The 144,179-nt window shown below is 47.7% G+C and overlaps 3 long non-coding RNA genes and 1 pseudogene across 3 annotated transcripts; 3 read left to right on the forward strand and 1 right to left on the reverse strand.

The window, feature by feature from the left end:
• The first annotated feature begins 1,728 nt into the window (after positions 1–1,728).
• On the forward strand, positions 1,729–11,151 carry LOC128114154 (uncharacterized). Its single transcript, XR_008219729.1, has 3 exons — positions 1,729–1,958; positions 7,109–7,339; positions 8,858–11,151. It is a non-coding gene; the product is annotated as an uncharacterized LOC128114154 (long non-coding RNA).
• Positions 11,152–53,047: 41,896 nt separating this feature from the next.
• On the reverse strand, positions 53,048–58,842 carry LOC128115040 (uncharacterized). Its single transcript, XR_008219960.1, has 3 exons — positions 58,274–58,842; positions 56,771–57,559; positions 53,048–56,525 (listed from the first exon to the last, which is right to left on the reverse strand). It is a non-coding gene; the product is annotated as an uncharacterized LOC128115040 (long non-coding RNA).
• Positions 58,843–58,958: 116 nt separating this feature from the next.
• On the forward strand, positions 58,959–100,579 carry LOC128115039 (uncharacterized). The gene is made up of 3 exons (XR_008219959.1): positions 58,959–59,089; positions 81,283–81,440; positions 97,583–100,579. It is a non-coding gene; the product is annotated as an uncharacterized LOC128115039 (long non-coding RNA).
• Positions 100,580–120,031: 19,452 nt separating this feature from the next.
• Positions 120,032–120,666, forward strand: LOC128113955 (ferritin heavy chain-like; annotated as a pseudogene).
• Positions 120,667–144,179: the final 23,513 nt, after the last annotated feature.

Raw genomic sequence — 144,179 nt, forward strand, 5'->3', positions numbered from 1 at the left:
TTTTTATCTCTCACGGATCAGCCACTCTGCTGTCTGTGACGGTCTCACAGGAGCCTGTGTCTACCTGGGTAATGAGCAAAAGGAGGCTGAGAAGGCCAAGAAGAGGGGCTGTGTGGGAAAGACCAGGGAGGCCCGGGTCTTGGGAGCTTGGGCCTCTCCCCGTTTTCTCAGCTGGACAAGATCCATTCTGGGTTTGGTTTCATCTTTGAAAACAAGGAGGGTGAGCGGAGTGGTCTTTAGGCTCCAACTCTGGTGTGTGCGTGTGTGTGCGTGTGTGTGTGTGTGTGTGTGCGTGCGTGTGTGTGCGTGTGTGTGTGTGCGTGTGTGTGTGTGCGTGTGTGTGTGCGTGCGTGCGTGCGTGTGTGTGTGTTTACATACTGATGTGTGTGCAGATGTGTGTGGGGATATAGTTGCAATTATTTTTTAATTTAATTAATTTATTTTTTTGTTAATCTAAGCTAGGATCATCTGGGAAAAGGAATGTTAATGCTTCCATCAGACTGGTCTGTGGGCATGTCTATGGGGCATTTTCTTGACTAATGTGAGAGGGTCCAGACTACTGTGGGTGCTGTCAAAGTTGAGAGGGTACCCTGGGGTGTCTAAGTAAACAGACTGAGCAAGCCATGGGGAGCAAGCTTCTGCTTCAGTTTCTACCTCCAGGTTCCTGTCTTGAGTTCCTGCCTTGGCTTCCCTTTATGAAGGACTGCAAGCTATGACATGAATAGACTCTTTCCTGCCCAACTTGACTTTGGTCACGGTGTTTACCACAGTAATTAAGAACAAACTAAGACAGGGTGTAAGAGCACCCATGTGTGCATGAATGTGGAACACAGAGGCTAGTCTCGGGCATCATGCCTTAGGAGCTGTCTGCTTTGATTTTGGAGATGGGCCCCCTCTCTGGGGCCTGGAGCTCATCAGTTAGGCTCAGGTTGGTTGGCCCAGCAAGCCCCAGGAGTTCTCATGTCTCAGACACTCCAGCACTGGAATTACAAGCTCAGGCCACTGTGCCTGGCTTTCCCCACGGATGTCGGAGATGAGACTCACACTGTGGTTCATCCGCAGCTCTTTACCAACTGAGCCGTCTTCTCAGTTCCAGTCTCTGGAGCTTTTAAGAACCCACGATGCTTGTCCTGCTGGATGCAGCCCTAGCCTCCGCTCTGCCATGATGTGACAAGGACCAGGTGGCTCTTAATCTTCTGGGGCGGAGGACATGCCACACTTGGAATCTACCCCCAAGTCAATGTATCACCTGTCACATTCTGTGGTCCTGGCAGAACTGTCTGGGGTCGTCAGGAAGCATGAGGACATTAACAGGAGATCCTGCAACCCGAGAGCTACTAAGTGGAGACCAGAAGGAACAGGAGCATGCTGTCATGGGGTCGATGAGCTGTGGAGGAAGGAGCCCTGCACTCATGAGGCCTCTCTCTCAGGGAAGTGTTGTCCAATCTCCCATAGTTTTGGACATAGGAATGTTGCTTTCCTCTGGGACGTTTCTGGAGTATACATTCAGGTCACACACTCAAGTGTTCACAGATTGAAACCTAAGCACCAAGTACTTAAATGCATCAGGTACTGGAGTGGTTTGAAAAAAAAAATGGCCCCCCGAAGGGAGCGGCACTATTAGGAGGTGTGGCCTTGTTGGAGTAGGTGTGGTCTTGTTGGAGGAAATGTGTCACTGTGGGCAGGCTTTGAGGTCTCTTTTCTCAAGATTCACTGTGTGACAGTCAGTTTACTTCCTGCTGCCTTCTGGTCAAGATGAAGCCAGTACCACATCTGCCTGCACGCCACCGTGCTCCCCATAATGATGATAATGTACTGAACCTCTGAAACTGTAAGGCCTTGGCAGACACTGAGCAGATTTCATTCTGTGTGCCATAGGGAGCCCCTGAATGTTCTCGAGCCTGTATAAATCAACACACATAAAGAAACTCACAATGCCCATCAGTGTCGCTATCACGGTACGGAGGAAGAGCTGGAGGTCGGGCTGGGAAGTTCCTGACTCTGGCAGGAAGTCAGGCAAGAGGAGCAGCCGAGGAAAGGAGTGTGCAGTGCAGGCACAGGGTCGGGAGACAGGGGCTGGGGAAAGGAAAGTTGTACAGAAGCCATGAGTGAACAGCAATCAGGCCCCAGGGCCACTCCGGCCTGACTCAGCATCTGCAATCATCCCTCATTAGGACTCCCAGGCCCAAGTGGCCTGTGATTGTGTGTTTTTACACTAATTAATTTATTCTCATCAGAGGCAGCAACTGGAGTGTTCAGCAACCCCCTCTGAAGAGTCTGGGGACCAAGGACAGATTAACCACAGGCCAAACTCCCCACACTTCAGTGGTTGTTTACAAGGAGGAAGATGCTGGGTCGTTTGTTGTTTTGAGTCATGGCCATGTCTCTGGAAGGTGCCTGGAGCGGGCAGGCTGGCAGTCAGAGCTGTATTTACAGGAGGGAGGGTACTGGGTCATGTGTCTCCTGAAGGTGCCTGGAGCGGGCAGGCTGGCAGTCAGAGCTGTATTTCTGAGACGGTTTCTAACAATCCAGACAAGGCCTCTTTGTTTTATGCTTCCCCAAAGAAGAGGTACCAAGCCACAAAGCATCTTCTCCAGCAGATCTGGCTGTGTATCAAGGTATTCACAGGCCGGCAGGATGCAGGTGGCTGGAGGGGGCTCTGATATCTGTCTGTCTTCCTTTCTCCACCAAGCCTTGAGTCTCAAGGATAGCAGCTGCCACCTGTCTTGTGTCCATCCCCCTGCCCCCCCATCCATGCTCTTGTTGTATTTCTGCTCACCCAGTTGGCACCCAGTTCTAGAACTGTTTCTGTGGAACACCCCACCCCTTGGCCCATGCTCATGCATAAAGACCTGGTCTGTCTCTTACTCTGTAACAGCTAGGCTCCACTGGCCTTTGTCTGTGTTTCTCAGCTTTTCTCAAGTGGTTTCTTTTCTTTCTGCCGCCCCTCCTAGGTTAGAGGCTATTCTCAGACTCCTCCAATAAATTCATTCTTTGCAGGAAGGGACTGTGCCTGATACTTAGGGCGACATCTAATTTTTCATTTAAACCAAGACACTCCCAAGTCTGGTAGCCGCTGCTGACAGCTGATTCTTTTTTATCGACCCTCTGTTCTTATGTGTTCTGACAGTTGCTTCCTGTAAGCCCAAGGCCTTTCCTTACTCGCTGTAGCAGAAGCCTGAGCCCACACAGCCAGCATCAGCTTCATGCCACAGATCTGAAGGAGCTGGCTAAACACCCTGTTTTCATAGCTGGGATGACGATATGGAGCCATCCCTTCACCGGGCAGAGGTCCCCAGGGGACCAAGCTTGTCCCCAGTTGCCCTCAGTGTTAACCAGGACCGGCTCCGTCTCTGTGTCTTACTCTCTCCGCATCAGACATCTTGCATTCAAATCTTTGTCTCAGGGACAAGCTGGGCCAATGAAGAGGTGTGATATCTGCCCTTGGAGACTCTTGACCTTGTACCGACCAGCCCGGGGCTAGCCTGGAGCACTCACATTGTGCCGAGGGAATGTATGAATGGAGAGAGGATGTTTTATTGCAGTGGGCTGAATGAGAACATCCCACACAGGCTTGTGTGTTTGAACACTTGGATCCTAGTTGGTGGTGATGTTTGGGGGAGATTTAGGAGGTGTGGCCTTGCTGTAGGAAGTATGCGTGTCTTGGGGGGTGGCCTTTGGGAGTGCATAATCTCATCTCACTTTCAGTTTGCTGTAGGTGATTCTTCTGTCCTGACTGCCGGCTCCCAAATCATGACACTGAGACTTATTACTAATTATGAAAGCAAGGCTGATAGCTTAGGCTTGTTCCTAACTAGCTCTTATAACTTAAATTAACCCATATTTTTTATCAATTTACTTTCTACCACGTGGCTTTTACCTCTATCCCATTTTCTGTGTCCAACTCGTTCCACACCTGTCTGGCTTCTTCCCAGCCTTCTCTCTGGCTGACTCTCCTGCCTAGCTAATGGTCATTTAGCCTCTTATTAGACCGATCAGAAGGCACCTTGACAAAGACATATCTTCATAGTGTACAAAAAGATGATTCCACAACAGTTTGCTCTGCTTCCTGCCTGTGTTGAAGATGTGATCTCTCAGCTTCCTGTTCCTGCCGCCATGTCTGCCTGCTGCCTTATGGAACCAGAAGCTCAAATAAACTCTTTTCTTCTACAAGTCACTTATCACAGCAACAGAACAGTATCTTCTACATTCACGTACAGGAAGGCAGGGAGCATTTTCCTCCTGTATTCTCGATGCTCTTCTCCTAGATAACAAAGGTCGTCTTCTCTCTTCAGTTCTGATCTTCAAAACCTTCATTCCCACCCCTGTTCTCGGTGGATGGGCTTGCTTCCCATTTCATTGTTAGCACAGGAATCATGGACAATCACAGGACAAGAACGCCCGTCCTCTACCCACCTGCTGGCGCCATCGCATCTACCCCACCATCCATCTCCGCCCACAATGTGTGTACTTGTCCCCTGCATCTAACCCCGCTTAGCCACCTACCCGCCCCTCTCCTCTCGACATCTACCTCTCCCCCACCCCCCATGTACCTGTCCCTCCATATGCCTTCCTACCCGTGTTTACATGATCACAGGCATCTTCCTGACCCCACTCTCCCCACATCTACCCACTCACATCTGAACTGAGAAGTGCTATCAGCTCCCGCCCACACTTCCAAGGCCACCCACCACTCCCTGGTGCCCTGTCCCAGTAGCTGCTGTCACTCTTCTCCAGGGCTTTGTTCATTTGTTCCCTCTCGGGGAGGTCTTCCCCTTTCAAGACTGCCTGATGCCTCTTCCCTTCTTCCAGGTCTCCCCCTAACTGCTCTCCCAGCCTTCTCACCACCTGACACCCCATGCATTTGTGTCTGCCCCCCTAAAGTGTAAAGCACCATTTGGGCAGGAGTCCTTGTTTTGTTTATCACCTTAGAAATGTTCACAGGAAGAAGGCAGGCATGTTGGTAGTTGTCTGAAGTGAGAGAATTTAAAGCATTTAGACTATAAGAGCCGAAACAGTCCTTAGGGACAGCCCAAACATAGCATTCTTACTTTTAGATGGGGGTGGAGGTGCTGAGGATTCTTGCAAGTGTCTTGGACAGCTGGTGTTCAAACCCCTCAGCCACAGAGTCCCGGCTTGGGGTCAATTGCAGAGCTAACCATCACAGCTCTGAGCCCTAAATCTCTAGTTCTTGTGACTCTTGGAGATACCGGCTCTCTGTGCCACCATGTGTTAGCCACGGTTACTGTTCTCTAAGGTGGGATTAACTCCTTGACTCCCCAGTAGACCCAAAGCTCTCAAGATTATGAACTGGAGCTTTTCCTTTGAAATTCTTAGTGTATAACTCTAGGTTCAACATGGTATAAGGTCGAAGCTCTATCCTTCTCTGTGTTGATGGTTGAAGTCATAGCCACTGTCTACCATGTACCTACCATCCAAAAGCCAAGGGTAAATTGTTAGTCCTTCCGTCTTGAAAAGTTCACAAGGATATTGAGGTTCCTGGAACTGGACAATCTGCCCTAAGAGGGAGAGAAGTCAGCAACTGACAGCGCCAGGGGTCTCCACGTCAGGTTCCAGAACATTCGCCACATGCTTACCTTCTGACGCCTGCAAGCACAGTGTTGTTCTTTGGCCACAGTGAGCTCAATAACTCAAGGAGTGAAATGGAGTCTTCAGAGAGAGAGACAGAGAGAGAGAGAGAGAGAGAGAGAGAGAGAGAGAGAGAGAGAGAGAGAGAGGCTGAGACTGGTCAGAGGAGAGGGTGGATAAGAGGTACCTGGTACCCAAATAAGGTAGAGTCCCAGAAGGTGAGCCAGGTATACCACCCTGTCCAGATGAGTCAGTGGCACAGGACGAGGAGGCTGTAGATTCTGATGAACTAGACAGGGCCCAAGGTTCGACGGCTGGCTTGATCACAATGTTCCAGCTGGAGCCAGATGTAGACCCACATGCAGCTGGAACATTTGTCTGCAAGCACGTGGCTCAGCCTCTAGGGGCTGCCTTGGTCACCATAAACCACGAGTGACAAACTCTGCAGGCCACAAGTCTGTCTCCCAGCATGCTTTCCTTGGAGGTGTTGATTGACATGCCGAGAGTCACCAATGAGGACCACTCCTGCCTCTCCTCAGCAGATAAATTACAGCTCCATAAGCAGCTCAGGGGAGGGAGGGCTGGCTGGACTTGTGGGCCTGAGTTCTGTGAGCTCTGTCCTGTGGAGCCACGCTCCTACTACCCAGGGAAGGGAAAGGGGCAGAGGGTGGATGAGGTCTCCTGTAACCCACTGGTTTCCTGGAAGGAGAGCCCAGCCTTGGGTAAGAGGTTTGCCCTGGGAACTGCCACAGTCAGAGGCCGTGATGGAAACAGACGTTCATGTGGGCCTTTCAGGAACATTGTTGGATCGATTTTATTACTCTGTGAGGCAAAATGGATGTATGTGTGTCCAGATTTCCAAAAGCTCAACCTACAGGGCATGGCGTGGATCCACTGGGCTATGACAGATGGAAGGGCTCTGGCAGGGGCATTGAAATGATAAGATAAATGGCGCTGATGGCAGCGCTGGTTGCCGGTGGGAAGGTAACATCACCACAGAACCCAGTATTCGTTTCAGAGTTTTATTAGGAGGAAGGGGGTGGTGGAGCACGTGACGAGAGCAGAGGGAAAGATGGTGGGGTGGGGGAGAGAGAGCAGAGCAGAGAGAGAGAGAGAGAGAGAGAGAGAGAGAGAGAGAGAGAGAGAGAGAGAGAGAGAGGTCTGAGTCACGGCTCTCTAAGGTGCAGATGGACTTACAGGGCCACACCATGCATGCGCAGATTGTTCGACCATGCTGCGTGTATGTGATCACCAGTATACACTGATGATGTAAAACGCAAGGCCCTTTGCTTAACTCCTGAACTGCACATGTGCAGTCATGTAGCTGGAGTGAGGGCAGAATTCTAACAGGCATTGGCTAGAGAACTCCTACAAACGGGGTCTTGAATCCCCAGAAAAAGGCTTTATGATAAATTACATTTACTAATTTATTTTGTGTAAGTGTGTGAACATACATATCATGGTGTGTGTGGAGGTCAGAGGACAACTTGCAGTGATTTTTTTTTCTATCCTTCCACAGGTGAGCCCTGGGGATTGAACTCAGATCCTCAGCTTGATGGCAAGCACCTTCACCTGCTGAACCATCTTCCCCCCCTGAGCTAAATATTTTGACACCGCAGCCCCCGGGGTTCAGATCAGCAAGAAGGCTGCTGTACGATCAGTGCAGAACAAGAGAGCTGCACCATTGTCCCCAAGGAGGCGGATATAAACCAAAGAAGGAAAGAAGAAAACAAGCCCTTCAGTGTGACTGGTGAGCTCTTCTCATTGAGTTGCTGGGTGCAAGCCCTTGTTTTTCCCTCTCTAACACTGTCCTTTAAAAGTATGATGAGGGGCTGGAAAGATGGCTCAGTGGTTGAGAGCACGTGATGCTCTTCCAGAGGAAGATAAGAGTTTGATTCCTAGTATCCACTTTGGACAGCTTACAACCACCTGTAATTCCAGCTCCAGGGGATCTAGTGCCTTCTTCTGGCCAGAGAGAGAGAGAGAGAGAGAGAGAGAGAGAGAGAGAGAGAGAGAGAGAGATATCTTTAAATTAACTATGTATATCAGTGTGGTTACAGATTGATAATATAAAGTTGAAAGCTAAAGAGAAGTTACTTAAAATATGTTCAGCATGATGCCCGTTATGGAGTATGGTTGAAGTCATCCTGCATGTTCAGTATGGTGCCACGATCGTGCACATGCACTATGATACTATATTAGTTATTTGTGTCTTTGCTGTGGCATGATAGCACAGCCTGTGGTGGAGATGAGGTCCTGGTGGCAGGATCTTGAGGCGGCTGGTCACATTGCTGCCGTAGTCAGGAAGCAGAGCGCAGTGAATGCTGGTGCTCTGCTCACATTCTCCCTTCTGTTTATCCAGCTGTCAACATTAACCATTGCAGATACCAATTTGTAGCCTGGTCAAAGAAGGATCACAGAATAGTTTCAGGACAGTACTACACACCTGATGTGCTCAGTCATGGACTTTATAGTGCTGTTCCAGTCAGCAGCACATGGCCTCTGCACATGATACTGCCATAGCTATATAATGTTACATACAGCACAGGGTTAAGAGGACCGAATGTAAACACTTGTTAAATAGTGGTGCCAGGCCCGAGTTATGTTTCTCTGTCTTATTGTATTTAAAATATTGTTATAAGTTTTATTACATTTCATTTACTTGTTTTGCGTGTGCATGCAAATACATATTTCAGGGGATGGGAAGCATGTATGTACCATAATTCATACATGGACTCCAGGGGACAGCTTTCAAGCATTGATTCTCTCCTTCCATTGTGTGAGTCCTAGAGATCAAACTCAGGTCACAAGCTTTGGCAGCAAGTGGCTTTACCCATTGTGTCATACTTATTTTTAAGCTTTTATTTTTATTTATGTATATGTGTATATTTGTGTGTGTGCTCATTGGGATGAATTTTTATTGTGAAATGGGCACTACCAAGCACCCCCTGGGAAGAGAGCCTCAGTGAGGGGCAGTTTATGGAAGATGCCTTGTGGAGGACTGTCTTCATTGTTAGCTGGGCTGGGAAGACCAACCTTCTGTGGGTGGCACCATCCCCTGGGCTTGGCATCCTGGACTATATAAGAGCAGAAAAGGCTAGTGTGCACAGACAAGCAAAGATGCATTTATTCTCTCTCTCCTCTTGACTGTGGGAGTGTTGTGACTGGCTGCTGGAGTCCCTGCCTTGACTAACTAGAATATTGGACTGTAATAACGGAATTGTAAACCACAATCAACCCTTTCTTCTCTTCTGTTACTTTTTGTCAGGACATTTTATCACAGCAATAGAAACGAATCTAAAACACTCTTCAAGGGTTTATTCTCTACTCCACACAAGATGAGGTAACAGGAGACCATGGCCAGGGAAGCAACATGAGGCTGGTCAAGGAACTCTTTATGGCCAAGAGGACGTGCACAGGGCTTTCCAGAGTGAAGGTAAAGAATAAAAGAATGCTTCCCTGAAGGCAGCATGCTTCTGAGCACCTTGCACAAACTCTGAGCAGTATATGGGGCACAGAATGAAAAATGAAGAGTTAAATGAAATCCCACATAATTGTGCCAGTATTGTGCCATGGATGATATAATTACATAGACAAATGTATTTGGGTAGAAAGCTGAAAAAATCCCAAGTGTCTAGAATAGAGACCTTTGAGGTTACTAATACGTGAACCTACATGGTTACAACGGTGTAAAATGTTTAATTGGATAAATTACATGATTTCTAAGTTGTCAGGTCATCTGTATTTCTGTGGCTTTGCAGGTTAATTGCTCGGTAAATTCTGCAACAGTGTTTCCTCCTCTAACAAAGATGATGGGGGTCATCTCCACGGCCTTTCTCTTACTTTCCCAGGGAAACTGGGGTGGGATGACCCCTGAGCTGTGCTCACTCTAGATTTTAGAAGAAGACTGATGAGGGACCCATCCATCAGAGCCTGCTCTCCTACCTGCAGAGTCTAGGAAATGGCTGCTGCCGCTGCTCTCCTTTCTTGGACAGTACCTATGCTGGCCATTCTGGCTTTGTGGCAAGGGTTGTGGAGTCTCGCTGTCCACTAACCTCATGACCTTTCTGCAGATACACTCACAGCTCCCGGCTGCACCTGCCTCTGTTCCATCCATTCAGCTAGTTTATAAGGCCCTTGGAGAACAGGACTATCTTTTTTGTCAAGGTATGTCCAACATCCTTGTTAGTAGACAGCCTTCCACATCCTACATCCTTCCCTGGTGCTCTTCACACAGCAAGCATGCATTGCGTGTATACAATATGAAGTCTGCTCATATATGTGCACGTCCCTTATATCAGAGCTGGGTACTCATCCTAGTCCTAGGTGGTGAGAATTCTTCCAGGAGTCTGGGTCCTGGATGCTTCCTCTGGCCACCTCCATTTTCAGGTGCCACCTGGAAACTCAGCCCCCTTCATGAGATCTCTCTCTTTGCTTCTTATCTCCTCGTCTATATTTTATTTGCTGCTGCACCTTGAAGGTGTATCAGCAATTCTCTTTCCCCAGGTCATTGACATACTTTTCAGAGAGGTGTTCCTGATTGCCCAACAAAATGCTCCTGCCCCTACATCCTGTCCCTGGCCAAGTAAGAACATCCCTGCCAAGTAAGGCTAGGATGGGGCACAGTGGAGAAGGAGGAAGCCATCTATATACTGGCCCAGGGAACAAATGTAAATCAAACCTGCCACCAGGATGTCTTCTGGGGGTTATATGGGGCCCCTCCCAGCAAATGGACGCCCCCAAAACAGCCTGTTTGATGCCAGGGTTTTGTTGTTGGCACTTAAGTTCTGTTTCACACTGAGCTAAAGGTTTCCTCATCACTTTAAAACATTGTCACGCGTTATTCCCTCAGTGTGAATGAGTCTGTAGGCGCTTCAGGGTGAACCAGGAAGGTGGAAGAGGGGCAGAGGAAAGGGTGATAAACAAAGACATTCTGCTGGAGCATTCCAGAATGTGAGCCAGGTTGGGGGAACAGGTCTGAAGGTCTTGAGGTGGGCATTCGTGATGTCAGTGTGGCCTGGAGTGCAAAGGAGAAACTGAGCCACGGAGCTCAGACTGACATGGTAGGCATGGTAGGCATGTCGGGGCCTGCCTTTGCTTATGCTAAGTGAGCGACGGCAGGATGAAGCAGCTGTAAGCGGTTTTTCAGGGTAACGAAGGGCACGTTGGTATCTAGGCCAACCTGGATGTGGTCACCTTGGCAACATCTGTGAGACTCCATGCAGGATGAAGAGAAAAATTCAGCTGCCCAGACTCCTGCCCACAAGAACGACACCATGACACTATGACACCATAACCGTGAATGCCCTGAGAACATTGTTTACGTCCCAGGTGCTTTGCTAAGTACTTCCTGTGACTGGTGTGATCGGTCCCACGGTTACTGATAACGAGACGGATACACTGCAATCACACGTTGCCATGGATGTTTATATCACACACATGCGATGAATACAGGGCCTCTTCTCCATGTGACACACCGGAGCCTTTCAGAGCTGACAGTGACCCTCCAAGGCACTCTACCCAGCACAGCACATGGGATTAATGGCTCTCTCATGCTGTACGGTCTGCTGTTATCTTCCCAGCAAGGACTGCTGGGGCATGACAGGCAGCCTTAGTTTTTTCTATGTCTTTTATTAAAAAAATAAAATAAAACTGGCTTTGTGTGCATTTGTGTGTGTGCATGCCACAGTATGTGTGTGGGGGTCAAAGGACAACTCGTGGGAGTCGATTCTCTCCTTCCACCGTGCAAGTTCTGGGATCAAAACCAAGTCATCGGGCTTAGCAGCAAGCACCTCTACCCACTGCGCCACCTGGTCAGCCCCACTTTCTGTAACGTTAAATCGGGAATAATGATTGCCTGTACTCACAGTGGTGATGTGAGATGAAAGTGTCACGGGGTTGTCCCGCAGCCCACATCAGCTTTGCCGCCACTGTTAATTCTCCCGCCAACACCCCGCTGTCGTGCCTCGGGAGTTCATGTTCACATTTTTCTTCTGTCTTGTACTGGGTCGGAGAGGCCTTGCATCTAACTAAAAGGAATGTGTCCCATTAGTGTTGCTTTCTCATCTGGTCTCCTGAGATAATGGGAGCAACCACACATAACTGAACGCTGCAGGTGCCATACATTGCTATCTGGGATGCTGAAGGCACCCTGAGAGGCACCCTTTATTATCTCTATTTTACAGACTAGGCACTTGGGGCTTAAGAGACACAAATGACAGGAAGCCATGAAGCTGATGAAGTCCTGAGTTCAGAATGCAAACTCAGATCGGGGTGTCCCTACTCCTGGACACTGGGGTCAGCTCTTCTCACCAATGCATGCCCCTGAATTCCATCTGCAAGACACTCAGCAGTGGAGGGGTTAGAAAGCTTCCCATGCGGGCTGGAGAAATGAACAGAAGTTAAACACGCTTACTGCTCTTAAAGAGGGCCTGGGTTCAATCTCAGCACCCACAAACCACTTGTAATGCCACCTGTAGAGGATCTGCTGGCGCCTTCTTCTGGACTCCTAGAGTACTGAACTCACACGCACATTTCCATACACAGATGCACAGGAATAGGCATAGATGCCTTTGTGTGTGTGCTCACACACATACACACACTTAGACACACACACATAGACTCACACACATACACACTTAAGAAAACAACACAAATAAAGTTTAAGAAAAGAAAGAGCTATGAAGTCTGCAGAGCTCTGGATACCTCATTCTAAGATTAGGCTCCACAGGCCCCGTGCTGTGCTGTGGGGGTTGGGACCACAGAGGGTCCGGACACAGGGCCTGGGAGAGGGGCCCTGGAGTCAGTCTTTCCAGGGACCAGAGCTCCTCCCACCCCTGTAACCTTTATCTGTCGAATTCGGAGTGGAGTGATTGCAGGGTCTGATTTGTTGGCTGAGAGAATCCAGGGATACAACTTCTATGTATTTAGTGCAGAGCTCAGAATCAGTATTCACCATGATTATCGTTATTAGTGTTCCAGAGCGTGAGTGACTGTCTCTCCCTCAGAGGCAGCACTCAGTTGCACAGGGCAGTCCCTGGGGCTGGAGCAGATGTCCCCTCTGCAGTCCTTCCCACCCTCATGCCCCAGACCCACTCACTTCCTGACCACTCATGATGCTGTGGAGAGACACTGCTTTCACCATTTATGGCAGGGCTCCATTTCTGTTTCACGTTTTAGAAAGTTAGATCCTAAAGGGGGGGGGGCATGCTTAAGTAAATTATTGCCCATCAACCTGATGGCATATTAAGCAGCCATTAAAGGGGTAATTAGGGAGTCAGGGTAGCAACATGGAAAATGCTTATGGATGCATATGAAACAGAAAAGCCTGTAAGGAAGTTGGATTATTCAGTTGATTGCCACCTGTCAAAACCATATGCCTATGAACATCCACCCGGGGGCTTCTGACTTCTTTCATTGTAATTCTTTCTCTCTCTCTCTCTCTCTCTCTCTCTCTCTCTCTCTCTCTCTCTCTCTCTCTTTCTTTTTTAAATAAAAACTACGTTAGCAAAACAGAGTGCCATTTGGAAAGAAGCAGAACTCTGCTGTCCTTGTCTGTGAGAGGGATATCAGTGTGCTTCAAAGGAGCTGGCTGCTGGCCGCTGGCTGCTGGCTGCACATCTGGGGCCATAACTGGAGGGAGGGAGGGAGGGAGGTGGATTTTTTTTTCCAAACGAGTATATATTCCCCTGCGCCCATCCTCCCACTGTGCCCAGGTACTGAGGGTTCAAGCTCTCAGAAGGGAGGCATTTGAGTCTTAGGATTTGTTTAGGCTTCTGGGCAGGGAGCAGAGGCAGGTGGGTGAAAAGACCTTCAGAGGGAAGAGTGTCTACTTTACCTTCTGTGTGATCCTTAGATGGGGGAAAGGAACAGAGAACAGACAGACTCAGGAGCACACCGGGCCAAGCTGGGCGGGGCTTCTTCTGTGGTCCGGAAGGAGGGCAGGCGTTTAAACCATTGTCTGCTTCCTTTCATGTCCTCTCCCTTTCTTCCCTTCCTCCTTCCCTTTATTTCTTCTCTCTCCCCCTCCTTTCCTGTTCCTGCCTCCTTCCCTTCCATCCATTTTCTCCTTCTTCCTCCTTCTCCCCTCCCTCTCTCCTCCCCTCGTCCTTTCTCCCTCCCTCCCTCCCTCCCTCCCTCCCTCCCTCCCTCCCTCCCTCTCCTTCCTTTCTTCCTGCTCCTCCATCCTTCTCTGTCTTTCTTTCCCTCCATGGCGCAGCAGTCTAGGGAACCATTCATTATTCAATTTGCGGAGACAGCCTGTGCTCTCAAGAGGTCTAACCTGAAGTCAGCCTTAACAGGTCTGCAGGTAAAAACCCCACAGGACGAGGACAGTAATTAACAACCTGGAGCAGTCAGACACTCTCTCAGTGGGAGACAGCCACTCCATGGGAGGGAAAGAGTGCTCAGTAGAGGGAGCCCCAGGGAGGTGAGGAGCTGTGGGAGGACGGAACTCACATCTCTTTAGCCCCGCCCCTTTCCCCTTGGTTCCGTGGTCCACAGAGATGCCACTAGCCAGCCTGTCCCCTGACTTTACTCTGGGGTCAGGCGTGTCTTGAAATCACAACCTCTCTTCCCACCTCTCATGGCGCTCCCACCTTGAAGCTTCACAGGCACTGTGAAGTCCGTGTGACATTTCCCTGGGTTTTGTGTGTGTCAGAGTTGGGAGACACTTCCTGTAGCAGCTAGCTTGGGGGCAGCCCAGCCTCCAGGGAGACTAGTTGGAAATAGAAGGCAACCTTAGCTGGGGGTCATTTGACTGGGTTCATCAACTATCATTTCAAAAGAGAGGGAACTGTAGCCCAGAAAGGGGAAACTGGTGATTTATCCAGTCACAGACCAACGTGGCCAATTCAGTTCTTCTGTTCCAAATGTCAGCACTCACGCAGGCGCAGGCAAGGTCCCTTTCTCCCGTGTCTGGTGTCTAGCCTTGCCTCTTTTCCCTCCTGTGAACTGGCTCCCCTCATCACCTGAGCTGCATTTTCCTGACTTCCATTTTGCTAGGTAGTCCCAGGGCATTGGGGGTAAACCTGATCCTGTGGGACTTCTCTGAGTTTTAAGGCCACAGGCTGCCTCCTTTCTGTCCCCAGCTCCTTCCTCTCTCAGAAGAAACTGGTTCTAAATAAGGGAATCTGGCTAGAGTTGGGCAAAGACCCAGGAATCAGCCAGGAATCAGCCGATGGCTACCCAGGGCCAGGTCTCCCACACTGGCCTTGTCTTGTCTCTGTTTCTGGGCACCCTGGGGAATGACTTCAGTGACTGTCACTTCCAGGCTTTGTGGTGTGTATGTCAGTTTCCGGTTTCCCTGAGCTCCAGGACTAGTTAATCCAGATGACCTGCCTTCCTCCGTCTGGACACAGATGTTTCCAAATGTTCGAGGGATACACAACAAGGACTCGGGGCACGCCGTGGGTCAGAGCTTGGAAGCTAACATGGCAACTCGGCTCTGAGGGAAACGCATCACCTTGGACTGCCAAGAACTTCATGGCTGCTGCTGTTTGCTTTTCTGTTTTTCTACCTATAAATCTGTTCTCCTGCTCTGCCATTTGCGTGGTTTTGATAGGCCATTATCTTGTCAACATTGTTCTACAGCACTGACATTATCTCTTAATTACACAATTACTTTGTTATGTACTGTAGACCCAGTAATAAAATATTTGAAGTGTTTGAGCACAGGCAGTGTTTTTAAAATACGGTTTGACTCAAACCATCTCCTAAAAGTCACCCGCACAGACACAAGACAGCTCTCTGTTTCTTTCCCCTAAAGAGACAGGTTCAGAGAGAAGGGACCTGCTGTTGGTCACATGGTTACAGGAACAGCTCCTGCAGCCACCGAGGCCTGTGCTAGATAGAGTACACAGCATCTGAGAACAAGACTGGAGGAGTGGCCTGGCCTGGGACCACCTGGGCCTCGAGTGTCTCCTCGCCTGTGAAGCGGCACTCTGACTTCCCTTCTGTCCTGTCTGATCTCCAGGCCCTACTAGGTCAGACAGTGGACCTGGCAAGGGAACCCCCAGGAACTGGCTTGCTCTAAACTGAGTCCCACTTCTCCTAGACTCTTAGTGGTTTTAGGAACACGATGAAGCCACATGGGTCTAAATCTCTCCTCTGTGTAGAAGAGCTGTATCTCTTACAAGTACCTAGCTATCTGCATTTATTATTGTTATTATTATTGTTATTATTATTATTAGTGCAGTGTGTGGTGGACGTCCAAGTGTGCGTGTACCTGCGGGCCTCTTAGGGGGTTCCGAGGCCTGTCGACCCTCTCGCTCATCCAGACAATTGCTTTGCCACTGCTGTGTGATTCCTTTGCTCTAGATTAACCTTTTAGCAGCAATGGCTTCTGAATGTTTATTATTTGAGCAGTTGTAAAATATCGTTAAGGTTTATTTACTTTTTAAAAATTTCTGTAGATGTAGATGTCTCTGTGTGGGTGTGTGGCATGTGCGAACGCAGCCCAGGTGGAGGCTAGAAGAGGGTGTCAGGTCCCCTGGAGTTAGAGGTGACTGCAGGCTGACAGACACGGGTGCTGGGGACACCCACATGATCCTTGGGTCCTTTGCAAGATCAGTGAGGTCCGGCAACGGTTGAGCTAGTGGCTCCATCAACCCTCGCTATTGGCATTCAAGGAATATCTGGGATAGTAAGTGGTAAGGCTTTATATAAATTATTGTTTTGAAAAGTAATGAACTTAATAAAAAATCAATATACTAAGAACCTTACTGCGATGTGTGACTCCCTCCCACCCTCCGCCTCTACCCTTGCCCTCCTGGGTTGGTTATATAAACGACATAAACCAAATTAGATGATAGGGTTAAGGAGAGAGTTTTATTGTGGACTTGAGAGAGCGAACAGTCAGAATCCAGAGCAGAGAGAGAAAGTAGTAGACTGGACACGGCCAGGCGACTGGATTGGCCATGAGAGAAGCAGGGGCATAGAAGAGAGAAAGAGCGAGAGACAGGGAGAGAGGGAGAGGGGGAGAGGGGGAGAGAGGAGGAGAGAAGGAGAGGGAAGGGAAGAGAGGGAGAGAGGGGGGAGGGAAGGGGAGAGAGGGGGAGAAAGGGGGAGGGGACAGAGGGAGACTGAGAGAAGGCACAGGCTAAGGAGAAGAGCATAGCCAGATAGCAGGTTATAAGAAGGGCAGCTGGGGGAGGGGCGCCCGTGAGCTGGAGATGTTTATGGTAGGGGAGGGGTGCCCGTGAGCTGGAGATGTTTATGGTAGGGGAGGACTCTGAAATGTGTAACTGGCACTTGTGATACTGAGGGAGTCCAGGGGCCAGCATGCGCTTCGCACTTTCGAACTAATAGGTACCACAGGTAGCCATTTCTTCCTTCTGCCAGTGACAGGGAAATGGTTTCACGAGTTCCTGAGGAACGCGGGCCTTTGTCTAACCACCAGAATTTGGGGAAATGGAATTTCCTTTGGACCGGATGCTAGTCACCAACAGGATTTGTTATGTAGCCTTTCAGGAATATTATACGTGTGTTAACATTTATTCATAGTTTATTTCCTGTCCGCGTTACTTGTTACCACTAAATGAATTGCATGCTTTGTCCTTCACCGTGTGTTTAAACTTAGAGATAATTTTAAACCATCATTTTTGCTTCGTGCATTTTTCTTGTAGTGGTAAAACTAGTAGCTCTAAGTACAGTGAAGAACTAATGTGGTTATTATACTTCCCAGAAAAGCCATTAAAATAGTAGGGATGCAGTTTAAAAAGCTAGAAGGTGAATTACTGTATAATACTAAAAAATATTCAAATAAGGCAAAAGAAGGCAGGAACTGGAAAAGAGAAAAAAAACAGAGGGTAACAAAATGACAAACCTTGCTGGGCATGGCGTGGGCACGGCGTGGGTGTGGCATGGGCATGGCATGGGCCCGGTGTAGGTGTGGCGTGTACGCCTGTAATCCAAGTACTGGGAGGATTCGATGGGACACTAGTGAACAAGTCCCCAGACTGACCTACTCCAAGGACCAGGTCCCTCTTCTCACAGACGCTTGGTGACTTCTGGAACATGATGAAGCCACCTGGGTCTAAATCCTTCCCCTGTGTGGAAGAGCTGTGCTTCCAAAGAGCATCTGTCTGTCACTGTTGTCCAAGGTCAGCCTCAGCTGGACAGCAAGTTTGAAGCCAACCTCGGTTGCAAGTGTCCATGTATCAAAACACATAGACACACAGGCACATACACACATATAGACACACACACACAGACACACATCCACACACACACACACACACACACACACATCCACAGACACACATACACATGCACACACACAGACACAGACACACATACACACACAGAGGCACAGGCACATACACACACAGACATAGACACATGCACACACAGACACACACATAGGCACAGACACAGACACAGACACACGCACACACAGACACACACCCACAGACACACACACAGACACACATACACATGCACACACACAGACACAGACACACATACACACACAGAGGCACAGGCACATGCACACACAGACACAGACACACGCACACACAGACACACACACAGACACATACACAGGTGCAGATACACACAGGCACAGGTACAGACACAGACACAAAGACACAGACATAGATACACATACACATAGGCACACAGCCACAAAGTCACACAGACACACACACACACACAGATACACAGGCACAGACACACAGACCTAGGCACACACAGGCATGCACACACAGGCACACATATATAGACACACACATTATGAGAGTTATATTACATTAAATTACATTAATTTAAATGGTCTAAATTCACCAATCAAAAGACAGAGATTGTCAGACTGGAAAATAAAATGAGTAACATAAATCTCAGTTATGTGTTGTATGTAAAAGACACTATTTTTTATTAAGAAATTTTAATTCATTTTACATACCAATCACAGATCCTCCTCTTCTCTGCTCCCACCCCTCCAGCCTTCCCTCCCCCTCAAACCAACCCCATTCCCTCCTACAGGAAGGTAAGGCCTCCCATAGGGAGTCAGCAGAGCCTGGTACATTCAGTAGAGGCAGGTGAAAGCCCCTCCTCCTGCCTCAAGGCTGTGGGAGGTGTCCCACCATAGGCACTGGACTCCATAAAGCCTGCTCATGCACCAGGGATGGATCCTGATCCTACTGCCAGGGGCTCCTTAAGCAGATCAAGCTACACAACTGTCTCGCTTATGCAGAGGGCCTAGTCCAGTCCCATGGAGGCTCCACAGGTGTTGGTCTAAAGTTCACGAGTTCCCCCAGTTTGGTTTGGTTGTCTCTGCAGGTTTCCCCATCATGATCCTGATGCCCCTTGCTCATAGAATCTCTCTTCTCTCTCTTTGACTGGACTCCTGGAGCTCGGCCTGGTGTTTGCCTGTGGATCTCTGCATCTGCTTCCATTAGTTACTGGATGAAGGCTCTATGATGGCAGTTAGGGTATTCACTAATCTGATTACTGGGGTAAGCCAGTTCAGGCACCCTCTCTACTACTGCTAGTAGTCTAAGGTGGGGTCATCCTTGTGGATTCCTGGGAACTTCCCTAGCACCCAGTTTCTTCCTACCCCCATGATGTCTCCCTCTATCATGGTATCTCTTTCATTGCTCTCCCACTCCATCCCTGTTACATCTCGACCATCCTGTTCCCTATGTTCTCATCTCCCACCCCTTACCCTCTGTTGTGTCCCTCACTCCCAGTTTACTTCAGAGATCTTATTTATTTCCCCTCCCCAGGTGATCCAGGCACCCCTCTTTGGGTCCTCTTCATTAGCTAGCATCTCTGGAGCTGCGGGTTGTAGTCTTGTTATCCCTTGCTTTACAGCTAGTATCTGCTTATGAGTGAGTACATACCAAGTTTGTCTTTCTGAGTCTGAGGTACCTCACTCAGGATGATATTTTCTAGTTCTATCCATTTGCCTGCAAATTTCATGATGTCATTGTTTTTCTCTGCTGAGTAGTACTCCATTGTCTATATGTATCACACTTTCTTAATCCATTCTTTGGTTGAGGGGCATCTAGGTTGTTTCCAGGTTCTAGCTATTACAAACAATGCTGCTATGAACATAGTTGAGCATGTGTCCTTGTGGTATTATTGAGCATCCTTTGGGTATATGCCCAAGAGTGGTATAGCTGGGTCTTGAGGAAGATTGATTCCCAATTTTCTGAGAAGTCACCATACTGATTTCCAAAGTGGCTGTACAAGTTTGCACTCCCACCAACAGTGGACAAGTGTTTCCCTTGCTCTACATCCTCTCCAACATAAGCTGTTATTAGTGTTTTTGATCTTAGCCATTCTTACAGGTGTAAGATGGTATCTCAGAGTCGTTTTGATTTGCATTTCCCTGATGACTAAGGATGCTGAGCAATTCCTTAAATGTCTTTCGGACATTTGAGATTTTTCTGTTGAGAATTCTCTGTTTAGCTCTGTAGACCATTTTTCTTTTTTCTTTTCTTTTTTTTTTTTAAGATTTATTTATTTATTATGTATACAGCATGTATGACTACAGGCCAGAAGAGGGCACCAGATCTTATTACAGATGGTTGCGAGCCACCATGTGGTTGCTGGGAATTGAACTCAGGACCTCTGGAGGAGCAGTCAGTGCTCTTAACCTCTGAGCCATCTCTCCAGCCCCCAACCATTTTTCAATTGAATTGTTTGGTATTTTGATGTCTAGTTTCTTGAATTCTTTGTATATTTTGGATATCAGCCCTCTGTCAGATGTGGGGTTAGTGAAGATCTTTTCCCATTCTGTAGGCTGCCACTTTGAAAAGACATACTTTAAATGTACATATGCACATCAGTTTAGTTTAAGAGAATTATAGAAAAGATTTACTGTTCTTATAATAATCAAGGTAAGTAAAGTGATACATAATTTGTAATCACTATGTAAAATAACCCTGTGAATTCTCAGAAAACTAAAAAAACACTATAAATTCAATGCTGTCAATATATCTAAAAGTGTTGAAGGCAGGGTCTTGAAATAGTATTTGTAAAACAGCATTATTTAAAAAAACCAAGAGGTAGAAACCAGCTAAATGTCATCCATAGCTGGTTAGATGAACAAAAACATGTTGAAATACTACTCAGCCTTTAAAAGAAGGGCAATTCTGAAACATAGAAAACATGGGTGAAAATCAAGGGTATTGTTCTAAGTGAGACCAGCCAGTCACCAAAAGGTAAATAGTGTATAATTCTAAGTCTCTAAAGTACCCAGAGTGTGTGTGTTGCCATGGAGCATTCTTTAGCACCAGAAAAAGAGAAAAACACAAATGGAGGTTACAGCGTGGGCAGGTTTGAATGAATGTGATGTTATTTCCTGTTTACAGAGTTTTGGTTTTCACGATGGACAAGTTCTGAGATTCACTGTGTAGCAACATGAACATATCAATCCCACTAAATGCTTAGAAATGGTACAGTGACAGGGGTATGCTGAGTGGTTTTTATCTCAGTTGGAAGAAAAAGAAAATTGAAATGGCTACATTAATATCAGACAAAGTAGACCCAAGAACAAGGAAAGTTACCAAGGATTGTTCCTGAATGATAAAGGGATCTGTTCACTAGTGGACACGACTATTCTAAGCATGTATGCACCTGATAATAGATGGGAAAACACACAAAGCAAAAGGAGGTAGAATTAGAAGCTGAAAAGTACATGATTGTAGTTGGAGATTTTAACACCCATCTCTTCATAATTTATACATATACACACAGACACACACAGACACAGACACACAGACACAGACACACACAGACACATACACACAGACACACAGACACACACACATACACACACACACACAGACAGACACATACACATTAGAAATAATATAGGAGATCTAAGCACCCTGGTTACCAACATGACCTGATAGACAGGCTAGCCCAGATCAGAACGCACACTCGTTTTCTGAAGTGACATTTTCCGTGCCCACTCAGCCCTGCCTTGTTTTCCATCTTTACCATGGAAGTGCTTTGCTCCCCCTTCCTCCCCTCTCCCCTTTCCTCCCCTCCCCCCCTTTCTCCCCTCTCCCCCTTCCTCCCCTCTCCCCCTTCCTCCCCTCTCCCCCTTCCCTTCTACTGCTTTCCCGCCGATTTATTTTCTTTACCTTCCTCCTTCTACTGCGTTCTCATAACGCGTTTTTGTCTCACTCATTAACGGTCACATACCTTATGCAGCACTAGTATCACAAAATTAGGTCTTTTGTTCTTAACTTAAAAGCAGATAAATTTAATGTTTCTTTCTAAATTCAAACTGAACCATTTTGTATGAGATTATTGTCTTAGTCCCTTTTCTCTGTTGCTGTGATAAAGTACCCCAAGAAAAGCTGCTTAGAGGAGAAAAGGCTTATTTCAGTTTATGTTTCCAGATGGGATACTGCCATGAAAGACTTGGCAGCTGTCAGAGAAGGCAGGAGGCCGACTGGTCACATTACATCTACACTCAGGAAGTAGAGAGTGGACAGGAAGTAGGGTGGAACTATAAATCCTCAAGTCCTGCCCTCAGTGACTCATTTCTTCTGTCAGGGTTCACCTTCTCCAGGTTTTATGATCTTCCAGAACAGCGCCACCAGCTGGAGACCCAGTGTCCAAACGTGTGAGTCTATGGGGACATTTCTCATTCAAAGCAAACCTCTCTTTGCAAGAGGGTCCAGTGGTTTCTTCCCTGGACTCTGCTCTGGGTGTCTGCTGTAAATTGCTTGGGAAATTCACAATGGGATCACTGGGGATTGTGGTTCCTGGTGAAGGCAAAGGTAGGATCCAAATAGAGCTTTGACTGATGGGATGGCTATTCCAGAAGGCCATTTCAGTCCATCTCTCTCCAAAGCATGGCAAACTAACTGGCTATCAGTATGGTATCAAACAAAGGGTCGTACACACATGTCCCTCCTCTCTTCGCTGTGTCTTTCATAGCCTCTCTTTGCCCATCAGCACCTCTTCCCTGCACTCTTCAGAAGTAGGTCCTCTGTGATGGCTGTAGGTTTCTGCCCCCTGGGACTCTCCATCTCTCCTAAGTAGCCTAATACTGTCGTCTCTCCTGGAGCCAGCCAGAGCACTGCTGTGGATGCCGTGGAGCCTCTGTGGCTCTGTCCTATGCACCTTGGACCAGGCTTCTCTGCATGGTCTACAGCCATGCTACCTGCTCCTGAGGTCTATGGGGACCTCCTCCTGTTCCTTGGTCTCTCCGAGTGGGGGACAGTTCTCTCCAGTGTGGGTGGGAAGCTGCTTATGTGCCTATAGAAAAAATGTGGGCAAGTGTCTGTGCACATGAGCCTAGGTGGTCACGCTGTGTGTGCCTGTGGGTGTTGGAACATCTGGAGATGTATATGGATGTGCCAGAGAACATTTTGATAAAATCTTCTGTCCAGGCAGCCTCTGCCATTGCCCAGTGTCTTTCAAAAGAACCGGAAGTAGAAGTACCAATGTGAGCCCCCCCCCCACCCCCGTGTGTGTGTGTGTGTGTGTGTGTGTGTGTGTGTGTGTGTGTGTGTGTGTGTCTGTGATATCCTGAGGTTCAGTGTCAGCCAGCTTCACAGAATAGTCAAGTTCTAGGCTTGTGAGAGACCTTGTCTCAAAAGACAAAGTGGAGAGAACCTGAATAGTAGTAGCACATGAGGTTGACCTCTAACCCCAACATGTACTCCACCCCACCCCCACTCACAAATAAGCTTCTTGTAAAGTTTTTGACCTTTTATAATACTGGATTAAATTTAATATTCTGTTGAAATACTTGTTTCCATTTCTTGGAGAGAATGGGGAGATGGGAAGATACTGGTCAGAATATTTCAAGGTTCTGGATTCTAACCTAGGCCGTGTGACTGCAATAATGAATCTTGCATTTCGAGATTGCTAGGAGGGCAGACTTTTCATGTTCTCACCATGAAAAAAAAAGTGTGTGAGGGGATGATTTAACCATTCCATGATGTATTCACATGTCAAAAATCCACACCAAGCCCCATAAATATGAACAATAATTATTTGTCAATTAAAACCAAATTTTAAGTTGGATATGAAGATGCATACCTGTAATTCCAGCACCGGAAAGGCAGAGCCAACAGGGTCATGAGTTCAAGGCCATCTTTGGCTACAAATTGAGTTCAAGGCAAGCCTGGGCTACAAGAAACCCTTACTAAAAACCACAAGTAAATAAATAGTACATTTTAAAAAGTAAAAATAAATTAATTTCTTTTACATATTGCTTCTTTCTCTTTTCCTCTTTGCTTAATGTGGCTATCCAGAAATATTTTTTGAAATAATATTTTCTATTTATTCTTTGAAATTTTTATTCATTATACAATGCATATTTATTACATCCACCCACCCCCATCTCCCTACACATCCTCCACCCAGCCTTTCTCCTAAACTCACCTCTTTTCACAATCATTGCTAAGCCCTTGAGTCCCGTGTGCTGCCTGTTCTCACATAGGAGTGGGTTCATCTGTTGGAGCCTTGCCTACCTGAGACCACATCCCCCACAGAAAGTGACGCCCTCAACTGCTGATAGCTCCTCCCATAAGGTGGATCACTGGGGCCCCCTCTCTGATCCAGGGTGGAACTTGCACTGGCTTGATTGTGTTTGGGTGCCCACAGCTGCTGCGAGTTCCTGACTCCAACAGCCACGCTATGTCTAGAAGGCAGCGCCCACAGCTCTCCTCCTCTGCCAGCTCTTGTGTTCTCTCTGCCCCCTCTCCCAGGTGTGAAGGCAGTCTGCTTCTCCCCAAACTCATCAGCAGCACTGGAGTCAGAACCTGTGGGTGGTGCATGGGTGCCAGGGACAGAATGGACAGAAGCCTTTCTCGAAAAGGTGATCTTCCTTAACGGAACTGGATCAGACTCAAGAATGGGGGGACAGGAAACACCACCTTCATATCTTCATTTCCAGTATGTTTAACTTCTGCTTTCTGCCATGGATTGAAGCAATGCGAGGGTCTCTTTAACTAGAGGCCCTGGTCCTTGGAGATTCTCTCCTCTGTCCCTCTGTCCCTCCATCCCTCCCTCACTCCCTTTCTTCCCCCAACTCTCCAGTCTGATTCAGAGCTCCTGACAGTTTGGAGCAGCTTCCTCAAGGGCTCAGTAGCACAGCTGGTGTGCCCCCCTAGTGGACAGCAGCTCTTAACCCTCCCAGGCAGATCCTAGGATTCCATGTCCTTCTCTCTAATAAGACAGATCACAAATTTCCCCTTCCTTCTTCCAGTGCAGTCTCCACAGGTCCAGCATCTGTGCAAGGCTTCCTGTTCCACCCCATGGGGTCCCCCAAGGCTCCACAGTGGAGGAGGGGTGAGCAGTGCCATGGGGGTGTACATCCAGCCACAGGCAGCGCAGCCTATGGGTGCCATGCAGACCAGTGTAGCAATGCTGACTGACCTAACCCCCTTCAAAGGGCGCTTGGCTTAAGGACGTCACAGAGAGAAGGTCACAGATTGAAGATGGCACCCATGGTTACAGGGACAAAGAAAAGGCTAAGCTGACATTTTCTACTTCTGGGGCAAGTTCTAATTAGCTGTGTGGTGAGATTAAGAAAGAAGCCATGGGGTTGCTCTCCACATTCCAGAACAATCAGGAAGGCTGTCTACAGTGTCAATATACACCACTATCATTAACTGAGACCTTCACCCTGAGCATATTTCATGGCCTGAGGTATCAGCATGTGGTATTTCGGTATTTCAAATTTTCACGTTTTTAAAATTCACACAAACAATAAATTTATTCCATGCTATGTTGTCCTAGTTAGCTTTAACCATAAATTTGACACAGCCCAGGAGAAGCGTCAACTGAGGAACTGTTGAGGTCACATTGTCATAGAGTGTGTTGAGGGTTGGTTGATGGAGGAGAGCACAGCCCACTGTGAGCAGCACCATTCCCTACGCAGGTGGTCTTGAAATATGTACAAAAGCTGGCTGAGCACGAGCCTGTGGGCAAGCCAGCAAGCAGCGTCTGCCCGTGGTTTCTGCTTCAAGTTCCACTTGCCCTGACTTCCCCCAGTGGTGGACTGTGACCTGGAAGTACAAGTCAGATCCACCCTTTCCTCCCCCAGCTGCTTTTGGTCAGAGTGGTTTGTTTTTTGTTTTTTTATTTGTTTGTTTTAAATCACAGTAACAGAATGAAACTAGAACACATGGGAACATAATTTTGAAACATGTACGGACTTGAAAAACATTAGCTGGGTCGGGTCATCCCATCCTCAAAACCTTGGGACAGTCCCCCATCCCACTGAGAGTGACCCCTATGCTGTGTGAGGGCCATCAGGCTCCAGCCAAGCCTGTCCCTTTGTTTCCAATCCCTGTAGCCTCACTCTGGGCTCCAGCCACACTGGCCTCCTTGTTCATTTTACCATAGCCGCACCCAATCTATTCTATTTCACACATTTTTATGCTTTTTATGAGCAGACTCAAACTGTGTGAATTCTGCTATCTTTATGTGTTGGTTTATATTGTTAAAATTCATCCATGCTAGTGCTTACAGCTCTGACTCTTTTTCAGTACTATATAGTATTCCTTTATATAGCTAGACTTCAAAGAATCTCTTTCTGTATTGTTGCTGGTTTTTCTTTCTTTTTTCCCCTCTCAAACCAGATTATTATGGTCATTTTGGGCAAGTGCCCTGGGGCTCACATGCTGTCTGTGGCTTATAAGTATACATGCTGTCTACAGGTCTTTTTATTCTATTTCTCACTGTTTGCTCTTAACTAAAAAAGGACCCTTCTTATTGCATGTTCTCTCTCTCTCTCTCTCTCTCTCTCTCTCTCTCTCTCTCTCTCTCTCTCTCTCTCTGCCTATTTCTCTATCTCTCTTTGCACATACATATCACATGTATGTGTATGTGTGTGCATAGGGAGGCCAGAGGTCATTTCTCATGAACCACTGCTTGTTTTGGAGACAAATCCTTCTGTTGATCTTGAGTCTGTAGATTAGGCTAGGATGGCTGGCAGGCAGGTCCTGTCTCCACGTCCTTAGCATTCCACATCCTTTCTGCCCTAAGTTGCTTTGGTCAACAGAGCCCAGCTTAGGATGTGCACATGTTCAGACCACAGCATCTTCCCTAACTCCACCTTGCCGGATGGAGGTGAGCTCCCCACCTGCCCTATGATCACCCCTCAGGCCCATCCCCAGAACCCCCTAGCTGCCACACCTGCTCTCCCTACCCATCCCCCACTTCCTGGGAGCCAGTTAGCTCGCTCCCAGAGCCCTCTAGGTGAACTCCATTTACTGCAATGACTGCAGGGTCTAGGTGCTGTGACAGGCACCAGTGTAATATGGGCATAAAAAGAGTAAGAGATGGCCCGGTAAGATGGCTCAGCAGGTACCGGTGCTTGCTGCCAAACCTATAACCACGATTCAAGCGTCAGAACTCACAAGGCAGAGGGAGGGAGGCAGCTTTTAAAGGTTGTCTTCTGGTTTCCACACCTGTACCACAGCACATGCACAACCTCTCCTCCCACAAGACATTTATTTAAAGAGCAAATGTTGTTTCCATACATGCTAAGTGGAAGGCTCCAGAAAGACATGCAGAAGATCAGGTGCATGTGGGGGCCGACTGGGCTGATGTCAAGGAAATGCTCCTGTCTGACCCTCCAGGTGTGTCCTCCAGGCTGAACTGAAGGGCAGAGAGCATGGTGACTGTCTTAGTAAGGGTTTCTGTGGCTGTGAAGAGACACCATGACCATGGCAACTCTTTTATTTATTTATTTTGTTTTTTCCAAGGCAGGGTTTCTCTGTGTAGTTTTGGTGCCTGTCCTGGATCTTGCTCTGTAGACCAGGCTGACCTCAAACTCACAGAGATCTGCCTGGCTCTGCCTCCTGAGTGCTAGGATTAAAGTCTTGTGCCACCACTGCCTGGAGACCATGGCAACTCTTATAAAGGAAACCATTTAATGGGGTGGCTTACAGTTTCAGAAGTTCAGTCCGTTATCATCATGGTGGGACATGGTGGTGTGCAGACAGACATGGCGCTGGAGCTGAGAGTCCTACATCTTAATTGGCAGGCAACAGGAAGTGGTCTGAGGTACTGGGCATGGCTTGAGTATATATGAGACCTCAAAGCCCCCCTCCACAGTGACACATTTATTCCAACAAGGCCACACTTATTCCAATAAAGCCACCTCTTCCAACAAAGCCGCACCTCCCAATAGTGCCATTCCCTGTGAGCTTATGGAAACCAATTCCATTCAAACTACCACAGTGGCCACTATCTCTGTGCCTTCCATTGCAGTCTAAGAAAGGCCCGAGACAGGTAGAAGCTAAAGAGTGTATGTTGACCACAAACAAACAAACAAACAAACAAACAAACAAACAATATTTGGTTTAAGAAAGAAATCTCCATACATGTGAATCATGAAAGCAATTGATTAGAAAAGTGGCTGTGGATGAAACAACCCGTCAAAATCTGGAAGGCTTCAGCAAGCACCCTTGAGTTCACACTCCCAGTTAAAGAAAAAGAAAGAGACAAGCCACAATCCGGGGACTGTGGGTGTGGTTTATGAATCAGGAGCCCTGCGGTGGAGGGAAAGCTTTCTCTCTTCAACCAGCAAGACAACTAATACACATGCAGTTCTTTATAATTTTTTCATGCTGGTAGTGGTGGTGCACGCCTTTAATCCCAGTACTTGGGAGACAGAGGCAGGCAGATCTCTGTGAGTTTGAGGCCAGCCTGGTCTACAGAGTGAGTTCCAGGACAGCCAGGGCTGTTACACAGAGAAACCCTGTTTCAAAAAACAAAAAAAAATTTTTTTCTTAATTTGTTCTACATTACCTATATCTATTGTTTATGTTGCTTTAATTTATAGCTATCAGCTTAACATTAGTGTGTCTAACAAAGAATACTAAACTTTAGCAGTTTTGTAAAATATTTTGGGGATATGGGTCAATAGAATGTTCTTTTAAAAGGTCTATTTTTCTTTTTTTTAAATTTATTTACTTATGCATATGTGTTTATGTGTGGTTATATGCACATGAATGCAGTTGCCCATGGTGGCCAGAGGTATCAGACCCCTTGGAGCTGGAGTTACAGGTGGCTGTGAGTCACCCAACATGGGTGCTGGGAACCGAACTCACAGCCTCTGCAAGAGCAATTAATGTTCTTAACCACTAGATCTCTCTGTAGCCCGGGTCAGGAGAATTCTAACTGAAATAAAGTGGTATGCTTGGTGCTGGGGTATGCAGCTGGCTTAGCACACCAGAAGCCTGGATTGGATCCTTTCTACCACCTAAAATGTCATGGTGGAGCACACAAGCCCACAATCCCAACCACTCCAGTGGTGGAGGCTGAAGGATCAGAACTTCCGGCTCATTCTCAGCCTCAGCCAGCTCAAGACCCACCTAGGCTACATGAGACCCTGTCTCCAAACAAAAAAAGAAAAATAGCTTATCCAACACATTCATTCCTTCAACATGAGCAGCCACCAAGTGCCAGGCATTGCCCCAGGAGCTGGGAGCTCAACAAGAACCAGATAAAGTGGCCGCCCTTACCGGTCTTGCTGTGGTGCAGGCAGAGTTGGCCCATCAGTACCCATCCCTAAAGTCGAAGGTAAGCACGGAGAGTGAATGAGGTCTGCACTCCTCAGGGCAAACAAGAGGCCACTTCAGGCCATGGACAGATGATCCCAGGCTGGGCGGAGGCCAGACCCTGGAGCCAATACCTTGCTGCCGCTGTGTCCTCAGTGACCCTCGGTCCATTAGACGGTTGGGACAGGTCCCAAGCGGGAAAACAGGAGCCTTTTATCCTTTCCCGATGGCATGGCCATGCACACAGTAGGCCATTAGGCTTTTATGGAGGTCACTGGGTGCTTACCAGACTTTCACTGAGTGTGGGCTTTCTGGAAACCAGGCTGGGAGCTGCAGGGTGAGCTGGCAGCTCTGGGGAGCCTGGTCAGGGTCAACAGGATCATATGGCCTTGTTTAGATGCTTGGGATTTTATTTTGGGGCCTGTGTCACTTGGCTCCGGGTGTTGGGAAACTACTTTCCATCACCTCAATATTCTGAATTCCTGCGGCTCTGGCCATGGCATTCTTCTGATGTCCACGTATCAAACTTCAGGGGAGATGGAGGGCTGGACTCACAGGATTCCACTGGATGGAATGACTTCAGTGTCCTTTCAACTCGGTCATTCCCATTTTAAAAAGTATTATCTTGTGCATATCGGTGTGTGCTGGCATGCATGTCTGTGCACCATGTGCGTGCCTGATGCTAGCAGAGGCCAGAGGATGGAGTTGGATCCCTTGGAACTGGAGTTAAAGACGGTTGTGAGCCACCGCAAAGGCTCTGGGGATTGAACCAGAGTCCCCTGCAGGAGCAGCAGCCCATGCTCTGATGGCTGAGCCGTCTCTTCAGCCCCTCCCCTTCTGAAAGCCTTTCCTCCACCCAAGGCTGTGGCAGCCGAGGTTGAGCTTTGCAGCTGCCTCTTCCTCCCCTTCTCCCCAGCCTCCCCCTTCTCTCTCCTGCTTCCCTCCCCCTTCTCCCCAGTCTCCCCCTTCTCTCTCTGGCTTCTCTCCTTCTCCCCCTTCTCCCCAGTCTCCCCCTTCTCTCTCTGGCTTCTCTCCTTCTCCTCCTTCTCCCCAGTCTCCCGCTTCTCTCTCTGGCTTCTCTCCTCCTTCTCTGCCCTCCCCTCTCTGCCCTCCCCTCTTTCTCTCCCTTCCCCTCTTTTTTACTCCCTCTGCCATCCTGCTCTCTCTTCTCTTCCGCTTCCTCTCTGCCCTCTCCTCCTCCCCCTCCCTTCCCCTCTCCCCCTCTCTTTTATTTCCCTCTTTCTTCTGTGAACCAGCAGGCCTGCTTTCAAGCTGTAGTCCTCTCAGACAGCCTCTTACCCAGGGTGATCCCTCAGACTCAGGGAGGAGTCTTCCCTCTCCAAGCCAATCTCCACAGTTTTCCATGTTTGAGGTCACATCACTCCGCCTCGAACAAACCTTCCAATCCACAGGGAAGAATCACAAATCAAAAGCAGTGTGTGTGTGTGTCTGGCATGGCCCCAGACAGACAGCGTGGTTTTGACCTTGGTGCTGTGACTCCCTCTGCCAGGAAGATCTTTCTCATCCCCTTACTTTCTTTTTCTGGGTCCTTTAAGAGTCTTTGTAGCATTTCCTGCCCTATGGGATATTGCAATTGGTCTTTATTGGTTACAAGATGCAGCTGACTCAGACTGGTTCACATCCAGACTGGGAGTGTGGGTAAGTATGGCAAGGATAAAGCCAGCTAGGGGAGTTGGGCTCCTGGGTGATCTGCTTCTTGACAATAGACTCTATGTCTTATTTGACGTGATGAACACATCAAGGACCCCCAAGGGAGATGATATTTAGTTAACAAACTGCTCTGGGAAAGACTTCAATTCATGCTAACACACAACTGGCTATCAGGAGTTAGACAGAGCAGAGATTTTCAAGAGTGAACTCGGAAATAATACATAACTTCATACATGATGGTTGGAGATGGGAAGAGGGCTGGCGTGAAGGCGTTGTCACTTGGCTGAGGCCATAAACCTCCCATGGACTCCCCGGACCTGTGAGTGACTTCTATAGTCTTAATTGCCACAATCTAGAGCTTGTGTGTGGACTGCTGAATTACCACCAGGCCTCCAGACCTCCACAGTGAGAAGAGAAGAGTCTTGCAGACACTTTCTGACTCAAAGCCAATGTCCAGAGAGAAGAGATCTTCACAGCTATGAGGCTTAGAGTCCAGGCCCATGGTGGGCCCCAATCTACGATTCAGAGAGATGTCCTTTTGTGCCTCAAATTAATCTTCCCCAATAGGTTCTATTAGCAATAAGTGGTTCTGATGGACTCTTAGATTCTGTTCTCCTAGAATGGCTTTGTCAACTCAGACTCCTGGCACCTCGTTCTTCTTAGACACAGAGGAAGTGGAACTCTCCCTCCACCCCTACCCTCAGCCCCTGAATCCCAGGAGCTCACTGATCTAGTTCCCCAGAAAGAAGCTGAGGATCAGGGAAGGCAATCTCCCTTGCTGTAGGTGCAGGGCTTTGCGCTGGCTGGTTTCCCACACTCTTTCCGGGAGGAGAGCTCTGTTCATTTAGCATCCCTGCCTCTGGGTCCAGCATGTAGACACCGTCCTCAGCATTAGATTGTATGGGTTTGGCTACAAAAAACCTCAGCACTTGCTTGCTTGTGGCTTAAACTGTCTAGATGTTCACTGGTTCAATGTGAACGAGGCCCCAGAGGTATCCAGAGGCTGAAGGTCAGTGGCTCAGCACTGCACCAGGAGCCCAGCTGTGGCTGTCCTCTGCTGTTCTCTGTCTCCCCTGAGATGGCAAGATGGATGCCCTACCTCCCAACAGCATCAAATGACCAGAGTCATGAGCAAGGCACACAGAAACCTTCACTTCCCTTTACAGTTCATTGACAGAATCTGGGTCACATGACCCTAAACCTATTCCTGGACCAACAGCTCTCAACCAGCGACCCCTTTGGGGGTAGAACAACCCCTTCACAGGGGTCAGGTAAGACCATCAGAAAACATAGATATTTACAAGTCATAACAGTAACAAAATTACAGTTATGAAATAACAACAAAAATAATTTTATGGTTGGGGGTCACCACAACATGAAGAACTGTTTTTGTAAAATGTCATGTGGCAGCGTTGGCGGGTTTGAGCCAAGGTGCCCCATGGTGAGTGAGGGAGACACACCATGGGACATGGTGGGCACGGCCAAGGGGGCACGGCAGAAAGTCACTCACACCATGTAGGCGGCACCCACGTGGAAAGTTTTATTATTAAAGGAAGAAGGGAGAAGGGAAGAGAGGGAAAGAGGGAGAAAGAGAGAAAGGGGGTACTCGTGCCCTTGTGGCAAGAGAAGGGAAGGAAGAAGAGAGAGAAGAGGGAGAGGTTCTCCCTTAAAGAGGACTTTATGTAGATGACTTGTCAGGATGCTGGGCGGGTCCCCGAGGGGCGGGTCTGAATGCTAACAGCTGTATTAGAGTCACAGCATTAGGAAGGCTAAGAGTCACTGTCCTAGACCAACTGTAGGCAAATGAGTGTGAGATACCACTGCTGGCTGCCATGGGCAGACAAGATACATGCATGGTTTATGGGAAGGATATTAGGGCAGCTGGAGCATCAGCTGGGCCTCTCATGTCTGAATCCCAAAGCTCAGGACAGACCTGTGTGGAGTTCCCAGGGAAGTAGGTAAATACTTGAGACAGGTAACACATTCCTGGGAAAATAGAACCACAGAACAAAGGATCAAGCTGGCAGTAACTCCACAGCAATCCTTCCCCTCCAAGCCCCAGGATCCAGGGCTGAGAGAAGCCTTGGGTCTCCATGGGCCGCCTCTTCATAATACACCTCTGCTGCCTCCTAGAGGTCACTTCCAGGATGGTCACCCCTCCTTGGCTTCTTTGAAAGAGCAGAGGACCATGTTCTCATCCTATCTGGCCACAGACACACTGTAGTCTGTGGTGTCCGAGGCGTCACTGGGGAGATCCCGGCAAGTTCTCCCACCCCACCATAGACAGGGAAGCCATTTTACTGTTTACGGAGTGGAGCCACAAGGAAGTGAACTCTATCATTGCACGGCTCAGAAAGGAGGATCCAGAACCTGAACCCAGGGTCTTCCAGCCAAGGGAATACCGAGGGCTCTTGCCTCATCTCTGGATTTCTTCTTACTGAGTGGTTTGCTGATAGCATATATAAAGATAAATTTCACTCACCCCCTAATTTACAGTGCTGGGAAATGATTTGCCCTTCTCCCAATCCCTCCTCTCCCACTAGTCCCTCGAATCCCTTATAAAGGGTAGGACTCAACTCTGAACCACACAGACACCCTCAACCTCTTGCCTCTTGATACCCTGGTTCTGGGAAATGAGGCTGTTTCTAACCTGCCTCCAGGCATCACTTGGGGCTCCCAAAAGCCACCCTAATGCTAAACCCCCTCCCTGGTTTCTCTAGTCATATTGGCAGCAGTAGAAGCCCTTTCTGGAACGGTAGGTGAAAACCGTGTTCACTGTATCCCATCAAGGAGCAGGGAGAAGTGCCCAGCGTTGATTGCATTCTCAGGTAGAGTGAATCCGGTGGCATTTGAAGAGGAGAATTTAATTTGATAGTTTATATTCTGCATAGCTTCCTCCTCTATTTGACTCAAGTAAACTGCTGCCTACTACCACAGCTGTCTCTGTGACAGAGAAGAAATACGGTGTGTGTGTGTGTGTGTGTGTGTGTGTGTGTGTGTGTGTGTAGGGGGGCGGGGGTGCTCAAGGGGACTACAGGACTCTGAGGACTTGGGATGGCTGACTTGGTGAGGGCAGAGGCTGAGCTGGGAGTGAAGATTCTGTGTTTTCATCCTTCTCTGGCCTCTGCAGTACCAGGATGGACTCAGAATGAGTGATCATAGCCCCTGTTCTGAACCTCACACTAGGGAGTTCAGTGGAGGTGACTAAAGATTTGGGGTCTGAAAACCAGAGATAACCTCTTCCTAGTTCCATGCAGGGACTCCGGCCATGGCTTGGAGGATGTCAAGGAACTGCAATCTGGGTCCACCCTGTCCAGGGTGCAGTGAGGTTAGTCCACCCCATCGGATGCCAGTAGATGCTGCTCTCCTTGTCTTTTTCAGGCAGGGTCTTGCTATGTAGCCTGAACTAGCTTGAACTTATGATTCTCCTTCCTCAACCTCTGAGTGCTGGGGTTACATGGTGCACCACAGTGCCTGTTAACGGGACAGAGAGGTTCACACAGTGCATCTTGCTTCTAAATCTGTCACCCAGTCAGGGACTTCAGTTGGCTAGCAGAAGTTCCTCTTGCAGGAATGTGACACCATTCAGGGTCATCCCATGTTTGAGAAAGTTTCCATACTGTCTCCCTTGTCCCCATTTCCCAACAAAGCTTACCTTGGTGCAGGATCTGGGAAAGCATTTTGGTATGTTTCTCGGGAGGTAACAAGTCTACTTTTAGCCATGGCTTCTCCCCCTCAGTGCTTAGCTCAGAGGGCAGGATGCAGACCTGTAGTGGGTGTCGCGCAAGCTTGGGTCATGTGGCAACTGGCCACTGTGCCATCTCTTCATTGGTTTTCGCCTTGATTTAGCAGCTGCAGAAATGATTGAGTCAGGGGCTGTGGATTTAGTGAAGGACCCAGGGCCTGTTGTAGGGTCGAGAGTGTGTGGATGCACACACATACACACCTCTACATACATATATCCCACCTTCCCCCCAAAAGGGTGAATTCTCACTCATCAGTGAGAGTGCACAGAAACCCCTATGACATCCACCTTCTGCTCACCCTTCAAAAATTTAGGCATATAAAGTGCAAATCAATTTGCTTTGCATAGCTTTAATTCAGTGCTACAGCGATCCTCTACCATGTTTTACCCTGGGTAACTGTGACATCTGCTTCCATAACGGTAGCCACTAGCCCGACAAGGTCACTTCTTACTTTCAGAGAATCATGCCAGTTATATATATCAAGACAGGAGAAGGACCAACAGCCTCATGACAAGGCCAGTGCCCTTGGCTTAAGATCCCCAAGGCTGATCTTAAAGACCCTGGGGATGATGCCTGGTGCTGAGACTGAGGCCTGAGCCATGTGAAAGTGTTTGCTCTGAGTGGGTGGGTGATGATTGTTCCTGCACTGTTTAGGAGAGGAGGGCCCTGTTATGTGACAACCGTTCTTTGTGAGACATGAGCAAAGTTCTACTCGCCACAGATGGAACCGATGGCAGCAGACCTAAGTATGGATGCGATGCTACCAAAGTCCAACTCGGTGAACCAGTGCGTTTCGCTGGGGCTGCTTACAGGAGTGCGGTTACTTCAGGAGCAAATGTACATGCCCACCCCAGCGTGGGGAAAGACGTGTGAAAGCGGAAACATGGTGCTCACGGCACAGCTTGCAGGCAGGTCAACAGGGTGAGCGTCTATTTCAGTTTCTCAGTTGATCTGAGCCTCTTTTAGGCAGCTTGGCTCATCTTGAGAAGTCTCTCTGAAGTCCTTACCACTTACATAAGCTTGGGAGGGAGGGACCTGGAGATTCTGTTCAGTTTCAGAGACATCCTGAATCTATTGAGCTATTTCCTGAGTCTTAATGAGTTTCTCTCAGAATAGAATGTTTCACTTTCCCCCAGTGGTTTTCAACCTGTGGGGCAAGACCCCTTTAAGGGTCCCATATCAGAGATTTTATACATCAGACATTACAATTTATAATAGTAGCAAAATTATAGTTATGAAGTAGCAATGAAATAATTTTATAGTTGGGGGTCACCACAATGTGAGGAACTGTATTAAAGGGTCGCCACATTAAGAAGGTTGAGAACTACTGACCTAGAATACCCTGAATCTTAAAGATTTTTCCTTCAAGATGGAGGCTTCTTGTGGAGGGAATTTTGATACAACACCATCATTAAGGGAAAAGGTGAAAGCTAAGATCTTGTACCACATGCACTCTTAAAACAAAGGTTAGTTAATGAATTTCCCCCAAGTGCCTGCCTTGAGGAGATTTCTACCAGGGTCCAGAACAGATGCTACAAGCGGCTGAGGACACTAATCTGAGGGATATCAAATGAATCTAAGCACACTGACTTCTCTAGTCCATTCACTTTATTCTTCTAAACCAGTTCTATCTACACAGTGTCAGCCCTGTCCTCACACTCAGCTCCTCTCTGTGCCCAGGTTTCCTGTCCTCATAGTTTTAGTAAGCTCCTGTGCCTTTGACCTGATCTATGTCCTTTGTCCCTTCGTCGTCCTCCATCTCTCCTTCCTAACTCCTCACTCCTGGCTCTCAGAAAACTCTACCAGAGATCTGCCTTACCCTCTACAGAACCTCTGTCTTCCTCTCTTCTCTGTGGCCACACGGTTGGTTCTGTGTCTCTGGAATTCTGCTCCAGTCCTTATAGCACCTGGTTATGCAAAAAACCCTATTCCTCAGTCGATCTCTCTGCCTTGCCTCCAGCCTGAGGGAAGGGGATGGTCTGAGCTTCATTTGCACACGAAACAAAGCTATGCATCTACAGCCTGCTTATCTCTTAGGCTCAGCAGGGGAGTTAGTTACCTAGATGTTCAGCAGATCTGGGAAGCTTAGCTGTTTGCCAAATGGTCTATAGTACTTGGGCACACAAGAATTTCATAGCAGAAGACAGATGGAATATTAAAATCTGGATAACATCAAATATTCCATAATAAATGGCTTGCCTTTTGGCAGACCCTTGGCCTGTCAAAGTATAGCTTTAATACACAACTGAATCTCTATGATATATTCTTGCGGCCCACAAGAGTTAGTGAGCTTTGACATGGCTCAGTGGGTAAATCACTTGCCAGAACTTACATAAAAACGTTGGGTATGGTGGCACATGCTTGCAATACCAGAGTTAGGGAGGTGGAGACAGCCTTAGGATGAGGGGAGCCCTGCGGCAACCTGGTCATCTAACTTAGCCTTCATGAGGAGTTTCAGGTTAGTGAGAAATCATGATACTTTAATAACACCTGAAGTTGTCCTCTGAATTTTACATAGGAATGTGTGTGTGTGTGTGTGTGTGTGTGTGTGTGTGTGTGTGTGTGCACGCACACACAGACACACACACACACACACACATACACACACACACACACACACACACACACACACACACACACACACACACATCTAAATCACAAACCATGACTGAAGGAGCAGCTCCTGGACCATTTGCCTGTTTTCACCCCACAATTTATAGTCAAGTGCCCTTGCATGGATTTGACACCACCCCGTTTCTTCCTCCCTTTCATGTAATCTGAATATAAAATATACCCCACAGGCTCTTATCCTTGAGCACTCACTTGGTCCCCCGCCACGGGTGCTGTTTGGGGCAGTGCTATAGAGCCCAGGGGGTGATGTGGGCTGCTAATGGTGATCGTGAGGGTTGTAATTGGCTTGTAGAGGTTTGAGTGAGAAGCACCCCCTCCACACACATACAGGCTCACGTGGTCTCCAGTTGTTGGCACTATTTGGGGATGTTAGTGAGCCCTGAGGAAGACCAGCTTCACTGGAATGTGTCACTGGGGGTGGGCCTTGTAGCCCTCTACTTCCTGTTCTTATCCTCTGCTTCCTGTGTGTGGATGAAGTGCGATCAGCTGGTTTCCTGCTTCTGCCACTGTGCTTTCCATGTCCATTGCCATGCTTTTCTGATTCTATCTCTCTGGAACTGTGAATTTCTTCCTTATGTTGCTTTTGATCATGGTGTGGTATCCCAGCAATAGAAAAGTAGACAATATTGTCTTACTTAGGGTAATGATTTTCATGATGAAACACCATGACCAAAAACAACTTGGGGAGGAAAGGGTTGATTTGACTTACACTTCCACATTGCAGTCCATTACTGAAGGAGGTCAGGGCAGGAACCAGGAGGCAGGAACTGATGCAGAGGCTGTGGCAGGGGTGGTGCTTCCTGGCTTGCTGGTCATGTCTTGCTCAGTCTGTTTTCTCATAGAACCCAGGACCACCAGACCAGGGATGGCAATACTCACAGTGGGCTGGGTGGACTGGGCCGTTCGACGTCAGTCACTAATTAAGAAAATACCCCACGGGCTGGAGAGATGGTTCAGAGGTTAAGAGCACTGGCTGCTCTCCCAAAGGTCCTGAGTTCAATTCCCAGCAACCACATGGTGGCTCATAACCATCTGTAATGAGATCTGGTGCCCTCTTCTGGCCTGTAGGCAGACATGCAGGCAGAATACATAAATAAATAAATCTTAAAAAAACCCCAAAAACTTAAAAAAAAAAAAAAAAAGAAAAAAGAAAATACCCCACAATCAGATCTGATGGAGGCATTTTCTCTATTGAGATTCCCTCTTTTCAGATGACCCTATCTTGTGTCAAGTTGGCATAAGATCAGTGAGCACAAACACACACTTCTGGCCTGAGCTCCAGGCTTCTTGTCTGTCACTGTGTTGTGGCCGGACGGCTGATGCTCCCTCAGCCATGACGTCATCACCACGATGCAGTTTATACACTGAAGCTGTTTCCCTCAGACATTTTGTCACAGTGACATCAAAGGAGCAAACAGATCCCTCAGTCCCTCTGCTCTCCACCTCCCTTCCTTCTCATGTGAGGCAGGTTGCAGCCTTCCTCAGGCCTTTGCCCCTGTGGTACCATTGGCCCACTGACCAGTCCATTCTTCCCATTCCTGACCACCTTCAAATGTTACCTCTTCAGGATTTCCCTGACTCTTACACCTCAAATGAGACCTTTGTCGCGGTCTATCCCAGTGTCTGGGAAGGAGCAAGCTGCAAATAACTAAGTATTGGTTGAATTGTTGTACCCACTTTGTGAAACACTCAGAAACCACCAAGGAGCCAGTTTCCGATGCAAGCACATACGGGTCCTTTTATTCAGGTTCAACCTGGGCCACCACCAGGCAGATGGAGGGAAATGTGGCAGCGGCAGCCGGGAGCCCAGGGGTAGAGAGTTTTTATAGGAAAAAACCGCAAGCTGGGAATTACATGCATTGGCAGTTTGGGATTGGGTAGAGGGATATGGGGCTAGGTGATTTTTTGAAACTATTGGTCTAGACTTCGGGCTCAAAACCACATTTGAAACCACTGGGTTCAACTTTTTGGCAGGGAACCACAACTTGCTGAGCAGGATTATCTGGGCTGCTCAGCAGGATTATCTGGATATCTTCAAGGGCCACAAACCGCAGACAGGATGTCTGCAGGAGTCTACTGCCCTGTATCTGTTCCAGTTGTCATGGCACATTCCTGAGGTCCTTCCTGGAACTGAGTACAGCAGGTGGTCTAAGATGGTGGCCCTCCCCTAAGATGGGGTCTGTATTGCCTTCACAGAATGAACTTTGGTAGCTGGATGGAAGTGGAGCTGAGTGCCCAGTACCCAGCAGCACAGGGTTATGGCAGGATAGAGGGTTGGGCCCAGGGGTATTTGCTTGACTGTCCTTTGGGCAACTGAATAGCATCTGGGGTCACCGGACCTGAGGTGACAGAGAGGGAACAGGTGGCAGGCAGGGTCGTACCCAGCACTCGGCCTTCATTCCAGGCCCTCTTAGCTGAGCGCCTCGCAGACTCCCGGTTCCCTGTTATACTTCATTCATTTCTGTCCCTGCCAGTTCCTGCCCGGAACTAGTGAATTATGACAGGCCCTTAATTAGACGGAGAGCGGAGTCCCTGTTGTCCCTGTAGTCCGTGCTGGGAGTCAAAGGTCTGCTCTCCCACCCCAGCAGGCACTTGCAGCTTCTCCTCAACACCCTCGCTCTATCCAGCCACTATTTCATGCAGAGAAAACTGCTTCCCAGTATCCTGGACTGTGAGAAAGAGTCCAGATGTGGATACCTTGCCTGGAAGCTTGGATAAGGTTGGAGATGCTGTCCCTTTCTGTGGTGCTAGCCGGTGAGTGGTGAAGGCGGGTCCAGGAGCCTAGGTTTGCATGTCTCACCTGCCAGGTGTCAATTTCCTCCTCCATAAATCCTCAGAGCTGAACAAGATCAGTAGCTTTCACATGATGTTTACAACACCCCGAGGAGTGAGAGCGACACGGGCTGGATGTTAGATGAAATCCGAGAGAACAAGGCATAGCCGGTGCCTGGGAGAGGCTTTCTGGGAGTCTGTACACCCTGGAGGGGTGGGCTTCGAGAGGAGCGAGTTCAGCAGCACCTCTCACTTCCTGTTCCCACCCCGTGAGGAGTGACTGTTCAGACTTCACAGGAAAGCCAGCCAATAATTCCAGCACTCGGAGGAGATCCAGGCCATCCTCAGTTACGTAGCAAGTTTGAGCCTAGCCTGGGCTACATGAGACGCTGTCTTAGAAAATCAACTCTTCCCCCTCCCGTCTCATTTGAAAGCTGTGTTCGAATGTGCATGCCTGCTATCCCAGCACGTGGGAGGAGGAGGTAGGAACCAGGGGTTCAAGGCCAGTCTTGCTTACATACCGAGTCTGAAGCTAACCTGGGCTATGTGACACCTTGTCTCATCATCCTCAACCCTAGAAGGAACTTCACTGAGACTACGCTTCTTCCGCTGACACCCGAGAAACCCCACGACTCCAGAGGTGGTGGCTCACAGATTTTCCTCCAGTTTTGGTTTCGGCACTTCCATCTTCTGCCTGTCAGGAGCACCACGTCCCGGGTGTTGGGGGCAGTTTTGTTTCTTCTGCAGAGTGAATCTATGAGATACACTCAGGGGGCTTGATGAAAACAGGTGGGCAGGTACGGCCTTCGTGGACATTGTACACGGCACACACGGATACCCACTAGAGAGCTGGAGGGAAGTCTGAGCATGAAGTAGCGTTCATGGGAAGAAGTGTGGCAAGGACATGTGGAGCTTGGAGCTCTGGAAGAAACAGAGATGTCCCCTCAAACCCCTGATCTTGACGCCCACTTCTGTGCCTCTTGCATGCCTGTTAGCAGCAACCACAGAGTATTCCCAGTTCCATTCCACAGCACCTTGTCCTGGCCTTGATGGGGAATGGTACGCTCAAAGCTCAGTGGGAGGAAATGCAATGGGAGCCAGGAGAGAAGAGCCCAAGAGAACCCCTGGAAAGAACCAAGTATTGAGATACAGTATAACAGAGAAGTATAGCCAGAGAAGGCTCAGTTGGTAAAGCACTTGCTGCACGAGCAGGAAGACCTGAGCTTGCCGCCCAGCACCCACATAAAAAGTTGGGTGCAGTGCTGAACATCTGTAATCCCAGCACTGGGGATGTGGTGACAGGAGGGTCCCTGAGGCTGGCTGGCCAGTCAGTCTAGACAAATTGGTGAACTCCCATTGCAGCAAGAGAACCTGTCTCAAGATGGAGAACAATTAAGGAAAACGATGGACATTGTACTCTGGCCTCTGTACATACAGATACATGTATATTTGCAGGCAAATACATAAGTTCACACATGAACATGTATACACACATACAATTAAGAATAAAGAAGTAAATATCTAAAGATACAGCGTAACTCACCATGGGTGAATGAACTTGTACCTTTCTGAGGAGATGGAGACACTAAACATAGACCTTATAGAAGCAGTGGGTCTCAGGTGCAATTTCAGAAACCCCAAGAAGAGCCCGTTCAAGCAATGAGGACACATGTTCTCATTGCATTAGATGTCCTGGGTGAGGGGTACGCTTCAGGACCACATGGATTTGAAGTAGCAAAGGCACAGTGTGAACTCAGCAGGAGTGTGAGCCTGGGGTGAACTCAGCAAGTGTGAGCCTGGTGTGAACTCAGCAGGGGTGTGAGCCTGGTATGAACTCAGCAGGAGTGTGAGCCTGGAGTGCTTGGGGAAGCCAGAGGGACCTCTCTGTTTAGTAGCCTCCTCCCTGCAGGCCTCAGGGTGGGTGGGGCTTTGTTGAGGTCAGGATGGCTGAGGGGTGGGCTGGGCTGGTAGCCTGGCCACTAACTGTGAGGCTGATGGGGCAGTGGTGTGTGTGTGTGTGTGTGTGTGTGTGTGTGTGTGTGTGTGTGTGTGTGTGTGTGTGTGTAGTGATGTGGGGTAGATGCAGAGACTGCATCTGGAGTGATTCCCTGCCTAGAAGTAGGAGGCAAGTTGATTGTTGGGACAAAGTGAGGAAGGTCCTCAGGAATCTTAGGAATTCACAGACAGAAGGAAGTAAATTTCCCAGAGAGGCAGGTATTTAATGTATTATCTCTTTAATCTTTACAGAGGAAATGTGGTTCAGTGGGCAAAACACTTTCCAAATAGAGGACTTGGGCCTGATCCCCAGCACCCACTTGGAAAAGCCCGTAGCTTCAGAGTGCTGGTAATCCTGCCAGAGGCAGAGGTAGGGGGATGGGGGCTGCTGGCCAGCCAGCCTAGCCTAGTCAGTGAGTGCCAGGTTCAGTGGAAGAGTCTGTCTCAAAAAATAAGGTGGAGGGTGATTGAGATAGACATTGGACATCAACCTCTGGTCTCCATATACATATGCACAAATGGAGAGAGAGAGAGAGAGAGAGAGAGAGAGAGAGAGAGAGAGAGAGAGAGAGAGAGAGGAGGAAGAAAAAAGAGGAGGAGGGGGAGGAGGAAGCAGAGAAAAATGTTGAGTTATTTGTCCAAGAATATCCAAGAGGAAGCAGAGCCAGGATCCAGACCCAGGTCTGCAGAGCACTGAACCCATGGTTTCCACATGTCAGACTGGGGAGGGTCACAGGGCAGTTTCTAGCTTGTGGTTGTGTGAGTATATGACTCTGGGGTCACGAGGTGTCATGGCTGCGGAATCAACTCTAGCTGCCAGTGGCCCCCAGGTGGGAGTCCAGCGCCGACTCACTCAGACCACTTCTGTCTGCATCGGCCAAGGGTTAACCAAGGCCAGCACCTTCAGGACCAATGGTCTTTGGATCAGTATAGTGGCTTGTGAGTTGCTGAGCTCCTCATCCCAACAGGGGTCCCTGTGAGGGTAGGATTTCATTTCTCACCCACCACAATCTAATTTTTATTTAATTTCCATCCTTAATGTGCTCTTCCTTTTCTCAGGCTGCTTGGCAGGCGACACCCTGTCTTTTGGGTGTGGGGCATGCTGGAGTTGCTTAGCTGGCTTTTCAATGCCTTCCTGCGGCCTCAAGTGCTGCCTGACAAGGATTTAAAAAAAATTATAGGACTGTGATTTCCCCTGCGCTTTTCTTCCTCTCTTATTAACAGGAAAGGAGGGATATTATGTCTTGGATTTGTAATTCCCCACCTCTCACCTGGGCGGGTTGCTGCTCATCAAAAGAACAATTGTTTCCCACTTCCTAAGGTTCACCAAGAACATCTGGAGACTGAGTCCCCGGAAGGGTGGGTTCCCAAGCCTCAGCTAAGTTCGACCCTGACAGCTGTTCTAGGAACGTTCCGATACTGTGACAGTGATGTGGCTTAGATGGACGAATTCTTGCATCCTACGCATGGAGCCCTGGGTTCAACCCCTAGTGCTGCAAGAACAAATGTCGTGGGGCACTCCTGTAAACACTGGACTAGGGAGGTAGAGGCCAGGTGGTCAGAAGTTCAAGGTCATCCTTAGTTACATGGGGGCTTGAGGCGAGCCTGGGCTCTATGATCTCCTGTCTCGAAAAGGAAACTGATATTCACCAGTGAAGCCCTGTTGCTGTTGGACAGGAATCTCAGTCACACAGACACCTCTTCTGGCATGGAGACCAATGCATGGGAAAGCAAACTTCTCCAAGGTAAGCTGTTTGCTTGCAGAAGGAGCTGTTGGAAGTTTTGCGGGAAAATAGTGCTCCTTTCTCTAACAGTTAGGATATAAAAAGAGCAAAGCCACGGCAGGATCGCCCAGGATGCTGCTCAGGGGAGAGAGAGCTTGCAGCCCCGAGCTGGGCTGTCAAGAAGCCGTGCCTGGGAGCGGCCCCTCCTGTGACTACTCCTTCCCAAGCAGCCTTGCCATGAGGCTTGCCTTGCAGGGCCGGGGCAGCGGCACAGCTCTGCACTGTTGCCCACAGCAGCCTGGGGGCTTCCTGCATCATAAGGGACCCTGGACTCCCGTACAACCTGATCCTCAGCTTGAAGCAGAAAAGAACAGACAAGCCAGGATGATGCAGAGTTGGAATTCATTGAAAATAGAAAGGTGGGTGTTAAGGGGAAGAATAAGGCACACCCCAGAGCATAGGATGGTGTCTCAATTAAGCGTCTTAGCAGCAGACGGAAGCCATGGGTCACATCTCAGAGAACTACTAGGAAGCTGTTCCTGTCCCTCTGCCTTCTCAATAATAATGAGGGTAGCTCTGGGGGTGCTTTGATGGACTGCAACCTGTAAGGTCAAACTGGGAGCCACCAGGTCTACATAAGGGACACAGGACATGTCCTTTCCACATTTCTGCTGAGAGCCAGGCAACAGCAGGTTTCCAGCTGGGAGGGGAGAAAGGCCTTAAATAAATGTTGTCAATTACGTTGGAATTTAAAAAAAATCTACTTACATGTATATGTGAGTGTATGCTACCTGTGTGTGGGTGCCATGAGAGGCCAGAAGATGGTGTTGGCTACACCAGCGCTGGAGTGACAGCAGGATGTGAGCCATCGAGTTGGGTCATGGGAACCAAGCTAGGGTGCTCTGGAAGAACTAGTGTTCTTACCCGCCGGGCCGCCTTGTCAGCCTTGGGATCCTTTTTTTTTTTTTTCTTTTTTCTTTTTAGTTTTTTTCAAGACAGGGTTTTTCTGTGTAGTTTTGGTGCCTGTCCTGGATCTTGCTTGGTAGACCAGGCTGGCCTTGAACTCACAGAGATCAGCTGGCTTTGCCTCCTGGGTGCTGGGATTAAAGGCGTGTGCCGCCGCCGCCCAGCCAGCCTTGGGATTCTTGAGTCTTAGTTTGTGAAAGGTTTCAACTAGAACCTAGGGTGAGGGACTCCTTTCTCATAATTTTCCTTATCTTTTTATTGCGCCTCGGGCAGATGATCCACGAAGCAGGTGGCCCAGCTCTATAAGGTCACGTGGGTCACTGATTCCTTTAGGGAGCTGCCCATGCCTTTGGGGTCACTACTGTTTGCAGGGAGCAGGTAAAGCAAAGGGATCAACAACAACCCCCAAAGGCACACCCAGGCATCAAGGGTAAGACTGCTCCTTAAATCCCTGGGTTCTCAGCTACAGAAACAGTGAAGACGTGAGATGCTCCACAGACAGCAGCAGTGGTGTGGAATTCTGATGACGGAGGGGACTACTGAGCAGACTCACAAGTAACAGCTTCTGGATAGTTCTGGAAGCCTCTTACTTCATGCTGATCCTAAATCAAAACAAAACAAAACAAAAACAGCTGGACATTTCGGTGCACACCTGTAATCCCAGCACTCAGGAGGCAGAGGCAGCTTGGCCTGTGTGGTGAAATCCAGGCCATCCTGGGCTGTACAGTGAGATCCTGTTTCAAAAACAGTAACAGCAGCCGCATGCTTGGGATGGAGCTCGGTGGTAGATTGCTGTCTGTCTCAGTGTGCTCGAGGCCGTGGGTTCAGTCTCCAGCACAGCCAACAAACAGGTAAAACAACTCCTGTGCCCACAATGAGGGATCGATGGGAATTCCATGGCTTCAGGACAAAGAGGCAACTGGCCCCCTTCAGGCTCATGGCCACAAGGCTGCGATGCCCTTGTCTACACCTGTCCGCTGGGGCCCAGATCCTGCTTTATTCCTTTCAGGTAAGCACCAGGAATGATAACTGGCAACATGCTAAAGAATGTGCACTTTATTCTGTACAAGCATAAAAATCTTACCTGGAGGCTTCACTGTTGGGGCTTTCCAATCTTTCCTGAGCTTGAATACAGAAAATAAATTCAATTCCAGCACTTAGCGGCTGCCGCGTGGTGGGCTCTCGGAACACAGCTGCTGAATAAATGCTTAGGAGGCGGCTGTCTCCGTCATGTCCAGGGGTCTGATGGAGAGGAAGCCGGCTTTCACTGCCACAAATGGCTTAGCCTACCTCGCTTGTATAATGAGAATGGATTGTGAACGTGCAGGGGACAGATCTTGTCTGTGCAGAGAGGGTGCATCTTGTTTGTGCAAAGTGAACAGATCCCACTTGTGTGACGAGCCTAGGAGCCATGGCTTCAGTTGAATTGCCAAGCCTTGATCCAACAACCCAGTCCCAGGGTCACTCCCATCCGCTGAAGGAATGACTGTGTCTGTGTGGGCTCGGGACAGGATCTGTACCTCTTCCCCACTTTAAGGGTTTTAAAATGGGGGGGGGGGGATCAGCACAGCAAGCAGGCCTGTCCTGTTAATCCTGACATTCACGTGACATGCCTTGTCATAACGGAGGCTCGAAATGGGCTGAGGTTCCCAGGAAGCTGCTGCTGCAGAGTAAGGAGCCAGAGAGTCCAACATTCAGGGATGGATGGGAAGCCCTGCAGGCCAGGAGCCAGGATAGCTGACAGCTAAGGATGTCCAGGATCAAAGAGAAGGATGAGCAGATGCACACCCAGGAAAGCAGCGAGGGGACTGTCTATAGGAGCCGCTGGGGCAGCCAGGCAGGTGTGTGAGGACAGACAGGCAGGTGTGTGAGGACAGAGAAGCAGGTGTGTGGGGACAGACAGGCAGGTGTGTGGAGACAGCCAGGCAGGTGTGTGAGGACTGACAGGCAGGTGTGTGGGGACAGACAAGCAGGTGTGTGGGGACAGACAGGCAGGTGTATGGGGACAGCCAGGCAGGTGTGTGAGGACAGACGAGCAGGTGTGTGAGGACAGACAGGCAGGTGTGTGAGGACAGACAGGCAGGTGTGTGGGGACAGACAAGCAGGTGTGTGAGGACAGACAAGCAGGTGTGTGGGGACAGACAGGCAGGTGTGTGGGGACAGACAAGCAGGTGTCTGGGGACAGACAGGCAGGTGTATGGGGACAGCCAGGCAGGTGTGTGAGGACAGACGAGCAGGTGTGTGAGGACAGACAGGCAGGTGTGTGGGGACAGACAGCCCCCATCACACATACAGCTACAGTCATCCATGCACCATGTACCAAGGCTAGGACCGTTGCTAACCCTCATTCTGAAGCTGGAGAACAGGGCACAAAGGGTGAAATAAGCTGAGTTCACACCTTCCCACCTTTGCCCAGGTCTGGAGGACTTGGGCCACGCTCTTCTGCCCCAGGACAGAATGGCGCCCCAAGAGCCCTCAGCCTAACACTGAGTGACAACAAAAGCACTTCGGTCTTCCCTCTAAGTCGTGATGGGGATGTAGCTCACTTGGTAGAGTGCTTGCCCGTCATACACAAAACCCTGGGTTCAAATCCCAGCATTGCCTAAAACTCAGAAGTGTGGTGCCTATGGCAATCCCAGCACGTGGGAAGTGAGGCAGAGGCATCGGGAGTTCAGGTCATCCTTGGCTCCATGGTGAGTTCAAGGCCAGCCTGAATTACAGGGGACCCTGTCTTAAAAAAACAAAGGCTTATGGTAGGCACACCAGCAGCTTCACGGCCCACTCACAGACAGACATGAGAATTCTCTAGAACGACTGAGTGCGGATTCTGAGAGAGGGCAGGTCACGACAGCAGGGAACTCCTGGGGACCATGAAGTCTGAGTTGAAATTTTGCAAGAGGAAGCTGGTGTGGTGTGGGGACTAAGCAGCTTTCTGTGAATTCCACACTGTTTAGAGACACGGACACTGCCCCTCCAACCCGCTCCGCAAGCCGATCTAGTCTCTTTCCATTCTCCCTGGAAAGGTCTTACACATCCCACAGTTTGTGGAACATCACCCTAGGACCAAGCTCAGGTACAGGGGACCACATGACTCTAACACATATTGTCCTACTTGCTCCTCTCCCGTGCCCCCCACCTTGACTGTGGATGACCTGGCTCCGCTCAGACATCCAAGAAGAGGTCTAGGAATCATTCCAAACACGAGGAGCTGCGTGCAGCGTTTGCCTCCAGCTGCTCCCAGATCTCTTTCTTCTGCCTCCACACGGCTATCACTTGTTTCTCCCACTGATCCCAAAAATGTGTGTCTCTCTGTCTGCTTGTTGGTTTAGTTTGTCCCCTCTCCCACCAGAACCCCTTGAGGTCCTGAACACAGGCTGCCCCGTCTAGACGGCTGGTGGTCGCTCCTCTTGCGTGGTCTCTCCTTCTTACTTTTACTATTGGTTAGTCTAACACCTCACTCTTCCTCATCCCCCTCTCTGATCCTCAGCCTAGTATTTGATCCACACCTCTCTCCCTCCCTCCCTCCCTCCCTTCCTAATCTTCTGCTATGAACATTTCAAACACAAACAAAGTAAAATGCTAAAATGAACCCTCTATGGTATACTAAATTATCCAACATTAACTTCAAAAATGTTTATATTGCAGACAATGCTGTTGGATCTGTACATTCCTTCCTGGCTCCACCCCCCCCCCCCACACCACATACACACACCACACATACACACACACCACACACACACGTGCACACACACACACACATAAACATATATACACACATACAGCACCCCCACACACCCCCCAACACCACACATACACACATACCACACACACACATGTGCACACACACACACATAAACATACATACACACATACAGCACCCCCACACACTCCCAGCACCACACCCCCCCCACACACACACGCACACACATCATTTAAAGCCAGTCATGCTATATAATTCCTTAAAATAATCACTATCCACAAATATCCAGTGGTTCCCCCCTATTTCTTTATAAGTGCTCTTTTAAAAGATTTATTTATTTTTAGTTATGTGTGTGTGTACATATGAGTGAATACCCTTGGAGGCCAGAAGAGGGCATGGGAACCTCTGGAGCTAGAGTTCCAAGCAGCTGTGAGCTGCCTGTGGGGGTTCTGGGAACTGAACTCGGGTCCTCTGTAGGAGCAGCAAGCCCTCTTAACCACCGAGCCAGCTCTTGAGTCTCATACACGTATTTTTAACGGCTAGCTTGTTCAAACCAAAATCTAAATGAGGTCTCCTGCTATTGTAAGCTCCGCCAGACTCCTGTATTCTAAAGATCTTCTCCTATTTTGCCCCTTGCAGTATGTTTACTGAGAAAACCCAGACTTTGTCCTGTGTGCCCAGATGTCAGGGCTTTGCTGGTGGAATGTGTACGGGGTCCTCTGGTGCCACCTCTAGCCCTGTGCTCCCTTTGACTCTCCTCTGCCACCAATGCCCTTCTCAAAGGCAGAAGTCCTTCCGCTTTACCTCTGATGCCAGAGCCTGGAGCAGAGTCTGCCGCAGGGCAGGTCACAGGGGAAACATCTTCAAAGGAAGACAACCAAGAAAAGGAGAGGTGAGAGAGGGTGGGGCTGACCCCACGGGCCCGCGGCTCCCGGGGAGTCCCCAGAATGGAGTGACCTCTGGCCAGCCTGTTACTGGTGGGGTTGCTGGACCCTCTCCCAGTTCTGTGTGAGCCCTGAGTGCCAAACCCATGGATCTGATTTCTAGTAAGTTCCCAAGGCTGTCTCCTCCCTCTGGGAGGCAGAGTCTTCTCATTTTCAGAGAGAGGATCCCTTCAGGAAGGCTCCTGCCAACACCCATCTTCTGAGCCTGCCCTGGCCCTGTGACTCTGGAGAGGGCCACTTCTTCAATGTCACACATTTGAGAAGCTCAAGCAGGGAGGGTGACAGGACCCTTGCTTCTGAGGTCACCTGCTGGTGGTTTTGTTTTTGTTTTTAGCAGCTTTGATCTTCCAGGGTCACAAGACACTTCAAGGCACAGCCTCCAGGAGGGCCATGGGGTGGCTCACCTGGCACAGACCCCGTGATGACACCCACTGTGTGGCAGAGTTCTGGGCAGCTCCTTCCCCGGCCTGTTTCCACACTTCTGCACATTTCTGTCGGCCAGCAGCGCCCAGGCCTGCCTCTCTCCTGTCCTCTCTATGTCTCTCCTCCTGTCCTCTCTATGTCTCTCCTCCTGTCCTCTCTATGTCTCTCCTCCTGTCCTCTCTATGTCTCTCCTCCTGTCCTCTCTATGTCTCTCCTCCTGCCCTCTCTATGTCCCTCCTCCTGCCCTCTCTATGTCCCTCCTCCTGTCCTCTCTATGTCCCCTCCTCCTGTCCTCTCTATGTCCCTCCTCCTGTCCTCTCTATGTCCCTCCTCCTGCCCTCTCTATGTCCCTCCTCCTGCCCTCTCTATGTCTCTCCTCCTGTCCTCTCTATGTCCCTCCACCTGCCCTCTCTCCTGTCCCCTCCTCCTGCCCTCTCTCCTGTCCCCTCCTCCTGTCCTCTCTATGTCCCTCCACCTGCCCTCTCTATGTCCTCTCCCCCACCCTCTCTATGTCCCTCCACCTGCCCTCTCTATGTCCCTCCCCCTGCCCTCCCTCCTGTCCCCTCCACCTGCCCTCTCTCCTGTCCCCTCCTCCTGCCCTCTCCACGTCTTCTTCCCATTCTCTCCTAAGGATCCTGGGCGTGGGCATTCTCCTTTAATCATTATTTGTTTATCTTTCTACTAGTTTTCAACCCCAGGGACAGTTCTCCTCACCAAGCCAATTTGAATTAATTTTGCAGGGACATTTCCACGAGACAATATATCAATTGCTGTATTAAAATCAAGATGTATAGCATCTCCCTCATCCTTCGCGTTCCTTAATTTCTTAGTTCCCTCAAAGGCACAATCAAGTGTGTCTGGCATAATTTGTTCTTTATAAACCCCGACTGCTCATTGCGTTTGTTTGTGATTTTCCGAAGACTCCCGGCAGCTCTTTATTCCTGTCATACTTTCTTCATGGTATTTGGTGATGGCAGCTCGGTGATTCAGGTGGCAGTGAGATGGACCCAGGCCACAAGTTCCCTTGTTGGTGGCTTTTCCAGGCCTTCAGCTGTCCTCACAGCCTCTGGCTCTGGATCTGTCATCCAGCCACACTGTTGCTTGAGGGTTAGAGTCCCCAAAGCAACTGGGAATGCAGGCTGGAGGGCTCTTTTTCAGATGCAGCACACAAACTCAAGTGATTTAGACAGCAGAAGCAAACACCACGGGACAGCTGCCCTCATCATGGGCGTTAGGGATCCAAGTCCTCACGGGGACTCCCCAGGCCCTGGAACTGTGGATGTAGTTAGTTAAGATAAAGTCATGAATACGGGGCCTAATACAGCTCATATAGTGATCTTATACAAGGACATTTCAGGGCTGGAGATGGCTCAGCAGTTAAGGGTGCATATTGCTCTTGCAGAGGACCTGAGTTTGGTTCCCAGTACCCACAGCAGGTGGCTCGCAGCTGTAACTCCGGCTCCAGAGGATATGACACCTTCCTGTGGCCTCTGTAGGCACATGCGTGTGCATACACGTACACCATGCCCCACAGGCATACACATAAAATTAAAAATAAGAATATTAGCTGGGCAGTGGTAGCATATACCTTTAATCCCACACTCAGGAGGCAGAGGCAGGTGGATCTCTGAGTTTGAGGCCAGCCTGGTCTACAGAGTGAGTTCCAGGACAGCCAGGGCTGTTATACGGAGAGACTCTGTCTCAAAAACAAACAAACAATAAAATAAAATAAAATGAAAATATTATAGAAGGGGACATTTGGACAAAGAGACATACATGCAAGGAAAGGAGCCTCCGTGAAGCCAGATTAGAGTGAGGCCTCCACAAGTCAAGGAATGCTAGAGATACCAGAAACCCCCAAACCAGGAGAGGTGCTTAGAGCATCCCTCTTTTTCCTTCTAGCCCAGGGGGAAACAGACCTATACTACACTGGGAGCCTCCAGCTCTCTGACTTCAGAGCTGTGTGATGGTGTGTCCCTGTTGTGAACTGTGTGATGGTGTGCCCCTGTTGTGAGATGTGCAGTGGTGTGACCCTGTTGTGAACTGTGTGATGGTGTGCCCCTGTTGTGAGATGTGCAGTGGTGTGACCCTGTTGTGAACTGTGCGGTGGTGTGCCCCTGTTGTGAACTGTGTGATGGTGTACCCCTGTTGTGAGGTGTGCAGTGGTGTGACCCTGTTGTGAACTGTGCAGTGGTGTGCCCCTGTTGTGAGATGTGCGGTGGTGTACCCTGTTGTGAGGTGTGCAGTGGTGTGCCCCGTTGTGTGAGACCCCTTAGCCCATGGCTCTGCTCTGCCAGCTGCAGGAAGACAGTTGAAAATGAACGGGGCTTCCCACCCAACACAAACCTGGCTCCACCTTAGTCAAGCCATGAGCATGGTACCTCGGTCCCTGATGCCCAGGTCAGGGGAGGCCTCCTGGATGGTGATGCATCCCGAGGTCACACTTCAGCCAGCTGGAAGCTCCTCTGTGCACCATTTCTACGCCTGTGCTTCCTTCCCGGGCCTCGCCTGGCGTCTCCTCTTGGGCAAGGGTGCTGCTGAGCACCAGGAAGGGTGAGCATGCCCGAGAGTTCACGTTAGTTACTCGCTGCCGCGACCAAACCCTAGAAAGAAGCGATGTGGAGGAGGAAGACTGCTTTGGTCCACAGTTCAGAGCGTCAGTCTGTCCTGGAGGAAGGCGGGGCCGTGTGAGCGGTTCATGTCTGTGGCAACACACGTGGAGCTCTTGTTCACGGGGTGGCGGGTAGGGAAGCAGAGGGAAGGGAATGTACGCATTTGCCTGCCCTTCTCCTCTTTTCCTGAGTCTGGGACCCCAGCCCAAGAGAGGGTACCACCGTGTTCTGGGCAGGACTTCCCTGATTAGTGTCCTTGAAGGGACTTTAGTCAACCCTAGCATGGCAAACATGGCTCTGGCAGGCCTTGCCCTTCTCCCCAGTTTCCTCTGCCTCTCCAGACTGTTAGCTTACATTCCTGAAGCTAGCCCCCAATGTCCATTCCCTTATGCGGCCACTTCCTCCTCCTGAGGCTGACCTCCAAGGTCCAGCTACCAAAGTATTGAAGTCTAGCAATCAAAAACCCACTTTTGCTACCCTAATTAACATGCCCAATTACAATTAAACAGCTCATCTTAACACAGGGGTTCTCATTTTACCTTAATAAACTGTCATTTGCCTATGGGCCATGTCTGTCTCCTCTCTATCCAGAGGCAGTCCCTTGTGCCTCTTGAGACAAATACCCCTGCCCCTTTCCTCTGTTCCCTTTCCCTTCCCCCTTCCCCTCTCTCTCCTGTCTTTGTCTCTTATTCGGGTCTTTGTCCCTCTGGGGCAAATAAACATCCTTTGTGCTGAGAACTTGGTCTTGGGGGCCTGAGGCAATTCTGTTCCCTTTCAGCCTTCACAGACTTACTCAAAGGTGTGTCTCCTAAAATCTAGTCAGGTTCATAGTGAAGGAGATCTGAACATAGTACATATCCCTGGGGCAGCTCAAGAGGGCCAGAGCTTCCTCCCCTCTGTGCGGAGACCAACCTGGGCTGTGTTCTGCAGAGTCTTCCAGCTGCTCCCCGGGACTAGAGCCCCCAGTTTCCCAAGCGCTGGCGCCATCACCAATACAATCTAATTGGTTTTTCTTCCTCTGCTACCTGGCTCTAGCCACCTCCCAATGTAGCCGGCTACTTTCGCTCTGAGGTTTGCTTTTGAAGGAACCGGATGAAGACAGGATGGCTCAAGGAGATGATGTATGGATGCACTGACAGCGTGTGGCACACGGTAAGCACCCAATTCATTTTAGTGAGCGTGATGGGCCATTTGTAAAGTGTAAGTGATGGATAGTCAGCTACAGGGTTTGAAAGAGAAGGTACATGTGCATACGTCAAACCCCCAAACTGGTCAATATTTGGTGAGAGGGGAGTTGCCACTCAATAGCCACTGTGATGTGTGGTCTGAGCTCGTGGCTATCATGGGGGAGTGTGAACTGGGTGGACCTGCAGTCATTTAAAAGCTCCCTCTGAGTGTTCGGTTATCATAGGGAATGTGTGCACATGGGCAAATGCCATAAAGTGGTATTTAAGGGGCAGCTGGTAGACCACTGACATTTCAGCTTCAACATCTAGTCTTGGCTGGAGCCAGGCAGTCTCCATCATCTAGCCTGCTTCCAGGAATGGCTGGATTTATTTCATCTGCCGCCTGGCTGCTTGGATGCCAGGAGACACAGCCATGGTCTCTAAGAGGGAGAGAGCTCAGGCAAACCGGTGGTCTCCCTTCTCCACACCGACAGCCGACTTGCCGTGTCTCCCTTAGACCAAAGTCTGCCTGGCTTCGTGGTCAAGTGGAGGCTGAAGGCAGCACCTGTCTGAAGAAGTCCTCCCGAGCTGAAGACTGCACTGAGGATGTCAGATGGAGTCCGGCGTTTCATTAGAGCTGACCTGTGATGCTCCCTATAAACGAATGACAACATGGTTCTCTGTATTCAGAGCTCTAATCTGGGTGCTCAGAGCAGACGACTCATTGCTGTGGGTGGGATCTGTCCCGTGGGTTCAACAAAGCCCCTGACCTCTCTCTATTGATTTCCAGTAGGACACCCTGCTTGAAAATGGTTCCAGCCAACAATATCTCCAGGCCTTGCCAAGTGCTCCCTGGGGGACAGAATCGCCCCTGACTGAGAGCCACTGTTGTGGAAGCTCTGGGGACCCACGGAGAGGGGCTCCAGCTTTCCAATCCGACATGCAGCCAGCTTGCTGTGCAGTTGAGAACACGGCTCTGTGGTGATTAGCATGACTTGATAACTCATTTCTCATTCACTGGTTTTGTGATCTTGGATATAAAATGGAAATCAACTCATACCACCAGCTTCTCATTGAGCTTAAAGTAAGATCCACGCTTATTATTGCAGTCTACCAGAACTAAGCCTCATTTACAGCACCCACCACGCTCCCTCGCTCTCCTGCAGCCTGTAAGAACTCCATTCTGCACCTGGAGTATGAAAACCTCCTTCCAGTTCCTACCACATGGGCCTTGCGCATGCTAGTCCCTTTGGTTAGAGTCTCTTCCTTCCCCTCACATTGCCAGGCGTCTGGCTTCCTCCCGTGACTCTCTCCTCAGCCCATGCATCCCCTCCCACCTTGCCCGGTCCCTCAGTGGCTCACCCTGGCCTCATCTTCACGCATCTTCAACATGCCACCATTTATCTCTCTTTTTCTCATTTACTATGCATGTTTCCGCCCACCAACGTGAGCTTCTTGAGAACAGGACCTGTGGCAGCATTGCAACAAATAACATGCCTTTACAGGTTTACTGGTTACTGTTCTCAAGGCTGCCCGAATAAGGGAGGAGGGGCTTATTTTGATTACAGTTGGAGGGAATGCAATTAATCCCGGGGAAAGGCATGGCAGCAAGTGTAGGAGGCAGTTGGTCACATCCACAGTCAGGAAGCAGAAGCTGAGCAGGAAGTGGGGCTTCACTCCAGTGACTCACTTCCTCCAATGAGACTCCATCTCTTAAAGGTTCCTCAGAAGGTGACCGCTGTCCTGAAGACACGTATGGGGACACCTGGGGTCATAACAGATGACCCACAAGGCCATTCTCTTCTCACTTCAGGTGTTAGTGTTACCTAAAGGGGTAAACTGAGGCAGGCAGTGAAGAGTGATAAAAATATGCAAGGTGAACCCTCTTCCTGTGGTAAACAGCTTCCCCTAGGGAGAGGAAGGAGGATTGTGTGGACACTGGCAGCCAACCCCAGGCAGGCAGGCAGGCAGCTCCGGTGGGGCCAGTCAGCACCGGTGGGGCCAGAGCAGCAGAAACACCCTTAGGTCCGACAGCAGCTGTTGCCAGCCAGGACTCTGCCCCCTGCAGGCTCCTGGCCCCAAGGCTCCATCACTCACTATTTTTTTTCTTGCATGCTCATGTTCTCTGTCTTCATCCCCAGCTGTCAACTCATATGTCTCAAAGTGACACACGTTAACTATCTTAAAGAACTCTGGATTCATCATGTCACTTCAGAAAACGGCGCTTCTCAGTCCTGCCACACTCCGGGTTGTCTTTCTCCCTCACAGTGAATGACTAAGTGTCCTAGGAGTTATTCTGATACAGCAGTCTTGCGCTACCAACTAATTAATAGACTGTGTCGTGAGTTAAATTGTGTTTCCCCCACAGATGTAGTGAGTTTGAACGGGACTTTTGTTTTGAGGTAGGTCTTAGTGGATATCATTAAGGCAAACACGGGCATTTCTCAAGATGCGCTCTAACTCAGTGTGACTGCTGTGCTTAGGAGTGAGTGTTCAATGGAAGGAAACCCCAGGTTCTCTTCTCTCTTCCACACTGGAAGTCTCTCTCCATTTCCTCTGTCTCCTTTCATCTTTCAATTCCTAGTCAGCAAGTCTTTGAGAATGAGTCCAGGTCCAGTGGAAGATCTTGTCTCAAAAAAATAAAATGGATCAGAAGACTGACACCCAGGACTGACTTCTGGCCTCCACCCGGGTACACACCCCTTCCTTATCAATACATAAAATAAACGCCGAAAACAAAAAGCAGCTTGGACGCGTTGTGGAGGGGCTACTAACTGGGAGCAAGACGTGACGGAGAGAGACGCTCAGTTGCTTCTTTTGTTTCTTCCACAATTACCCAGAAGGACAGTGATAGGAGACACTAGACTCCAAAGAGATTTTTTTCCCTTTGCACATCCTGCCCAGCCCAGTGCCTGGTGCACACTCGTGTGGATGCACAAGCATGCGCCTTCCTCTGGGATCGCTGGGTGCCTGTGCGTTGGTGTCATTTGCTGAATGAAAACCACTCAGGAAAAACCACTCACACCGCTTCTCTGCTGCACTGCCCCTTCTCCTCCAGGCTTCTGGGTGGTTCCTGCTGTGGTTAGCTAATTGGCACAATCTAGAATCACACAGGAAGGCGGTTGTCACCAGAAGGAATTCCTACATTAACCAAAAACTACTGGATTGGGCGCCGAGACTTTAATCCAGGCATTGGCAGCATTCATGGACACACACACACACACACACACACACACACACACACACACACACACACACACACATCCACAGACATTCCAAAGTGGGAAACGGGCCTTTTGTCCCATCATTCACTAAAAAGACGAACTGGGCAACTGACAGTTTTACCAGCCAGCTCTGGGCTGGTGCTGTTTCCTGTTATCTCTCCTGGGGCCAGGGGCTGAGTGTCACATGAAATGACTTTTTAATGTCCATCTGGGAATCCAGGAGAAAAGAGAGGTGGCAATACCACTCCCTTTGTAGCCTGTCTGTCTCTCCAGCACTTGAGAAAATTGAATGCTATTAAAATCAATTTAACGCTGAAGGGCAGTGAACGGAGGCTGCGGGGCGGGGGAAAGGAGAGGCCTGGAGCTGCAGCGTGGGGCTAGCCTGAGCAACGTCAGACGCCACGGGGGGCAGGATGGGACTTCTGCCCCGATGCTCCTTCAGGTGGTCCCTGCACTTTTTCTTTCCTTTTTTCTTTCTTCCCCCGCCCTCCCCAGCAAATGGGGCAGTCAAAATTATTTCTGACCAGGCTAGACAGTCCAGCAATTAGTAGGGCTTGCCGCTCTTCCAGAGGACTCGAGTTTAGTTGGCAGCACCCACCTCAGGTGGCTCACAGCTGCCTGCAATCCCAGCTCCAGGGCATCTGAAGCCTCTTCTGGTCTCCGAGGACATGTGTAGTCATGTGCACATATCTACACAGAGGCACGTAATTAGAAAGAAAACGAATCTGAACGTAACCATTGCAGTGACTCACATCCGTCCTTCTTTCAGCAGCACGGGGTGCAGCACCTCTTTTGGGTTCTTGGGTGACCTCAGGAAAAGTTGGGTGATGAGACCCCGTCCCTGGGAGGAGTTTCAGAGATTCGAGAGTCATGCTCCGACTTCATGTTGCTCCTGGCCCGTGCAGAGCATCTGCGGACAAAAGGGCAATGAAAGAAAAGCAGTACTGGAAGATCAAATATTTGTTCCGTATGATTAGCAACTACATCAAATTGAAAAACCTTCAAAATCATTCCCGGTGCCGGAGAGACGGCTCAGCAGTTATGAGCACATGCTGTTCTTAGAGAGGACCCCCATTCAGTTCCCAACACCCAAGTCAGGCAGCTCACAATCCCTGCGACTCCAGCTCCAGCCCTCTTCTGGTCTCCTTGGGAACCTTTACTCTCATGCACATACACATACTTAAAATAAACCTAAAAATGTGAAGACAGCGTAGGTCCGCTTTGGGGATCCATGCACGGGATGGAGAGCAGTCCTGGCCTCGCTCACTCCCCATGGGCATGCCTTCCTCGTCATGGTTTGTCAAACCCTTCGTCTACCGCTGTGATTAGTTGGCATGGTGTACCGACTGTGAGCCTGGCTTGAAGCAGACTTTACTACTGGTTCCTCAGTCACAGACTGCCGGTGGCTGGCCACTCAGTTCACACACAGCAGCCGTATGGCTGGGTATCTTGTGACAACCCCACCTGGTGTTTTATGGAAATTAATAATCTAAGGGGGGAACTTGCCAGCCGAGATGAAAAGTGGAGTGAAGAGATACAAGGGGGTGCTGCTGGAGACACCTCAGACTGGACGCTGGGGGGTGGGGGTGGGTGGGGTGGGGGTGGGGTGCTGCTGGAGACGCACATCAGGTTTGACGCTGGGGGGTGTGTGCTGCTGGAGGTACACCTCAGATGGGATGCTGGGGGGTGCTGCTGGAGGTGTGAACACAGCCGTGGCCACCACTGGAGAGATTCTGGATGCACAGAAAGGGGAATTTAGTGAAGGAAGAGTTGGTGACATGGACAAGGGACAGTTATGACCAAAAGAAGATGAAGATGTCCCAGAAGAAGTGATGCCAGCAGAAGTCACACAGTAAAGGAACTCTTGAAGATAGTGGGGGACAAAAAAAAAACCCATAAAGAACAAAATGCTGGAAATTGACCCAGTCTTACAAGAGTGTGACAGTCACCAAGTGTACAAGGCTTTGTTGCAGACCACACTGGCCTCGAACTCGATGGTGTAGTACTTCTGTGTCTCCTGCCTCATCGGCCCCAGTGCTGGGATGGCACTCTTCCCCGACACTATCCTGTCAGGACAGCTGGGCAGGTGGTGTGGCGGTCCTCTCTCGGGTGTGATGATGTCTAATATCAGCCCTATTTACAGGTGAGGTCTGCTAGCTTTTTGTTCTTGCTGCTGTAAAACACCTGACAAAAACAACAGAAGGGAGGGAGGGGGAGGGGGAGGAAGGGAGGGAGGGGGACGAGGAGGAGGGGAGGGAGGGTGGAAAAGAGGGGGGGGGGAATGGAGGGAGCCGGGAGGGAGGGTTTAGCTTGGCTCACAATTCACCGATATAGTCCACCCGTGGGAAGCCATAGTGGGAGCAGCGGACACAGCTCGTCACATTGTATCCACGGTCATTCTCCGACACCAGCCCGTGAGATGGTGATACCCACTTGTAAGGTAGGTCTTCTCATCTTTATTAACCTAAACTAGAAACTGCCTCACAGGCGTGCCCAGAGGTTTGTCTCCTAGATGACCACGGATCTTGCCAAGCTGACAATCAATATTAGCATCCAAGGACGAAAACCACATCCCTCCCCTGCCTTGGCCTTGGTGCCCACATCCGTCAAAGAAAGATACGAGAGAAGCGGCTTTCAAAGTCTGCCTGGCACCGTGGTCCGTTGGGTGTTGGTCTTGCTGACTGGGTGGGCCAGGAAGCCAGGGGCTGATGCCTTCTGTGGCAGCTGCTGCTGCTGACTTTGGCATACTCCCCCTGCCTGGGTTAGTCGCCCCCGTGCCTGGCTCTGGTTTTCAGTGAAGTAAGCCTGTGTGGGAGTTCCTAGCTGCTTCTGCCTTTCGGCTTCTCCCTTTTAGACTGTCTTTTCACACCTCCAAGAGCTGGGTAGGAGTGGATGAATGTCACTTGCTTGGCTCTCTCAAGATGTCTTTCTTTGCCCTGGGTGTGATACTGTAAGCCTGAGATGTGGCCGACTGTGCCGCTGTGATGGCACCAGGCAGGCTTCTGCATGGCAGTGACTCTTCCTCATTGGTGGAAGACACTCTGCTCCGCCGTCCTAACAGGCCGGAGGAAGCTGATCCCCACCCAATACAGAAGGCCAATTAATTATGCTGCCTTGAGCAAGTGGTGTTTCCCACCAGGGCCTCCGTCTTCACATTTGTAAAATCAAAAGATTGCATCCCGTGGTCCCCTACGGTCCCCATCTCTAATGTCTTTCTGTTTATTTCATTTGTTTGCCTCATGTCCTTCTCCATGCTCTCATTACCTCTGAGTGTTGTACACATCATGTCTGTTCACAGAGTTGAACTTCAAACACCCCACGGGAGAAACTAGCTAAGCATGCTGGGATGGATGCTGTTTGGGAGGAATAACTTGTCATTAAAACATGATGAGTAGTGATGCTTTGTTTATGGAAATAACACTTATGAAGAAGGCAAAGAAAGGAGAAGAACACGGTCTGTTCCCACACAGACCGTGTCAGTCAGCGATGAAGACAGAATTCTGAGAGAGGGGCTCCACTCCAGCACCAGCCTCAGTGGATTCCTTTGGCCGTGATGTTGTTTAAGTTAATTATTTCTAGAAATCGTGGCTGATGAGAGCAAGGGGCCTTTCAGATCTCATCAAAGAGCCTGAGGGGCTCCGCGAGAATTTCATTAGGAGGAGACCAATTTAAAGATTACCTAATGTGAGAGACGCAGCTAGCTAGTTAACTGTGGCCGGCCTGAGCGGTAATGAGGAGAGAGAGGCGCCTGGTGGCTCATCCAGACCACAAACGCCACCAAGATTGTCCGTGTTTCTGTGGTCCAAGTTCAGGGTGGACGGAGTCTTTGGCATTCTTATACTCCAAAGAGCGATGTCCTTGGAACTCAAGTTCCTCCACACTGATGGACTATGCATAACCTTGACATGGAATCCAACTTCCTTTCATTTACTTAAAATTCCTCAGCGGACTTCTAATCAAGTTTATTCTCTGTGTAAGCTGGTCCAACAGGAAGAAGTCATTTGCACAAGAATTGTCATTAAGCTGCCAGATAGCTCCAGCAGTATGAATAATACCAGCAGCCATGAATCACTGTGCCTACTGTATAGGAGGTACCTCACATGCATTCACTGTCATTGTCGTAATAGTCCCACAGAGTGGAGATTGACATTTCAGGGCTATCGTGTAAGGCCATGTGGGCTGCAGCGTATCACTCTGGGGCATGTGAATATATCTATGGGATGGTACCTTCTGGAGTTATGTAGTGCACAATCTGTACAGTAGATTTAATAATATTAAGTCTTTGACTATGACATGCACTATCTAAGCCCTTGCATGTATGGCATTGAATTTAATCTCCATCACACTGTCTGAAGTTGGTCCTCTCTACTGCCCCTGTTTCACAGAAGAGGACTAGAGAAGTGTTTAAATGCCCTTTGTGAGATTATACATAGAATACATAGTGATGTCCACTTTAAACCTCAGCCTGCTCCCATCATTCCCCTTTGACCCTCGGGAGCTTATGCTGGTACAGTGTCACATGGTGATATCTGCCTGTGATAACAATGTGCTTCCAAACCTATGAAGTGAGAATTGGTGGTAACCCACTGAAGGAGATGTTCTGGAAGGTTCCCCAGGCTAGCCACACATCAGTGGTCACTTTGACCAGGCCTCACAGTTCCTTCTGAGGAATCAGTTCACACCCCACATTTTTACTTAGAAAGAACACAGTCTATCCCAAAAGATTATGAGTTTTTTTCCATAGTATAGAGGAAGTGGATGAACATTCTGATGGCCACCCTAACTCCCAACCCTCCCATCAAAAGTGTTCAAGGAAGGATGTAAGGTTGGGCCCCGGATTATTAAACTTCATAACAGCTTCTGGCTGGGATCGATACAGTGTATGCCAAGGACTGGCTCTATCTGTGGTGATCTCCCCAGGAGTCTTGCTTTTGCTGTTCCCGTGAAGGCACTAATGTGATAGGAGTCACCTGTGGCTAAGTCTGATGGGAGACTGACCAATCCCATCCAGGAAATGGTACACCCCTTCGCAGGTGTAACCCTGGACACTGTTGTTCTTGTGGTCCATATTGATTAGGCTCCTGCCCTGACTTCCTCCTCTGCTGGCCCTGCTGGGCAGTTTTAGTTTTTGTTTAAATTCTTGCTGTCCTCAGGTGGGGAGGGCTTCCTGACTCTCCAAGTCAACACCATGGCCCACAATCTTCAAGAAGTCTTGCTGTTGCTACGGTAACTCTCTCCAGCTCTTTTCAGAGTGCAAGCTGCATCTTGTCATCTTGTCCAAACGCCTGGGGCAAGTTTGATTTGGGAGGAGAGCGGGAGGGAGTGTTTAAGTCAGATTGGACAATTTCATGCCCCCAGGCCACCTGGTCAGGGTGGGAAATAGTAAGAGGCAAATGGGGAGTGTCATTCTGGTTAGCCTTTCTTATCCCTCCTACACCCCCGGACACAGTTCACTAACTTCTTAGGGCATCCTTCCTTCACTGCACAATTCGCAGGCTCCAATGTCCTTAACCCACCTGGTCCTCAAGGAAGCCTCAGTACTGGGCTGCAGACATAAGTAGACAAGATATCATGTCAAAAGGATTGAAGTATGATCCTTGGGTTGGAAAGATGACTCAGCAACTAAAAGTGTTTGTCAGCCAAGTACAAGGACCAGAGTTCAGATCTCCAAATTCATATGAACAGGTGAGCAAAGAGATCTACCTGTAACCCCAGCTCTGGAGGAAGGCAGAGGCAGGGAATACCCCAAACAAGCAGGCTGTCAAGACTAGCTGTACTGGTGAGCTGTACTGCTTGAGTCCCTGCCATGGTGAATAACGGGGAAGAACCATGGGCGCGGGATGATTCCCAAAGTCAAACTTGGGCGTATAGTCACACCCATAAGTACCTACACCAGCACACACGTGTTCCCTCACACATGCAGAAACGTGCTTCACACACATGAACACCCACAGAATCTGAAAATGGAAGAAAAAATTTTTGAGTACGAATCAAAAGAAAGACTGGCTCTCTGGGAAACTCACAATTTTGCCTCTTGATGGGGGTGGGGGAAAGAAAGATACAAGTATACAGAAGTCTTCTCATCCACACCCAACGTTACACGGTGTCCCCAAAGACTCTATTCCCTTGGGTAATTTTCAGGGACTATGTATACAATTTCTTTTTTCCCTCTCAAAGTTGAGTATTCTTACACTGCTGAAAATTCAGTGTCGTGTGTTTAAACTGTGTCACTGAGCTCTTTTATGTGCATGTGTTGTGTGTGCATGCATGTGTAGAATGTGTGTGTGCATGCATGTGTGGAGTGTGTGTGTGTGCATATAAACATGGAGGAGAGATGTTGACATCAGATGTCTTCCTCGGTCACTCTCCATTTTAGTTTTGGAGACAGGGTCTCTCACTGAACTTGCGCTTCACAGATTAAGCTAGACTGGCTGTTCACCAAGTCCCAGGAACCCTCCTGTTCTGCCTCCTCCATGCTAGAATTACAGGACACTCCACTGCATCCACATTCAACAAGCATGCTGGGGACAGAATTCCAGTCCTCATGCTTACATGGCAAGCACTTTACTGACCAAACTGTCTCCTCGGTCCCTTCTCTTTGGGCTGGGATAGAATCTCACTCTGTACCCCATGTTGGCCTGGAACTCATGGCAATCCTCCTGTCTTAGTCTCCTAAGTGTTAGGATTATAGGTGTGTTCCACTGTGCCCACTTCTCATCAAAATCTTAAACTGCATCATGGGGCACTTAATTCCTAAATACTTGACAGAACCATAAAAAGACCCTTCTTCCTTGCCCTAACGTGACTTGTCAGGGCACCCTACACCATGTCTCAGAGGCTGTGGAGATGGGGAAGTCCTCTGATGAAAACAACCTGACATGTTGTGGATGTGGGGCAGTGGATGCCTCCAGCAGGGCTGACCATTGGGTAAGGCGGACAGGACAGGAGACGTGAACATCTTGGTTTGGGAGATGCAAGGAAAACCACAGGCCTGGGTTCAGCCCATGAAGCTTAGAATCTGGAAGGATGAGACAGGAAAGGAAAACTGAAGGCAGACAAATCCCATCCATGTTCCAGGAATCTGAATTTCTTTTTACCACTGAAGGTGGAAATCAGCAATTTCTACCATACATCCATGATTACCTTAAAATAATATTCATTAATAAGCATTGCTACCATTATTCTAAGTATCTACTAGACCTGTCTGTAGATTTTACTCAGTAGGTTAAATATGTGTTTATTACTTACAATTCAAAAAAGAAATTGATAGTATGTATCAATTTGAAAAACTTAGAGGACTAGGGATAAGTTTCAGCTGATGGAGTCTTGCATGCACAAAGTTCTGGGTTCCATCACCATTACCCCTTTAACCAGGCGTGATATGGTGCATGCCTGTAACCCCAGCACTGGAGACATAGAAACATGATGGTAAAAAATTCAAGGTCATCCTCAGCTAATTTGAGACCAGCCTATGACCTGGCATGTGAGACTCTGTCTAAACAGAACAAAATGAAACAAAATCCTTAAAAGAACAGTGTGAAGGTTTAACTGTGTGAATGTTCACTTTGAAACCCTATCTGGCTTCCTCGGGGTGTGTACAGGCAGCATTTGGCACCCATGTCTCATGGCTTCACCAAGCACTGCAGAATGGCCTAGCTCACTAGGAAGGGTGAAACTGTGGCTCTGGTTTCCCTTTGATGGAATCAGATTCTGGAGCTTCTACATAAGTCCAGACAGGAACAGGAAAGCCCAGGAACTCCATGTGGGCACGTAGCATGTAGAAAAAATGATGAAGGTGGTGAGCTTGGGGTGGCGAGGCTTAAATCCAAGCACAGTGTGGATGAGAACAGTCCCCATAGGCTCATGTATTTGAATGCTTGGCCTCCAGTTGGTGGAACTGTTTGGGAAGGATTAGGAGGTGTGGTCTTGTTGGAGAAGTGTGTAACTAGGGATGGGCTTTGAGTTTTCAAAAGTCCATGCCATTCATTCCCAGTTAGCACTTTCTCTCCCTCCCCAACTCCCCAATCTCTTTCTCTCTGCCTTCTGTTTATAGATCAGTTGTAAATTCTCAGCTGTTGCTCCAGCGCCATGTCTGCCTTCCTGTTGCCATGTTTCCTCCATCCTTCTGGAACTTTCTTTTGTAAGTTTCCTTGGTTCTGTTTTGTCATGGCAATAGAAAAATAGCTAAGACACCAAAGTATAAGTTTCTAATGGTGGAGCTGTGGAGATGGCTCAGTGGATAAAAGAACTTGCCTTGAAAGCTTGAGAACATGAATTTAAATCCCCAGAACCCACGCAGAAGCCCATCCAGAAGGTTGTGGGCCAGGTTGGTGTGAGCACTGGAAAAACGACAAAAGCATCCTATCTCAGACAACGTGGGAAGGAGGATCAGCACTCAAGGATGTCTTCTGACCTCTGTGTAGTCCGTCTTTCTTTGTACTGCCAGTTCCCAAATAATGACACAGAGACTTCTTATTAGTTATGAATGCTTGAGTAGCCTTAGCTTAGGCTTGTCCCCAACTAGCTCTTATAACTTAAATTAACCCATTTCTATTAATCTATGTCTGCCACATAAATCATTACCTCTCCTCCATATTGTATGTCCGACTCCCTTCACACCTCTCTGGCTTAATCCTGTGCTCCTCAGATTCTTTCCAAGTTCCTCTTTTCCCCAGGAAGTTCTACCTATTCTCTCCTGCCTAGCTATTGGCCATTCAGCTCTTTATTAAAGCAATCAGAAGGCACCTTTGTATACATCTTCACAGTGTACGAAAAGATTATCCCACAACACCTCTGTACCTGTGCTGTGCCACAGACAGGCCCACATTCACACATAGGGATGCAAAATAAAAATAAATCTTAGCTGGGTGATGGTGGCGCATGCCTTTAATCTTAGTACTTGGGAGGCAGAGCCAGGTGTGGACTCTGTGAGTTCAAGGCCAGCCTGGGCTACAGAGTGAGTTCCAAGACAGGCTCCAAAGCTACACAGAGAAACCCTGTCTCGAAAAAAACCAAAAATAAATAAAATAAAAAATAAAGATAAAAATAAATCTTTAAAAACTAAAATAAAACATCCTTTACAAATATCATGTGGGAATCCTTTTCCAGAATGTAGCCTAGTGAGCCTCTCTGATCCTCTTCATCCACACACCCTTCTCAACCTGCCAGACCTGGTCTGGGTCCCATATCCAGTACCTCTGCTGGAATTGCAACCAACTTATAGGCTTCTACCAGGATCTACCTTACCTACCACCACCCACATGTCCCTCTGTACCACATCCAACCTTTCCACCCAGTCAGATCTACTTGCACATTCTAGATTTAGACCAGAAGACACACCTGTATGCCAATATGGTTCCTCCTGCCTACTTGACTTTACTCCACCCAAGGCATACAGTCTCTAGGCCCAATCTGCCCACAAATTCTCTCCTCTGTCCCAATATGTTCTGTTAGTATAAGACATGCCCAGATCACATAACAAAACTCCCAACCATATGAAAAAAATCAATCCTGAATCTTCTCTTCAAAACCTACCACACTGTAGAAATGTTTGCCAATGAGAACTACCTAGATGAACTCAGGACACAGAATTTAAAAGAACAATCATAAACTTAATCAAAGAATTCAAGGAGTTTAAAAATCACACACACACACACACACACACATGCACGCACACACACACACACACACATGCACGCACACACACACACACACACACACACACACACACAGAGCTCAATGAAGTTAAGGAGAAGAACTTGAGGAGAAAAAAATCCCAATGGATGTAAAAACCAACCAACCAACCAACCAACCAACCAACAAACAAACAACAAACCAAAACAAAACAATAAACCAAAAACCCGCACAAACACAAGGCTGACGAAAATGACAAAGACAACCCAGGACTTGAGAACGGAATTCAATAAGGAAATAAAAACCTTGAAGACTACTCAAGCTGAAATGGAGTTGTAGTTGAAACCCCAATAGCTCAGCTAGGAAACTCAAAGAAAAGCCTTACAAGTAGAATTAATCAAGCAGAAGACAGAACATCAATACTAGAAGATAAAGTAGAGGATCTAGACCAAATAAACAAAGAAAATTTTTTAAAAAAAGAAACGAAGGTATAGGAAATCATGGGACACCATGAAACAACCACATCTTTGAATTATAGGGATAAACAAGGGAGAAGAATCTCAAATCAATGGCAGAGATCGGATCTTCAGCAAGACCATAGAAGGAAACTTCCCAAAATCAAGAAGCACACAGAACACCAAATAGACAAGACAGGAAGATAAAATACCCTTGGCACATCATACTTAAAACACTGTCAATATAACTAACAAAAAAAAGTATACTGAAAGCTGCAAGAGGAAAAAACGAAGTCACACATAAAGGAAAGTTCACTATAATAACAGCTTTCTCAATGGAAATGTGGAAAGCCAGAAAAGCCTGGAGCAATGCACTCCAAGTCCTAAAGGACTATGATGCCAAGCCTAGAATAATATACCCAGCAAAACTACCTGCCAGCCTAGGCTAATATAACCAGGCACGATTGAAGGAGAAAAAAACTTTCCACAACATATACAGCCTATACCCAATAAGCCAAACCTAAAGGAAATTCAGGAAGCAATATCTTCAGCTGAAGAAAGGAATAAGCATAGCAGGGAGACTGTGGAAAAATTATGAAGCCATAATTATTAAAATACAAACTACTATTGAGAACACAAACAACCACACCAAAAATCAACAACAGGATGACTGCAGTTAACACACACATTTTAGGAATAACTTCAAACACCAATGACCTCAGTTCTCCAATCCAATGACACAAACTGACTGAAGGGATCCAGAAACAAAACCCATAAGAAAACCAGTTTTAAGGATCTATACCTCCTTAGAGAAGACAGATGGACAAATGACATGGGATCAGGAAGCAAGCAGTTATTACTATCCTAACCTCTGATAAAATACACTTCAAACCAAAGCTAATTAGGAGAGAAAGAGAGAGAGAGAGAGAGAGAGAGAGAGAGAGAGAGAGAGAGAGAGAGAGAGTTCATTCTAATTAAGGGAACAGTTAACTAAGAAGACGTTACTATCCTAAACATAGGCACCAAATTCTGGTGCACACAGTTTCATAAAAATTTTTGATGGGATTTAAACACTGATTAACACCAACCTATTAACAGTAGGTAATTTCAGTTACCCCATTTTCTCTAATAGAAAGGTAATCTAGAAAAAAAATAAATAAATAAAAAGAGAAACATGAGAATTAATTGACATCATACATCAAATGGATTTAATAGATATCTATTGGGTGTTCTACCCAAAACCAAAACATACACGTTCTACTCAGAGCACAGGGAAGCTTTCTAAAATAGGCCACATGCTGGGACACAAAATGAATCTTCACCAATTCAAAAAGATCGAAATCACTCCTTGTCTCCTATCTGACCACAATGGAGTAAACTTAAAATGGAAGCAAGCAAGCATCCAGTAAATACACAAACCCATGGAAGTTAAACAATTCAATACTGAATGACAAATGGGTCAAAGAAGAAATTGAGAAAGAAACAAAAATTTCCTGGAACTAAATGAAAAAGAAAACAGAAAACAGCAAAATCTCTGAAACACACTGAGAACAATCCCATGAGGGAAATTCATAGCTCAAAGGCCTAAGTTAAAAATCAGAAAGAGCACAAATAAATGACTTAATGAAGCAACTAAAACATTTGGAAAAACAAGAACAAACCAAATACAAACCCAGTTGACGACAAAAAACAATAAAAATCACCAGAAATCAGTGAAATAGAAACAAAGGAAACATACAAAGATTTAACAAATCTCGGAGCTGGTTCTTTGAGAAGATAAACAAGATTGACAGACCCTTGACCCAACTTACCAAAAGAGAGAAAGGAAGGATCCAAATTAACAGAATCAGCAATAAACAGAGAAACATTAAAACAGACACTAAAGAAACTCCAGATACTGTAAAGGAATTTTTAAAAAAAAAAAAAACAAAAAAACCTGTACTTCATTAAGTTGGAAAACCTAAAAGAAATGGATGACCATCTAGACTTTGCCAGATCATCAAAATTAAATCAAGAAGAAATCAACAACTTAAACAGACTCATAACAAATGAGATTGAAATAGCAATTAAAAAACCTTCCAGCTTGAAGAAAAGGGTCAGGGCCAGATGATTCACAGCAGAATTCTACCAGATTTTCAAAGTTCTACAGCCAATCCATCTTAAACTATTAAAGAGAGAGAGAGGGAGGGAGGGGAGGAAAGAGAGAGAGAGGCGAGGAAAGAGAGCAGTAGTACCCCTAAACTCCTTCTGTGAAGCCACTACTGCTCTAATAGTAAAACCAGGTAAAGATATAGCAAAAAGGAGGTCACAGATCACTATCCCTGATGAACATAGACTCAAGCATGCTCAATAAGACATTTGTAAAAGGATTACAGACATCTATCAAAAAGATTATCCATGGTTACCAAGTTGGCTTTATTTCTGAAAAGCAGGGATGGTTCAACATACCCAAGGCACCAAATGTATAAGCCACATTAATGGACTTAAAAAGACAGAAATCACATCATCATTTGGTTCAGAAAAAGCCTTTGACAAAATTCAACATGTCTTCATGCTAAAGGAATATAGGACTAGAAGGAACATACCTCAGCATAAGTTGAGAGAAAACCACTGTTGTAGAATATTACTTTAGGATGTGTTACATTTGTTTATGCTGTGGGACATTTGTTTAATGATGCAAAGATATGTTGCATTCTTTCATGTTGCATTTGTTTAACTCTGTGAAGCTGTGTTACTTTGCCTGTCTAAAACACCTAATTGGTCTAATAAAGAGCTGAATGGCCAATAGCAAGGCAGGAGAAAGTATAGGCAGGGCTGGAAGACAGAGAGAATAAATAGAAGGAGAGAAAAGAGATCGAGGAGCAAGAAAAGAAGGAAGAGGACTTCAGGGTCCAGCCACCCAGCCACCCAGCCACCCAGCCACCCAGTCAACAAGAAATAATGAAAGGTATATAGAATAGAGAAAGATAAAATCCCAGAGGCAAAAGGTAGAAGGGATAATTTAAGTTAAGAAAAGCTGCCTAGAAACAAGCCAAGCTAAGTCTGGACATTTATAAATACGAAAAAGTCACTGTGTGTATTTATTTGGGAGCTGGATGGTGGCCCCCAAAGAGAAAAGAGTAATAAAACAACCAACTACAACCCACAGCCAACATCATCCGAAGTGGAGAAAAGGTAGAAGCAAAGCCACTGAAATCAGGATGAGACAGTGACGTCCACTCAATAGGCGGGAGAAGGAATAAACCTAGAACATAGCTAAAACAAGGAGAAATTCAAGCCATTTCTGTTTGCAGGTGACACGATGCTATACATTCGTGACCAAAAAATTCTACCAGAAAAATTTTTAGAAATGTTGGACAAACTGAGCAATGTGAAGAACCTGCTTACACAAATTAATAGCTTTTCTACACACCAACAGCAAACATATAGAGAAGGAGATCATGGACACACTTCCACTCACAACAGCCTCAAAGAAAATAAACCATCTAGGAATAAACCTAACCAAGGAAGTGAAGGGCCTCTACCAAGAAAACTTTAAATGTCTGATGAAAGAGACAGAGAAAGACACTAGAAAATGGAAAGACATCCTGTGTTTAGAGGAGTTAATGTTATGAAAAATGACCATTTTATCAAAAGCTATTTACAGCCTTAGTGCAATCCCAATCAAAATCCCCATCCCATTCTTCACAGAAACAGAGAAAACTATCCTAAAATTCATACAGAACCACAAAAGATCCCAGATAGCCAAAACAATCCTGAACAAAAAGTACAATGCTGGAGAAATTGTCATTCTAGATCTTAAGATATATTCCAGAGCCATAGTAATAACACAGCATGGTACCAGCACAAAATAGACATGTAGACCAATGAAACAAGTTTGAAGACCCAAACAGGAGTCCACGTAACCTCAGCCACTCAGTATATTTAACAAAGATGTCAAAAACGTACATGGAGAAAAGAAAGCAGCTCCGACAAACTGCTGAGAAAACTGGACGTCCGTAAGCAGGAGGAGAAAATCAAAGCCGTATTTATCACCTTGCACAGAAGCTAGCGCCAAAGAGATCAAAGAACTAAATGTGGGACCCAAAACACTGAAATTCCTTGAAGAAAACATACACTCTAGTGACCTAAATGATACACGTAGGAAAGGGGTTTCTGAATGGGACTCATTTGCCCAAGAATTGAGACCAACAATGGACAAGTGGGACTCTGTAAAGCTAAAAAGCGTCAGCCCAGCTGAAGAAACCACCAACGGGGTGAGGAGGAAGCCCACAGAGAGGGAGAGAAGCTCTGCCGTCTATCTGTCTGACAGAGGATTAATATCTAGAATATACAAAGAACTCAAAACTCAAAAAATCAAAAAAAAGAAAAGAAAAGAAAAAGAAAGGAAGAGAGGGAGAAGAGGGAGGGAGGGAGGGAGGAAGGAAGGAAAGAAGGAAGACACATTCAAAAAACAGGCTGGGGGCCTGAACAGAGAGTTCTCAAAAGAATAAAAGTGACTAAGAAATAGCTAAAGAATATTCATTATCCTTACTATTTAGGGAAATGAGAATCAAAACAACTTTGGGATTTCGTCTTACCTCAGTCAGAACGGCACAGATCAACAAAACAGCCAACAGCGAATGCTGAGGGGACGTGGGGAAAAGGGACCCTCATCACTGCTGGTGGGACTGCAAATGGGTACAGATATGATGGAAGTCACTGTGGAGAATTCCCAAGGAGCTAAAAATAAATCTATCCTGTGACCCAACTGTATCACGCCTTGTCATATGTCCAAAGGACCAGATGCCCTACTCCTCAGGTCCGTGGTCACCCATGCTCGCTGCCGCTCTGTTCACAATGGGTAGGAAATGGAAACAACCGAAGTGTCCTACAACGGATGAGTGGGTGATGAAACTGTGCAGACGCACTACAGAATACTCGTTGGCTGTAAAGAAAAGTGAAACCAGGAACTTCGCAGGCAAACGGATGGAACTATAACTGATCACGCTGAGTGAGGTAACCCAGAGCCAGAAAGACAAATGTAGCATGCCCTTTCGCATCTGAGGCTCTTAGCTCCAAATCTTCAGGTGTGGTTGCCTACCCTGGAGTAACTGTAGAGACAGAGAGAATGAAGGGGGTCGGGAGATGGGCGAGCAGTGGACGGGGTAGCAAGGTTCAAGTGATCTGACTGCAGAGATGGGGAGAGGAGGCTCAAGTCGGTGGGGTGGGGTGAGGTAAGTACAGAGGGAGGGGAGAGCATAAAGTACCTGCCAGGGGCCGCGGTCCCGCCAGTGTCCACTCTGCCCACCTCTCCCTCAGGTGGTTACAGCAGAGTGAGCCCGAGGCCCCTCTCCAGCCTGAGTCCCACCGTCTCTTCTCCTTGTCAGTGCAAACAACATCAAAAGGCCAGACTCTTCTGTAAAGGAGCATTTCTTTTCCACAGTAGCAGCTTATTGCTGGGTCATAAAATCAATTTAGTGGATCACAACAGACATTAAAACACAGAATAGAAAATGGCAGGTGTCACAACCTCGGTTAGGCATTATCTTGTGATACTGGTTTCTGTTTTATGTGCATGTGTATGTGAGCACATAAAACAGAGATGTGATGTGATTTATTTTCTAGCAGTGGGTAATAGCCAAGAGCTAGAAGAACAGTGCTGTGGGGTTGCCTCTGTCGCCTCAGATGGAAGTTGCAGCAGTGGGGACCCACCATGAGACAGAGGTGGACCCTAAAGAAGTGACTTAATGTAGGGACCACAGCTAATTGAATCTCAGAGCTACAGTTGTATTTTAGCACATAGTAATAAAAAATAGTACACCAAACATCCGGGACTCCAATATCCTGCTTAATATTGGGGACCTTCTGCAGACCTCACGAGTCACTGTGGGCTGCTGGGGTGACTTTGGTCTCAAATGCAAATATGGCATGCTAATCCCACATTTTGGGAAACGTGGAAAATGGAAAGAAATGAGGTCAGCAGAGTATGATGAGAGGGCTAGCCTCAGACCAGGGTGGACCTCAGCCTCAGTAACTTGTGTCTTAGTCACTTAAGCGGTGATAATTACACTAGTTTTTCTAATTCCGTGGGACTTCTTTCACAACCAAAAAGATAAAGCCAGCAGAAGCTATGTAAAATTTGGAGATTTGGGAATGAGTGGTCTTGGCAGCAGAGAGAGGGCTGGGGGATGGATGGATCAGTCCATAAAGTGTGTGGCTTCTGAGCTCAAGGACCAGAGTTTGTTCTTCAGAGACCAGATGAAAAGATGAAGTGAGCAGGCCAATTTTTTGTTTTTTTACTGTTGCCTGATGCAACCCAAATTCACCCAGGAAGAGTCTTTATTAGTGAGAAATGATCTAGATCAGGTTAGCCTGTGGGCATGTCTGTGGGGGATTGTATTGACCCACCCACCCTCAATATGGACTGGGTCATTTCCTGAGCTAGGCCCTGCATTGTATGAGAGAAGGGAGCTTGCTGAGCATGAGCAGCTAGAAAGCAGGCAGCATGGACGCAATCCTTTCTCTGTGCCCTTAACGATGATGTGGTGTGATGAACGGGTCTCAAGTATCGGCCACTGTGAATTCCCTGCAATATGGACTGTGACCTGAAGTGATGGGCTGAAGAAGCCCCCTCCTCAAGTTGCTGTTGTCCAGGGTGTTTTATTACAGCAACAGGAAGCATAATAGAGCACCAGGTGGAGTGGGGGACACTTGTCCTCTCAGCACTGGGTAGGCGGGGACAGGCTGACCTCTGGAGCCCACCCACTGGCCAGCCAGCCTACTTGGTGAGTTCTAGGCCAGCAAAAGACCCTGTCACCAGAGGAATGATGCTTGAGGTTGTCCTCTGGCATCCAACACACACACACACACACACACACACACACACACACACACACACACACACACACTCATATGCCCTTGCACACAAGGCAATGCACACCCACACCCACATACACAGACTGGTGGTTCCTAGCAGGTTCCTAGCTGTTTGCCTCACTGCAGGAAAGAGCCCAGGTGAGCACATGGTTGCTACAGCTTCCTTTTCCTCTGGCTTCTTCCAACACCATTTCCAAGCAGACACATGAGATGGAGTTGGTGGCAGGGTGCCAACAGAACCCAGTGTAGCCAGCAGCCTGCCATTCAGAGAGTGCAAGAATGATGAGCCAGCTTGGAGGCCGCCATGCCTCTGTAAGTAATTTGTTACCTTTTTCCTATGTGATGGGTCTGGCGTACCTCTAGCAGTGGCTGCAGGGTCCTCACAGAGAAACGTGTCCATAGGTAGCCTTATCTCATGATGTGTTGCCTCTGCCACACATGCAGCCTCCACTTATCTCCCTAAGGCTATGGGTGCTTCTCAAAGGACTGGACGAGAGAGCCCAGAAACTGCTACAGGGATGCCAGGTCATGGAAGGCCCTGGCTCCCATAAGAAAGAGGGAGAGACAGTGTTAGGGACCGTTGTGTGACAAACTTTCCCAGGGAGATAGCATGTGTGCACATGTGCAGACATACATAACACACACACACACACACACACACACACACACACACACACACACACACACACTCAATGACAATAGTGATTACACTATAGTCCAAGTTGGTGACAGATGGAGTTTTATTAGGGTTCCTCACAGGAGGGGTCCTCAGGACAGGGATGACTCAAAAGCAGCTGCGTCCCAGGGAGCCCCCTGACCTGGGTGATGGCTCAGGAAGCTACAGCCTGAAGCTCTGCACAGCTCGCAGGAGTCCACCAGTCTGAGGGCTCTGTTAGGGGCAGGGACACAATGAGCAGCTGTGCAGTGGAGCAGACCTGGCATGTGTCGAGGCGAGACAAGGAGATGTTCCTTTAGTGGTCCTCCGTGGGGCCCCAGGGGCAGCAGCATCTCCTGAGAACTTGGCAGTTCTTGGACCACCCTGACACCCACATCAGCATCTCTGGCAGTGGTCTAGCAGTTTTCTGTGAACGAGATAGTGGAGAACTTCTGTTTTACACAGTCTTTCGCTGATTAACCAAAGGAGCTGTGAGGTTGTGTCATGCACTGGAGGAAGCCAGAGAAAGTGGTTGCTATGGGAATCTGTCCACAGCTGAGTTCTGAAGGGGTCCCTGGGATGTGTGGATGAAAGGGAGGTTTATTAAGGAGCCAAGGAGCCATTTCGGTTCCACAGTTCAAGGTCTCCCTGTCCCCCAACCCCTCTTAAATAGATTTATGTGCATGTGTACTTGTCTCCAGGAATGCATGTATGTGCAGCATGTGTGAGCTTGGTGCTGAAGGAGGCCAGAACTGGAGTTCTGGAGTTATAGGCAGTTGTGAACTACCATGTGGGTGCTGGACATTGAACCTGGGTCCTCTGTAAGAACAGCAAGTGCCCTTAACCATTCAGCCAATCTGAGAAGCTCGGTTTCACATGACCTGGGCACTTGGCTCATTCCAAATCCCTCTCAACACATTTTCTTACCAGGTTCTCTCTAAATCAATACTTCACTTAATACAGAGAATCTTAAATAGTGATGTGGGTTCCTCTAAGATCTATATGCTGGGACACACAAGGGTGGAGGGAGATAAGGGAAGCAGGGGTCACTATTTAAAAGAGTGCTGACCAGCAGTAGAAGGCGACTCTCAAAGGTGACTGTATTCAGTTGATCTGGGGCAATGAACCCCAGCACAGAGGTAGCTACGGCCACCATGGCTCCTTCATCCTACTCACCATAGAGAGGTTACAGAGCCATCCTAGGTGTCCAGGGGCACAGAGAGGATAAAGAAGGCGTGGTTCATTCACAATGGGATTTTCTTCAACTGAAAGAACCAAGTGACGTCATCTGCAAGAAAATGGACTCGACTGGCGATCGTGATATTGAGTGAATTAAGCCAGTCTCAGACAAATATCACATTTTTTTTTTTTTTCGTTTTTCGAGACAGGGTTTCTCTGTGTAGCTTTGCGCCTTTCCTGGGACTCGCTTGGTAGCCCAGGCTGGCCTCGAACTCACAGAGATCCACCTGGCTCTGCCTCCCGAGTGCTGGGATTCAAATATCACATTTTACTCTGATTTGTGCTACCTAGATTTTATCATATACATAAAATAATGTATGTATAAATGACATAAACAGAAATAAAACTTTAGGGGGATAAAAGGAGTAATGGGAGAGAGAGAGAATATGTTCAATATACAAAACATTCTTGTAAGAAAAACTAAAATTCTCTATTATTAAAATAGAATAATTTCAATAAGTTTAATAATTTTAGAAGTTTAGTATAAGGCTTCTATTATGTCCGCTTTAAATAGTATAGGACACTCGTCCAGTTTGCTTTCTGTTGCTGTGACAAAACACTCGGTCAAAAAGCAGTGTAGGGAGGAAACAGCTGATTTGGTTTCCAGTTCCAGTCCATCACCGAGAGAAGTCAGGGAAGGAACTGGAAACAGAAGGCATGAAGCACACTGTTCACAGGCCTACTCACCGGCTCTTGCTCAGTCAGTTTTCCTTTACAGCCCAGGAGCGGCTGCCTGGGGAATGGTACTGCCCAGAGTGGGCAGGGTCCTCCTACATCAGACAATAGTCAAGAAAAGCCCTACAGACATGCCCACAGATGTCCTCTTCAGGTGACTCTAGAGTGTCACGTAGACAGTTAGAGTTACCTAGGGAGGATATAATGCTGAACCGGTGCTAAGAAAGCCTCCCAGGTGAAACTAAGGCAGTGCAGTTCTGTAACGCGGCTTCCTGCCAGGCTGACTGGGGTCAGGAGTTCTGGAGCAGGAATGACCATTTAGAGCAGAGGTCTCCAACCTTTTGACATCACCACAATGTCATCTTTGAGTGTGGCAGGCTATTCTGGAATGCGTGTGGCCCAGGAGCCAGAGATTAGATACACATTTGATATAAAGATAGAGTCTTGTTCACCCTCAAGGTATACACAGTGAGCATAAATCCTTCCCAGAACATTCCCCTGTCTCTTCAAGTTTCCCATTGAACTGTAGAAGACGTTTGAGTTTGTGTTTCTCAAAGACGTCCTCAAAGCATGCAGTGACTGTTGGCAAAGCGGGACATCTGCTAATCATCTGGGTGCTGCGTGTGGCTCACCGAGTGCCCTCTGTCGAGGACAGTCTCTTCCCCTGCTCTTGCCTTCCCCTCCCATTTGTGTCCAGTTGAACCTCAGCTCCTTGGCCTTCACCTCATCTTTCTACTTTAACTTTTGAGAAGATTTATTGATCTTTATTTTATGTATGAATGTTTTGCCTGGGTTTATGTATGTATGGCATATGTGCACAGTGCCTGCAGAGGTCAGAAGAGGGCGTTAGAGCCTCTGAAGCTGGAGTTACAGAGAGTTGCCATCTACCATGTGGGGTCCAAGAACCAAATTCAGGTTGTCTGCAAGAGCAGCCAGGGTTCTTAACCCCTAGGCCATCTCTCTAGCCTCAGGTTCCTGTTTTAATATCCAGTGTGCTGGTCCACTGCCAGACAGTCCCTTCACATCCCTGGCGCTTTCCTTCCCCTTCCCACCCTTCAGAAAGTCTCTCCACCCACTGAGCAAGATCAAAGTCTATCTCTCCGCAGTTCTACCTCTCCAAGAGACCCGCCTTGGTCTCAGCAGGATGGGGCCACACTCATACCACTATAGGCCCATGTCAGTTGCTCCCTTAGGAGCTCTCCCACCATGGGGACCCATTCTAAAGTCGGACTTTGTGCATCAGTGACTTCAGATTTTCATAGCCTTTGATTTCTGAACAAAAATGTACAATCTTCCCCGTACCTGGTCCTTTCTCCTAGGTTCTTTTAAAAAATATTTTGTTTTATTTTCTGTGTCTGAGTGTTTACCTGAGTATGGATATATGCACCACGTGTGTGCCTGGTGCCCGTGGAGGTCAGAAGAGGGCATTAGATTCCCTGGAACTGAAGCTACTTATGGTTGTGAGCTACCATAAGGGTGCTGAGAACTGAACCCACGTCCTCTGCAAGGGCAGTCAGTACTCTCGACTGCTGAGCCCTCTCCCATCCCCACTCCCCGGTCCAGGTTCTTATTACCTCGGCTTCTGGGACCACAAACTCTTTTTTCCACACCCTGCTGTCCAAAACTCACATGCCCTACTGTGCTTCTGTGGAAACCAGGCAGAGAAGCACAGGGCTAGCTCAGTCTGGATCCCCTTTGGCTCAGGTTATGCATGGAGCCTAGTTCCTTCACCTCACACACCCCTTTCCAAACAGTGCACCTAGCAACCTCAGAATCCTTGACCCCCCACCTGCACTGGATTATACGTACTCCCATCTTTCCACATTATGAGTTTTCTTACCACAGGTAACAACCAAATTTATACAATTTCTCTTCAAGTATACATCTAATAAATCTGGTTATAAAGAACAGAAGAGGGCCTATCTGATCTGAACCCGTTTGGGATATATGTACAATAATATAAAATTGCATCCTCTAGTAGCCTTTGGGGAGAACCCCCTATTTACCATCTTATGCCTATTAATTATGGGCGTGCACACAAAATAAAATCAGATGCATTATGGGAAGGGACACGTGCAGTGGGAAAAATGAATGTATGACCTAATCTATCAATCACAACAGGGAGACACCCAAACAATGCCCTCCGTAAGCAGCTCTTGCTTCTCTTGAACTCCATAAAAGGAACAATAATGAGCTGTCTTATACCCTCACTGAGTGATGGCTGTCAACCTTGCTCCCTCTATAACATGCACTAATCCTTTGCCTTGAATAAAAGTTCCCTTGCTTCTTCTGAAAACCTGTGTGAGCCCAAATTTTCACTTCTCTGGATAAGGCCGAAAACCTAGAAACACCGCGCCCGAACTCCAGCCATCAGTAACAGAGGCTGCCGCAGGAGCACCAGCCTGCAAGCCCTCGTAGGCTGAGCTCTCACGGACATTTTAAACATGGATCTGAGTTTGAATTGGTTCCCACTAAAGTTTCGAGGTTCTAGTGTCCTGGGACAAAGGACTGGACCATGGACACATGGTTAGAAATAGAAATGGGAAATATTCTTAAGGAAGAGAAAGCACTCTGTGAACAGGAGTGGGCTGGCGAGCTGGGGAAAAGGCATCCACTCAAAGCTCCTCTCTCTATAGGTCATTCCCATGGCACCGCCTCTGCCACGCTTGCGTAAGGCAGACTTTTCCTGAGCGTGCTCTTTGTTCCCCAGATGGGGAAGGGCTTCCAGGTTCTCTCTGTCAACTGGCTTCTTCTATTTGTTAGTCACAATGTCTCTTCTCTCCGGTCTCTACTCTCTGGTCACACAGGCACTGTGATCCACCTGTGGTCACCCTTTGCTGGCTGCACTGTGACTCTGTAGTCTGCCACCTCCAGCCTTCAGTGTATGTGCTGACTGTGCCCTGCCTGGCTTCCTCCAGTGGAATCTCACTCTGCTAACTAGACCTCAACATCCCCCTTCCCACGTTCACACACACCCTCAATGTCAGAACATTGGTCAGGTTTCTCCCAGAACTACTTCTGAGCCCATCTTGGGAGGGAAATTTGTTCACTCTGAAAGTTTGCCTCCACTTCACTTCCACTCAAATGTCCCTTCTGTTCTACCTCAGGACGATCAGTCCCAGTCCCTTGTAACTCCACAAGATCTGTAAAGTCTCCTCATGGTGAAGCCCACCCAATGCTCCCCTGGACCCCAGGTCCATTCTCCATTATCTCTGTTCTCACTCTTCTTATTTACAAGCTTTGACTGTCAGCTGCACAGACTCGGATTCTGCAACTTAGTCTGTGGTCTCTCTGCCCACACCAGAGGCTGCTCTTGTCAACTTGAATGAACCGGGAATCAAGTGAGACAAACCTCTGGGCAGGTCAGCCAGGGCACTTCCAGGCAGGATGAACTGGGCAGAGAACTGGACAGTCCTAGAGTGGATGTGGCCACCCAGAGGCGATTTGGGTCTGTAGAGGTCTGGGGCAGCCACGCTCCCTGTCTGCCTTCGCTTTTGCTGCTGAGTGCCTCCCTCCCACTTGGTTGCTGTGCCGTGGAGACCATCTTTTGCTGCCATGAGAAACCAGTTTCTTTATTCTTCCTACACGGATTCACGGACTGAAGAGCAGTCTCTAGGAATCATCGGGCCCCCCTTCAGTTGGGACGGGGCAGCTGAGCTATCTGGCTCAATGGACTGAGCAACCACTGTGTGCTGAGCCTCTCCTGTGTGCACACAGTGATTGTTGGACTAACCAGCCCCCACTTGGAGAGGAGTTTCAGAGGGGACAGAGGAAACACTGAGTCCTCCTTCTGATCCCTCCAAGGGCCCCATGGTATGGGCTCTCCAGGGTCAACTTTCCATTCTTTTCCTCAACCACTATAGGGGGGTCAGGTATTTCACATGGCCTCTCTCAGGCTGGCTTGGTTTTTCTGTCTGCTTTGTATTTGCATATGCAAAAAGATCAGAGACCATTCTCACATGCATGCATTTTCAAAGACTGAGCCAGAAAGAAAATCCCTTTAGGCATTAAAAAAAAACCCCACATTCTTAGGTGCTAAAAACATTGATGGGTCATAAGCATAAATAACTTTGAAAAAGCTGCCTTCTTGGAACAGATCTGAACAATTTGTCCAGTCACTGTATGTCAAAAAATTTATGTATGAACAAGCATTTCCTGGAAATGCATTAACCAATAGTATCATCTCTGGTAGCTTAAGTGATAAAAGACAGAGATGAAAAACATGGAGTGTGCTTCTCCAGAGTACATTTGTACCTTGAGGGTGGACATCAATTTGCCTCCCATAAATCATGCTGTTTCCCAGCCAGTTTACACCAGTATCTTGTTCCTGTGCCTGGTCCCTCCAAGCTTGACTCTACCAGTCATGATTTTCCTACCTCCTCATTCTCATACCCTTCTCACTTCAACAGGGGAAAAGGCAAGTCTTCAAGAGCTCAGGCATCTGTAGGACTTTCTCCTACCCTCCCCACCCCACCCCTGCCACCACCAGGTTCCCTCCCCTGTCTGCAGTTGCTCGACTGACTTCTGCAGAGTAGAAGGTTTTAATATCCCTCTTCTTCTTTACAAATTAACACGGAAATTCTGCTGACGAGCCTTCCCCTTTCCAGGGTTTAAATCCCAGGACTCTTGAGCTGTGACAATTTAAATGAACAAGATTTAAAAAAACTGATGAATGAGGTTTATAATGTTTTACAGGAGCACACAGGGAAATCCTCCTTCAAGACTTGTGTAGGACAAAATGGTGGGTGGACAGAGGCCTGTGTGCCTGTGTGCCTGTGTGCATGTGGACCTGTGTGTGTGTGTGTGTGTGTGTGTGTGTGTGTGTGTGTGTGTGTGTGTGTGTGTGTGGTGGAGGGAGGGGTTCCATGAAGGATAATTATGAGCCATCAGATCTGGGAAACCTTTTAGTGTGTGGCGGTTAATCTTGATTCTCAACTTGACAAAATTTAGAATTATTATGGCTGTGTTTGTGAGGAGTTTTCTAGATTAGGTTAATTGAGGTGGGAAGATTTGCTCTAAATGTGGGCGGCACCATGCCATGGGCTGGGGTCCTGGACTGAGGAAAAAAGGAGAAAATGAGCCGAGTATGAACACTCCTCTTTCCCCGCTTCCTGACAGGTGCCCTGTGACCTCCCCACCCTGATGAATTGTGCTCTGGTCTCCTTTCTGCTGCCACCATGATAAAACACCAGGAACAAACGCTGCAGTGGAGAAAAGGCCTACTCCATCCTCAAGTCACAGCCCGCCATCAAGGGACGCCAAGGCGGGAACTCGAGGTGTGGTCTTGAAGCTTTCCAGCTCTCACATGGGCTCATGCTTCTGTAGCTTTCTTACACAGCTCAGGACCACCTGCCTAGGAATGATGCCACCCACAGGGGACTAGGCCTTCTTTTATTAATTATAATCCAGGCGATTTCTCTCTTGTGTGTTCACAGGCCAATCTGATCTAAGCAGTTGCTTAATTGAGGCTTTCCTCTTAGATAATGCCAGACTGTGTTAGGTTGACATTACAGCTGTCTGGGACAGACTCACACTGTCAGCTTATGTGAACCTTTCCCCCTTATGTAGTTCCCGTCAGGTGTTTAGTCACAGTGACTGGAAAGTGACTCACATAGGGAGCCATCCTCATCAAGCGCCTCAGAGAGACAGCTGAAGCAGAGTTGGACATGGCTGTCACTTGGCCATGGCCACAGTGTCAAGTGTAATTTGGGCCTCCAAAAATCCAAATCTTAGGTCTTTATTATTGCTAAGGAAGTGTGGTTCAGGCTGAGAATGATCAGTGACCAGAGAGACTGAACTCACTCCCTGGGGAAGGCGCTATGAGGTGTCACAACACAAGTCTGTTTAACACACAAGTGTGTTCAAATGATAACTTTTGGGTAACTTTGGGAGACAGAGACAGGATGCCTGGGGCTCCCTCACTGACTGTCAGTGTGTCCCAGATCCAGTGAACAACCCTTCTCTCTGGCCTCTGTGTGCACATGCACAGGCTTATGCACTTTCACAGACATGTGCTTATACACCACACACATATCACCCTCCCAAATAAAATAAAGAATGTAAGAAACCTAAAAAATAAAAAAGTCTAATTGGCCAAATGAATAAAAATATATGACTCGGCCTCACACTGTCACCAAGCAACCTACTTCAAGTAGAGTAAAAGAAGTAAAATTAAAAAGAGTTGAAAACGATAGGCGATGCACAAGGTACTCAAATGAAAGCAGAAAAGATGTACTAATTCTAGAGAAAGCAGACCTCAGAGCACAGACCTCAGGGCTAGATGGGAGGACCCAGTAACGATAAAAGGGCCAACCTAACAGAGAGATGATAGGACTCTCAGTGTGTGTGGAGTAAAGAAAACAGAGCAGCTGAAAAATAAGTAAAGCCTGATAGGACCAACAGGAGTAGACAGATTCATATTCACTAGACATCTGATTCAACAGCTGACAGAATAGCCAGCCTTAAGCAGAAGCAAGCAATAGCCATGCTGCAGGGATGGATGGATGTGTGTGCATGTGTGCACATGTGCAAGTGTGCATGTGTGTGTCTGAATTACTCTATTGACAAGAGGGAAGGCATTCTTGTGTGCCCACAGAACATGTGCCAGGATAGAGCATACACTACGCTGTAAAGAAGACCTCCACACATCTGAAGAGCTGACGTCACATGAGAACTCAGAAGCAGGAGATCAGATGAAATCTCCCAGTGCTTGGAGCTCAAACAACATACTGACAGAGAACCCAAGAGGAATTCTCAAGGCAAATACCCAAATCTAGGGTGGATCTGAAAGACATGCTTAGCAGCTAAAATTACAATAGAAAAGAGGAAAAGTCTCAAATCAATAGTGTGAGCTCCCATCTGAAGAAGCAGGAGAAAATAAGAGCAAAACAAGCAGTAAGTGGAGGGAAAGAAACAGCAGAGGGAAATGGAAGGAAGGAAAGGAACAGCAGAGGGGAATGGAAGGAAGGAACAGCAGAGGGAAATGGAGGGAAGGAAGGAACAGCAGAGGGAAATGGAGGGAAAGGAACAGCAGAGGGAAATGGAGGGAAGGAAAGGAACAGCAGAGGGGAATGGAAGGAAGGAAGGAACAGCAGAGGGAAATGGAGGGAAGGAAGGAACAGCAGAGGGAAATGGAGGGAAGGAAGGAACAGCAGAGGGGAATGGAGGGAAGGAAGGAACAGCAGAGGGAAATGGAGGGAAAGGAACAGCAGAGGGAAATGGAAGGAAGGAAGGAACAGCAGAGGGAAATGGAGGGAAGGAAAGAAACAGCAGAGGGAAATGGAAGGAAGGAAGGAACAGCAGAGGGAAATGGAGGGAAGGAAGGAACAGCAGAGGGAAATGGAGGGAAGGAAGGAACAGCAGAGGGGAATGGAGGGAAGGAAGGAACAGCAGAGGGAAATGGAGGGAAAGGAACAGCAGAGGGAAATGGAAGGAAGGAAGGAACAGCAGAGGGAAATGGAGAGAAGGAAGGAACAGCAGAGGGGAATGGAGGGAAGGAAGGAACAGCAGAGGGAAATGGAGGGAAGGAAGGAACAGCAGAGGGGAATGGAGGGAAGGAAGGAACAGCAGAGGGGAATGGAGGGAAAGGAACAGCAGAGGGGAATGGAAGGAAGGAACAGCAGAGGGGAATGGAGGGAAGGAAGGAACAGCAGAGGGGAATGGAGGGAAGGAAGGAGCAGCAGAGGGAAATGGAGGAAAGGAACAGCAGAGGGAAATGGAGGGAAGGAAGGAACAGAAGAGGGGAATGGAGGGAAGGAAGGAACAGCAGAGGGAAATGGAGGGAAAGGCACAGCAGAGGGAAATGGAGGGAAAGGAACAGCAGAGGGGAATGGAAGGAAGGAACAGCAGAGGGAAATGGAGGGAAGGAACAGCAGAGGGAAATGGAGGGAAGGAAAGGAACAGCAGAGGGGAATGGAGGGAAGGAAGGAACAGCAGAGGGGAATGGAGGGAAGGAAGGCACAGCAGAGGGGAATGGAGGGAAGGCACAGCAGAGGGGAATGGAGGGAAGGAACAGCAGAGGGAAATGGAGGGAAGGAACAGCAGAGGGAAATGGAGGGAAGGAAAGGAACAGCAGAGGGGAATGGAGGGAAGGAAGGAACAGCAGAGGGGAATGGAGGGAAGGAAGGCACAGCAGAGGGGAATGGAGGGAAGGAAGGCACAGCAGAGGGGAATGGAGGGAAGGCACAGCAGAGGGGAATGGAGGGAAGGAACAGCAGAGGGAAATGGAGGGAAGGAAGGCACAGCAGAGGGAAATGGAGGGAAGGAAGGAACAGCAGAGGGAAATGGAGGGAAGGAACAGCAGAGGGAAATGGAGGGAAGGAACAGCAGAGGGAAATGGAGGGAAGGAACAGCAGAGGGAAATGGAGGGAAGGAACAGCAGAGGGAAATGGAGGGAAGGAACAGCAGAGGGGAATGGAGGGAAGGAAGGAACAGCAGAGGGAAATGGAGGGAAGGAAAGGAACAGCAGAGGGGAATGGAGGGAAGGAACAGCAGAGGGAAATGGAGGGAAGGAACAGCAGAGGGGAATGGAGGGAAGGAAGGAACAGCAGAGGGAAATGGAGGGAAGGAAAGGAACAGCAGAGGGGAATGGAGGGAAGGAAGGAACAGCAGAGGGGAATGGAGGGAAGGAAGGAACAGCAGAGGGAAATGGAGGGAAGGAAGGCACAGCAGAGGGAAATGGAGGGAAGGAACAGCAGAGGGGAATGGAGGGAAGGAAGGCACAGCAGAGGGGAATGGAAGGAAGGAACAGCAGAGGGGAATGGAGGGAAAGGAACAGCAGAGGGAAATGGAGGGAAGGAAGGAACAGCAGAGGGGAATGGAGGGAAGGAAGGAACAGCAGAGGGGAATGGAGGGAAGGAAGGAACAGCAGAGGGAAATGGAGGGAAGGAAGGCACAGCAGAGGGAAATGGAGGGAAGGAAGGCACAGCAGAGGGAAATGGAGGGAAGGAACAGCAGAGGGGAATGGAGGGAAGGAAGGCACAGCAGAGGGGAATGGAAGGAAGGAACAGCAGAGGGGAATGGAGGGAAAGGAACAGCAGAGGGAAATGGAGGGAAGGAAGGAACAGCAGAGGGGAATGGAGGGAAGGAAGGAACAGCAGAGGGGAATGGAGGGAAGGAAGGAACAGCAGAGGGGAATGGAGGGAAAGGAACAGCAGAGGGAAATGGAGGGAAGGAAGGCACAGCAGAGGGAAATGGAGGGAAGGAAGGCACAGCAGAGGGAAATGGAGGGAAGGAACAGCAGAGGGAAATGGAGGGAAGGAACAGCAGAGGGGAATGGAGGGAAGGAACAGCAGAGGGAAATGGAGGGAAAGGAACAGCAGAGGGGAATGGAGGGAAGGAACAGCAGAGGGAAATGGAAGGAAGGAACAGCAGAGGGGAATGGAAGGAAGGAACAGCAGAGGGGAATGGAAGGAAGGAACAGCAGAGGGGAATGGAAGGAAGGAACAGCAGAGGGGAATGGAGGGAAGGAAGGAACAGCAGAGGGGAATGGAAGGAAGGAACAGCAGAGGGGAATGGAGGGAAGGAAGGAACAGCAGAGGGGAATGGAGGGAAGGAAGGAACAGCAGAGGGGAATGGAGGGAAGGAAGGAACAGCAGAGGGGAATGGAGGGAAGGAAGGCACAGCAGAGAGAAAGCGGAGATCAGTGAAGCTGAAAGGGGAAAGCAGAGGGGAGACACGGAAATAAAAGTTACATTTTAAGAGATTAATACAATTGACCAACTTCTAACAAGACTGACAAGGAAATCCAGAGAACACGGATGGCCAGTAACAGGACGAACTGGCAGCTGTCGGATCCTGCACACAGCAGCATGATGACGCGAGGGTTTTGTGGATGATTCTCCACTTTGGTTAAGTAACCTACTCATTTTCAAATGTCCTTAATATGAAATCAGTGATTTGAATAGGCCTATGATTACAAAGAAAATGAGTTCATAAGCTAAAATTCTTGAAAAATGTTGCCCGTGGTGGTGCACATCTTTGATTCTAGCACTCAGGAGGCAGAAGCTGGAGGATCTCCATGAATTGGGGGCTACATAGCCAGTTCCAGGTCACTCAGGGCTATATAGTGAAACTGTTCCAACCACCCCACTAGCCATCATCCCCTCACCATACCCCAATCACCACCACCACCACCACCACCATCACCACCACCACCACCACCATACCCCAAACCACCACCACCACCACCACCATCACCACCACTACCATACCCCAATCAGCAGCAGCAGCAGCAGCATCACCACCACCACCATCACCACCACCACCATACCTCAGTCAGCACCACCACCACCACCACTACCACCACCACCACACCACCACCACCACCGTCACCATTACCACCATCACCACCACCATTATACCCCAAACCACCACCATCACCACCATCACTGCCACCACCACCACCACCACCACCACCATACCCCAAACCACCACCACCACCACCACCACCACCACCACCACCACCACCACCATTAGCACCACCACCACCACCATACCACAAACCACTACCACCATCACCACCCCCCTATCACCACCTCAACCAACTAAACAAAACTCCTGAAAAAGAACTTTCCAGACTCAGCTGGGTTTGCTGACAATTTGTACCTTCTGGGTAAAAGAATACTTCAGAGTAACTTCCTGATTACATTAGCAGAGGACACATTTCCCAGAAATTTAATAAGCTAGTTGCAGTAAAGCCCCACAAAGAGAGTATAAAAACATTAAAAAATGGAAAGAGCAACAATCTGACTCCCTTATGAATAAGATATGATATTTTTGTCTCCCTGTGTCTGCTGATGTGAGGGAAAGAGAAACTGCCCTTACCTTGACTGCTGACAGTATGCTGCCCAAACTGGACAAGCAGGACACAAAAGAAATTGACTGCCAACTTTGCCAAGACAAGGCAGGACAGTCCTGCTTCACAGAAAAGTCTGTCAGATATTCTAGATCCATAGACTGAAGATGAATGCCTCAACATTGCAGAGGAAACTTTGGTGACTGTCCAGGCAGCCAGCTATTTCTGTCATATCTGTAGTTTTGGAACTTGTTTGCGCTATACTTCCTGTTTACTTAGGTAATATTATATCCTTCTTGGGTCTTTGATGGCGTTGAAGACTAGATAGTCATAGTTTTATAGTTTTCCCTGCTACCAAATTCAGAAAAGAAACTTACATAAGAGATGTAAAGTTTATAAGGTTGAGAAACATAAAAATTTAAGTTGTTTATCTAAAAAGATGTTCTAAGGTCTAAAAAGACATTTTTTAGGATGGTAATACAAGTTATAATAGAAAGTGGTTTAGGTATAAAATTTTGAACTCACTAAGATAGGATAGATAATATAGTACTTTCTCTGAATTTGTCAAATACAAATTGACTGAATGTTGTGACTGTAATTCTTACCTGATCATTGTTCTTATTGTATATAGTTTAACTATGTTAGATTTAAAACCTTTCCTTTTTATTTAGACAAAAGGGGGGAAATGTTGTGGGATGTTTGTCTACTGTGTGAAAATGTATTGCTGTTTGGTGTAATAAAAAACTGAATGGCCAATAGCTAGGCAGAAGTGTTGTGGGAATTAGATCCATTCAGCCAATGGCTTTGGGGTAACAAGCCCTAGGGCTTGGTCTTGTCTGTGTATGTGGCTGAATAAGAGCTGAGGAAGAGGGGTCACGTGTTCCTTTGGGTGGTCTGAGCCGGATCAAGGGAGAAAAGTTGGCAATTGGTCCCCACTGCCCTTGGGCTGAACAGCAGCTCGATCATCAGCAGCATGTACTTGTTTTATATTCATGAGTGTGATCCCCATTTTATTCCTTAAATAAGTATTTTTCCCAGACATCTATGGATTTCTCACATTATCTGGCACCTAAAGTGTGGGTGGGCCCTCCTCACAACCCCAGTGGCCTCTTGAGTGCCCACCTGTCCACGCTAGCTAGCTTAATAACCCCTGTTCGCTAGCAGCGGCTCTGCTCTCTCGCCCGTGGAGGCCAGCAGCTAGCTGTATGCCCAAACTCCATCTTTTGAAATTCCCACAAAGCCTGCCTGCATTAGGCAGCCCGAGCTGCATACCCGACCCCACCACCAGAGCTGCCTGACCCTGGAGAACTTAACTTTGTCCACACCCTGGTTTTTTAATCCCCTGCTTGGCCAGCAGAGGCAGAAGGCTCACCCGGCCTTGCCCCACACTGCACCAAAGGCACTGCTGAGTGCTGCATTTGGAGCAAAGTGCCTGCGCTAGGCTAGACTATGCACAGCCAGTGCTTCCGGCTCCACTGGGAGAGCGCAGCCTGCTCCACGCTGTGCCACTCCTAGCAGCTTGCGGTGTCTGCATTCCACAGCCTCTGAGCTACCTCCCGCCCGCCCATTCGCCGGTCTCCCACCTGGTGCACCCTGCCAGCGTTCAAGCTGTGCCTGCCGGCCAGTGGCAAACAATCCTGGTTCCTCAGCACCCGCTGAATGTATGAGCAAGTCCCTGTGTGTGCCAGGAGGCTAGTCTGTGCTCTCTGGGCAGCCTGTGCATGGCATCACTCTGAGCTTTTGGTTGACATGCCCCCAATATAGATTCTGCTCCGTTCCATCACTGGGGCACAACCTGGTCCAGCTTTTTGATCACTTGCTTAGCCTGAGGACTCTCAGTTGCTCTTTCTAACCAAATTTGTTCAGTGTAAATAATTTGATAGCAGCCTGGGTAGGACCTTAATTCACAGGACAGTCAACTCTGGGAGCCTGAGTCATCCTGAGCCAACCTGTTTTAGTGCCACACCTGCAGCATCTGCCTGCCAAACGTCAATATTACATCCTAATTTTCACACGAATGAGCCATCTAAATATTGGATCTATCTACAGGTCATTCAAGATTATTACACCTACAAAAATCTTCTGAGGATTTTAACTGAGTTAAATTACTGGATAACTTTACACTTTAGACTGATAAATAAATTTAAAAAATTACAATTTGTAAATCCTTTCCTTGCCAGTGGCAGGAAATTTCATATGAAGGCAATTAGGTTCCTGCTAATTTCTAGTTTGGACAGGATATTATCAGACATAAGTAACCTAGCTGGAATATATACATTTTTAGCTATAATTGCTATTAGTCTGGCAATTCATATCTTATTCTTAAAAAAATTGTTTGATAACAATGCTGAAAATGAGCAACTGACAAAAATTATACAGACTTTACAAAATGGTTATGAGAAATTGTCAAGAAGAACCTAGCTTTGGAAAGTAATTTGAAAGCTGTGCAGATAGTCACTATGGAAGACAAGGCAGCCCTGATAGATAAGATTAAAATCTTTAGGATTATATACAAATGACAAGAACAAGAAACTGATTTAATGAAGGCTTTGGAAGCACTCACTGTTCAGGAGGTTCAGACCCTACAAAAAGCAACTACTAATAGATCCCAAGCATTAGAAGAACTTATTAAAACTCATAAAACAGAGTGTTGAAACACAGACTGAAGAAGTTAGAGGGGAGTCAAACTCACCATTACCTTACAGAGTTAGAGATGAGCTGCCTAGGGGTGTTAGCATGGCTGCCATGATTTACCCTGTTAGTGTTTCTGAAAGGCCAGCAAATAACAATTATCCTGAAGGATATGCAGACTGAAATGGGAACCTATATATATGAAAGATTTAAAAAAATACTAAGGAAACAGACGATGAATATGTGATCCTCTAGGAATAGAATTACTCCAAATGACTCGAGTCAATTAATCTCAGCAATATTAGAATATAGTCATCAGTTACAATGGAAAAGCTGGTTGAGAGAAGAAGCTAAGGCCCTTGAACAGCAAGGTAAGATTAGAAGTTTTGAGATTTCCCAAGATCAAATATTTGGCGAGGGCCATTATGTTGATGTAAATAATCAGGCTACATTTGATGAACACATCTTGTCTCTTTGCCATATAGCAGCCTTAAATGTTTGGGATAAGTTTCAAGAGTCAGGAAAAAGAACTGAGCTATTTATAAAAGTTATACACGATTCAAAAGAACCCTTCACTAACTTTTTGCAAAGATTAACTAATGCTGTAAATAAAATATCAGATCCAGAAGTTAGACAAGTACTAGTTGAATCCTTGGCTTTTGAAAATGCTAATTTAGAATGCAAAGATAATTGTGCCTTTAAAGATCAGATCGGCACCCATAGAAGAATGGATCCAACACATAGTCAGCATTGAATCTCTTAACTATAGTGATGAGACTTGGATAAGAGAGGCGATTTCCAAAGGCCTGAAGACACCAAAACGTCAAATGTTTTAATTGTGGTAAACCAGGCCATCTAAGAAGAAATTGCAGACAGGGCATTCCTAGAAACAGTGTTTCTTCTAGGAATGACCCAAACATAAGGCCCCAACCTTCTGGATTATGCAGATGATGCAGCAAAGGCAGACACAGGACCAATGAATGCAGATCAATAAGAAACAAACAAGGCAACCCTTTACCATTGTGAAACACCTTGAGGGGACTCTCACAGACACCCATGTCAAATGTGGTCCAGTCATTCCCAATCACTCTTGAGGAAACTCATCTACAGAACAATTAGAGGACCCAGTGCCTATTGTAAAAAACCATACAGCTCTGGATGATAGAACAACTTTGGAAGATGAATAAAAAATTCCAGGAAAAAAACATAAAACAAATATTTTGGCAGACTTCTATAAATAATCAAAGATCAAAGATCAAAGCTTAGCGTACATATAAATGGCATTGTAATTGAAGGTCTATTGGACACAGGGGCAGATGTGACTAAAATTACACAAGAATCATGGCATCCAAATTGACCTCTTCAGGAGGTAGATGTTAAATTCTTAGGGACTGAAACCCTATCTCAGGTAAAACAAAGTACAAGACAGGTTGTATAGGGCCAGAAGGACAGAGAGGAAGGCTGAGGTCATATGTGGCTAATGTAGCAGTGAATCTATGGGGTCATGATCTGTTGCAGCAATAGAATGCCCAGATTAATATTTCTCTAGTATCAGAAACAGACTATAAACCAACTCATGTTTCTGGGAAGAATATTATAAGGCACTATAAAAAAACAGTTACCAACCATTCAGGCTGTACAAAAACAGGGCACAATAGCTGTTGATCTCTCAGAGGTACCAGGGGTCCTACCCTTAAAATGGTTAACTGACAAACCTGTCTGGGTTGGGCAGTGGCCTATGACATCAGAGAAACTACAGGCCTTAGAACAGCTGGTTCAGGAGCAGCTAAATGCTCAACGTATTGGAGAATAAACCAGGCCTTGGAATTCTCCTGTTATTGCTATTTAAAAAATTCTGAAAAATGGAGAATGATGACAGATCTGAGAGTCATAAATAAAATATTTATGTATAAATCAGTCGATGAGCTTTCTACAGCCTGGGATGCCTTTGCCTTCTCTGTTACCTAAGAGTAGCCAACTGAAAAGACTGTTTCTTCACTATACCTCTACAAGAAAATGATAAGGAAAAATTTGCCTTCACAGTGCCTTCTTATAATTCTCAGCCTGTTAAAAGATGTCAATGGAAGGTTCTCCCACAGGGACTGTTAAATAGCCCCATCCTCTGCCAATATTTTGTGCAAAAACTGTTGGAACTAATTTGTATACAGTTTCCACAATCTATAATTTACCATTATATGGATGATATCTTATTAGCTGATTCATATGTAGATACTTTAGAAAAAATGTTTGAAGAAGTAAAGAAAGTTTTGCCTTACTGGGGATTACAAATTGCTCCTGAAAAATACAAAGAGGGGATTCTATTAATTACTTAGGATATAAAATAGGTTTCCAAAAATTTGGCCCCAAAAGGTACAAATCAGGAGAGATTGATTGCAAACTCTTAACAACTTTCAAAGATTGCTAGGAGACATTTCCAATCTATGGCCCACTATTGGGATAAAAAATGATGAACTGAGTAATCTGTTCCAAACCTTAAATGCTGACAAGGACTTAAATAGTCCAAGAGAATTATCAGCTGAAGCTGAGAGAGAATTGGCTTTGGTGGAAAAGAAATTACAGAATGCACATATGGATCATGTGGATCTGAAACTTGATTGCATTCTAGTTATATTACCCTCCAAGCATTCCCCTACAGGGATTTTTAATGCAGAGGGAAGATGTTATCTTGGAATGAATATTTTTACCACATAAATAAAGAAATTAAAAACATATGTGGAAAAGTTTTCTGATTTGATTCTAAAAGGAAAATTAAGACTTTATCAATTGACAGGAATGGACCCAGTAGAAATTGTAGTACCTTTAACTAGTGAAGAAATCTCCTCTTTATGGGCAGAAAATGAATACTGGCCAAGAGCTTGCAATAATTTTTTGGGAGAGATTAACAACAGATATCCCAAAAGCAAGGGACCTCAATCATAAAAAGAACCAGTTGGGTACTTCCTCACATCATATGGGAAACACCAATCTCAGGAGCCCCTACATTCTACACTAGCAATAAATCAGAAAAGGCAGGATATAAATCAGGAAACTTAAGCAAAGTGGTTCAAAGCCCTTATGATCTGTGCAAAAGTCAGACTTGTATGCCATTCTCGTATTACTAATGGATTTTACAGTATCTTTCAATATAGTTACTGGCTCTCAATATGTAGGAAGAGTTGTTTTACATATTCAAACAACTGAATTTATTACTGATGAAACAATTAACTTCTTTATTTATACAATTACAGGAAATATTCAGGAATAGGAATCATCATATATATGATGCATATCAAAATTAATTAAGATTCGATTTGAACAGGAGAGACTTCTTAATAAGGAAAAGTGATAGCTCATCAACCAATCTGGACAAGCAGGACACAAGGAAAAGTGACTGCTGAACCTTGCCAAGCCAGGGTAGGACAGTCTTTTAAATTTTCCTGCTTCTGAAAATGGTCTGTCAGATATTCTAGGCCTATAGTCAAAGTTGGATACCCTAACATTGTAGAGGAACATTGGGTGACTATTCAGGCAGCCAGCTGTTTCTGTCACTTTTTGCATTTTTCAGGAGTTACTTGCTTGCACTTCCTGCTTACTCAGGTAATATTATTTTCCTTCTCAGGTCTTAGATGGGGTTGAAGATTAGATAGTTATAGTTACAACCCTCTCATATCTTAGCTAAGGGCATATTAAATACAAGAGTTAGACTCTTCAGGACAGGACAGCTATTGGAGTAATCTCTGTAATTTGCCAATTACCTATGATTTAGGTATTTAGAATGTGTTTCTAGTTTGATGTTGCTCTTATAGGTTGTAGTTCCCTTTTTGTTTCCCTTTGTTGGCCTTCAATGGTATCAAGAGCTATAGACATCAACAGACTGGCTGAGGTAGGGCCATGGACCCAGACATGGCCCTCAGCAGCAGCCTTGGTCCTGATGACACCATAGCCCTAGGTGACAGTGTTAGTCACTTCATGGCCTTGGCGATGGCAGCACAGCCCTTGAACATCAACACAGTCACAGGTTGTGGCCTAAACCCTGGGCATCCACGTGGCCTTAGCCGTGGGCCACTGGATATCAATATAGACTCCAGCTGTGATAGGATCATGGGCCCAGACATGGTCTTAGGCAGCAGCCCAGACCTGGATGTCATCATGGCCCTGGGTGTCAGTGTGGGCCACTCAGATTGGCATGCCCGTTGGCAGCAGCATGTCCCTCAGACAACAACATGGTCCCAGGTGGTGGTCCAGACTACAGGCCTCTGCATGGCCCTCAGTGGCAATGGGAACCACAGGCATCAACTAAGGCCCCTTAGCTGCTTCACAGCCTCAGACCAAGCTGGCCCTTGGCAATAGCTGAGGCTTGGACATCACCTTGGACTCAGGTGGCAAGAAGGCCATTCACATTAGCCTGTTCCTCACCACACTCACCACTTCAGATCTGCCTCTCTCTCCAGCCCATGAACCACTGTTCTTTCTCTTCCAGCTCCCCACCCTTTGCTCACTCAACATAACAGTGTCTGAGGGTCCTGCACGAGAGGCACTGGGCAGGCAGTAGAGCCCTGCCCCCACCAGCTGCATGGCCTGGCGCCTGTTTATGTTTTGTTAATGTGGTCACTTAGTGCTCTGAACCTCTTAGCACTGCCTTCATGTGTCCCACAAGTTTTGGAATGTTGTGTGTTCATTCTCAACCATTCCTTAAAGGTTTTCAATTTCTTCCCTGACCCATTTTTCAGTCCGGAGTGAGTTACTCAGTTTCCATGAGTTTGTAGACTTTCTGTTGTTTCTGTTGCTATTGATATCCAGTTTAATCCACAGTATCAGATAGGATGGAGGGTGTTATTTCAATTTTCTTGTATCTGTTGAGGCTTGTTTTGTGTCCAAGTGTGTGGTTAGTTTTGGAGAAAGTTCCATGAGGTGCAAAGAAGAAGGTGTATTCTTTTGGGTTATGGTGAACTGTTCTGTAAATATCTGTTAGGTCCATTTGGTTTATAATCTCTGTTAGGTCCAGCACTTCTCTGTTTAGTTTTTAGTTTTTATCTGATGACCTGTCCACTGGTGAGAGTAGGGTATTGAAGTCTCCCACTATCAGTGTGTGAGAGTCAATATGAGATTTAACCTGCAGTAGTGTTTCTTTTACAAGCTTGTGCTCTTGTGTTTGGTACATAGATGTTAAGAATTGCAATATCTTCTTCATGGATTTTTTTCTTTGAGCGTGTAGTGTCCTTCTCCATCTCTACTGATTAGTTTTGGTTTGAAGTCTATTTTGACAGATATTAAAATGTCTACACCAGCTTGCTTCTTAGGTCCTTTTGCTTGGAATATGTTTTTCTAACCTTTTACCCTGAGGTAACATCCATTCTTGATGTTAAGGTGTGTTTCTTGGATGCAGCAGAAGGATGCATCCTGTTTTTGAATCTATTCTGTTAGTGTTTTTTTTTTTAATTGGGAAATTCAGACCACTCATGTCGAGAGTTATAAATGAACAGTGTTTGTTGATTTCTGTTATTTTGTTGTGGTGTAGGATTTTGTTTCTTTGTTGTTATTGTTGTTTTACTGATCTGTTATTATTTATTCCTTATGTTTTCTTATGTGAAGTTAGCCTCTTCAGCTGCGGCTTTCCTTCTAGTACCTTCTGCAGGGCTGGGTTTGTAGATAGATATTGCTTAAGTTTGATTTTATCATGAAATGCCCTTCTTTCTCCATCTGTTGTGACTGAAAGTTTTTCTGGGTTTAGCAGACTGAGTCGGCATCTGTGGTCTGTAGAGTTTGTAGAACATGTGTCCAGGCCCTGCTGACTTTCAGAGTCTCCATTGAGAAGGCAGGTGTAATTCTAATAGGTCTGCCTTTATACGTTATTTGATCCTTTTTCCTTTCGACTTTTAATATTCTTTCTGTGTTCTATACACTTAGTGTTTTGATTACCCTGAGCCATGAGCAATTTCTTTTCTTGTCCAGTCTCTTTGGTGTTCTGTATGTTTCTTGTACCTTGATAGGCATCTCCTTTTTTAGGTTAGGGAAATTTTCCTATATGATTTTGTTAAATATATTTTCTTTGCCTTTGTTTCTTCTCTTCCTTTATTCCTACTATTTGTAGATTTGGTGTTTTCCCAGTGTCCCAGATTTCCTTGATGTTTTGTTCCTGGGTTCTTTTGGATTTCACATTTTCTTTGAGTGAGGTATCCATTTTTTCTGTCTTGTCTTCAGTGCCCGAGATTCTCTCTTCCATCTCTTATATTGATGAGGCTTCCCTCTGAGATTCCTGCTCAAGTTCCTAGTTTTAATCTCCATTTTCCCCTGTTCTTTTAATTGATTCTATTTCCACTGGCAGGTCTTGAACTGTTCTCTTCATTTTGTCCTGCTCTTTGTCTTTTTAGATTTGTTAGTAGATTTATTCATTTCCTCTCTAAGGACCTCTAACATGTTCGCAAAGGTTATTTTGAAGTCCTTGTCTTGTGCTTCAGCTGGGTTGCATTTCTCATGTCCTAATTTAATAGGGTTGCTGTGCTCTAGTGGAGACATATTGTGCTGCCTGTTATTGTGTTTTTATGCTGATGTCTAGGCATCTGGGTTTTGGATGGTTGTAATTCTAGGTGCTAATATCTGGTCATGTCTTTGCTGGGTGAATGTTCTGTCCCTTGATTTCTGCTGCTCTTTCTGTGTTTTAGGAGAGTTTGGTGGCTGTGGGTCACCTGGTAGGGAATGCTCCTAAGATCCTGCCAGGTGTGGCCACTGGGGGTTCCAGGTAGAATGTGTTTCTTGATATTGGAAACTGACACTTAGGAATGGAGGTGGGCTAGAAGGGAGGGCTGAGGGGGTCCATGGCAGCGGGGAAAGCAGGGCATTCCACCAGGATCTGCTTAGTCTCCTGGGAATGGGGGGCAAAGAGGGAAGAGAGGCCACAGCAGGTAGTGTGCTACAGAGCTGGGGGTGAGACTGAGGGATTGGATTTGGAGGGGAGGAGGGAGAGTGAAGGTCTGAGGCTCACTTACCCGCTTCCCTGGCCAGAGGGTTCCCAGGGAATGCCTTGGGAGTTGGTGACTGAAAGAAAGGGATGAGGTGGCAAGCGATATAAAAATTCTTAACAAATTTTCAGCAAATAGAATTGAGATACATAAAAAGCCAACCTCAAAAGGTCACATATTATATGATTGCATTTCCATAACGACAAAATTATAGAGGCACAGAGAAAATTAGCGGTTGCCAGGGGCAAGGGATGTGGTAATGATGGTGGTGGGGAAGAGGAGTGTGAACTTCTTGGGGGTGAAATCACTCACATCTGGACTAACTTTCTCACTGATCTATGCTTGTGATAAATGCTATAAAGTTATTCACACCGTGTGCCTGGATGTTTTCTAGATTCCAAACTGTCTTACAGGCTTGGGAGAGGTGGCCATTAGCAGAAAACGGGGAAAGGACACAGGAAGTCCAGATGGTCCTTGCAGTTTTCTGTGCATCTGTTTATGAACAATTCTTTTAAGAAAATCACGGGTGGTTGCTAAGAGCTGCAGCCACTCCCTCCTGCTTCTAAAACAGAATCCTGCACCATGACGGCAACGAGCCATCCCTCGGCCCTCAGCTTTCCAACTCAGTCATTTCCCTGTCTCTCCTTCCCCTGCTTTACCACTGCTGGGTGAGCTGCATCTGGAAAGGATAGCACGAAGGAGATTGCCTTGGTGTGCCTAGGGTAGATTTAGTCTCTCCTGCAAAGATGCTCATGGTTTCAAGCCAGAATCCCTGTGGCTGGTTTGGAGTCCACAGCTCTGAGCTTGGGATGTGACGAAAAGCTAGTATTGCTGGCTGGAAAGCAGTCATAGGAGCCGAGGGTGGCAGGGCTGGAGAGTGGAGTGGCTGAAGCAGACAGGAGCTGAGGACCAGCAGTTGTAGTCAGAACCCAATGACTTCCAGGATCCATTGCTCTTGGAATTCTGAATGGCTCTAGGAACAGACCACTGAAGGTAATGGGTCCCTCTAAGGCATTCTCCCTTTGCCTAACAGCTACCCTGTGAAATATTTAGAGGAATTCAGCATTCTGCAGCCCAGCGAGGAGCCCGCCACAGGCAACCCCCACAATGGAGTCTTCCGTCTCATCTGCAGGAAGTCACCAAGGCAGAGCTCACATCTGTGCCTTTGTGAGATGTCGGATCAGGGTACATGAAGACTTCCTTTGGCCTCAGCCCCAGCGCTTGCTCTGACTGTGCCTGAGAGCTGTGTCCTCACACATGTGCAGTGAGTTCAGAAAGGCTGACCTTGGGAACTTATATTCCACTAAAAGCGATTTGCTCCCAGCGTCATGGTTGACCAGGATGCCCAGCCATTCTCTTACAGGTGTATTTCTGTGAAAATTGCTTCTCAGAAGTCAAGCTAATTTACAGCAGGGTATGTCTTTGATATCCTAATTCAGTCTAGACATCTTTTTTCCTACTTCTCCTCAAAGCCTGTCTCTTTATGGGAGCCCAGCTGTCAATCATTCTCAGCCCTCAGAAAGGACTCAGCATTCTCATGGGGGAGGCATCCAGATGCTCTGCCTTCTTGTCTGCTAGACTGGAGCCATGGAAGCCCAATACTGCCCCTAGTACCCAACTGCTTGGTTGCGTCTCTGTCCAGCAGGTTGACTCTCGTCAACAATCTCATCACAAGCCAGACACAGTTCAGTGGCCAGTGTCAGGGCCCTTCATCTACTCACCTCAATAAAAACTTAAGGCTCAACTTGCTGGCTCCAGTCTCTCACTAAACCCAGGAAATGAGAGATCATGCTCATGCCTGTGCCAGGAGCCCCGCACTGAAGAGAGAGCCTGCAGCATGGTGGATTCGGAAGCCACCAAGCTTCCTAATCCAGGCTGAGGCAGTTGTACCTGAAGCCTCTGTAATAAAACTCTAAGTCCTAAGGATAAGATTTTTTAAAAAGTGGTGCAGGAGCTCACCAAGAAATATCCAGAATATTTCTTGGAAGGACCAAAGTTTCTCATCACCATTTCTTTGGTAGTATTTTCAGTCTATGTGCACATGATGGTCTTAAATGCCTGGGCAAAATTCTAGACAGATTCACAGCATTTGTTTTCTTTTAAAGGTTTGTTTATTTTCCTGCATATGTGTCTGTGTACCACATGTGTGCAGTGCCCAAAGAAGTCAGAAGAGAGCGTTGGATGCCCTGGAGTTGGAGGTACAGGTGGTTGAGTCAACATGTGGGTGCTGGGAGCTGAACCCAGGTCCTCCCAAGAACAACCAGCACTTTGAGCCATCTCTCTAGCCCCAAATTCACAGTATTTGTTCATGGTCCACATGCTTCAGAGTCTGTGGGTTCTGTCCACACATGCACGGTTCTAGAGAGTCTCAGTGAGGTTCGTGATGTAGGAGAATGGGATGAGTAGATGCCATGGTCAAATGTAAGTTCCTTTATGTTAAGGCAAGTGTAGCCATTTTCAGACTGGCAGATGCCTCTGTAGGTAAAGCAATTGCCCTGCAAGCGATCAGAGGACCTGAGTTCAAATCTCTTGAACCCATGTAAGGCCAGACACAGTAGGGTGTGCCTGTAATTTCAGGGTCCTTATTGTGAGATGAGGGTGGAGACAGGAGACTTCAGAAACTTGAGGGTCAGCTAGCTTAGAGAAGCACACAGCAAGGAGACCCGGGTTCAAACCAGGTGGAAAATGAGCAACTGAAGGTGCCCTCTGACCTTCATGTGAGTACTGTGGCACACATGCACCCCTCCCCTGCATGTACATGCCTTTTCGAGCACACATGAACATACACACACACACACACACACACACACACACACACACATACACACACACACACACACACACACACACACACACACACACCATGGATGGACCCAGAGGGTCAACAGCTGAGGTTGTCTTTTGGCCTGCAGACACAAAGGCACATTGAACCTGCACACACACATGGACCTATATACATGAACATGTACATACACAAGGGGGCTGGAGAGATGACTCAAGTGTTAAGAACACTAGCTTCTCTTCCAGGGGACCATAGTTTTCACCTCAGCACCCACGTTGGTCCCCTCATACACGGACACACATCTTCCACCTCCGAAGTTCACAATACTCATTTCTGGGAAAGGCTCAGCACAAGGTTGAGCCAAGAACTGTCCATTCTGATTCCAAGATCAGAGAGTTGTACTCATTAATACCTAGCATTTAATTAGAGTCATGGGAATCACTTATCCATAGGTTTATAGCTTGTACTTATTTCTAATAAATGTCACTACATAACTGAATTCCCTAGTCAGCTTTCTGAAAAAGAATGCCCAGGAATTTGTATCTCAAAACACTTATTCTCTCTTTTGTACTTTTAGACTCAACAGAAACCAGACAGAGATGGAGGAAAGGTACTTAAACACAAAGCCTGAAGCTGGGTGGGCAGAAACAACCTTGAGTAAAACAGCTCTGGGCAGTCGCTTAGAGCTCCAGCTGCTCACACTTAATCTCAGGGAGGCAAGGATGGGGGATGGTCTTCGGAACAGCCCAGAAGTCAGCAGGGTGAGCCATGAGGGAGGGAGGCAGCTGCAAGAGAAGCTGGGTAGCTGGAAGAGAAGCTGGGCAGCTGGAAGAGAAGCTGGGTAGCTGGAAGAGAAGCTGGGCAGCTGGAAGAGAAGCTGGGAAGCTTCTGTGTTTTCTTGTTGACTTCTGAGCAGCAGTGGGAGGAGGGGGAGCCAACACCTGCACTAGCCACGCTGGTCTGAGCAGAAATTCCAAGTTGACATTCAGCCGCACATCCAGGAAGTCATGACTTGATTTAAAGCCTGCCAATACGCATCAGGTTCGGTGTGACAGCTGTGTCTCAATCTGAGTAGAATTATTTCTTTTGGAAGAGATAAATTTATTATTAAGAAATTAAGACTTTGAATGGATAATTCACTATTAAAAACAGAACCGAACGTGTGAATGAAAACCCTCCTGACAATCTGTTTCTGATCCTGAAGGGCATCTGTGTTCAGTTTTATTTCTGTAGGTGTAAAATTTCTGCAGCAAGCAAGCAAAAATAAAGCATTTTCTTAACTGCCCTCGTGTTTTCTTTAAAAGCGCGCGCGCGCGCGTGTGTGTGTGTGTGTGTGTGTGTGTGTGTGTGTGGTGTGTATGCTGAATTCGTGTGCATGGACCCATGGATGTGAACGTGCATGCTGCTGCACTCACCTGTGTGTGCACGTAGACACCAGAGGTCAATGCTGAGTTCCTTCTTCAATTGCTTCCCAGTTAGTTTTGCTTTTGTTTTTAGACTAATTTTATTTTTACTTATGTTTGTGTATGTGCGCATCAGTCTGTGAGTGTGTGTCACACGTGTCCTAGGGCCCATGGACACCAAAAGAGGGTGTCAGATCCCCTGGAGCTGGAGTTACAGGCAGGTAGACAGGAACCAAGCTCAGGTCTTGTGCAAGGGCAGCCTGTGCCCTTAACTGCTGAGCATCTCTCGGCCTTCTTTATTCATTTCTTTAGAGACAGTGTCTCTCTCTGAACCAGGAGCTTGCTGTTTTCAGTAGATTGCTGGCCAGCAAGTCCCGAGATCTGCCTGCCTCCACCTTCAAGTTGTGGGGGTACAAGGATAATGATTGGCCTGGGTGCTGGGGGTCCAAAGCCAGATCCTCAAGGGTTGTCCACTGAGCCGTCTCCCCAGTCCCAACCTAACTGTAATGACACTCTGCTTTTTACTTTTGTTCTAACCTCCCCTTCCTGAACGTGCCTTCAAAATCTCAAGTGTCTCAAGTGACTGTTTTCTTCCTCTAGCTGTAGCCTTTTGTTGTGTGAACGGGCTGGAATTTAACCTGTCCCTTGCAGATGCTACTTCTTCCAGTCTTTCTGATATGATTAATTACCTTCCTCCCCATCATTCCAGAGCACACACATCCTTAGGTGAACACTCACTCCTAAGTGGACCTGTGTTTACAGCATGTGATTGGGGTAGACATTGCCACATGGCTTCATTCTTAACTGTGCCCTGATAGTAAGTTTCCATTCTTGCCAGTTCTCCGTAGATCAGGATAAATGCAAAAACACAGTTGTCACCTCCGGAATAAGAGATAGTTTATTCTGGAACCAAACATGAGCAACTGTGGCTCAGGAGCACACACTCATGGGACTCTAAATGCCATGTTCCTATGTGGTAAGTTTCACCAAGTTTTTATAGTAACAGAGCAAAGAAAGTCATAAATCAAGGGGCATTAAAAGCAAACTGGTAGGGCCAGCGGGGTGGCTCAGAGGCGGCTTGCTGTCAAGCCTGAGAATCTAAGTTTGTGTTTGATCACTGGGATTCACGGTGGAAGGGGGGAACTGATTCCTCACTATTGTCTCCTGATACCTGTGCATATGTGCACACGTGCACACACACACACACACATATACACACATGAACACACATAAATGTATTGGAAAAAAACACTGGTAGGAATATCGAGTAGGTGGACTAAATCAAGGCAAGGAACTCTCTGCCATGAGGCTCAGCTGCTACCCGACACTCTTAGCCTTCGAGATGGGCGAAGCTGGGTTTGTTCATTCCCAAGGGTTTTTCCCTCACCGTCACAAACGTGCTAGGCTGCTCCGAAGCGGGTAATAAGTGGGTATCAAGAGAGCTAAAGACAGTCTGAGGTAAGTTGTCTCCCAACTGGTCACACTCCAGCTTTCCACCATCACTAAGTTTAAACAAGTCAGCTTGTGGAATGTGTACCACAGGTGTGGCTTTTCCCCACTGGGAACTTCACAGCAGAAGGTTTCTGTGAGGCACGTGCACACACACATGTGCGCACACACACATGTGCGCACACACACGCAGGCATACACACACACACACACACACACACACACACACACACACACACACACCCTTCAGACACCACGGGAATAGGGTCAGAACACAGGAGAGGCTATAGACTTGGCAAGGGACTTTCACAAACAGTCAGGAGTGATCCAGAAGGCAGCAGTAGAATTTACAGAGAGGTGCAGCAGAGACGCCCCTGCTGAGAAGGGCTGCCCGTGACTTAGATTAAGTTGTCCAGGACATGAGAATTCGATTTTCTTTGATTACAGATTTAGTTCAGCTCCTCTCATCCCTGAACATGGGGACTCTGGTGGGGTCTCCAGATGTGGTCCTGCCTCTGTTATGGGATTCTAATCCTTATATTTCAAGCAGAACCATGTTCCTCTACAAAAAAATAATCCAGCTATTGCTATTGCTGTTGCTATTGTGGCTACAGCAATGGACTCCTTGTTTCTGAAGAGACTGGTCAAGAGGAAGACAGGACAACCAGTTGGCTCACACAGGCTCCCTTCACACATGGGTGCTGGAGTTCCTCATTTCACCTCAGAAAGCTTTTTGAGTGATAGAGCTTGCAGGAATGCTCTGGGTGCTGGCACAATTGTCTGCTGCTTCTTTGGGTTCAGCTAATTGGACTCAGTCCTACTGAGAACATTGGAGACATGTTTGCCTCACCGAGGCAAGAGACCTGGGATCCCTTGCCAGTAACAAATGGACCCATGATGCAGCCAGAATCAATTGCCAGAAAACTTCTGAAACTCGAAGCTACCCCCGTCTTTCCGTCTCTGTCTCTGTCTCTGTTTCTCTTTCTCTCCACAGACATTGCTCGAAGGTTTCAGGCCATCTGATGGAGACAGGGAAGTATTGACAATGTCAGGCTGGAATGTCATCTGCTGTCCTCCTAGGCATGACACTGTGCCCTGGAAGCAGAATGCAGCCATAATGCCTAAGCAGCCACAGAGATAGAGTACCAGAAGAGACTCGAGCTGGTTTAGCAAGATTCTACAAATAAGATGCTTGGCACAATTGATTTACTCCCTCTTATTACTCCTGGGAAGATACTCATCAGAGTGGAAATTGGTTCTATCTGAGGCACAAGTTTCTCAAGCAATATCCTAAGATACAGTAGCTCTTACAGATCCAACTAAGCTCCATCAACGTCACCTGCAGGGTTAAAGTCCTAGACTCCAGGACATAACTAAGAAGAGGCTGTAAGGCTGCCGAGAAGGACACCACAGCCTGGGGACACGGGCTTGCACTGCAGGAGCCTTGAGATGTTGGAGGGAGAGAGTTTGGAGCGGAACAGGAACTTAGTCGAGGGGACCCAGGTGGAAGAAAATGGATGCTTGGTTTGGATGTATTTGGGTGTGTCCGTAAAAGGTTCATTGAGGCTCAGTACCAGTGTGGTGATGCTGAGAGGGCCTCTGAAGTCCAGTGGGAGGTTTACAGTTATGGGGAGCCCTGCCTTGGCAACTACCCAGGTACTCCTCATGAGACAGTGACAGTATCTGAGAAGAAGAAATCTCAGTTGAAGACTTGGACCTATCAGATTGGCCTGTGGCCATGTCTGTGGGACATTTTCTTGATGGCTGATTGATGTGGGAGGGTCGGACCTACTGTGTGTGGTGTCAACCCCAGGCATGTGGTCCTGCTCTGCATAAAGAAGGAAGCAAGTCAGAGGAGCAGCCAGTGAAGACACACTGGTCCTCCCTGGCCTCTTCTTCAGTTCCTGCTGCCAGATTCCTGCCCTGGCTTCCCTGGGTGGTACAGTGGAAAGTGAAAGCTGAGATAGACCCCTCCTCCCTTGCGCTGGTTTTAGTCAGTGTTTTACCACATCAACAAAGAAGCACACTAGGACAGGGATCTTGCATTTGTTCTTATAAAGAGTTGTTGTGAAGACGAGCAAGAACAGGCCTCCCCTCTCTGGCTTCCTACCTCCCTCTTCCTTTTGGGAGATTGTCCCTCATGGGCCTCACCACACCAGACCCTTGAGTGTCTAGAATGGTGAGCTGAATCAACCTCTTTTCTGGATAAAGCACCCAGCCTCGGCCTTTCAGTTATAGTAACGGAAAACTGACTAATACAGTAGGTGTGTCTGACTCACAGAGTGGCTAAGAAAAGCAGTCTATACAATTATAATTCCTTTTCTCATAAACAGCACATTTGCCAATAGCTCTAGACTGACTATGAAAATCACTATAATGTATATCATGTACCCCACAAGCCATGGAGAGGCTACGGTTGACTCAAACTTCGTTAGTTAACCACTTTCCAGAAAATGCTGGATTCTTCATGGGCACCCGTTGGAACCACACTGAACAACTTAATTTAGGGAGGACCAAGTGGCTCCAGGGTTTAAAGAAGCAACAGAAGCCTGCGGCTGATGGGGAGAGCGTGGCAGTCTGCAACGGGAGCATTTCTTCTCCGTACCAAGCCCCACCTAGCTGAACTGAGACAAGGCCGCACAAATGCTTATTCATGGAAGCGAGACTAATGAGGGCCCTGGATTTGGGTCTGGTTGGCAGAGCAGACTGCTCTAGCCACAGGTACTCCACGACCTTGGCGTCAATATTACATGAGCTCATTCCCGCCAGCATTGCGGAGTTGAGTGTGGGTATTTGCCTGCATTAACTATTCTTCCTCATGGCTCAGTGACTTACTCTTCTCAGTTTTGAATTTCAATAAGCAGCAGGAAGGCGTCAGCTTGGAGATTCACTTGCCTTTTTCTAGAAGAAAGGCACCCCTTATCCCACCCCTACCCCCACCCCCAAACCCCGGTGTTCTCACACCCGTTTCTTCCTTCAGGCAGTCTGATGTTCTCCATCCCCAGCATTCTCTCCCCTGTTCCCCCCTCAGGCAGTCTGATGTTCTTAGGATGTGACTGTATCTGAGTTCCTAGGATTGCTAGCTGAAGCCTGTCATGTTCATCTTTAAAATAATAGGCATGGTTTCCCCATCTTTACTAGTACCTAGGCTGTGTGACATCGTTAATTACTGGAAGCCATCTTCACCAAGTGCCTGTGTGTTGACAAATACTTCAGACTTCTCCATGTCTTTGTAGTCTAACTGAAGACAGGCAAGGATGAACATCACAGTTGTCAAGTTCAGGGGAGGAGGGAGCACAAAACTCTTCTGTGTGAGCATGCTCTCAGGCCTGGAGTAGCTGCTATGGGCGGGTTCACAGTCAGAGATGAGAAAGCTGTGCTTAGCATCATTCTCCTGAATATATCATGTGCCCTAGCAGAGCTCACTAACCAGAGCAGGGAAGGAGACCAATGGTGCTTTCATCAGTTCACAAAGCACAAGATGTTCCAAACCCATCTTGCCAACAGTATGGAGTGGACAGTGTCAGCAGGTGTGAACTTATTTCTCTTTTCTTTAGTCATTATAGATGGAACCCCTTTCTACCGGGAGCACCTCAAAATCCAGGCTCTTAAACAAAGCAGGTGGATTGTCAGGTCCTGAGAAGGGTGATCAGTTGGCGAAGTCCTTTGACACATGCTCCAGTTTTGTTTCTGTTGCTGTAACAAATACCCTGGTAAGAAGCAACCCAGGGCAGGAAAGGGCTTATTTGGCTCATAACTCCAAGTTACAGTTTTGGGGAATTTCAAGTCAGGAACTCAAGCTGCCAGTCATATCACACCCATAGTCAAGAGCAAAGAGAATCAACTCATCTTTGCTAGCTTGCTTCACTCTTAGACAGTTCAGGGCTCAGCCTAAGGAATGGTGCCACCCACAGTGGGCTGAGTCTGCCTATATCAATGAACCATCAAGATAATCCCCTACAGACATGCCCACAGGCCAACCTAAACTAGATAATTCCCCACTAAGACTCTTTCCAGGTGATTCTAGGTTGTGTCAAGTTGACAAGTTAGAGTAATAGAACACACAGGCGTGAGGACCTGGGTTCAATTCTACAGAGATTCCATAAAAAATGTTAGGCATGGTGGCTCATGCTTGTAATCTCGGCGCTGAGAAGGCAGAGGCAGGAGGGTCTCTGGAGTTCACTGGCCTGCTAGCCAGACCTACTGGGCAAGCTTCTGGCTAGTGTCTCAAAAAGCAAGGTAAACAACTCCCAAGGAACAACATCCAAAGCTGGCCTTTGATTGACACACAGGCACACATACCTTGATACCCTAGGGTCTCAAACAGTATTAGCTTTTCCACCAACTGGCCCAGACGCTGTGGTTTCCAGAGTTTTTGAATGACAAGCACTCAGTGCAAGTTAACCGAATTAAAATCTGTTGTGAAGCTTGTGCTGATACAATATGATATTTCAGTGTGAAGCTGCCCTTTTCCCTTCCTCCCTGCCAAGTAGCTCTTAAAAACCTTTAAACTGTTGAAGAACAATCTTATAGATCAACTGAAATTTCTTACGGTTGTATTGAATTTTTACAATCAGGGTCTTTAAATCTGGGTGTTTTAAAATTCACCTGGGAAACTTAAAAATATTCTCTAGGGTGCCAAAATGCTTTGACTTGTAAGAGTAGTAAAGAGGGCAATGGTTTAAAGCATACTCTGGAAACAGGAAGACATCAAAATCTCTCCCCATAAAAGAGGGAGAAGAATTGAACACATCAGAAGGTCTTCAATGAAAACAGTGACAGCAGTCGCTGCTGGTGTGACTGAGGAGAAACTGAGTCACCTGTGCAGCTGTGTGAATACAAACAATGTAAGTAATTTAATTTTGTTAAGCTTTGTCTAAAATGTGTTTTTTAATTTAATTGATGCATGGTAACTTATGGGCTAGTGTGACTTTTCTTCCTTAGTCTGTCTCTTCTTCCCCCTCTGACATCTACTCCCTTTTAAAAAAAGATACTGTTTTGTTTTATGTGTATGAGTGTTTTGCCTGCATGTACATATGTGCACCACGTGTGTGCAGTGTCCACAGAGGTCAGAAGAGCATTGGATCCCCTGGGATTGGAGCTACAGGCAGTTGTGAGCTGCCATTGGGAATGAACCCGGATCCTCTGCAAGAGCAGCCAGTGCTTGTAACCACTGAGCCATCTCTCTGGCTCCTCTACTCTATCTTCATTGCTCTCTCTGAACGTTCCTTTTGAGACAGGCTCACTATGTAGCCCAGGCTGGCCTTGAACTATCAGCAATCCTTCCTGAGCCTCCCATGTGCTGGGATTACAGGTGTGAGTCATGTCTGGCTTATGCCATTTCAATGTACATATTCAAAATACAGTGATCATGTCGAGCAACGTGCACATCCACTGTCTCAGGTAGTTACCATTTCTTTGTGTTAAGAAGTCCTCTATGCTGGCTGCTTTTAAATAGCATTAATTGTTATCCACCGGAGTTAGTGGAACATAATTTAGAAGTTACTTCTCTTACCCTTCTGCAGCATAGTGCCTGCTACCCTCTTCCCTGCACCCCTCCCGTGACCTCTCCCCAGGCTCTGGTCATCTCTCTCTCCTCATCACTTTGCAATCAACTCTTCAGATCCCACAGATAAGAGCAAGCATGCTGTATCTGTCTCCATGTCTGACCTATCTCCTCTGACAGTCTTCTCCAGTTCCCTACAGTGTCTACAAATGAAGAAGCTGCACTGTTCTTGACTGAATCGTATTCCATGGTGTATAAGGACGTCTTCCTTATCTGTCTGCCTGTCCACCTGTCCATGGACAGTCCTTGACTGAGTTATATTCCATGGTGTAAACAGACAGCGTCTTCCTTGTTTGTCTGCCTGTCTGTGGATAGTTCTGTCCACCTGTCCATGGACAGTCCTCAACTGTGCTGTATTCTATGGTGTATAAGGACAGCGTCTTCCTTATCTGTCCGCCTGTCTGTGGACATCTGGGTTGATTGCAGTTCACATGTGAGCACAGACATCCCTTCAATAAACAGACCTTGGTCCTTTCCAAGGGTTTCCCTAAGTGAGATTACTATATTGTATAGTAGTTATATCTTTTTTTTTCTTTTTGGGATTTTCATGCTGTTTCCCATAACAGATGTACTAATTTATATTCTGACCCACAGTTTCTGAGAGTTCATGTCCAGAGCTTATAGTTGTCTTTTAGTAACAATTCTGACTGGGTGATAGGACATAATAAATAGGAAACTTGATTTTGGTGTGGTTTTGCATTTCCCTGGTGGCTAGTGATGTTGAGTAGTTTCTTTCTCTTTTTTGTTTTTTAAAAGAGTCATTATTACTGCATTTAATTACATGCATAAGTGTGCATGTTCATATGAGTGCAGTGTCCATGGAGTCCAGAAGAAGGCGTCAGATCCCTTGGAGCTGGAGTTACAGGTGGTTGTGAACCACCCAGCATGGATGCTGGGGACCAAACTCGAGTCCTCTGGAAGAGCAGCAAGCCCTTCTAGCCACTGAGCCATCTCTCTAGATGCTCTTATTTTTTTTTTAAAGATTTATTATTTGTACTTATATGTATGTGTATGTGTGTGTGTATGTGCCTTTAACGCCAGAAGAGGATGCTAATTTGTGTATCTTACTTAGATTAATGTCTGTTCAGGGCATTCACTCATGTTTAAAATCAGCTTATAATTTCTGTTGCTGTTGAGTCTTCTGGATCTCAAGGCCAGTCAGTCAGCAGCCGTGAGTTTTCCTGCGTTCTTTTCGATGGCATCTTTTTTTTTTTTTTTTTTTTTTTTGGTTTTTCGAGACAGGGTTTCTCTGTGTAGCTTTGCGCCTTTCCTGGGACTCACTTGGTAGCCCAGGCTGGCCTCGAACTCACAGAGATCCGCCTGGCTCTGCCTCCCGAGTGCTGGGATTAAAGGCGTGCGCCACCACCGCCCGGCATCTTTTTTTGAGCAGCAGTTTTCAGAGATGCTATCCCGTGTGCCAACCTCTGCCTTTGCTGCTCATGCTTTTGTGCCACTTCCAAACATCTTTGCCCAGGCTGTTCTCGGCAGCACCCCACGTTTTCCTCTGCTCTGCCGTTCTCGGGAGCACCCCACGTTTTCCTCTGCTCTGCCGTTCTCGGGAGCACCCCACATTTTCCTCTGCTCTGCCGTTCTCGGGAGCACCTCACGTTTTCCTCTGCTCTGCCGTTCTCGGGAGCACCCCACGTTTTCCTCTGCTCTGCCATTCTCAGGAGCACCCCACGTTTTCCTCTGCTCTGCCGTTCTCAGGAGCACCCCACGTTTTCCTCTGCTGACTTCATCGTTCTGGCCTTACATTTACGTCTCTTATCATATTGTGTGTGTTCAATTTCCATATGTTGCAAGAGAGGCTCCCGCTTCGCTCTCCCGTGTGTGGACATGTGGCTTTCCTTCTCCCATGTAAGTTCTTTCTGCCTTTGTCTGAAAGAAGCAGTCACACCCGTAAACATGCTGATTGACGTTAGTGTTTTGTTTTATTTCCTTAGTTTACACGTCTTTTTACATTTTTTAAGAGAATTGTGTGCATGAGTACTGCGTTTGCACCATTTCCACCCCATTCTCTTCCCCTTCAACTCGTCCCATGCCCCAAGTGGTCGGCTGTGAACGCATATACAGAAGCAACTCAGATGCCCTCAGCAGAGTCAGTCTCCTGGACCACGCGTGTGACAGTAATAATTAAAGGAGGAGAGGGACATGTTGGTCTTAATGCTGGTGTCATGTTTAAAATTTTATGTTGAAATAATGGTAGGTTGGTAGGAAGTGCCCCAAACTGGATGTTTCACCTGGGATTCTTCAGTGGCAACAGTTTACATAATTATATTGGAACCAAAAGCAGGAAATGCTGGCCTGGAGACAACAGAGACCTTAAGAGAGCATATCGCTCTTACAGAAGATCCCAGCACTTACACCAGGGCTCACAATTGCTCCAAGGGATCCAGTGTCCTCTTTTGGCCTCTGTGGGCACCTGTATTCAAGTGTACATACCCACACACAGATGTACAAATACACACATAATTTTTAAAAATTAAATATATTTTTTAAAAGAAGGAAACAAATGTCAGGTAACCCTGAGGAATTATTTTAATTTTTCCCGTCTCTCAAGCACACATTGGAGTGTGTTCAGTTCCATGCAATGTTAGTCCATGGCTAGCTTCCTGTACTATTACCATCGAGATACGGGATGTTCTTCCATCATGAGCCTCCCTTGCAATACTTTCTGTAGGCCACACTTCCACCTGAAACCTCTGGCAAGCACTATAACTTTGTTCTTTTAAGAATATTCTAGAATGCTGTGGAATCATGATATAATTAACTTTTGGAAATTTACTCTCCCCCCCCATTCAGTCTAATTCCTCTGAGATCAGTTCAAATTCTTGTGTTTAGTATTCATTCATTTTTTAATTACTGAACGGCAATACTTCATGTACAAATCCATTTCACCTGTTATTCATCTGTGGCTATCTGGGTTGCTGCCAATGCTTGACAAGTATCAATGAAATGGCTGTGACTCTCTGTGATTCCTACAGTTGTTCACTTGTATGGCACCTGTCTGGTTAAATTGGAATGAAATTGAGAGACTAGTTTCTGTTAATCCTGTGTGCTCTACAGGTGCACGTGCATCTAGCGTCTCACCATCCTTACCATGTGCTTGGTCTAGTCACTGTGTTCCATGTTAGCCTTCTGATTGTGTGTGTGTGTGTGTGTGTGTGTGTGTGTGTGTGTGTGTGTGTGTGTGTGTGTTGCATGTGCACCCACAGACAGAGGCCAGAAGATACATCAGATCCCTTGGTGATATGGTTACAGTCTTTTTTTCTTTTCCTTTTACATCTCCCTGATATGAGTTCTGGAAGTGAATTCTAGTCCTCATATTAAAGCAGCCAACATTCTCTTTTTTGGTAAAGATTTATTTCTTTTTACTTTATTGCGTGAGTGTTTTGCCTGTGTGTATACATGTGCACCATGTGCATGTGGTGTCTGTGGAGGCCAGAAGAGAATGCTGGATCCTCTGGAACTGGGATTGCCAACAGTTGTGAGCCACCATGTGGGTGCTGGGAACCAAACCTGGGCCCTCTAGAAGAGCATCCAGTGCTCTTAACCACTGAGTCATCTCTCCAGTCCCTGATGGGTTGTCTTTGTTAGCTTCTTTGAGGCAGAGTCTCATGTAGCCTAGGTTGGCTTTGAACTCACTCTGTAGCAAATTCACCATGTGTTCGTGTTCTCATCAGCCACTGATACATCACCTTTCGTGGTACACCTCATCATTTGTGTTGATCATGTTGTAGTCACTTAATTTTTTGCTATTAAGTATTTATTACTTATGGAAACTTCATTGGATGTGTGATTTATAAATACTTTATACTCATTTGTAGCTTTTCTTCTATCCTCCTTTAAAAAGAAGATTTATTTTGATCATTTTGTGTATGCATGCATCTGTGTGTAGGTATGTGCATGTGAGCACAGTACCCACAGATGCCAGAAGAAGGCACCAGGGTCTCCTTGGAGCCAGAGGCACAGGTGGATGCCAACTATCCAGTATTTCAAGAGATCTCAAGTGGGCAGAATGGACATATCAAAGTTTCCAGTTAATATAAAATGATACTCTGTACTCACAGACAACACTTGAACTATAGTACTTAATACATGGCTTACCCCGAAAAAGTACGAATGCAAGCCCAGCTTTAGCTCTACAAATTAGAGCAGACAAGCTTTTGCTTTCGGAAAATTTCCATGGGAAGCATGAAGTCGTGCATATAAATACGTTGACATCTTTCAACAGCTGGAAGGGCTCATTCTGGGCGTGAGCACAGCAGGGAGCAATCAGAGCTGGAAGAAGAAGAAGAAGTGATTGGCGTGCTGACATGCCACCACCATAAGAACTGCAGCGGGAACAATTACATCGCTCAGAGAACACTTCACAATTGGAAGGAAGAGAATTATTCCAGCACTGAAAGATTTCACAGCTGTGCTCCCAAACAAACCTGGAAATGCACATTATAGGTACTGGAAACAAAAGAGCCTATTGTTTTGTCTCCTTTTAGGTAAGTGGTAAAGTACTGGGAGGTGGCAGAGCAGAGATTCTAAAGGACAACTCAGGCGCCTTGTCAGCACCCAGGTCTTGCTGGCTGTCGCAGCTAAAAGTGCAGCTATCTCCCCACAAAGGCAAGGTTGGATGTGCAGTCTCAGCATAGACTTGCGCAGCTCCTTTCCCTGTATGCACAATGATTGTCTTACAGTGTTGATTCAGGGCTCAGGGAGTTTCGAGCGAGCGTTTGTCTGTAGAGACTGAAAGAGCAGCCTCGGGGGTTGGCCCTCACCTTCCACCTTACTCCAGGCAATGCCTGCTGTGGAGCCATGGAATTATGGGAATTCTTTTGTCTGCACCTTCACCTCTCCCTAAGAGATTTGGGATTATAGATATGAACTGCCGCATCCAGCTTCGTGCGGCTCCTAGGGATATGAACTCAGGCCCTCATGCTTACCTGCAACCTCCTTACCCACTGAGCCCCCTCCGACCAGTTGTTCTGTTTGCTCTGTCTATGGGTTGGGTCACTTATTGCTATACATGGCCATAAGAATTGGATGTATGTCTGAGTTTTTGTATGGCACATAAATGTGTCACAATACAATGCACTGGACCTGGTTCTCAGGTCCTACCCTGTGGGAGCCCCACAAAGATTCCAATTTGTAGTTTGACTCAAGGCCAGAAAGTCAGAGTTTATGTTGCTCTCCAAGGCTGCATAATAGGGTGCAAAGGCATGGTTGCCAGTGTCTTATACTTCAAAGCCTAATCAGAAGATGTTTTGCCATGGTGCGTGGTTACTAGGTGTTTTGAAGGGTCTACACTTGGTTGTACATTTGTGCTTTGTTCTTGAAAGGGGGAGGTCTTTTGCCTCTCCCCTTGCTAATGTATAAAAGGCCTATTAGAATTAAACTAGAGGCTGCTGGGTATTGACCCAGAGCCCTCCCAAAGCTATCCTGTGTCTCTGTCTTTTTTTTTTTTCATCTATATTTCTATCTAGCATTTTTCAATTCCTCACTCCCCTCTTCAGGGAACCCTTCAATAGGTTGGGGCTGAACTCCAACACTGAACCCCGACACCACCCCTTACAGAATAGGTCTTAGAGTGTCTAAACCCTTCCTGGACTGGTGAATCTTTCTTGCAAGTATGTAGTTCTTAGCTGTGTCATTCCATCTGGAGCTTGCTTCAGGGAGATTTTAAGGCACGTACTGTGTCTTGTTCAGGTTACTGAACTCTATCTGGAGCAGGGCACCTTCAGAGCACAGCCTTGAAGTCCTGGGAGACTGTCTTTAATGATTTGGGTATTGGTTCCGAAATCAATGAATTATTATCTGGGAATAGAAGAAGTTAAATATCTGAGTGACCAAGGTTGCATTATTATCTACTAGAGGAAAAAATGTCATAATAAGAGAAAAGTCCTACTTTATTAACCAACACCAGACAAGGTTGTCCTGGGGATTAGCATCATATTAGAGGAGATTTTCTCTTCATGTTGCTGGCACCAGCCTGTTCTGTGATTTGATCCAGAAAAAGAGCCAGATAGTCAGAAAGTCAGAAACTTTGAGCCAAGAATATCCTAGGAACCTTTTATAATGCTGTAAGATGCAGAGCTGGCAGGGATACTCCTTCATGTGAATGTGCACCAGTGATGCTGTAGTTCATTTGTGGGGCTAGAGAGAAGGCTCTGGTGGCAAATTGATTTCTCTACAAGCACAAGGACCTGAGTTCCATCCTCAGAAGCCATGTGAAAAAGCCAGGTGTGATAGCAAACACTTGCAATTCCAGCAATGGCAAGGCAGAGGCAGGAGGATTCCTTGACTAGCCAGTCGGAATAGCTCAAGAGGGGAACCATAGGGTAAAAAGTGACTGTGTCAAAAAAGCAAGATGGATGGTCTCTAAGGAAGGACACTCAAGGTGGTCCTCTGACTCTGACACGTACACACACATATGTGCATGCATGCCTGTTGCTAAAGTTTTCCTTTGTTGCTAGAGTTTTCCTGCCTGGCTCACAGTCAGGGCAAATCTCTCTCACCCGCCAGTCCCAAGCCGCTCAAACCCGATCAAGTAAACACAGAGACTTATATTGGTTACAAACTGTATGGCCGTGGCAGGCTTCTTGCTAACTGTTCTTACAGCTTAAATTAATCCATTTCTATTAATCTATACCTTGCCACGTGGCTTGTGGCTTACCGGTACTTTACATCTTCCTTGTCCTAATGGCGGCTGGCAGTGTCTCCCCGTCCCAGCTTCCTGTTCTCTCAATTTTCCTCTCTGTTAGTCCCGCCTATACTTCCTGCCTGGCCACTGCCAATCTGATTTATTCATTGACCAATCAGCAACACATTTGACATACAGACCATCCCACAGCACATAGTAGCCTTAAATAATTTGCACTGTAATTTGCACTGTTATGGGTTCTTATATGTTGATACAAATGTAAACTATTTTTATATTCCTGTTTAAGATAATTTGTATATTGATACAAATATGGAACTATATTTGTTATAATGTACATATATTTCTACTCTTATTTGAAATACTTGTATATTGATACAAATGTAAATTTATATCTGTCATACTTATGTAGGTTCTACTTCTGTTTAGGATATTCGGTATATTGATATATATTTAAGATTATTGTCATATTGCATATCGCACTATATACTCCTACCTCTGTTATAACATCTTGTGTATTGTCACAATTTTGAAGTCATCGTTCTTTACCATGCACTTGCTTATAGACTGTTTACCTTGTTTACGTGAAGCCTTAGTCCTTAGGTTATTTCGGTAGATAAGACTTATAGATTTATAGTCACCTATGCTTGTCATCTCTATAGTTACGTTAGTTAGGTTATCCAGATTTACAGATACATAGGTCAGATGGACAGGTAATCTTCAAACACTTCATAGACCTAGAGAATATGGCATTTAAATAACTTAGAATTCTGTTGATGTGAGACACAATTGCTCCTGGCTGCACCAATTTGATCCCGAGAGAATGTCGGGCTTCTAAGACATTTCCATTTGGAAGTTTGTCTTCTTGGCACAAAATGGCCTACTGGGCAAAGAACTGCCCTTGCCTCGACGGCTGACAGTACTAATGCAATGCTATCCTTTCTGGACAAGTGGGACACAAGGAAAGCGACCACTGTACTCTGCCAAGACAGGGTAAGATGGTCTTTCAGAATTCCTTCTTCTGAAAATGGTCTGTCAGATACTTTAGGCCTGTAGCCAATTTGAATGCACCAACAATGCTGAGAAACATTAGGTGACTGTCCAGGCTGCCAGCTGTCTCCGTCTACTCTCGCAAGATTCCCGAAAGTTGTTTGCATCCATGTACCATTTCTCAGGTACCATTATATTCCTTCTCAGGTCTTTGATGGGATTGAAGACTAGCAGTTATAGTTACAACTTAGTAGATAGAACATATTAAGTATTAGATTCAGGTTCTTTAGGATAGGACACCTTTTGGAATGATCTTTGTAACATGCCATTTACCTATGCTCTATACTTCTCTGGACTTTAGTATGTGTTTCTTGCTTGATATTGTTTGCATTGGTTGTACTTCCATCTTATCTAGGTCATTATCCCTCATTATTCCTGGACAATATTTGATAACCATTCCTTTGTATATAGTCTTGTATTAGGTTAGAACTTTCTTATTTAGACAAAAAGGGGGAGATGTAGTGGGTAGCCATTCCAGCTTTGATCTGGAAGTTCCAACCCCCATTGAGACTTCGGCAACTGTCACGCCTACAAGGCGGGGCCAAGGGAGGCGCCGGGGGACCCGAGATCTGGATCGGCGGGCGCTCTCTCTGTTGCAGGACCCTGGACTGGAGAGGTGGACTGAGCAGAGCTCCAGAGAACACCGCTGGACTGTGATACACCTTCCCCAGACTCCGCGACCTACCTATTCCTTAATTTGTAAGTTACGCCATTAAATAAATCTCCTTTTAACTACGTGGAGTGGCCTTAATAATTTCACCAATACATGCCTACACACACGGAGGTTCTCACTTGCGAGAAGGCCTCATGCCACCTGAGAATCTGTAATGACGGTATACCCTTAGATAATAAATCATAAACCAAACATACCCAAGCCTGTGTGGCAACCATGAATAGGTTCTAAGGGGTTGCAAGCTTCCTAGAGGAGAAAGAGCAGCCTCGGAGCTGCTACTGGGAGTCCTGCTGTCACTTGGGTCTCATCAGGAAAGCAGACATTGTGCTAGAAAGTATGCATGCTTAGGAGCCGAAGACAGGGCTTGGCAGTTAAGAACACTGACTGCTTTTCCAGAGGACCTGGTTTGAGTTCCCAGCTCCCACATGGCAGCCCACAGCAGTTTGTAACTACAGTAACAATGGGATCTGACATCCTTTTCTGCCTTCTTGGGCACCAGCCATACATGTGGTGCACATACGTACATGCAAGCCAGTCACTCAAACATGGAAACATGCTGCTGGTTGAAAAATAGAAGGGGCCTGTGTAGCCTTCCCTTGTAGCAATTTGAATACTGTTAAAGGCTCTCAGAGTTCCAAAGGAGCTCAAGAGTCTGGGAAGATATGGCCACAGCAACCTGTAAACACAGGACGTTTTACACCAATCTTGGAGATGCACCCAGCAGCACTGGATTCTGCACTTGTTAAAGGCGTCTGGCTACAGACCGTAATTTAGCCTCATGTCCTCCTCTTAGACTTCTGACTCAGTCACTTTTACTTGGCAAGGATGCAAACACCCATTTTCCCCTTTTCGCCACAAGAAGGTGCATGTCTTTGGTTAAGACTTCCAAGAAGAAGAGTAAGCCAGTGTGCAGTTCTCCACCACTACCTGTGCAGTGTGCAGTTCTACACCACGACCTGTGCAGTGTGCAATTCTACACCACTGCCTGTGCAATGTGCAGTTCTACTCCACAACCTGTGTAGTGTGCAGTCCTACACCACTGCCTGTGCAGTGTGCAGTTCTCCACCACTGCCTGTGCAGTGTGCAGTCCTACACCACTGCCTGTGCAGTGTGCAGTCCTACACCACTACCTGTGCAGTGTGCAGTCCTATACCACTGCCTGTGCAGTGTGCAGTTCTCCACCACTGCCTGTGCAGTGTACAATTCTACACCACTGCCTGTGCAGTGTACAATTCTACACCACTGCCTGTGCAGTGTGCAGTTCTACTCCACTGCCTGTGCAGTGTGCAGTTCTTCACCACTGCCTGTGCAGTGTACAATTCTACACCACTGCCTGTGCAGTGTGCAGTTCTACTCCACTGCGGGTGCAGTGTGAAGTTCTCCACCACTGCCTGTGCAGTGTGCAGTTCTACACCACTGCCTGTGCAGTGTGCAGTTCTACACCACTACATGTGCAGTGTGCAGTCCTACACCACTGCCTGTGCAGTGTGCAGTCCTACACCACTGCCTGTGCAGTGTGCAGTTCTCCACCACTGCCTGTGCAGTGTGCAGTCCTACACCACTGCCTGTGCAGTGTGCAGTCCTACACCACTGCCTGTGCAGTGTGCAGTCCTACAACACTGCCTGTGCAGTGTGCAGTCCTACACCACTGCCTGTGCAGTGTGCAGTTCTACACCACTGCCTGTGCAGTGTGCAGTTCTACACCATTACCTGTGCAGTGTGCAGTCCTACACCACTACCTGTGCAGTGTACAATTCTACACCACTGCCTTGCAGTGTGCAGTTCTACTCCACTGCCTGTGCAGTGTGCAGTCCTACACCACTACTTGTGCAGTGTACAATTCTACACCACTGCCTGTGCAGTGTACAATTCTACATCACTGCCTGTGCAGTGTGAAGTTCTACTCCACTGCCTGTGCAGTGTGCAGTTCTGCACCATTACCTGTGCAGTGTGCAGTTCTACACCACTGCCTGTGCAGTGTGCAGTCCTACACCACTACCTGTGCAGTGTACAGTTCTACACCACTGCCTGTGCAGTGTGCAGTTCTACTCCACTGCCTGTGCAGTGTGCAGTCCTACACCACTACTTGTGCAGTGTACAATTCTACACCACTGCCTGTGCAGTGTACAATTCTACATCACTGCCTGTGCTGTGTGAAGTTCTACTCCACTGCCTGTGCAGTGTGCAATTCTACACCATTACCTGTGCAGTGTGCAGTTCTACACCATTACCTGTGCAGTGTGCAGTCCTACACCACTACCTGTGCAGTGTACAGTTCTACACCACTGCCTGTGCAGTGTGCAGTTCTACTCCACTGCCTGTGCAGTGTGCAGTTCTACACCATTACCTGTGCAGTGTGCAGTCCTACACCACTACCTGTGCAGTGTGCAATTCTACACCACTGCCTGTGCAGTGTGCAGTTCTACACCATTACCTGTGCAGTGTGCAATTCTACACCACTGCCCGTGCAGTGTGCAGTTCTACACCATACCTGCTTACCTTGAAGAGTCTCCCACCCTTCCTAAGGGAAGACTCTGTCCTGCGTGTTCTCCACCCTACCTGGGCACATTGCCCGTTCCTCTAGAATCCTTGTTAGTGACCTTCCTAATGCCCTGCCTTCTTGAACCATGCCTCGTCACCTGTCTCTTTACCACAGCAAACCCTGAATTCAGTCCCTGACAGATCACCTTCTTCCCCTCTGTCCTCTCAGCCCTCCAGTTGAATTCTCGTTCCTCCGTGAACTGACTGCTCTTTCTTGCTGCAATGCCAGCCACCCCTCCCTTTCTCTAAGTCTTCTTCCAGCTCCGAGAAGCCAGTGCTTCCCTTATACATGTGACCCACATTTGACATAACCAGCATTCACTCATCCTTTCAGAGGTCTTGTCTCTGACTGACCAAACTAGAAATCCTGTCAAGGAACATCACCAACGTTCCAGAGGTCTCCCTTACTGGAGATCACACAGCCTAATTTTTTTACGGTGCTAAAATGCACACTAGGCAAGTCCTCCACCACTGCACTACAGCCCAGTCCTCTTGCTTGACACTTTCTGGGTGCCATTTGTCTTCTTTTTTTTTTTTTTTTTTTTTTTTTGGTTTTTCGAGACAGCGTTTCTCTGTGTAGCTTTGCGCCTTTCCTGGAACTCACTTGGTAGCCCAGGCTGGCCTCGAACTCACAGAGATCCACCTGGCTCTGCCTCCCGAGTGCTGGGATTAAAGGCATGCGCCACCACCGCCCGGCGCCATTTGTCTTCTTTTAGCTTGAGAAATCCTTGTCTTCAGGCTGGCATCAGATGCCTTCAAGTGTAGTGGGCAGCTGTTCCAGCTTTGACCTTGAAGCACCGCCCCAGTGAGGCAGCTGGTAACTGCCATGCCTACCTAGACCTGCCCCTGGGGCATGGCCAGGACAGGAGTCCTTAAGACCCGAGATCCAGATGTGCTGGTCCCCTTAGTTCCTAGAGATCCTGGATGCTGGATGGCAGATCAAGTCAGAGAACCCCGCTAGACTACACCTCACCTCTCCCAGATCCTGTAAGCGATCCCTTTACTGGCTGTAATTTATCCCAAAATAAACCTCCTTTTAACTATGTGGAGTTGCCTTGTTAACCCCCACATTATTCAAGCCTTCTCATATGTGCTCAACACACTGAGAAAAAAGTGACTGCTGAGTGCTCAGCCCCAATGGGGCATCTGAATACCCACCTGCAGGGCACAGAGGCCATCAAGAGAGGGATAAAAAGAACTTAAGCACCAGAGAAATGGGCAGAATGCTGTCTTCTGGCATGCTGTAGCTGATGCACTCATAAACTCCCAACAGCTGTGCGCACAAGAACTACACAAGATAGAGCCCCATAACAAAATTATCCAGAGCCAGGCACACTGCCCAGATTCGTCATAGCTTCCTGCTTCAATGGTGCTTGAAGGAACCTGGCACGTGACCTCTCTGACATCAGCTGGCCTCTCCAAGCCACAGTCCTCTGCCTCCACATTGTCTGGCTGCCCCAATGCCACCACTCCCCTGCCTCACCACCAGAACTCCCACTGGACTTTGAGGCTCCCATCAACCACCAGGTCAACTTGGAGCTGTATGCCTCCTGTGTCTATTTCTCAGCGTCTTTCTAATTCAGCCAGGATGATGTGACTCTGAAGAAGCTTGCCAAATACTTTCTCCACCAGTCTCATGAGGAGAGGGAACACACTGAGAAACTGATGAAGCTGTGGCACCAATGAGGTGGCAGAATCCTCCTTTTGGATATCGAGAATCCAGACTGATGACCGGGAAAGCAGGCTAGATGCCATGGTGTGTACCCTGCACTTGGGAAAGAGTGTGAATCAGTCACTACTGGAATTGCACAAACTGGCCACTGGCATAAATGACCCCAAATGTGGCTTCATTGAGACCCCTTACCTGAGTGAGCAGGTGAAATCCATCAAAGAACTGGGTGACTACTCATCCAACATGGGAAACATGGGCTCCCCTGAATTTGGCAGGCGGAATACCTCTTTGACAAGTACACCTTGGGACACGGTATTAGCGAGAGCTAAGCTGACTCCCCCGAGGCCAGGGTGACTTCACTGGTCACCGAGGCAGTGCAGGCCTGTTGGGGCTGCCTTTGCTGTTTCTGTAAAATGCATCAAAACATCCATTTAAACTTTTAACTTGTGCCATTCCTTTAAATAAAGAAATTTGGTACCCCCCCCCCCCCATTGCCCATTATGTTCCCTGACAGCATTCTGCTTGCCCTGCCCCAACCACATCCTGGCAACAAACGGGAGGAAGCTTCTGCCCTGAGGTTCCTATGAGTTCTTTGGTGGTGGGTCACTGTGGCTCACATTACCAGCTAGAGAAAAGGCCACATCACATATGAAGTTATGACAGGTGTAGTGGTTCGAATGGAATTGTCTCCCATAAGCTCACAGGGAATAGCACTATTGGGAGGTGTGGCCTTGTTGGAGGCAGTGTGTCACTGTGAAGACAGGTTTTGAGGTCTCATACATGCTCAAGCCATGGCCAGTGAGACAGACCACTTCCTGCTGCCTGTGAGTCCAGATATAGAACTCTCAGCTTCTTCTTCAGCACCATGTCTGCCTGCACACCACCATGCTCCCCGCCATGATAATAATAGACTGAACCTTTGAAACGGTAAGCTGCCACCTCGATGAAATGTTTTCCTTTATAGGAGTTGCCGTGGTCATGGTGTCTCTTCACAGCAACAGAAACCCTAAGTAAGACAGCGGGAAACCTATGACAACCCCAGAGATGAGGGAGGGCATCATTCGAAATACTAGAGTGTTGCAGCTTCCTGGTCCCCCTTTCATTCATCCCTGGAGCCACCTGGGGCCTGGAAAGAAACTTGACCTGTAATAGAACCTCTGAACATTGTTGGTGAGAGAGACTAGCACGTGTTTCAGGCTTCGAGGGCCAGGTATGGAACTGGGGAAGGGTGAAGTGCTACCCTCTCTGCCTTGACTGCCCCCATGAGGGCCTTCCTGGAGGATAGGTAAGCTGTGTGCCCAGTGACCATCACTGGAGATAGGAGGTGAGGAAGCACAGGTATGGCGAGGGTGCTTGATGGTTCTAGAAGGTACGATTGGGGCAGGATGGAACTGACCCCGCCTACAGGACCTTGCTGTCTTGAGTTGATTTCTTAGGACATTCAGGCCACTTACTCACGTTCTTTCCTGAGATCACACAGGCCATGACAGCGCTTCAGACAGGGGCTAGCCCCACACTCACAATGTTGTCTGGTTCTGTGAGGACAGCATCCTTTGGTGGCTGTCATCCCTGTGACACAGTGTCTAGGGCCAGCCGTGGAACTCATCAAGGAATAATGACTCCGCTAACTTAGCTAGGCTGCCTGCTTACCCTCTGTCTTGTCCCATTATTTCAGACTCTAGACAGTGGTTCTGATCTTGAGGCTGCCGACTCTAACACCCACTACAGAGGAATCAAACTGTGCCTTGCTTCTTCTTAGAGAGTGTTGACAGTTCAGCCTCGGCCATCTCTAAGGTTACCCTCAAGCTCCTGACCATTGCCAATGGTCTGGATCTCCAGGGAAAGCCCAGCAGTCATAAGAAAGTAGTGTTCACATTGTCTTGGATCTGATATTTTGCTTGGCTCTCATTCTCCCAGCATCCCTTACACCACTGGAAGTCACCCCACCCCCACTGAACCTGAGATCCTCTGCAAGGGACTGGGATATCAGCCCTGGAGCCCTGCATCCAGGTAAGTGGTACTGAGCACTTGAAATGTGTGTGATTGGAGATGAGGCGGGCCCAGTCACACACCAGATTTTGCAGGCTAAAAAAGCACTGTAAAATATCTTACTGTGTTTGCTGTGGTTTCAGGTTGCAAATGTAATATTTGGGATGGATTAAGTAAATTCTATTACTCAAACTGATTCCACCTGTTTCCTTTTGCCTTTTAAATATAACTACTAGAGAATATAAAATTACATATACAAGCACCTTTTGCAGGCAGTGGTACATCAGCAGCTTCCCACTGTCTCCTTAGTATTTCCTCTTGCATAATTGTGGCAGCATTAGATGTTCAGCCTTGGTTAAGATCTTTAGCTCTGATGCCATCTCATATGAGCATGATCCCTGTGTGGTCCTGACTCCTAGAAGATACCACTTTCTTGGACCCTGAGATGCTAGATTTGACTTATAAAAGACAAAAGATGTTGGGTTAAATTTAAATTTTATATATATAGTAAATTATAGCATAAGACATGCTTATAAAATATTATTTGTTGTAGAGCTGAAATTCAAATTTGTACTGGCATCTTGTCCTTTATCTGTCAGTCTTATAAACCAGAACCCACATTTCTCTCAGGTTCTTTTCTTTCCTGGGCTGCACTGATGACTCAGTCTTTGGCAGATGGCCTGGACAACCAGTGCTGTCCAAACAGCCCTTACAGGGGAGGTACTGCATTGCTTGGAGATTCTTAGAACTTTCTGGCTTCCTGGCCCTCTTTCCCATAGGTCAATAGACCATACCGGTGCCACAGGACTTTTTGTAATGGGACTACTCTAAAGCTGTTGAGGGTGTTTTCCTTTAGGGTGCTGGCTGATCTGACTGGACCTCACTTTTTGGGGTCAGCATTAACTGCCCGAACTTTAACAGTGACTGTAGGCACATTGACTTGATTTTTCCTAGAGGGTGTAGTTGTCTGTGTTCCGGGAGTCACATCAATGCTTCCGCTACTTAGCAAGAAACCTGAGCCAGTGACAGCAGCTGTGTGAGTCCTTAAAGGCCAGCCTTAGCATTGTCTTTTCAGTTTGGGGAAGTATAACGTGGACTAACATCTACATCACCACATCACAGCCTGGGTTTCCTGCTGTCTTTGCTACCCTGCCTCTACCCTACACAGCTTCACACTCTTAAGAGGTAATGGAGGCCTCTGTAAGTCCCCAAAGGTAGTAAGTAGGGAACACCCTCCCTTACGTCCTTGGCCTCTGAAGTGTATTATTAGCCTAGTCCTTCTCATCCCAAGTCGAGTGGTTCACACCAATGCCCTTCAACCCCAGAAATCACTGGAGTATAATCTTGTTTCATTAGTGTTTTATGGGTTTTTTTTTGGAAGGGTGGTTGGTTATATGCATGGCATATGTGTCTGTGGTGCATGTGCGTGTGTGTGTGTGTGTGTGTGTGTGTGTGTGTGTGTGTGCGTGTGCGTATGCGTGTGTGCGTGTGTGTGTGTTTATGTGCAGGTACACATGTGGAGGCCAGAGGAGAACATCTAACGTCCTATTCTATCCTCTTCCTTGTTTCTTTGAGGCAGCGTCTCTCACTGAACGTGGATCTAGGTTTGCAGCCAGTAAGCCCAGTGACCTATCTCTCCTCCCTACAGCAATGGGGTTATAGGTACATATGTCATGACGTCCTGACTTTTATGTGAGTGCTGGGGATTTGAACTTAGTTCCTCATGTGTACAACAAGCCCTCATTCCACTGAGCCATCTCCAAAGACCCTAGAGTGTAATCTCAGTTGTCATATTTCACTTAGCACATGTCAGCTCTCTAGCATTTGCTTTACCATGGTCTAGGCCTCAGGACTATCCTGGCAGTTTCAGACAGAGGACTCCATGTTCTCCTAAGAGTTTTCAGCCATTCTATAAAGCTACCCACACACCACCATAGAGTGAGTCTTGACTCTTTTTAGTGTGTACTGGCTACCCTCAACTGACCATCAGGGGCCTGGGCCTTACAGCCTTTGGATTCATGCAAGAGTGTTGGCTGCCTATCCCTGTCCCTCAATCACACTGTTGACAGTCACCTTATCCTCTAGGTTCTTGCTTTAGAAGCTATGTTACTAGTCCTGATCACATGGTGTATCTCTCACATGAGGGGACAATTGACAAGGATCTATTAGACCTGTGTTGCAGCAATTTCCCTAAATTGGAGAATTTTATCATGGAGGGAAACTGGTTAAGATTCAGAAGGTTCTGGCTCAGTAAGACTCAGGAAGTAAACAACTTAGAAGTCTCAGGAAGCCCCTGAAATTTACCAGATTCACAAGGTTTCTCCCTTGCTGAGGTTATATAAGCAGTAAGGACTGCTTGAGAAGCAACAAGCTATGCAAAGAGCTGAAAGGTAACATTTTCATGAGTTGTTATTCCTGATGCTGGGGTGAGCTTTCAGTGAAGTAATGCCCTTTGTGTCATTCATGTTCCTGTAAGTAACCTTGATGAACTTACTGGTTCACTGAACTGGGCTTTGGTGATTTGTTGGGGGATATTTCATCACACTGTGAACGCTGAGTTTGCATTTGCATTAATTAACCTTGGGTCAGGAGGCTGCATTGGCAACTAGTTGACAAACAGTGATCATAGAGCATCAGAGGGCATCCACGAGAGATACAGAGACACAGGAAGTAGTAGGGTGGGGTTTGGAGTGGTGCGGAAGGACGAGTCTTTCAGAGATGCCAGCAAGGAGGGAAGTTTAGCTAATTGTGACCCAGCCTCTCTGAGATAGCAGGTTTTCACCCCAGCCTCTGAATGATAGAGATTTAGTTAAAGCTACCTTTAGTGGCAGTGACAGAACCTGTACCTTTGGAACAAGATTCCCCCCAGGCTGTGGCCTGAGTGGCCAGGCCGCTGCTAGAGAAGCAGGCTGGTAACTGTGCAGTTGTAGTTGCTGGCTGGAACAGCAGTAGATTAAGGCACAGACACTGAACTGAAGTTAAGACAACAGTGGTGTTATTACTTCTGTCTATTATCAGTTCCTGTTCTTGTTTGGTTCTATTGCAGGGTGATAAAACGCTCTGACCAAAAGCAATTTAGAGAGGAAAGGATTTACTTCAGCTGGAAGGTCTCTGTCGTTGGGGAAAGTTGGGGCACAAACTTGAAGCAGACGCCATGGAAGAGCTCTGCTCTCTGGCTCATAGTTAGCTAACTTTCTTATACCCAAGCGAGTCTGCCTAGGGAATGGTACCACCCACAGTAACAATAGGTGCCTGCAGGCCGGTCTGATCTAGGCAATTCCCCAATCTAGGCTTTCCTCTCAGATGACTCTACTGTGTCAAGTTGACAATTAAAGCTAACCAAGACAGTTTCCCTACCTGGCGTGAATAAACCTTTGTTCATGTGATGTCCTATGACAGGAAGAGTCTGGGGAGGGTACACTTCCAGGCTGAGAAGTCAACTCCTTTCTCCCATTTCTTCACTTCATCCCTCCCCCAACCCTCTGCAGCTAGCTGTAAGGAAGCAGAGCATGCCTTGGGTGCAGTCCCAATAGTGACACCCAGCTCCCTCTGAGTCCTGCTGGTGTCTCCCTGGGGGAGGCTGGCCTGTGCACAGGGCGAACCTGTACCCACCCCCACCTTAGCCTCTCTCTCATATGGGTGCTGGATCTTGCTTCTTTACTCTGTCAGAATCAGCCCCCAACTCTGCCCGGGAGGGTGTCAGGTGCTGACTATATCAAACTCCATGTGACCTTCCAGCTTCCAAGGTGTAGGAAGCCCCAGCCATAGGTCCCAGGGAAGGAGAACGCCATGCCAGAGGCCCTCTCCCTTCCAATGCAGCCATGACAGCTGGCTCTTAAGCATTTATTTCCAGGTTCCTCCATCTTCTCCTGTCCCCCACTTCCTGAGGGCAGTGGGGTGTTGCTTGTGGTTGCCAGCTCCCTGGTGTGCCCTGCCTTGTCCATTCTTCTGTAGCTAGCCCCTCTTCCAGTCTGACTGCTCAGTTCAGAGCTGTTCCCTGAGTACTGAACATATCTAGGATAGACTGGCTGGATACAAACTGCCGGTGGCCATGCTTCCTTTCTCATGTGTTATCACTCTGCGTCTAGGTGGCCAGCAACGCCATTTTCCCTTCTCAGTTCCCAGATACCCTTGGGGACTTTGGAAGCTGAGGTAGTGAGGGATGGATGGTTTCTAAGTATTTGGGAGAAGAATGTTCTAAAAAGAGGGAATAAATAGCAAGGTGGGCCAAGCTGTGGAGGAAAGTGTGTGTGAAACAGCAAAGGAATAATGTGAGTGCTGAAGCTCCATTTTATCTGTAGCAGCCATTACCACTTCTCCTCCGCCGCCGCCAACTCCTCCTTCTTCCTCTTCCTCCTCCTCTTCTTCCTCTTCTTCTCCTCCTCCTTCAGTTTCATATAGTCCAGACCAGTTTTGAACTTGTGACTCCCCTGCCTCTGCTTCCCAAGTGCTGGGATTACAGGTGCACACTGCCACTTTTGGCATCTCTAGCCTTTATCTCCTTCTATCTTCCAAGTACAGAGAAATCCACAGCACAGCCAGAGGACAGTGGGGCAGAGGTAGGAAGGGGACTCGGAGCTTCAGCACTCACACACTGTTTCACACACACTTTCCTCGGGGACAGCTTGGCCCACCTTGCTATTTTTTCCCTCTTTTTAGAACATTTTTCTCCCAAACACTTTGAAGCCATCCATCCCTTGCTACCTTGGGTGTGTGGTTCCAGTATCACCTTACCAGAGAGGTGCTCCAGTGCCCAAGGCACCCTCATTCTTTCTCCTTCCTCACCGGCCTTCCCTTCCTTACAGAACTCAAGTCCAACAGATGTTCACACTCCAAGCCATGCACTCCCGGAGACCCAGGTCAAATGTCCCCTTCTACCCGCCCCTCATGTCAGCTTCCCATGACCTTCACCCTCTCCGAGCTTCTCTCTCCATCATCATGCTCCTGGTGGGACTGAAGGGATCTCTCTAGGACCCTCAGGCCCCAAGGTGTGAAAGCGCCCCGAGGTCAGAGGCCCAAGACTTCCTTCCTGTAACAGTGATTGGCCCATGAACAGACCATGGAAGCATCTGGCTGTTCCTAGGGTTTTCCCGACTTCCGGTCTCTGTTTCCCACTAACCCCTTTGCTGCTGTCCCTCAGAGCCAATCAATTCCAGATTAACTCCACATAACCATGTCCTGCACTGATTGTGTTCACAGATCCACTTTCCTGAGAAAGCCTTCACGCCAACCATATGCCCATCAGTCATCGATTATGGAAAGCCCCTTCCTGAGCCCCTAGCACCAGCCACGATGAGCTTTATCCTAACCTGTCTTCACACAGGGGGCTCAGGGTCAGGGGTGTAGCTTGAGAGTTTTCCTGCCTGGCCCACAGTCAGGGCAAATCTCCATCACCTGCCAGTCCCACAGCCCCTCAGACCCGACCAAGTAAACACAGAGACTTATATTGGTTGCAAACTGTATGGCCGTGGCAGGCTTCTTGCTAACTGTTCTTACAGCTTAAATTAATCCATTTCCATTAATCTATACCTTGCCACGTGGCTCGTGGCTTACCGGCATCTTCACATGCTGTTTCTCATCATGGCGGCTGGCAGTGTCTCTCTGACTCAGCCTTCCACTTCCCAGCTTTATTCTCCTCCTTGTCCCGCCTACACTTCCTGCCTAGCCAATGGCCAATCAGTGTTTTATTTATTGACTAATTAGCAACACATTTGCCATACAGAACATCCCACAGCACAGGGGCCTGGTTGTAACCAGCTCATTTCCCAGACTCAGGTCCCCTTGCCTCCCCACCCTTCCTCCTGGCTGTCCTCTCCCCGGAAGTGTCTTCAGCAACAGATCAGGACAATCCTGACCTTTCACCTCAGACTCCTGGAAGATTTTCTGTTTCTTTTCTTCAGTTCTCTGAAGGACAGGACAGTGGAGGACACACAGTCTGGTTAGAATTACTTATTGATTTCTTGAGCAACTGTACCCCGGACGCCTGCTGCCTGTGAGACCACTCTCTTCCTCCCAGAGGCCAGCTATCAACCTGCCACTCATCCTCCTGGGGCTACAGTACTGTTCCCCACTGGATCCACCCCCTGTCGCAGGATGCCAGAGCTGCACGGACCTCTTCTCTCTGCATCCTGAAGGCCCGACTCTGGAGAGGGCCCAGTCCTGCTCTGCCTCCTGCCTCCCGTTCCTGTAAGTCCTACCCTCCAGCCTCAATGGCTGATGAATATCCTGTCACTCCACAGCGTTGGGAACAGTAGCAACACCTGACAGGCACGCAGAGTGGGCATCCTTGCTGACTCGGGATGGCCCATCTGCTCTGGCTCGCTGGAGTCTCCATTGCCTCCTACAACACAAACCTGTGCCCTTAGCAACCTCAACACGTCCTGTGCTTTCTTTGACCGGGCAGCTGCTGTCACCTCACAGAGAGCAGGTGTGGCAGGGAGGGAGGCCCAGCACAGGTGGTTTGGAATAGGAGAGGTGGGAGGGAAAAGCTGGGACAGGGGTGTCCGGAGCAGGGAGGCAGCCTAGAGGCTAAGGCTGACAGACAGGGGACCCAAAGCTACAGGTCTGTGCCCCACATCACCATTTCCCCACCACTGTTACCCACAGCTCCCTCCCCTCTGCATCCTGGTACTTCTAGACACCCTACCTGCAAGGTCTCCAGTGCCACTTTTGGAAGGTGACCTATCCCAGTGCGGCCTTGTCCCATGCTCACCCAGCCTGGACAGTGTCCTTACACCTGCCACAGCTGTGCCACAGCCCTGCTCACCGTCCCTCCTCGGTTCCTCTCCCCTGCTTTGGTTCCCTCTCCAATCCACTTTCTCCTTCCTCTTCCTCCTCCCAGACCTCTGCTCAGGGGAAGCCCCGCTCTGCCCCTCTTAGCCTGTCAGTCTGTCCTCTCAGCTCGAGGCTGACACATCTCCAGGGCCCTGCAAGGCCGATGCTACCCTTCCCAGCATGTCTGTGACAGGAAGCCTTTCCCAGAGTTCCAAGGCCGCTGCAGCTCCGGCCTACCCCAGACCCACACTGGTGTAGGCCAGTTCCCCTGGGGCCTCACGTTCCCTGGTAGGTGGGTCTGCTTATGGACACCACAGTCAGAGGCCTCACCACGGCACTGCTGTGAACACTTTGCTCCCCGCATGAATCAGCGTCACATACTTCAGAGCTTGTCTGGGGAGTCTAAGAGGAGGGGCCCAGATGCTCGTGCACCCTTGACTGAAGAACGTTCCTCCTCTACTGGGAGGGGTTGTCATCTTTGACAGAGTGTGCAGCTTTGGGAAGGACACACAAGGGTCACAGGGAAGAAGGGGACACCCTCCTAGGCAGCCAGATCAGCGGTTTCAACTCTGGTGACCTGGGGTGACAGGTGTCACAGTCAGATCACCCCGGTGACCATAGGCTTCCATAGGCTGGAACATCCAAATAGCTGTTCTTAACAGCTGTCTGGATTCCTCTGGGTTTGTGCACACCTTTGTCTTTCGGTTATTCATTCAACAACCAATGGGCCCCTGCGCGAGAGGCGTTAGCTCTGGGTGCTGGTGTAGACTTGTTCTTTCTCATTAGGGAATCCTATTTTACTAAAGTGGATGGGAAGTAATGTTACACAGGAGGTTAGCTCTGGGAGGGACTGACCAATGAGCTCCCCCAAACATAGGATATAAACACAATAGTTGGGAGTTGTGGTTTGAATGAGAAATGTCCCCCACAGGCTCACGTATTTGGACACTTGGCCCCCAGCTGGTGGTGCTGTTTGGGGTAGTTATAGGAATTGTAGGACACTCAACTTGCTGAGGGAAGTAAGTCACTGGAGGTGGGCTTCGAGGGTCTGCAGCCTCACCCCACTTCCTGCCTGCAGATCAAACCTGATTAGCTGGCTCCTCTCACCGCATGTGCCACTATGGACTTCCTCTCTGGAACCCTGAGCCCAAACTAACTCTCCTTCTGCAAGTTGCTTTGGGATATGGCATTTTGTCACAGCATCAGAAAAGTAACCAATTCAGTGGTTGGTTGACTCCAGCTCCGGGCCCCACACTAGTTAGTGGCAATTGACTCTATTTGGGTCAGCTCAAACTGGTTCAAGAGCTTCCCCATCAAGGGACTGGGTGCTGGTACCTTTACTTCTAGTGACTTTTCAACCAGGGGTGCTTAAAACCCTGTGTTTCCTTTCGTAGTTTTAGATATTTATTTTCTTAATTGTGTGTGTGTGTGTGTGTGTGTGTGTGTGTGTGTGCGCGCACACACACACACACACACGCACACAGAGAGAGAGAGAGAGAGAGAGAGAGAGAGAGAGAGAGAGAGAGAGAGAGAGAGAGAGAGAGAATGGGTTTGTGCAAATGAGTGCAGTTGCCCTCAGAGGTCAGGAGAGGGAATCCAGTCTCCTGGAGTTTGAGTTAAAGGTGCTTGTGAGTCAATCCACATGTGTGCAAGGAACTGAACTTGGGTCCTCTGCAGGAGCAGTATGTGTTCAACCCCTGAGCTGTTTTTCCAGCCCTGTATTTCTCCTTCTTACACATCTATATATTCCAGAGTGAATTCTGGGTAAAACAAGCTTCCGGGGAGAACGCGCTCTGTTCCTTTCCAGAGGGTTTCACCCTGGAGAATACACAGGGATGGGGTAAGCAGAAGAGGAGAGATAAGCCCGCGCCTGCTAGGGTCAGGCTCGTGGCTGTCGGCTGAGTGTGTGTTCCTTCCTCCTTGCTGGCTGCACTACAGGGCTTCTGATTCTTGTCTTGGGGGAACACAGGAATGGGGACTGCTGTGGGGTGTGAGATCGGGAAAGTGGAGAACCCACCACACGGGTACTAGCACACTGTCCTGTAGACCTGTGGCATAGAGAGTACGCATACAGTGATCGGTGGATGCAGCGCCTGCAGGAGATGGTGAGCACCCAGAACATGCTCAGAAGGAGAAGATGAACAGAGGCCTGTGTGGTACTAAGGGAAGGCTCTAAGACCCTACAGAACACCGTGGAAGGGGAACCAGAGGCTCCTCCATGAATGAGAGAGTGGCCAGACCCACACAGGAAGACAGAAAATCCAGACACTCAGCTCCTTTCTGGTACAGTGGACCAGCTGCGCCTGGGAAGGGCACTATGATGCAAACAGTCTTGCAATGTTTGCAGAAAGCTAGCGAGGGCAAAGGCGGCCCGAGTGCTCTTGGATAGTGTGACTGTTACCAGGAACTGTGAGACACCGCCCTGGGCTTAAAGTGAAGAGGGGGCAGAGAAGGGGCAGGGGTGCAGAGACCCACTAGGTCTCTCCAACCTGAGGCCAGGAGAACCCTGCCTACTTGATTCACCTTCTGTTGGGAGCTTGAGCTGGAGGTAGGAGCTTCTGAAGCTAGATGGGAATTTATTTAAGGCTCTGAGCGCTTTTGCACTCAGGGTCTAAAGAAGATCATGAATCATCCATCTGCAGCCCAGTCGCCACACATCTGGCCCCTGGGCTCCCACTGCAGGAGGAAGGACAGGCTTCCCGTCTGTCCCCCGCCCCCCCAGCTCCCTCAGTGGGATGACTGGCAGGGTCTGGGGGTGGCCACACCCCGTAGCTCTCTGCCTGGCACATCAGGTCAACATCAAGGTGGAGGGCAGTCTTCCTGACACGGACAGTGGAGGCTGGAGGGAGATAAAGCTTTCCCTGACCGTTTCTGGTACCAGACTGCGGAGTTACCAGCCCCCCTCCCCTCCCACTACCCCTACCCTGGTCTGGGGAATATCCACTGTTTCTAGATCATACTGGTTGTAAATTTGAAGAAGCTTCTCTCAAATCTCCACCTATAACATAGAGGATGGGGAAGTAATAATGATTCTAAACCTCTATAGTATGCTCAGTGATGAGCCTGGGCTCTGGAGTCAGACTGTATGGGCTCAAATCCCAGCCTTACCCCTTGCAGGCTGAGTGTCCTTGGCCAATGCCTTAGCCTGTCTCTACACTCCGTTTCTGAGTCTGCCAGCTCTAACTAATGAGCATGTATCTGAAAGGGGGCTGTGATAGGTGTTAGGATAGCCAAGTGCTTAGATAGGTGCCCGGCTTATAGGGAAGGGTCCAGAAACACTAATTATTTTTATCCATGTTTAATGGTTTCTCTGGTTGATCCTAGTGAGAACTGGAGAGCTGCCATTGTTCTGAATGGTGACAGTGACCGTAAGGCTCCTGCCATCCCCAGCCTTCCTGGGGTCCCTGGGAAGCATTCATGTGAATATATCGTATTCACTGATACATCCTTCACGCACTCACTCATTCAGCAGACATTTACAAAACCCTATAAGCACACAAAGTCCAGCGGGTCACTGCTCATGACCTCAGAACTGAGGCCCTTGTCCTTACATCTTCACTCTCCATGACCTTGAAGAAGACAGGAGACTGTCTCACACCACCCACCTGCTCCGTGCTTAGGGAGAGTCTGGGGCCTGTGGGGGCCAGCACACAGTGTATAGGGGCATGACCTCTGGTTGATTGAGATTCAGACCCTCACAGCTGATTCATGAGCTCTTGGAGCGCCGTTTACCACACACAGAGAGTGGGTGCGTTCGTTGTGGACCCTTCCCGTTCTCAGCATCGGCTGCCACTGCTTTCACAAAGGCAGCAGAGGTGAGCCTGCTCGGGTCTGCTTCTGGCTCCACACTGGGAACTTTCTCCTTCACCTGCCCATGAGAGGCTGGGTCCTTCTCTTTGCCTGAACCATGCTGCCTGTGGGAGTGTTATGAGGAACTGTGAGCTACAGCCCTAGGCTTCAGTTTTCCTGGACTCCAGAGCAAGTGGGGCTGGAGGTTATTGGTTCAAAGGTAAGAGCTTCTGGGGGGCAGCAAGAGGTGCTTCTAACCTTGCCGCCTCAGTTAGGTACCTGGATACACTCAATAGTATCCTAGGAGGGGACTGGAGACCTCACAGCCTGTGTCCTAAGAAGGTATGGATTCTTCCTCCTCAGACCTACAGTGACAGGGTTCATGGTGGCTCAACACATCTTTCCCCAAGGACAGAATTCTGGAGCATTCCCCAAATTACATTAATCCCTCCTCTCTCTCTCTCTCTCTCTCTCTCTCTCTCTCTCTCTCTCTCTCTCTCTCTGTCTTTATCTCCTTCCTGTGTGTCTCTCTTTATCTCTTTCCTCTGTGCTGAGGATCAAACCAGGAAAAGAGATGCCAGCTGCAAACCAGAACCCCATTTCACTCCTTCATTTTTATGGCTTTCTAGAACCTTCTCCCACCTCCAAAAAATTAGAAGTTAGATTCTTAAGAGAATTGATAAATTTGCACAGAGAAGGAGTCTTCCATATCAAGAAATGTTGGTCTTGTGGTGGTGCATGCTTGCAATCTCAGTACACACACACACACACACACACACACACACACACACACACACACACACACGGGAGTGGGGAGATTAATGTAGTCTAGAGAATGACCCAGAGTTCGGTCATTAGTAAGTAACCATTAAGTTCCATGAAGCCTGTCACACAGGTCTGTGGAGGAGGACAGTCCTCACCTTCTTAGAGGTGAAAGTTGAGGACTAGTGTTCTCTCCCACCCACCCTCCACTGTGCCATCCCCAAGGGCCTGGTGGATACCCACTGCTTGCGTTCATTGTGCGTCTGGTGTGTTCAGTCACTTCTCAAATCCCACAGCACTGCTCAATCTTACCTCTCAGTGGAGAGTCTTGCCTCCAAGCACAGAGGCAGCCTGTGTGCTTGGTAAGGCTTCAACACACACTCAACAAGTGAACAGTGAATGGCAGGGCTTTCAGAGACCATTTAGACCCATCTTTTCATCACAAATGAGTGGCTAGGGGCCAGGGTGTCGGGTGAAGGTCTGATGTCCCAATCAGCCAATTGGGCAAAGTGACACAATTTCCATACTTGTGCTGAATTACTGGAAGAAGTGAAGTCATACAGAGACACTTTCTGAAGTTGAAAGGACCATGAGCCACAATGCCACTCATTTTGGGGACTCGTACATCAGCTGGTTTAATTTGTGTCCCTGTTAGACATCATCTTCATTTTACTAAGAGAGAAATTAGAGCCCAACATGTAGCACGCATCTATAACATCAGCATTTGGGAGACAGAGACAGGAGTGTGAAGCCAGCCTAGTCTACATGGCAAATTCTAAGGCAGCCAATACCAACAGAAAGACCATGTCTTAAAAAATGGTACTTAAATTATGTGTAGGTAGACCGGAGAGACAGCTGGCAGAGCAGCTAACAGCACACGCTGCTCCTGCAGAAGACCTGAATTTGGTTCTCAGTATCCACAGTGGGTAGCTCAAGAACACCTGGAACTCCAGCTCCAGGGGCTCCAACACACTCTTCTGGGCTCCAGGGGGACCCACACAAACAGACACATGCTCATAAAATTAATAAATGGTGATCGCATTGGGTGTGTTAAGTGGGTAGATGTCCTGGGCTAAAACCAGAGGCATCTGCTAGCAAGTCTCTCCCCTTAGTCTGTCTCTTGGGCATCTCTGGTGGGTTGTTCTGGTCAGGGTATCGTGGCGGCTAGTGTGACAGCCGTAGAGAACTGTGAGACACAGCCCTGCAGTCTAGCAGTAGAGACTCAGCGAAGCCCAGGAATGATCAGCATGTTTCTCTCTTATGTGGGCTGTATAAGTTACCAGAGACTTCTTCCCGCCGGCTGTCTCAGCCCTGGGCCTGGCGGGAAGGACTCATTCTGACTCAGGGTTTAGAGGGTTCATTCCATGGTCACTGGGCTCCTTTGTTTCTGGATTTGTGAGGCAGGTCAGAGAGTCTTCATGGTACAAAAGAAGCAGAGTAAGGGGTATATAGGAAGAAACCAGGGCGGGGACACAGTCACCAAGGACATGTCTCCACTGACCTACTGTCCCTTGTAAACCCCCCTCCTGGTAACACCACCATATTACGGATCTTCCATAAGATGGACTAGGTCAGACTCCTGAAGACCCGAAGGCTCTAGAAATGCTGTCACAAACACCCAGGGCTGAGTTTCACTACCTTCAAGGCCCTTCTCAATCCAATGGAGTTGACAGTCAAAGGAGCCATGACACTTGGTGACTTGAGACAGCTTGAATCTGGTCTGGGGGTGGTTCAGCGGATAAGGGCTCTGACAGCCGAGCCTGATGACCTGAGTTTGACCCCTGGAACCTGCATAGTGGAGGAGAGAACCAGTTCCCACAAGCTGGCTTTTGACTTCCGCACATGCATTGTGGCATGTATTTCTCCCCTCCTGCCCCTGCAATAAATAAACCAATTTATTTAAAAACAACTTGAATCTGTTATACTCCTCAGAGAGTGGAAGTCTGAACTTGAATCAAGGCGCTTCCCTGCTTGGTACCTCCCAGCCCTGCCCACTTCTTCTCCAGCCCTGCTCACTTCCTCACCATGGTCCGTCTTTCTGATCTCTCCAGTCTTGCTCCGATGCAGGCACTTGTTGTGGATATTAGATTAAACTGTGTTACATGTGTATGCTGTGGAACATTTGTTTAATGATGCAAAGATGCGTTGCATTCTTTTATGTTGCATTTGTTTAACTCTGTGAAGCTGTGTTACTGTGCCTGTCTAAAACACCTGATTTATCTAACAAAGAGCTGATCAGTCAATAGCAAGGCAGGAGAGAGAAATTAGGTGGGGCTGCTGGGCAGAGAGAATAAATAGGAGGAGAAATCTAGGAGAGAGGGAAGAGGAGAGAGAAAAGGAGGAAGAGAGGAGGACACCAGGGGCCAGCCACTGAGCCACACAGCCAGCCACGGAGGAAGAAGGAAAGAAAGATATATAAAATATATAAAAACAAAGTTAAAGAGAAACTGGGTAAGTTAAGTTAGAAAAGCTGGCTAGAAATAAGCCAAGCTAAGGCCAGTCATTCATAAGTAAGAATAAGTCTCCGTGTATTTATTTGGGAGCTGGGGGCAGATCCCAAAAGTGTAAACAAACAAACAACAACTGTAAGCACTGGTGATTACATGGGGTCCAGCAGATAATCCAGGGGTCTCCCATAGAAAGACTTCTAATTGAACTGAGCTACAAACTTCTGCTTACTACAGAGAGTAGCAGAGATCAGAATACTGATATCATTGTGGACATTATTCAGCCAACCACAAACTTGCACCCAGTAGTACCCAACCTCAGTTCCAAGTAGGCTGTTCATGGACTAGGTGTCATTTTGCTCTTAAAGTACTACAGGAGCTAGTTATGATGATGAGTCTGAAAGATGGGACTCTGAAAAGGTCACGCAGTGTTTGTGACCCTGGAAGGTTAATGGCAGAGTCTGTTTCTTTAGATGCTGGGCCAGTGTCTGCAGAAGTCACAGCCTGGAGATGGCTGGCTGTGGGGTGAGGAGCCAGCCTGTAGGTGGGGCCAGGCAGGGGGAGACAGGATGTTTAGGGCAAATGATTTCAGACACAGGTAAGGAAGTACTTAGAAGTAGTTAGATTTGGATAAAGAACCCACCTGAAGGGCAGGAATGAGTGAGTCTCAGGCTGCTCAGGTCACCAGGTAGTGGGGGCTGGCTTCCTGCATGTTGCTCTGCTCATCTGGCCAACTGCAGGAACGTTTCCAGAAAGTCTGGAGGGCAGAGCTGGTGTGGAGTTGTCATCCTATCCTGAGGTGTGTCGCCTCAAGGGCCAGGTCAATGCTGAGCCCAGGGCAGGCCTCTGCCAGCTCTCTGCTGGCCTTGGAAATCCTGTGTGGCCTGGAACTGGCTCAGCTGGAGAGGGGTAGGCTGGAAAGAGATGTCAGTCTCTTGCTTTGAGAGAAATGCCAAGGGTCTGAGGTGTCCTGAAGGCCACTTCAGATGCCTCATCTTCTTTCTCTTCTGGGTTGACAGGTTGTGGCTCCAGGCTGGGGCGTCTGTGGGACAACATTGCTATCACTGCCCGACGCTCCCAGAGACAGGCTTTCCATCTATCATATAGGCGACTGGAACCCTCATACCAAGCCCGCATCTTAGACTCAGTGGACCCGTGGGATGCCTGTCTGCTGCATGGTGAAGAGCCCCCTCCAAGAGCTCTGGCAAAGGCAAGAAGGGAGAGCGTATGAACCTCCTGGAGTTGAGCCCACGCGGGCAATTGGAGCAGCTGTTTTTCCTTCCTTCCTCTCTTCCCTCTCTCCCCTCTTCTCCCACACCCACTTTTCCTTCTCTCCCCCACTTCCTGCCTCCCCTTTCCCTCCCTTCCTCTCACTTCCCTCCCTTCCTTTCTTCTTTCCTTCCTTCCTCCCTTCTGTCCTTTCAAAAGGAAGACTGATCCTCTGGGTATAGCCCAACATTCCTTAGCAACTGAAGCCACCGCCCAGCACCACTCACACACAGAGAGAGGTGCCTGCCCACAGCCCTGTCTCCGGACTCTTCCACACAAGTCCCCGTTCTGTAAAACCCCAGGTCCCAACGTGGGTTCAGAATGTGAAGGGAACCACAGGCAGGTGTCTTTTTCAGCTCTACAAACATCATTTGGTGTATAAAGGAAGGGAATGATGGAGAAAGGAAGGAAGAATAGGATCAGGGGAGAAAAAGAAGGGATAAAGGAAAGAAGGAAGGGAAGAAAGAGAGAAAGAAGAGGCAGAGAGACGGAATGGAGGGAGGAAGAGCTGGAGGAAGGAAGGAGGTGAGGGAAGAGGAAGGGCAAGCGCAGCATGTGCTGGTTGGATGCGGCACCTGACAGATGTTGCTCTGCAGCCACTTCTGTGTGCTGGGACTCATGATGGATGCCACCGCGCAGTCCATTTATTTAACGAATGCGTACCAAGCACCTGTGCTGGGCACTGTGGTGACACACAGCTAAATAATAGATTGGGCATGCCCCTGGGTGCTTTCAGTCTGGTCGGGGGTGAAGGTCTGAACACAACTAATTTTAACTCAGGGAAAGAAACAAAGTGGCACCCTCAAGTGGGAAGGCTGGATCTGAGCCCAAGCCCCAGGCTAGCCACTTGGCACTTTTTCATTGTTGATTGGCTTTGTGGGATGGTGGGAGGTGAGGAGAAGTGGGCAGCAGGGCCGTGTCTGCATTTACTTTCCCACCAGTGACTCACTCTGAGGGAGGGGGTGGGCTACGGCACCATCCAGTAAATACCAGTTGAGCTGCTGTCTTGGGAGAAGCAGGCACGAGGTGGCCTGGGATGACAAGGTCCCTCAACGGCCCCATGCTGGGCTCCCACGCCATCTGCTTCCCTCTCTGTGCAGGACTGCTCACACTTGTGAGCATAGGCTTACCTGGAGATGCATTCACGGTGTGTGTTCCCCCATTTCTGAACCTTCCTGTGTGGTGTGTGTGTGTGTGTGTGTGTGTGTGTGTGTGTGTGTGTGTGTGTGTGAGAGAGAGAGAGAGAGAGAGAGAGAGAGAGAGAGAGAGAGAGAGAGAGAGAGAACCTTGGGCTGGGGAGATGACTGGATCAATAAGACTGGCCTCATCCCCCAGAACCTATGTGAAAAATCCAAACACAGTGGCTCACATTTGTAACTCAGTGCTGAGGAGATGGAGACAGACAGACCCCTGGGACTCACTAACAATCCAGCCTAGGATAATTGGCAAATTCCCAAGTCAAGATGGACAGTTCTTGCACTTGAGGTTCACCTTTGACCTCCACAGTCACAAACATATGCACTCACACATGAACATGCATGCACACACCTATTGGGGGAGCACATTCTCTCTCGGAGTTTCCCTCTTGACTCTCGATAGGCAGGTTCTTGCTGAGGAACCATAATCATTAGCAACAAAGCCAAGGTCCGCTGCCATGAGGGTGATGGTACTTGACAGGATAGAACCAAGATACTCAAATGGGGTGACAAAGCACAGCTGGAGTGCACAGGACCCTCAGGAGCACCCCACTAGCTGTATTCTCCACTGGCCCTAGAGCCATGTTCAACTTCCCAACATTGGTAATGACTCTTGGCTCTTGGCAGGGTTTAGAGTTAGGATTTCTGTGTCCTTGAGGTTGTCAGTAAGAAGTTGGAAGGTGGAAGGTACTCCAGGTCCCAGTGAGACCAGCTCAAGGGCCGTGGAGGGAAGGCAGACAGATCTTCAACCGTCTGGCTCTAGGCTTCATTAAATGTTTACCTCACTCACCTCCATACTTCTGAGAAGTCTTGATGGATTATTGCATGGCCAGAAACAATGCCTGGGATACTCTCTGGTTTCCCTGAGGCTACATGCTTGGTGGATCACCTGGTAGGTTCAGGTCCAGTTCTGCCTGGGTCCCTGCCACTCCTACCTCAAGGCACACACGGTTTCTGAGAAAGAGAGATGCTCAGGCTAGCACCTAGGCATCAAATGTTCATGTTGAAACCACTAGGAAACTCCCCCATAAATTCAGAGTACTTACATATTCATGTAAGTAACCCCTCACTCATACATCCACTAAGCTAGACTAAGCTGGAAAGTCAGCTTGGGGGTCAGAGCAAGCCAATGAGCTGGACAACACCCTAACCCTAAACAACCCTAATCCAGAGATGCTTAAGACATAGGCCCCCACCAAGAACTCTGAGCTTTATACTGAGGACAGCTGTCTCCTATGAAGGGACTTCTCTTGTTACAGGATAGGGATCCAAAGACCGCTCAGCACACTTGAGTCTGAATTGAGAGTCCACATTAAGCCACAGATGACTGCCTGGAGAGAAGCACTTCTCACAGAGCATCCTCACATGCATTTTACAGAGAGCTTTAAAAGACAAAGAACACAGAAAAACTACATCCTACTTGGTAGTTGGAGGGGGAAGTAAAGCAAGCAAACAGTTTAACAGAAGCCAAAACCATGCAGTTAGCTGGGGCATTTCAACCTGGAGTTTCTAGAACAGGGTTGGGCACTTTCCCAGGGCATTTTTCACAGTGGGGGTAGTAAAGGGGGGCAGTTTCTAATTAAATCAAAGCTGGCTCTAGCTGAAACAAGGTTGAGGGAACTTTGCCCTGTCACACTATGTTACACTTGGTTTCAGTTGGGATGTTTGTGATGTTTTGCCTTTCCTGATGTTTGTAGAGGCAGTGGAGCTATTAAATAAGTCATGGGTAGCTCAGATGCACTCTTGCCTGTATGTGAGTGGCTTCCTACTGGAAACCCTTAACTAGAAGTCTTTCTTGACCTCAGCTCAGGGAGCATGTCTGGAGCAGCCTTCTTCTGCCAATGAAGGCAGGGACTGGCAGGGAAGTGTCCTAGTGTTCTGACCAAAATGGAAGACAGCTCAGAGGGAGGACTCACCCAGGGTCTCCAAGGTTGAGCTGGTGTCCTCAGTGGTAACCAGCCCCTTGTGGTTCTTGGGTCCTCCCTTCCTAACCTCTCATTCCCATTCCACTGTGGGGTCTCCTCGGTAACAGCCTTGTGCTGTCCTCAAATCTTTGGATTGAGTTCTGTTTCTAAGGGACTCAGTAGAAGCAGTCACATGGTAATATAAGGGATCTAGAATCCGAAGCCGGTTCTTCAGAGCTCACACACAACCTAGACATAGGCCAAAACACATCACCAGTAGCCAGAGTGGCCAATTTTCTCCATAAAAAAGGCACGCAGTCCTAGGACAACCAGGAACCATGCCACATTGGGCTTTTGAAGTGCCAGTCTTTCCAGGATCTATATCATACTGATGAGTACCCATTTCTTCTGAATTGAAGCATTCTCTCCTAGAGGGAGGAGGGAGGCTCGTAAGACTTAGAAATCTAATGAGGTGTGTAAGGAATAGAAAGCTTGTGAAAGCTACGAGATTCACAAGGTGCCTCCTTAAATATGAAGAAATACTAAGTTGCTAGAGAGAGCACACTCTTCAGAGAAGCTCCCTGAAAAGTGGGTAAAGAGTTCGAGGGACTCAGCTTCCATGAGCGGTGATTTGTGCTGGGCCGGGCCTTTGGGTGATGAGGTTGCCTTTGAGTCATACATATACATGTAAGAACCCCTCATTCATGCATCCATCAAGCTAGCTTTAGCTGGAAAGTCGGACTTGGGGATCAGAGCGACCCAATGACCTGGACAACACCAGGAGACCGAAGATGCCACAGGCCCTTGTTCGAAAAGCTTCACAAAAAGCTGAGTGGTCCAGAGTGAAGAGGAACCTGAGGGATAAAAAGAATCCCCATCTCCATGTCTAAGATACTGTCTCCCCAATCTGTGAAGGCTCTGTGAGGGGTCGCTGAAGTCCTCTGGGACAGGGAAAATGAAGATAATTGGAAGAAGAGAAAAGATGGGTGGACTCATGTTCAAGTTTTATGTACAGCAAATCATACCTGCCCCCTCCCCACTCAGTCCCCCAACCTATAGAGTCGTCTTGCTCCAGCTCTCTGCTTATCGTCTAATAGGCTGAGGCTGAAAATGTATTCATCTGGCCATCAGTCAATGTGAGGCCCCAACATGCAGATGTTTTGGCTGTCTGACTAATGACGATGCTTTCCTGGTTTGGAGGAAGGACAGAGGCTTTCCCCATCAGGCCCCATGAAGCACTAACATGTAGACAGGGCTGGGTTTATAATCCACCTGTATTCACTGACTCCTTGGAGGATGAGGTGATCTGTTCAGTTGGTAAAGAGTTTACATAAAGATCTGAATTCCAGAACCTATGTAAAAAGCTTGGTAAGCTGGAACATGCTGGAATCCCAGTGTTTGGGAGACAGTCAGGTGGATCCCTGGGGTTCAATGGGTAACCAGCCCAGCCTCTTTGGCAAGCTCCAGATCCCAAGGATCTATATCATACTGATGAGTACCCATTTCTTCTGAATTGAAGCATTCTCTCCTAGAGGGAGGAGGGAGGCTCGTAAGACTTAGAAATCTAATGAGGTGTGTAAGGAATAGAAAGCTTGTGAAAGCTACGAGATTCACAAGGTGCCTCCTTAAATATGAAGAAATACTAAGTTGCTAGAGAGAGCACACTCTTCAGAGAAGCTCCCTGAAAAGTGGGTAAAGAGTTCGAGGGACTCTGTCTCAAAAACTCAAGGATGACTCCTGGGGAATGACATCTGAGGTTGACCTCTAGCCTAGACCAGCTCTCACACTCTGTCCCTCCAATGCACACTCACATACCAGCACACAAGAACCCTCTCCTTGGGATACCATTCTCTCTGGTATAGATACCATCTCACCCAGAGCAGTGGGGATGTGAGGGATGACCACTTGGCTATGTTGAGAATCCCAGGGATGCTGGGTGCCTGCCATATCATGTATCATTCCTTCCCACAGACGGGGAAATGGGAGACAATGTGCTGGGTTCCCATCACATGGTAGGTGTCCCAACGCTCGTCTCACACCCTTTCTAGTTTGTTCTCTCCATTTGTTAGGCCTCTGAGGATATTGCAGACCTGATATATCTCTTCTTCCTGTACTGCTCACGGTGTGATAAGCAGGAGCCTGTGGTGTGATGAATACTCTGATTGGTGAGGCATGGGACACCCTGGACCGCAGAAGGAGGCTCCTTGCATCGTCTGGTGCCTGTGATTAATGGAGGAACGCTTGCCGGGAATAATGACATTTAAGCCAAGCTGAAACCTGAAGATGCCGTGTGAACTCTCTCTGGGGAAATGTTAACAAATGGCTACTCACCCAGGATAAAGCGCCAACCACAGCCCCAACTAATGACTCCATTTGAGTTCAGCTTGATAAGCCAATGAGTTTATTGAGCTTAGTTACAGAGAGTAGGGGAGGGGTTACTTGCAGGAGCAAGGGTGACCCCAAAGCAGCCACACCCCCAGAAAGTCCCATCTTGGCTTGGATGATGATCTCTCCAATGCTGTATAATAAGGTCCCCTGTTAACTGAACACTTCAGTTAACTTTTCACCCGTATGCTTTAGCATCTTCTAAGACCGTATGAAACTGGGGCAGATTAGATGCCACTAGCTGGCAGGTGCAAGAGAGGAAGGCTGGAATCAAAGGTGAGGGTCCAATGCCCCCCATAACCTCCTAGGAGGGCCTGTCAATAGACCGGACACTAGGGGTCTCTTTTGGGTGGTCACAGCTGCTCTGATGAAGATGGTAATGGCTTCAGAAGGCAATATTCTGCAGCAAATGGGTGAGTGGGAATTATCCGAGCGACTTGGGGATACGATGATAAAATTGGGAGAGAAATATTCCACACACTGGGAACAGAATAGGGAGAAGCATGGCTGTGTAGAAAGAATATAGCATACTGAAGGACTTGAAGGAAAATTCAGTGTGGTTCCATGACACAGTATGCATTCAGACTGGGATAGTGAGACATAGCACAAGGAGTGCACATTCCTGTGCTAATTTTAGACTCTTTAAGAGAAAGAACCATGTTTTTGTCCCTCTTGTGAGTTAATTGAACATCTCAGGGCTGAACATTATCACTTGAAGTTTAATGTTTGAATGAACAAAACTCGTGAGGATTAAAAATGACATGCATTCCTAGAAGCCCCTAAAAATTATCAAGCCTTTTATTATTGACCTAGGGCATAGCAAAACACAATTTCTTTTGGTATATTCATGTGTGTTGTTGTGCATGTGTGTGTGTGTGTGTGTGTGTGTGTGTGTGTGTGTGTGTGTGCGTGCACGCACACGCATGCATATGTATGTGTGCACATTTGCATGTGTGTGGGCACACGTGTGAGGGTGCATGTGCATTTGTGAGCATGTGGAGGCCAGAGGCTGATGTTGAATGTTTTCCACAGTTACCTTCCACCTCATATATTGAGGCAAGGTCTCTCGCTTGAACCCAGAGCTCAAAGACTTGGCTAGTCTAGCTAGTCAGCTTGCTCCAAGGATTCTCTGTCTCAGTATCTCACACAGAAATTGAAGATGGGCTAGCATACCTACCGGGTATTTACATGGGTGCTGGGATTTGAACTCTGGTCCTGACACTTGCTCAGCAAATGCTACCTATTGAGGCATCACCCCAGCCCAAAGACAGCATTTAAAAATCCCACAGCATTTGAGGTGGATTCAAGTTTTGCTAATATTGACTCT

Source organism: Peromyscus californicus, unplaced genomic scaffold, assembly GCF_007827085.1.
Source record: "Peromyscus californicus insignis strain IS unplaced genomic scaffold, ASM782708v3 Scaffold_19__1_contigs__length_69161282, whole genome shotgun sequence".
Lineage (NCBI taxonomy): Eukaryota > Metazoa > Chordata > Mammalia > Rodentia > Cricetidae > Peromyscus > Peromyscus californicus.